Source organism: Dermacentor silvarum, chromosome 9 (genome assembly GCF_013339745.2).
Source record: "Dermacentor silvarum isolate Dsil-2018 chromosome 9, BIME_Dsil_1.4, whole genome shotgun sequence".
Classification (NCBI taxonomy): Eukaryota; Metazoa; Arthropoda; class Arachnida; order Ixodida; family Ixodidae; genus Dermacentor; species Dermacentor silvarum.
The window spans coordinates 137,468,387-137,588,902 of NC_051162.1; the positions used below are offsets into that span (position 1 = coordinate 137,468,387).

At 45.4% G+C, this 120,516-nt stretch overlaps 3 protein-coding genes and 1 pseudogene across 8 annotated transcripts; 1 reads left to right on the plus strand and 3 right to left on the minus strand.

Moving 5' to 3' along the window:
• Positions 1 to 16,724: 16,724 nt before the first annotated feature.
• On the plus strand, positions 16,725 to 38,560 carry LOC119464437 (zinc finger protein Xfin). Of its 6 annotated transcripts, none has more exons than XM_049656074.1 (11): positions 16,784 to 16,838; positions 18,630 to 18,732; positions 19,408 to 19,443; positions 19,598 to 20,177; positions 21,644 to 21,679; positions 21,796 to 21,831; positions 21,930 to 21,965; positions 23,212 to 23,353; positions 25,525 to 25,639; positions 37,511 to 37,636; positions 37,807 to 38,560. In XM_049656074.1, coding segments are annotated over exons 3-11 (1,227 nt in total). In that variant the 5' UTR covers positions 16,784 to 16,838; positions 18,630 to 18,732; positions 19,408 to 19,441; the 3' UTR covers positions 37,961 to 38,560. The 6 variants fall into 6 exon arrangements, with proteins under 6 accessions (XP_037581338.1, XP_049512031.1, XP_049512035.1 ...); XM_049656078.1 differs by having other exon boundaries at positions 16,792 to 16,838; positions 19,598 to 20,081; XM_049656075.1 differs by lacking the exon at positions 16,784 to 16,838 and having other exon boundaries at positions 19,416 to 19,443.
• A 16,070-nt stretch (positions 38,561 to 54,630) lies between these two features.
• Positions 54,631 to 71,341, minus strand: LOC119463924 (glutamate receptor ionotropic, NMDA 2A-like). Its single transcript, XM_037724747.2, has 5 exons — positions 71,043 to 71,341; positions 69,150 to 69,294; positions 66,922 to 67,136; positions 56,349 to 56,632; positions 54,631 to 55,154 (listed from the first exon to the last, which is right to left on the minus strand). Exons 1-5 carry the CDS (start codon positions 71,187 to 71,189, stop codon positions 54,854 to 54,856), a joined length of 1,092 nt encoding a protein of 363 aa, XP_037580675.2. The 5' UTR covers positions 71,190 to 71,341; the 3' UTR covers positions 54,631 to 54,853.
• A 16,059-nt stretch (positions 71,342 to 87,400) lies between these two features.
• LOC119464438 (venom metalloproteinase antarease-like TtrivMP_A) lies at positions 87,401 to 111,527 on the minus strand. Its single transcript, XM_037725413.2, has 14 exons — positions 110,964 to 111,527; positions 104,284 to 104,471; positions 101,262 to 101,360; positions 98,421 to 98,532; positions 97,020 to 97,085; positions 96,319 to 96,434; positions 95,536 to 95,607; positions 95,310 to 95,440; positions 93,792 to 93,844; positions 92,775 to 92,883; positions 91,828 to 91,995; positions 90,499 to 90,637; positions 88,132 to 88,251; positions 87,401 to 87,564 (listed from the first exon to the last, which is right to left on the minus strand). Exons 1-14 carry the CDS (start codon positions 111,031 to 111,033, stop codon positions 87,538 to 87,540), a joined length of 1,470 nt encoding a protein of 489 aa, XP_037581341.1. The 5' UTR covers positions 111,034 to 111,527; the 3' UTR covers positions 87,401 to 87,537.
• Positions 111,528 to 116,269: 4,742 nt separating this feature from the next.
• LOC119465412 (U2 spliceosomal RNA) lies at positions 116,270 to 116,360 on the minus strand (annotated as a pseudogene).
• Positions 116,361 to 120,516: the final 4,156 nt, after the last annotated feature.

Below are 120,516 nucleotides of genomic sequence, written 5' to 3' on the forward strand. Positions count from 1 at the left end.
TGGAGTAATAAAAGGTTGATTGAGCAAATCTTAATGCTGTTTATGAACAATGACATCTGCCCACATGAGCCTGCAATTATGCTCTGGTCAACACGCAATATCTTGTGCCAAGATTCCGTGAACTACAAGCTGATAGAGCACTCCACCTCATTGTCACTCTTGCAGTAGACTGCGAATGCCATGAAGCACAGGTGTGTGATGTGGTGCTATCATTGCCAGATAGGGTTCAGTGGAATAAAAGGCTGTGTTATGGTGTTCAATAATGCCTTTGATCAGACTACTGCAATACAGAGAGATAAAATACTGAAGATTGAATTATAGAAATACTACCTATGATTATGGCTTGGAGAGGGGAAGAATTTCATGGGAAAACAGGAACAAGTACTCAAAGCAACAGAAATACTGCCATGTTAAAACTTAGAGCACTATCGGGGCACGACAAGTATGAGGCGTGTGGAAAAAAAAAGTTATGGTTCCTTGACTTAAGCAAGTTCAGTATTATGTTGACAATCTGAAGTGCAAACTGCACTAGAGATTAATCAAAGTGCTGTTGAAAGGCTAGCTCTAAAACTTGTTTGAGTTTGTTGGTTCATTTTTCAGGTATAGACAAGGCAGCGCGGAAAAACAGAAAGAAGGAACACGTAAACAGGACCTGTGCCTGTCCTGTTTGTGTCGTTTCTTTGTGTTTTTTTTTTTTTTGTTTTTTTTTTCGCCCTGCCCTGTCGTACTTAAAAGGAAGCTGAAGAGGTTCTATAATTGGAAGACATGCGGGGATATGGAAGGCTGACACAGTATAATTCAACTCCTGCAGTTATTCTCTCGATTATGTGCTTAGCAGCGCCGCAATCGCAGTTTAATTTTTCTGTGAAGCTCCACCCTCTTCGCGCGCCGAGCATAGCGGCGAAAGACCTGGTGCGAGGATGACGTAAATATAGGGGTCACGTGAGCGCTCTATTTGAATCGCACTCCTCGCCGATACCTATGATGACGTCACGATCGCCTTCGCCATCGGAGCCCGTTAAACGACCCGTGGCGTCTCCCGCGGACACTGCAGCTTGTTTTTGCTAAATTAAAGCAACTAGCGGGGACTTATGGCCCGTTAAACTATGATTTTCGTATTCAGGGGCTGAAAAACTACAATAATTCGTTGAAAGCTCGCTTTTCTTGAAAAGTGCTTCAGCTGCCCTTTAAGGGCTTGCTCTAGGTAAGCACAGAAAAACCATAAATGATGTCTATATGGAAACCTGACATGGGATGGGCATCCTTCAAAGTACAGAAGCCTAGAGAAAAACCTACTTTAAATAAACTACTCGAGAATACACGGGAAAATACAGGTGGCCGGCTAAGGTTTATCGACTCAGTTGAAAAAAATGATCCACGAAACTGACCAGTAAAATATTTTGTTAACAGCGTGGATAGCAACAAGGAAAACAGTAATGTTAGGCATAAACAGCATACTTTCAACTCCCACTGCCTCATGTTGATGATGGTTTAATGGCATCCCCTTTGAAACAGGGTGGTGACAAATAGTCACCTAGCCTGCTTGATTTAATCAGGTATACTATACATGTTCTTTATCTAGCATTTTTGTATACCTCTCATTAATCCTTCTTTTTGTCCAAAATCTACCTTATACCGCTACCTATGATTTTAAGACATCAGGTCGTATAAAACTCTTCCCCTGCTTTTTTTCCACCATCACTCTAATGATCTCTTGCTTATCTCTACGGCTGATCGGTTGATGTTTCCTTCCACTTTAAACCCGAGCGCTTCTGGAAGTTGTACGTTACCTACGGTTCTCGCTGGGTGAATCCCTTCGCATTCCATTAGGATGTGCTAAGTGGTCTTCAGATCTTTACTGCAGCATACATCTCGTCTAGTTCCGAATGTTGCCACAACATGGCAACGTAGTGCCATCTCACGGCGATGCCCGGAAATTTACATGATGATTGTATGACGTGCGTACATGGGATAATCGACAGATTTTTGCTGGAGCTCACCAGAGAACACTTTCGTGTTAAAAAAAATGTTTTAGACATACTTCTGCCACTACGGTGGAGTGCTGGACACTCTGCCACATCGCGGTAGAGTGTCTGTGCCACCCAGTACCCAACAAGCAAGCAGATGCCATGAAAGCCAGGACGAATCAGAAGAGCACTGGGAAGAATCGTGGGAGGCTTTGCTTGTAGCCTCAGACCTAGAAGATCAACGTGAGCTGGTGAACCAGGCACGGGAAGCAGTGATCGCCAACGGCTCTCTGGACTAAGGGGTCGAGCCGCCCACCGTTGGCGATGAACTATTTCAAGCTGATTCTCAAAATTTACTCTTTCTTTCTCGACATGGTTGTCAAAGCGGGATTGCTGTTGGTGCAGATACAAAGGAAAGGTCGAGTGAGAAGATGTGCGCTTTGGCCACCTCTGGTATTATATTACAGTTAAACTAAGGTAATCCTAAATTTTTATTTTATTGCGACAGCATTTCTTATGGTACTTCACACACTCTCCGTGGGCTATTTATGTATGTATGTTTGCACCTAACTGTTTTCCCGCCTCCCTTGGTCATTAGGTAGACAGTGGTCGAATGTAGTGCATCCACCTGCTATTCTGAGGTAACAAGTTTCGAAACCAACCATCGCACCAACTTGTGTAACTGAGTACGTGGCAGTGACATACATGCTGCTCCTCAACGAACCTCTTTCATGCCGACATGGGTCTCTGAAAACCGGGGATAGGGCAAGGTACCGCTGTACCTCCGACGCCAACTTGGAGCACTGGGTATGTGCCACTCGTTTTGTGCTGGTCTTCAGCGTACCTCTTTGATGCTGACTTGGGTCACTTTATGTATATCGGTGCACCACTCTTCAGTGAATGTCTTTATCGCCAGCTTGGGTAACTAGGTATCTGGGAATGTGCGGCTGTACAGTGACGAAAAAGATCACTTAAATTTATCTGATGCTGAGCAGAATTGAACCCACGTTACATTAGGTCTCCTCGAGGAAAGCAACCCGACACTTTAGCAGGCTGAGCCACAAATTCACTGGGTCTTTCACGCCAACACTTTAGTGAGTTGCGCCTTGAATTCACTGAGTGTTGTTATGTTCGGCGAACAGCGGGGGTAGTGAACTTGAAGTGTCTCACGATTGCCTGTGATGAATCGCTTCGGGAGGCTGAAAAACGTCCCACGAGAAAGATCAGTGGCGACACCATGTCTAGACACCTTTCAAAGAATACGTGGTTACCAGATGCCACCCAGACGGCGACCACGTCGCTAGGAGCAGGAAACTTTTGGAAAAGGGCCGCTTCTGCGACGCTTTCTCACGGCTGCTTGACAGACCCGCTAACCGCCAAGGCCGTTCCCCAGACAAACCTGTTGATGGCTGGCCCTTCCAGGAACCCAGACTCGTGAAGCCACCTGTCTACGAGTGTCCCCTCCTTTCAGTGGGGGAGTGAGCAGTGGGTGCCCGAGGACACTTTTCCGAAGGTGTTCAGGGAACAAAGGCGCCGAGGGGTTATGCGCACCCTCACCCTCAAGGCGGACCCTTCGGTGACCCGCAACGCTCCGATTGGAGGAAGGTGGGACTGCAGCTTGGCCAGAGGGCTCTTAAGCGGACTTTTGTGGCCCATCGAGTGATCTCCCATCTGCCCCGAGATGTACAGTTAAACCTGGATATAACGAAATTGACAAATTCCCGAAAAACTTCGTTATAAAGAGGATTTCGTTATATGCGGGTTCGGCACGAAATTTCGAAAAAATAAACGTTTACCGTATTTACTCGATTCTAACGCGCCCTCAATTGTAACGCGCACCCGTTTTCCGTTTTCGTCGAAGCACTCATCCTCGGAATGTCACACCAGATACCGGATGCGTGTCGTTTCGCACAAGCGCGAGGCATCGGAAACGAAGAGCGAGCGTCACGATGGCGTCGTAGCGTCGTATAGTGTTACAGTAGAACCTCGCTGTTACGTTCCCGGGGTCTGCGTTTTTACGGCTGTTACGTCGTTTTCGACCGGTCCCGACACAGCTCCCTTAGAACTCAATGCATTGGTAACCCCGCTGTTGCGTCGCAACTGTGGGACCGTTCCCGCATCATACGTTGCGAACTGCCGGCCCGAGCGGCCATTTTGACTTTTCATGTCGCTTGGCTTGGTGGCTTGACGATGGCATCGGCCGCCCAAAGTGCCGGGGGCGACAACTATGACGTATTGTCGGTTTCCGCCAGCAAAAGTATGGCCCTTGAGATCCGTATTTGCTATATAAAGATGGTGTCCATGACGCGTTGTGGCCCTAAAATTGGTTTTGGCTCATAGATATTCCGTATATAAGGGTACGGCCACGCTAGCGGGAAAAAAAAAAAAAAAATGTCGCAGTTTCGCCCAAAAGGCGAAGCATCAATTGCGATAGCAAATTGGTAGAGAGCTATTCGGAGTAGGGATAGTAGAGTAGTTTTATCGGCCGCATAAACTTGGACACATTCGCTTTCTAACTGAATTGACAAGCGCGGTGTCATCGCGCACAAGTAAACATGAATAGATCACACTGAATGACCGCAGACAACGACTGTCAAAACGCTGGCGCGGCCGCTGCAGCGGGCGAAGAATCGTGCGGTCTATCGCTTCAACGGAAACTGAGCGGCGAATGGACAGCGCATAAAGGTCAGAGCCGTGTGGAGACACGGCCGGGCTCGACTGGCGCGCGCGTGAAGAAGCGAGTGCGCGCGCCAGTCGAGCCCGGCCGTGGTGGAGATAAAGAGACGGTGCGGGCGACGGCCACCACAGCCAGTGCAAGCGTATTTGCTGGCAGAGTAGAAGCTGCTCCCCCCGTCCCTCCCGCGCTGCCTCCCCGCTTTTTATTGCGATAGTAATTATATGGACACTCAAAAGCAGATTTCTGCCGTCGCCGTCGCCGTGAGGTTCCGTATGACGTCATTTGGAGAAGAAATCGTCGCCGCGCGCCGAACGCTGTATGTGCGAGTGAAAGGGCGCGAGGGGCGCGTCTTTCACGGGGAGTGAACGCACGGCGGAGAACAAACGCGCGTTCTGCGCCGTGCTCGCTTAAGGGCTGCAGAAGTAGGCGTCTCTGTTCTCCTTCACAATCACCATGTATGTAGAGCAAACGCGCCTTCTTCCGACGAGCGAGAGGCCGTGGGGGAGGGGGAGGGAAGGGAGGCGACGTTTAGCTGCGGCACGCAGTGCCTATTTATATCAGAGGCTCCGGCAACAGTCACCAACGCCGCACGCATTTTGAGCGAACGCGGGCAAAACGCGGATGGCGTCGACAACAGTTCTGCGTGTTGCCGATGCTGCTGCATGTCCAAGTTTATACAGCTGATAAAGCTAATATCATTACTCCGTATAGCTCTCTACAAGTTTGCTATCGCAATTGATGCTTCACCTTTCAGGTGAAACTGCGACAACTTTTTTTTTTTCTTTCGCGTGGGAGATTGCGTTGCCAGTTCTCCTTGCGCTGGGTTGCAAGATAAGCATTTGGTGCCGTAGCACAGCGTCGCCCCGCCTCCCTCCCCCCCATACCCCCACGGCCTTTTGGGCGACAATCGCGTTTGCTTTCCGCCGTGCGTTGGCTCTCCGTGATAGCGCGCGTCCCCCGCGCGCTTTTGACGATTTTATCGCCCTTGGAATCTATACGGAACCTGACGGCGACGGCGACGACGACGGCGACGCCGACAGCAGAAATCCCGTTGAAGTGTCCATATAATTGCTATCGCAATAAAAGCGCGCATCATGCAGCGAGCGGCAAGTTGCCGCGCGTCAGCGCCTTGGCGCGAGCCCACCGTGGCACGCGCGTCTCGCCGCGCGGCAGCGCGATAAGGGGCGCGATCTTGTACGCGTTCCAAAATGGAACGGAGGCGTTCCGTTCCATCGAGCCGCACACGATTGGTCCATTTGAACGTCGCGGTTGAAATTGGCCAATCGTGTGCGGCTCGATGGAACGGAACGCCACCGTTCCATTTTGGAACGCGTACAAGATCGCGCCCCAGATCTCCCGCGCTCTCCCGAGCAACACCGCGAGCGCTTGTTGTTTCATGCATGGAGGTTCCTCCATGGTTTCATGCGAGAGACGACGGTCGTCGATTGAAAACCCGGCGCGAACCGGCGGCGTTCCGGTTGTGATAGCTCCGTGACGTCACCCTCCTCGCTCTTGATTGGTTCTTCATATCGCGGCACGCGGCATTTGCCGCAGAACCATTTCGCGCGGCACTCCGCAAGACACCCGATTCCTGCCGCTTTTGCCGCGCGTTTTTGCTGCGTGTTTTTGCGGCTAGCGTGTCCGTACCCTAAAGTCCAAGGTTGATAACGCAGTCGCCGCGCGCCGTATGCTGTATGTGCGAGTGAAAACGTGCGAGGGGAGCCGACGACCGCGTCTAAATCTCGCGCGCGCAAGAAAAGCAAGGAGGAAGCGCGCCTTCTTCCGTTGCGCTCGAGGCACTGGCGAGGGAGCGAGGGGGGAGGGATAGCGGGGCGGCGCGCGGTCGCGCAGGCCGTATCTTGAAAGCGATCTGCGTTGGGGCAGAGTCTAGCAGTGTAGGTGCGTCGGCGGCTCGTAGCTTTCTGCGTGCTGTGTGTTCTCGGCGCTCAGTTTGCGTTGAAGCGATAGACAACAGCACGAAGGTCACTTCGCTCGCTTCTCCAGCGGCGCTTCCACACGCCGCCAGCGTTTGAGAGCGCGTGTACGCGCTCATCGAGTCTGATGTGCCATAGCGTGTACCAGCGCGTCGGCAACATCAGCTGGAAAAGGAGAGAGTGCCTGCTTGGCGGGCTAGGCCAGCTGCAGCAAGCGGCAGGATCAGATTTGAATGAAGGGAGGGGGAAAGGTCACGCACGCGGCGGCAAGATCGCCGGGTCGAGGGATGCAGGGCCGCCTCGCACACGCACGCACGCACACGTGCGCTCGCTTCGCATTCCATCGCGGCGGAGAAGGTGCTTCCGGTTGCTGCTGGCGCAAAAATGACAAAATTTGGGGCGAAATCTCTAGGTGGTCGGAGGGGGAAATTCGTTATATCGAGGGGATCTCCCGCTGCCACTTCGTTACGTAGAGGTCTCAAATACATGTGCTTCCATGGAGTAACGGCGGGGAATCGAAAAACTTCATTATATCCAGGAATTCGTTATATGGAGGTCCGTTATAAGCAGGTTTAACTGTAGTAGTGTGCTCTCCCTTCAGCTCCTTCATGTAGCTCCTGCTATAGCAGGAGCTACAGTATACGAGAACAATGTATGGTGCTCCGTACTCTGGCCAGTACGTGTATCCCCATGTCCTCTAAATAAGTTTGCCTTTCCGATGTAAATAAACCCCCTGTTCCGTTTACCCTACCTCTTGACCTCATACTCTTCATGAAAGAAGCAACCCTCCTTGTCAACTCTGCTTGGACGACGGCGTGGGCCTGCTTAGCCTCCGTGTGACGCCCCTGTAGCATAGGCCAGCTACCCATTTCGAGACGCACCGGTGGCGGCGCGAGACTAAATACCGACCGCAACATCGCCCAAGGTTAGCGGTATATAAAACATCATGCTGGCAACTCTGGGCCGCTCCCTAAAATTAGCTCTTTCATGTACCCAGAATGGAGGCCGAAATTCCCTAGTCAAGTCGACCACTTGAACAGGCGAAGTGAAACTCGCTGTGCATATTTTTTCGCTGCTGCCCATATGATTAATGATGGAGCCGCCTATGCTCATTGTTCTGTTTATAATAATTTCTGTGTTTGTTTATTTGTTTTAGCCAGGATTGCGTTATCTCGCGAGCGCTCACATGAATTCACGGGGAGATTGTTAGGACTGTCAACAACTTCATCTTCGGCGATGCCTTATGTCTTGTGTAGCATATGCGATCATTTGGATGAATCGTCTTGGTGGCGACGACTGTTGACCCTTTTTGTGTATGTAAGTGGTCGATTGTGCGCGATAAGGAATCGGTTATTCGCATTCAGGGGCGGATCCAGGTTTTTTCTGAGGGGGGGGTCAGCTTCTGTCAATGATAATGATGATGATAGTAGCCTTTATCATTTACCTAAATTCACCGTTTCTGCGCACGATAAACGCGCGTTTTATACGGCTAGAGCAACACCTGTAGCCCGCCATGGTGGCTCAGTCAGCTCAGGCGTTGCGCTGCTGAGCACGAGATCGCGGGATCGAATCCCGGCCGCTGCGGCCGCATTTCGATGGAGGCGAAATGCAATAACGCCCGTGTGCTTACGTTGTAGTGCACGTTATAGAACCCCAGGTGGTCAAAATTCATCCGGAGTCTTTCATTACGGCGTGCCTCATATACAGAACTGGTTTTGGCACGTAAAACCCCAGAAAGAGGAAGAAGCCCTATAGCGAAGCCAGGTATCGGTTTCTCCGAGCTTATAGGAAAAGGACGTTACCCAATACAGCCATGTGCTTGGCGGCTGTGCCTGATAATACAGGTTGCTCAAAACTAAGCTTTATGGTTTTCTTAAAATTAGGCACTGGGAGGCACGCGAAGACCACCTGTGCAAATAAGTTTTGTGGCCAGGGGGGCACAAAGTGAGGTGATAATTACGCTGTGAGCAGCCCAATTAACTAAAATTGAACAATTATTTTTTGTCGACTGCAGTAAGTGGGTATGTTTGTATTGAAAACTTAGAGGCAGTCGTGTTTCTACACAGCATCAGTCGGAAGAATTAATCTAGCGTGTTCGTGCTCCGAGATATCCGACTCCAAATTTCAATTGTCGTACTGCGCAGATTTATCGACTCGATGCGAGAGCGGTTTATGCTTTGCTTTGCTGTGGAAGGGAGGCATTTTGAACATATTAGGGCATTGACATCTTGATGGGTGAAGTGTTGTCATCAGATTTGTGCATGACAACACCAAAGTTAAAGCGGCAGTATGAAATATTCGTTAGCATAGCTAAAAAGGTTTCTCCTGTTGATGGTGCAGTTGTTGCTTTTGATTTCAATAAAACTTACAATACTTGGAAATCAGCAGTCACTTTATTTGCGTAGCCCAAACAAGGACCATGCCCGATCGTCTAGTCACCATTACGCACGCGCGCTGCCCTCCGGCTTCTCCGCTCGCGCCATTAGAGAGTTTTAGATTAGGGGGACGCAAGTGTTGGGGCCCGCTAGCGCTTGGGGCCGCGGTACTGCGCACGCGCAGACCGGTCTGCGCGTGCGCAGTACCGCGGCCCCAAGCGCTAGCGGGCCCCAACGCTTGCGTCCCCCTAATCTAAAACTCTCTATTATCTCGGCATGGCTAGAGTGACCTAGGCATGGCAGCTGCCGCCATCTTTACAGGCTGCGCGGTCGCGTGTAACGACAGCGGTTACGGGTTCTTCGATTTTTTTTTTATTTCGCCAGCCGTGAGGGGAAGGGGGGCAGTTATTATTTTTGCCAATGCCTCCGCCGCGTTGTCAGACTAAACGCCGCACCCAACAGCCGCGTCACATCATGGAGGAGCTTTGCGCCGATCCTCACTCTCTTGCATGCGTAATCATGCGAACGACCATTAAAATTTGGAGTTGGATATTTCGGAGCATAGACATGCTAGAAGAATTCTTCCAAGTGAAACTGTGTAGAAACACGACTGCCTCTAACTTGTGAATACTAACATATACACTTACTGCAGCCAATAAAAAGTTAATTATTCAATTTTAGTTAATTCGGCTGCTGACAGCGATAATTATCTCACTTTGTGTCCCCCTGGCCACACAACTTATTTGCGCTGGTAGTCTTCACGTGCCTCCCAGTGCCTAATTTTAAAAAAACCATAAATCTTAATTTTGAACACCCGGTATATCTAGCCTGTTTTGTTTCTTAAAATAAAATTTGGGATGATATGTCGCAGGTTCGTTATAAATGCGTAAGCACGGGTCCGTCGTTGGAGTTCTGTTGGGACACCTTGATTTCCTTAAGAAGATTCTTTGTGTTCGGCTGAGACACCTTCGTTTGCTTTGTAGGACTAACTTCCCAATTCTCAAACAGCCCTCGACTCGAAGCTCTTCCTCCACTTCACCTTGTTGAGCACAGCGCCGCCTCTCGAGTGATAAAGACGTGACAATTCTGAAGAATTCCCATGAATGATCATGAAGCTCAGTGACCACTTCTTTGGAGGGATTGCGGTGCTATCTTTCCTCTTGAGTCGAGGTGTTGTGTTGACTAGAGGAACGTTCTTGAATACGGGCGTAACGCTCCGCTCCAACGCGGCAACCACTACGCTGGTTGTTTGCGATATGCGAATCACCGCGCATGAAGACTCACGACGCCACCTACAAGAAGAACGATGTGGCGTAGTAGCCGTGAGCGCGAGCCAGCGTCTTCATGTTTTGTTTCCCACGTGACGTCATCCTTTTACACAAGGCGCGCATCCGCTCCCGTTTCTCTAACCACGCGACGCCATCCAAGGCCCGCACGCTGGCGTTGGCCGCTGACGTCACGCTCCCCCACTTCGCAGCCGCTGCTCGAGGCTTCGCCCCGCTCCGCGAGAACGCCCACTCAGATAAAAGGATCCGGCGGCTTTGAGCTTCCTATGCTAAATGTACGACAATAAAACTGCGAAGTTACAATGAAAAACTTGTAGCGTACGAACGGTACTGTGCTCGTACTGGATATTGTCAACGTGTAACTGTGATCACAATGAGGGCTACAGTTAAAAAAAAAGTCGCCTATGCGTAGTTATTAGTTTAGCTGTTAGTTCTTATTATTTATATATGAACACTTCAGCGAGAGATCTCTTTCATTAAGCAGGTTGGTCGCAGAACCGATGACAGCAAATGAGGCAACCGATGACACCCCAATGCGGAACTAAGTTGATCAGGCGCGAAGGCGTGCTTGGCAAAAGGGACGTCCCCTCGTTCATACGACGCCACCGACGGGACGAGTAAGGCACGGCCGGCGCCAGGAGGTCCAAGGTGTTCATGAGAAAAATTAACTACGGCAACTTCGCGCCACCACACCCCTACGGAGTACAACTAAGCTTGTGAGCGAGCTAGCTTTACTTCTACATGGCTGATACCACTGGTACTCACGAAAAATAATTTTGAAGAATGCTGGTGGCCATATTTTTTTGTGACAGTGCCATCCCCCTATCAGCGAGGGGGCGATACAGAAATCTGAGGGGGGGGTCAGGACATCCGGACATCCCCCCTGGATCCGCGCCTGTTCGCATTAACCTGTGTGTGTGTTTATTTGACAAGAAATTTAGGTCGCTCCGCGGTAAAGCTTCAGGCTCCGTGTGTGTTCTCAAATTGCGCAATCTGTTCGTTCACATCTGTGTGCCCACTAACCTCATGATTCCAAAAAGTCACGTTAGAAACATGATCTTTCCGTGTTTTTTCTTTTTTTTTTTTTTTGAACCAGTGAGCTGTTGCCGGTTAGAGCTACGGGAAGTCCGCGTGGCAGGTCGAAAAAGTAAATCGACTATTACAATGCACCTGTAGATCGTCAGCGCGTTTGTCAACGCAGGAGATAGGCTGACTTTATTTGAACTTGTGAATCGATAAGTCGCGCAGTGTGTGCTGCTATGAGATGCAGAATATGCAAAGGCACAAACGGAACCGAGATCGAGTTTTCTCAGACATGCAAAATTTTTACAATAATCGTTCAGGTCATCCTGCTAGCTGAATCCATGCAGTGCTGATGGCATGCTGATTGCAAAATAAGCTGCACCACCATAAGTTTAGCAACTGCCTTGCGGAATAGATAGCATTACGTTTGCTAAATGTGTTGAGAATCGACAAGATCGAACGACCTACAGAACGCTGATTTGCGCACGGCAAGATATGTCAAGGACGGGTGTGCTGGGCCAGGGAAGCTAAGAAACCGCCACAAGAAACAGCTGGGAGGGCAGGTAGGGGAATGGTCTCGAAGTTCACGCACAGAAACAAATATAGGAATGCGGACCGCATAAAAGGCGTTAAGAACGAATCGAGAGAGCGTCTCGTCACGGCCCGATCGCTCAACACCAGACGGCTGGCCTCAGCTATATAGGCGACTGGTCATAGCACTTACCCCGTCGTAACACGTGCTAACTTAGATTTCTCATGAATAAATGAAACATAGTTTCATTTCTCTTCAGAATAAGCTGCAAGTGTAAACCTTGCGCCCACGTTCATCTCCTGCGTGCACACACGTTGAAATCTGGCGCACGCACGTACGAGGAGGGGGAGGCGATAAGAAGGCGAGCGCAGCACGCAGTCGCGTGACTTCACTAGGGACATCTCCGCCTCGCAAATCTAGGGAACCGCACAAGACAAGATCTGGCAACACTGGTGTGTTCTGGTGGGGATTTAGTCGCTCCCCCGGTGGCGTAGGCTAGAGAGCGACCCACAGTTTGACGTCGGACTCCGAGGCCACGACTACCAGCTCCTACAGTATGTGCCACTTTTCAATGAACCTCTCGCCAACTTATGTCATTGAGTATGTGCCACTGAGTGTACAGCAAGCGAGAGAACAATTCTTGCTGTTCACATGCAACGGCGGGCCAGACTTCTCGTCTCGTAGGCCACGGCCACGCGCGGACTTCTCGGCAGGGCCACTGTTTCTTTATAGATGGCGCATCGTGTACGGAAGAGGCTAACCACCTCTCAACAGAATATCAAGGGCAGCAGTACATGGATCAGGCCTGACCCCGAAGTTGTAAGAGAACTGATCCTGGTGGGTGATGGCAATGTTGGCAGGATCGCTGATGCGGTGAGGAAAGTCGCTAACTCTACCAAAGCAGTAGGCTTTTTGTATAGTAAAAAGGCCGATACAGAAAAGGCGATGAGATATATGACCTCGTATGAGAAGGAAGGCAGATCTGTACAACGCCAATATATTGTACATGCTGGGCTGACAAATGCAATCCGGCGTGATCCTGACGCTGTCACCCGAGCCCTGAGCGTCACGTGGGCGGAACGTACGGCGAGGTTGGCCGTATGCTCGATCCCAGAGGTCACTACAAAGGGTGATGAGGTCCGTGCGGGGCCATTATCACTGCTAATGCGCAGCTAAAGAGATGGTGCCGGAAGAACAAACACAGGTTCATTAATTTGACCAAAGGATGGAGCCCGGAGAAGCTGGATAGTGATGGGTTGCAGTATAGCCCTGAAGGTATCCGTTTCGCTATGGAGAAGATGAGCCCAATTATACAGGGTTTTTTAGGCGACCGACGCAAGAAAAGGCAGATGGGGAGTTCTCAGACGCCGGCGAATCCAGCCCGACCTCAAACATGGTGCCCACAAGAACAGCAGCATCACGGCAGGGTTGGTGCGGCGCATACCGACAGAGACAGCAGGGAACAGATGCCTGTGCAGCCCCCACAGCGGCTCTTTCAGGCGTCCATGCCTATTCATACCGTCCCACACTGGGGAACGACATCGATTTTCCCTTGGGGTCCGCAGCTAGCACTCCCCAACATGTATGGGCCAGCAGGGGAAGGGATACGTCAACCCATGCTAGTGGCGTACCGAATCTCACAGTAGTTCAGAAGCACCGCCGCAGAAACCGCTGTAAACGCAAGGCCTCCACCATCAACGTGGGATTTCTTAATCTCCACGGGGCAAGGAAGGCAGCAAAGTGGGGGGAACTGTATACAGCACTGAAAAGTGAAAGCATTACTCTGTACGCTGTAGCGGAGACCCATCTTCGCAACTTGGAGGAACCTCCTATTGATTTGGAATGGCACTGGGCGGGTTGCAACCGTACTGATGAATGCCGCAAGGGAGGTGGTGTAGGTTTGCTGTGGCGGAACACTACCACATGGGTGCCAATGACGGGCTCTTGCGACGAACACATGTGGGTCTCCGGAAGCATCCTTGACATCCCAGTCCTTGTTGGAGTAGTGTACCTCGCGGTTGCGAGTGGGCAACATGACGGCAACGACAGGGTCATACACTGCATCATCCAGGATGTGAAGAGGTGGGCTACAGAGCGCGAAGTGCTGTTGATGGGGGACTTCAATGGACATATTCATCCCTCAGATGGGTACCAGGACCATAATGGGAAAATATTGCTCCGGTGTGCGGAGGAGCTCTCCCTGGGGATCGTCAACCTCCGTGCTGACTGCAAGGGTGCGTTCACCTGGTGCGCCCGTGGCAGCCGCTCCACCATAGACTACGCGCTGGTGTCGGCAAAACTGGCCGCACGTATCACCCAGGTGCATATCGATGAAGCAGGACAATTCAGCCTAGGGAGCGATCACAATCGCCTTCGACTGTCGTTCTCGGCATCTGCCCACCAGGCAAGTTGTGTGCGACCTCAGCGGAGGCCTGGCCTTTACTTGCCAAATCGATCTGTAGAACAGGTTGCCGAGGACTTTGAGCAGTGCTCCAAAAGGCGAGAGGCCCAGTCGTATGACGAATTTGTCCACGCCCTCCGCTCGGTGATGCACGAGCACATGGTGCGGGATAGGCGGGACGCACACAAACCATGCAACCCATGGTGGGACAAAGAGGTTGAAATGGCATGGAGAGCACGTCGACAAGCCAACCGGGAGCATCGTAGGACCGTGAAGGGCCTTGACGCCGAGGCCTGTGCGGCTGCCTGGGCACTATATCTGGAAGTAAAGCACAAGGTGCAGATACTTGTGCAGAACAAGATTGCAGACCACAACCTTCGCCTTGTCCAATCTATACGAATGGAAGGGAAGTCCGCGGCAGGGAAGTTCTGGACCTATGTACGCGGTCCCTGGACAGAGCTCCCCCCCCCCCCCCCCCCCCCGCCACCTCCACTTATAGACGCAACGACGAGACAGCCAGTCACCGAGCTCCAAGAATACCTCACACGCCACTTTTCCAGGGTGTTCGGTCCCCCGAACATGGATGATGATTGCCGCCAGTGCGATGAGATCCGCGATCTATGGAAACTGGTTCATGTACCCGGCCTCACCTTTGCAAATGCAGTTACCTGCCTCTCACCAGCAACACGAGAGTGGCTGGAGCGTCAGCAGCGGGAGGCTGGGCGCACTGCTCTTGGATGCCATGGCCACGTAGCCAATGAGGCCGTGCAGGGAGATGTGGGATGGTCGAGCTTCTAGGCCCGGGAAGCTGCGAGCAAGATCGCCTACCGTGGCCGTCTCCTCTTCCTATCGTGAGGCTTATAGCGCATGAAAAGACAAGGACGAAAGAAGAGGTGACACACACCTCTTCCTACCACGCACGCAATGGGCTCGCCGAGTTTTCGAGTATCTCTCGGCGACATGCATGCGAACTGACTGGACACGCCGAGTGTACCATATCGAGAAGAAGTACGGCTTCTTTGGTGAAAAAATCGAGGCCGACACTGCAACCAAGTGGTCGATCGAGGTCCGCCGACGCGTGAAGGAAGCGGAAACCACCATCTGGAGCAAGGAAATGGAGTCGAAATCCACCCTTGAACTCTACCGGGGAAACAAACGAGGGATCAGTGCGGAGTGCTTCTATGACAACAGCATTGGAAGCAGCCTCCTGTTCGAGGCGAGGGCAGGGGCACTGCGCACTCTCGTATACCGCAGCCGCTTCCAAGACACCGGTATGTGCACCAAGTGCAGGCTCTGCGGGGTGGAGGCCGAGACGCAAGAGCATCTCATCCTTCGATGCGCTGGCCTGCAGACTGCTCCGGCAGAGGACACAGATCTCCCTCGGGCACTCGGTTTTCACTTGCTCGAGGCAGAAGATGGAAACCACATCGCGAATGGACGCAACGTCGGCCGGACCTGCGCTGTAGTGGCCACCAAAAAGCGACTGACGACTGAGTGGTGGACCAGTGTGCGCCGGATGTGACTCTAGTTTGCATAGTGACCTCCGAAGTGCACATTTCCTTCCTTTCTGTCTTTTATTTCTCCTTTTCTCCCTTTTTTTATTTATTTATCTATTTATTTGTTTAAACCCTCCAGGCCAGGACATTGCGTGTGTCCACCCGTTACAAAGGGGCTGGCCGCTACATCATCATCATCATCATCATCATCATCATCATCATCATCATCATCATCATCGATAGAGAAGCCCGGTTGCCGCTTGGCGCGTTTCTCGACGTTTGCACGCTCCGGCGCGCCATGCGTTTCGGAGGCCACGAGCAGGCTTCGCGGCGGCGGCGCTAGATGGCACTGAATGTTCTTAGGGAAGGCAAAGTAACTTCGTGACGCAACCCACCACCCCGTTTCAAAGGGACGCTCATAGCATCCATCCATCTCTAGTCCCGCTGCAGCACACGCCTCTTCTCGTACGTTTCGACGGTGGCAATACGCACGTTGTGTCGCTATATTGATATTATGTAGACAGTCATCGTGAGATGGGTTCCGCCTCAATTTTTAAAAACGAATAATGCGAAGTTGCTTTCGGTCTGCGTTTCTCGAATACATGCCCCTCGGAATAAATAGAAAACAATCCCAAAGGCCATGCTTTTCCACATTGCAGACAACAGAAGTGACGTATACACTCCATGTTTTAATCAACATCTCATAACTGTGAGGTGCTCCGATGAAGGCAAATTAAAAGTTTTATCTGAACAACGCCAAGTGTAACACCCACTGAATGCTCTGGACTGCTCTGGACCATAAAATGCAATATTTCTGCGGAATTTAGGCAACAGAACAACGGTAAGCACAAAATATTTTCTTCGTCTAAGATTTGAAACGAAATATGCACATTATTATTAAGCAGCAGCAGTAGCTAAGAACCAGTGCGTTGCCAAACCGAAATGCGAAGCTGTCTTTGGCCGGAAACGCTCCATGGTCGTCATGGTTACTATGTATAGCGCAGTCGCTGAAAGCCAAGTCGAGCCATGTTAGTAGCCTTATGGTTGTTTACTGCAGTTTACACGGTCGTGTTTACGCGGTGGGGTCAATTTATTTGATACGTTGAGCTTATGAACGGTCAAGAAAAGCGTATAGGATGTAAGCGATGTAAGCAGTCTGGCTTTCCCTTTCGTGTAAATTTTGTAGGTTTGATCATTTCTAAACATCGCAGGTTGGATCTGGTGGACGCTCACTGTAGCGCGGCTAGATGCTGCTTAGCGAGCACACGCTTAGCTGCACGCGTGTATCACTGCTGTTCTCATTGCCGAATGCAATGATGAGGGAGAACATGTTTAATGGGATATTAGTCCCTAATACAGAGGCTGAGGAATGTAAATGCTTACCGTGTTCCCAGTGTGCAACGTCCTCCACGGCGGAGTTGAATGACGGGCCTACCTACAGACTCCGCAAGTTCAAAATCTTCGGCTTTCTAAAATTTTTGATTGGCATATCCCATTGTCATCCCCCATTGTGACCCTCTTTCTTCCCCTCTTCCCCTTCCCTTACGTAGAGTAGCAGGCCAGATGTTCCATTTTCCGGCCGACCTCTCTACATTTCCAAATCATTAAACTACTTCTTCGTGATTGGCATAGCATGCTTGTCAAGCCATGCCAATGTCAAGTTTTTATTTTTGTCTCTAGTCTTCTGAAATTGGAGGAATATTCTTGGTGAGGCACATTTAGATGCCTGAAAGCTTACTTTAACATTGCAGTAGGTATTCAATGAAACTAGCATTACAACTACACGGTGTTTCGCTTGTCATTTGTGTATCTTTAAACGCATCTGCAAAAGCGTGCAGATGCGTCCTTATAATTCGGAAAAGAACAATGATAAATTTGTGGCGTACAAGTTTGTGGTAAACTAAAGAAAGAAAAAATACAGCATTTAAAGGTTGCTAAAATGTAAAACTGTAGATAAAATACGCCTTTTTCTGTGTAGTCGACGTAAAATGCGGATACAAGAGGGAAATGTTTTTTTCCCCGTTTAGGTAAAGCGCATAATTATTTATTTCGTCTGTAGTCTTGTCCGTTACAGGATCACAGCCCTTACTGGTATCGAAAGCATTGAAGATTTTATGTTGTGGGATTAGAGTGCACTAGTACAGTCGTCATCAATATCAAAGGGAACAGCAAATTTTTTTTAAACGTCGATAACTCGTAGTCCATGAGTTCATATCCAGGAACTTCATACATAACAGTAAGTTTTCCCATTGAACTGTTGCTATCATTGGAACACTTTTATGGAGGGCATGTGTGTTTAGCCCCTAGTTCTCTTTCACATTGACGACGACTGTACATTTGTGTTTGAAATTGCCATGTGGAGGTCAGTATTGTGAGCTAATTGTTAAGCCGCGATATACAACTGGCTTTATGCATGCAGTTTTCTAAGGATAAGGAGTGCAAATGTAGGTATACACCATAGCCTTGTGATCTTGGTGCACTTGGAAAGGTGGGTCATAGGGAGTTTTTGTCAAATCTTTGGCCCAGCAGTCGGTTTTTGTGTGACGATAGGTTGTCCTAACCGAGAGAAAGAAACATGGGCAAGCTGGGGCTAACTGAAATGTGTTTTGTTTTTGCATTGGTCACTTCGTTTTGATGTTGGCATGATTTCTGCTCGGTGTGATTTGCACATTTTTTTTGGGGGGGGGGGTGGAAGGAGGAGGGGGGCACCTGATATGTAGCAGAGCAAGAGTACGCAGTGGAGTTAATAATACCAAAATGTACTCTATGTTATACTTGCTTGTTTGCACTTCATTTGTCCAGAGCAATACAATGTGCTTGACGTGTTGTACCATGCTCATGAATACCAGCAAAGTGTGCTCATGGTGTTTGCCTCTAACTTGAGAGTTGTAAGTTTGCATCAACATTTTGAGTTGTTGTCTTGCCCTCTCTTGTGCAGGGTTGTCAGCCAACATGATGGTGCTGGATGATATGGAGTGCTGAATTTGCATTAAGGGGACTGTGCTCCAGACAGGATCATGTATCCCACTAGAGGCTTGGAGGTCTGTCACTGCTCTCAGTTTTGTGCTTATTTTCCTTGACCTTTTTGTTGTGGATGTGTGATATTCCTTGCTATAGCATATGTCATGAGAGCGCATTGGCGATGTGAAAAGTACTGTGTCACTCGGTATAGCCAAACCAGGGATCATTTGTTCACCAGCAACACATTATAGTCACTGAACCATAAATAAACCTTGCCAGATGTGACAAAAGCTTTTTTTTTTATTGTTACAATGTTGCCCCACTTGACAGATTGTTTTGAAGGACTGAAATACAAATTTTCATGAACGTTTCACCAGTTGATTCACTAACAATCAAATATAAACTATGATATTAAATGTGAACGACACATTTATGTATGTATGATATACTTTGGTAAAGGGAAATAAAGCACTTAGTGCTCAATGCATGAAGTAGTTCAGGGAAAGTGGGGCAAAATGAGACATGGAGCAAAATTCAACATAATTCACCTAATGCCATCTGTCATAAAAACCAGTCACCAAAATAGCTTCAAGGTGTAGGTGAAGTGTGTTTCTAGCTTCCTGCTTCAAGTGAAGTAAAAATAATCTTTAGGATTAGTGGAAATAATCTACAGGAAAAAAACAAGGTGGTTGCATGTGAGCTGGTGGAGTGACTCAAAACGCAGCAAATTCTGCACTTTGTTTTTCTTTTTGGAGGCCTGCAGCAGCACCCGGAAATCCTGAAGAATCAATGTAAGTATAGTATTGATGTCTTTGTTCATTAGGCAGGATTTGTGAAGTTTCCAGGCCTTCGCTGTCCTTCTTGTGACAAAAGAAAATTACATTTCAATCATTGTGTGAATATAGTGCTTGTTCCTAAAGTATAATTTTTTGTCTCTTTGTCTAGGATGGTCAGAACATACAAAAGAAAAACAAACAGAGGTGGCTGGCAAGAGGAAGACATGAGAAAAGCACTGGAAAGCGTAGCGCAAAATCTTCATTCAGTCCGCTTTGCATCTCGGCTTTTTCGTGTGCCTAAGGACGCGCTGTGTAGACGGGCCAAGAAGTTAGAGAACTGCTGTATCGAATCCCTTTACAAGGCTCAGCTTGGATCTAAGCGACGAGTTCTTACTGAAGAACAAGAAAGAATGCTGGTCGACCACATTGTATGCATGGAAAAGTCTCTCTCGGGGCTCACTTACAAAGATGTCCAAAAGGTTGTTTTTGCATTTTGCGAGGCAAACAAAATAGCACATCCATTCAACAGGATAAATAGAATGGCAGGGAGAGACTGGCTATACTCATTCATGAAACGTCACAAGAAGGATATTACTCTCCAGAAGGCCGAAGGACATTCCCTTTCCAGGGCTCAGTCGCTGCGCAGGTCACAGGTGAATCAGTTCTTCAATCGCCTGGAGGCTACAATTCATGATCAGCGCCTCACACCAGGTTGCATATTTAGCACGGACGGAACTAGTGTCCCAAATCTGCATAAACCCACGGTGCCCATTTCACTTGCTTTAACTGTAAATACCAGCTTCGGACTGTTTTTTATGGAGGTTTCTCATTTTGCCCCACATGCTTTAATTTTTTCCCATGGTTGGGGTAAAATGAGACATAATAGGCTTCACATATCCCTATTTTTCGTGTGTTTGGCAGCACCCAGCATTGTTATTATTTGTGATTGCAAGACGCGATGACAAAGAACACTAGTGTACTCTTAGTTTGTCGAGTATATGGAAAAATGAGAAATAGCATCGATATGCAAGTTTCTGTCTTGCTTTGCCCCACCTTTCTATAAAGGTTAGAAGAGAAAGAAATTTAAGGGACGAGTTCTTGGCAATATTTGCAATGAATACTTGCAATGTCGCCGTTGACTACAAAGAAGTGCCATGCCATTAATCTCTGTGAACATAAAAAGCACTGATGTGAAGTTAAATTAGTTAGATGCATTGAACTATTAGGACAGGTATTTGCAGTTGGTGCAACCTATTAAGATAAGTGCTCATGGTGGAGGGAGCCTTTCAGTAATGTTAAAATGAGGGCATTTCCTATCACTTGGTTCAGACGTTGAGTGTAACCTTTCTCTAAACAGGGAAAACATAGGGAAGGCGGCAGATGGAAATTGAAGACGAGCAAAATGACAAGGTGAGAGCAAGAGCCAACGTTCCAACAAGTGGACTTGAAAAAGACAAGTCCACTTGTCAAAACGTTGACTCCTGCTTTCACCTTGTCATTTTGCTCATCGTCTTTCTCTAAACAGACACCTTGAGAAAATCCAAGTCGTGAGAACACCAAACTGTAAGCTGTGTGGCCTTTGCAGCAATGAGCTGCAATTCCACGAAATGTTTTGTATCTTGTAACACTGTGGGAACAATTTTAATACCAGCTACTGCAGTGCTCTAGTGTACTGCACAGTGCCCTTAATGAAATGCATACCATGGCAAGTTCAGGATTATTGGCATGCCATTTGCTATTTGCTAGCAACATTATGTGGTTTACAAGTGAAGAACATGTTTTGCAGCTAGTTGAAAACCATTTTCCTATGTGGTTCACAAGTCTCTTTTTCCTGTGTTGCAGCCCTGACTTTCAAGGCTTAAAAGGTTTTGGGTGTAGCCTCAGAGAAAAACTTCATGAACAAAAGTTGGCGAACAGCAGATTCAGATGTGTTCCCTGAACACATTTTAAATGACACAAATACAGAAATTTACCCCAAAACATAGTATGTGCCAAAATCAATGTTTGTGCTCTAAATTACGGTGTTTTAAATAGGGCTTCTATAAACAGTTACTCAAACACAACAAATCTTGTTTTGCCTAATGTGTTTCTTCACATCTCTTCGGATTTTGTTTATGTCCAAAACAGGCATAGCCATGGTCAAGACATAAATTTGTTTATGGTAGCAGGTTGAATAAGCACCTTTCACTTTCTGTGGTAATTATCTCCCTCACAGGTTGACTTTTGTGGGCAGACAGAAGAAGTTGGAAAGGTGATCTTTTTGTTGTTGTTTTTTGAGACGTTTTAGCTACCATTTTTCATCCCAGCTTTACTTCCTGTAACTGACGCCACCTTGTCTTCACACACACAAAAAAAATTTGCTTCTAGGTTGACGGTTGTGTGCAGACTGATGTTGCCTTAAAGGTAAGATAAATTGTGAAGCATTCCCAATTAATGTTGCATTCTTGTTCATATTGAAGTGTCGGTATGTAAGTAATGAAGTTTGCCTTGTCGATTTGCAGAGGACTTGTGAAGTACAGACTGAATACTCCTTGAAGGTAAAACTCCGGCTTTGTTTTAATATTGCTTGGAGTTTTGGAACCTGAAATTTTTGTTTGTACCCAGGCACATTTAAATAGTACTCATTTAGGCCTGTTGAGAGCTAAACTTTTTACATTATTTCTTTAATGAGACACCAAAGAGGAATATTAAGCTAAGTTGCAGTAGTCAAATTTGTACAGTACCAAAACAGGCACTCTTGCTTCAGAGGACGCTTGCTAAATCGGAAGAGATGACAAACGAAACACGTTCCATTGGTCCTATCCCTACTCATTGTGATGTCACATATGTTGAGAGTGCCTACTCGAGTCTGGCTAATTGTTTATTTGTAAAGAAGTACTGTGCTACATTCTAAAGAAACCGAAGACACAAACTAGCAAGTTTCGAGAACTGTTCTTGCATTAGAATGCCCCAAATGCGAGAAAATACATTGAAATCAATAATGTAACACTTGCCATTCTGCCTCTTGAGATTCTTGCGTGAAACTGAAAATGCAAGAAGCTTGGCCTTTATTTATCCTGCTCGTCATCTTAATGAAAATGGGTGTTTTGGAATAACACATTACCAGTCTAAATTAATTGTTCCTATTTAGTGCCCGTACCTAATAGCTAAGGTCGTAGGATAACGTTGATTCCGTACTGTTTTTAAGTGATAACATAAGCAACTTCTCTGTTGCAACAAGTCTCCACTGTCCTTCTATGCTTTGTACGTGGTTGTGTAGTGGGCTTCCTGTTTGACGTTGCCACTACATTTCACATGCTTGCCCTTTCCCCTCCTGGGATTTGCATGTATGTGGTCTATTGATGAACCATGGCAGCATCTTGGCACCCTCTCTCAAGTCCCTGCAACCTCTAAGAGGAACTTTTTTGCTTGCTTGCTTTGTTTGTTTGTTTTTTAGTGCAGAAGTGAGTGCAGAAGTGAGTGCAGGCATAACGTGCTTGTAAGTAACCAAAACTTTTCGCTGATGTTAGCGGCATTTTTGTTGTGACTGTGCAGCATCAAAATTATACTTGTGGCACTCTAACCTTTATTGCTCCACGGAATTAATTGTTGCATGGCGAATTGCACTTGTTTGTCAGAACCAGCTGTCAATTATGAGTCGTCTGGTTTCATCAATTCAAAAGAGTTGAATGAAACCATATTGACTCTGTTGTGTCAGCTTGTTATGCACTTGATGGATATTCCTCACTTGCATTGCACCTGAGGCTTTATTTGCTGATGCTGCTTTTCTTTGCGTGTGAATAGACATCAGATGCATTTGTGAATGCCCAAGGAGAGAAGTCGCTAGTGGAGTCCAGCTTGCCACAAGGGGCGTTGACTCCTCTTGTTGAAGATGACAGCATGCTGGTCTGCGAGCCTGCTGGTGATGCATGGGAGGATGAAAGCGGTGAGTGTGCTTTTTTTTTTTGATGGCAAGGGAGTAAATATGGGCCTCATAAAAGAAAAAAAAAAACCAGGTAGACTGGTTTGTACACCCCGTTTGTTTGTACATCTGGTATTGCCTCAAAGCAGTAATCCGGGAATGGCAGTGTTCTTTTTTTTTTGTTTGCTTCAAATAGCATAAGGGAGTATGTAACACAGCATGGCCAATGTTATTTGCTTCACAGCCACTTCATATGTAATGGGTGCATTTTATTTGTGACCGAACTTGGAACAGCAGGTGACTTCAAACCGACGTTGTATGAATTCAAGTCAGTGGCATCTAGCAGATGAAACTCTTAACATATCTGCAGAATTGAGCGAGCTGGAAATTTTGAACGCTTGTTTCCTCAAGAGATTGTCAACATCATTGTGGAAGGGATGAATTTCTTCCATCAGCAGGTGCTTGCTGCCTGCGCGCTTTCTGTGTCCGCCCGCATTCATGATAGGAAAGAAGTCGCACCAAGTGATGTTTACGTTTTCCTGGATGTTACTATGAAAGGGGCTTTATGTGACATCGTCATCAGCCTATATTTATGTCCACTGCAGGATGAAGGCCTCTCCCTGTCACAACTGGTCTTTAGACCCACTCATCAGCATGCCAGCTTTTTCGAAGCTAATGAGCAGCAAGCACTACGCCTTAATTCTGCGGTTTCTTTTTGTTGTGAACAGTTAGTTATGAGCTGGCAGAATGTGGCAGATTGCACAAGTTATGGTTGAGCTCGGTTCTTCGAAAGAAGTTTCGAGAGCAAGGGTGGGCAAATATTCAAGTTTCAAATTCGAATAGGATATTATACACTATTCATACAGTTGAACCTGCTTATAATGAACCTCCATATAATGATTCCTGGATATAACGAAGTTTTTCTATTCCCCGCCGTTACTCCATAGAAGCACATGTATTCGAGATCTCTACGTAACGAAGTGGCAGCGGGAGACCCCCCTCGAAATAATGAATTTTCCCCATCGCCAACATAGAGATTTCACCCCAAATTTTGTCATTTTTGCACGAGCAAGAACCGGAAGCACCTTCTCCGCTGCGACGGAATGCAAAGCAGCGGTGTCACGCTTGGCACGCTCGATTTCACGGCGACTGCGAGGCGAGAGCGAGCGCAAATGTGCGTGCCTGCAAGCTTGCGCGAGGCGAGCCTGCATCCCTCGACCCGGCGATCTTGCCGCCGTGGGCGTGACCTTTCCCCTCCCTTCATTAAAATCTGATCCCGCCGCTTGCTGCAGCTGGCCTAGCCCGCCAAGCCGGCACTCTCCGGAGCAGCATTGTGTTCATTGATGTCGTACGAACGGTCAGTGCTGCCGTCCATCATGAACAAACAACAAAGCAAGATCACGCAGTTTTTTACCGCGAAATAAATGTTTTGGGTGAGCTCTGCTGTCTGTTACCCTTTTGCTTACTTACGTAAGCGTTTCTTTTTCGAATTTTCGTGCCGAACCTTCATATAACAAAATCCTCTTTATAATGAAGTTTTCGGGCATTTGTCGGGAATTTGTGAAAATTAATGCGCAAGCAAGACGTAATAATGAATGCGAACATCACTGAATGTGAACAATCTAGGTCATTTTCTGTGTGGAGAGCTTTCTTAACTATTCAGCATTTCCTTTCATTTGGTTGTGGGAATGTTGCTATTCCATTTTCTGCATAGCAACCGGTAGGGCTGTTGTAGCCGCCAGTTCCAGTTTACAGTTCACAAAAATAATATTGTGCTTATGCAGGGCCTGTTGAATCAGTAAGCTTGTTGTACTAGGTCTACAAATTTTGTTTGGATAACTTTTGCTTAGCCAGCTTTGTGTTATATGTGAGGCCTGACAAAGCTTTGTGTGATGCTTCCTAGATACAGTTGGCTAGGATGGAAGATTGATCTAGTAGGTGCAGCATCAGGACTGTTGAAGGCAGCGTGAGAAGTAGGAACAGAAGGCAATCCATGTGGATGCTTTTGCATTGTACATGGTCATATGCTTTTTTTTGTTACTGTTTGTTTTTTATTGCCGACCGTGCCCATATGCAAAGTATAGTAACAAACAGTGTACCAGGAAAATGAAAGGCTTCAACTTTGTTTCTGCATAAAATTGTTTTTCACAGCTTTTCTCAAACAATGTCTTATTCTTCTCACTCTGTGTTTCAAGAGGATGAAATGACCGCCACTGTTCTGCATACGGTCTATCCCTGCAAGGAATGTGGTGACCTGTTCTTGAAGGAAGATGTGTTGAATGAACACCTGTGGCAGGATCACAAGCAGAGGTCAGGAATGTTATAATGCCCATACTCCATTATTTTGAAGTTAACAGTGTCCTGCTTCAATCTGTCTTGTGACATTGCGCTTCAGCTACTTATCAGCAAGACCATATCACTGAGAGGAAGACTTGTTTATACTATGTTAGCCTCTCGGCATAGCAGAGCAGAGTTTTAATTGCTCCAAAAGTGTTTTGCAGTGTTACTGCTGTAATACTACATTTTTGTTTCTACAATAAGGCTTGTGCCTGCTCCACAGCTGCAAGCCTTGATTGCAGGCTCAAATGAGTAAGGCGTACAACTTCTCCTGTCTCATGCATGCAAAGGAGGAGCAGTAGTAGGTGCCTGGCACGGACTGTCACTCAGTTTCAGCTGAACATCATCACGGGATTCTTAACAACTTGCAATTAAGGGTGTGCGAATACCGAACAAATCGAAACAATAAAGAAAGAGCAGAATATTAAATCGAATATTAGATATTTTTCACAAAGTTTAATGCTTACAAATTTAGAGCAAGGAAATGTGGTGCTGCACATGCTCAGGAGTCTTCTACCATTGCATAACAAGAATGTAGCGAGCTATGAGTAACTCAGGTACATAGAAATCAAGATATACTCCTGTGAAACGGAACACCAAATTAGTATACCAGCACTAATTAAAGCTTAGTGATGGTGATGAGGACTGGAAAATATTTTTTTTGAATCCAATGAATTTCTATTGAATAGAATCAAGTGGACTTTTCATCTGAAACTAATGAATTAGTGACGTTCTCTTGTACTGAATGCCATTGAGGTTCTTTAATAGTAGACTTGCGTTTTGTGGCAATCTTTTATTTATTGCATAAAAAGTTTTGCTTTCCAGTTTTTCTCCAAAATACAGAAGGGCTATCCTGAATTTATGGCTGGTGGGTTATCTTAAGGCCAATCTGTATGACAAGTGAAACGACGGTGCACCACCTGACTCGATCACTGATTCGTATGTAGGCGGCACCGACGGTAAAGAGTAGGTGCCGTCCCCGTCGCTTCATCAGAGAGTTTTAGCATGTCCACTATTCCGTTGAATGCAGGCGCACTGGGCTTTTGCCGAGTAGATGTAGGCGTAAACATGAGTGGCCTGCAGGGGTCCAGCCACCTCACGGCACAGAGCTAATATAGCAGTAACCAAGTGTATTCTACTTTGCTGCTGGTGTAAATTTCCGGCAGCAGCGTAATCATGAACACATCTCTTGAAAACTTTAAAATGCTTTGCACTTGGTTGCAGCAATATTAGCTCTGTGTTTGGCTGGTTCAACGCTACACCTCTAGGTGGCTGTACTGTGCAGGCTGCTCACCAGCCTGCACAAATCAGTGCTGCACATATTACGATTTTGTGGAGCTGCTGAGAGATATATAGGGACAACCGATTACAAATTGTATGGAAGGCCGAAAATGTAGTGGTGGAAATTCACCAAAGACTGAAGCAAGGATGTCCCTCTGTCTCCATTGTTGTTCACGCTTGATGTTAAGGGCATAAAAAGACGACAGTAAAACAGTGAATTAGGGTTTGATTTATCCTACATGCGTAAAGGACATATGGTGCAACAGAAGGTCCCTGGACTGATGTATGCGGACGACATAGTGCTACTAGCGAACAATGCAACAGATTTACAGACACTTGCGAATATCTGTGGAAATGCAGTGACAAATGTAGGCCTTAAGTTTAGCACAGAGAAATCGGGAAGTATGACCATTAATGAAGAGACGAGTAATTATGTGGTGTCAATTCAACAGCAAGTCATACCCATAGTCAAGCAATATAAATACCTAGGCACCTAGATTAACGAAGGAAAGACTTACCCAAGCACCCACCGAGATAATCTGAAAAATAAAGGGGAAGTGAAATGGGGGGGGGGCAGCAATAATGACACATGAGCACTTTGGGGCCACAATAAATATGAGGTGGTGTGTGGAATCTTGAGAGGAATACTAGTGCCTGACGCTAATATTCGCAAATGCCATTTTATGCTTAAAGTCTGGTTGGAAGTTGACCAAAGATCGGTTGGCTTTGGGAGCCTACGGTAAAACCACAAATAAGGCAGTGCAGGGTGACATGGGTTGAGTCTATAGTGAACAATGGATAGGTGACGAGACAGTGCGCGCTATATTTGTGCATTTACTCTTTTTTATTTTTATTTTGTTAGATTTATTTATATATTCAGACCAGCGTAACAGTTCACCCGCCCGTTACAAAGGGAAAGGTCACAGATCATCATGATCATCAATTTTCATGGGTTGGGGAGACATGGGTTGAATCTCTTTTGAAGTCATAGAAGCATAGAGCAAAATTAGTTTTGAAGAAAGACTCAGGAACATATATCTAAATAAATGGGTGGCTAAAGTGCTCAAGTATCTGTACCTGAAAATCATGGACACAGAATGGAGGAAGAGATCAAGAGAGTTGGCAACCAAGTACGGGATAATCGAAACTTTAAATAGACAACCAGGAGTTATCAGAAAGAAAGTGAGAGAAATAGAGACAGTGAATTTGATGCAAAGAATGGAAGCAAAGAAGACCATGGAGATTTGCAGCATACTACAAAATTAGAAGGGAAAATCGGTACGATAACACAAAGGGCAGTGCCTTGCTATTTGAGGCTCAAGCTGGTTGCCCAAGGACCAAAACATACCGGAGCAAATATTCGCAATAAGATGTGTATGCTGCAGCAAAAATCTTTAGACCACTCGGCACATCCTAATGGAATGCGAAGGTATCCACCCAGTGAGACGTGTAGGTAACGTACATGTTCCAGAAGCGCTTGGGTTTAAAGGGGACGGAAGCATCAACCGGTCAGCCATCGAGATAAGCAAGAGACGTTAAGAGTATTGGTCGATAAAAAGCAAGCTTCGATTGATACGACCGGATCCGTTACAGGCATAGGTAGCGGTACAAGGTAGAGAAGTTTTGAGGGAGAGAAAAAAAATATCAAGGAGGCGTATACAAAAATGCTAGAATGAAAGCACGAATAGCATACCTAATTAACTCAAGCAGGCTAGGTAACTATTTGTCACTGCCTCGTTTCAAAGGGGATGCAAATCATCATCATCCAACAAGCGCATCCAACAAAACATGCATATACAAAAATGCTAGAATGAAAGCACGGATAGCATACCTAATTAACTCACGCAGGCTAGGTAACTATTTGTCACTGCCTCGTTTCAAAGGGGATGCAAATCATCATCATCCAACAAGCGCATCCAACAAAACAGCCAGCTCGCCAGCGTTTCGCGGAACACTGGACATGCTAAAACTTTCTTTTGTCAGGTTCAGTGTGACTTGCCATCTGTCAAGGCAAGTTCACGTGATGCTTGCTCCCCCTTACCTCGCCCTCTTCGTTCATCCGCCGTTTGCGCAAATGCATGCAACTGGCCATGACACTTCCACGCCCGCCATGTAAATCCAAAGCTGGTCTTGGGACGGGTTGCTCAAAGCTACAAAAAGAGACCGGTATGCATCTGTGAACAGTGTCTGGAACACGAGGCCACTGTATGATGTGCCACAATGATAGTTGCCGTGAACAACCTTGTTGCCATTCTGTGCACTCACTTTTGTTTGCGAGGCAATTTGCCAGCTTTCCAAGTAGATCAGTCTTGATTAACTGCAACTTTAGTCGCTGATGCTTGAAGCAGCGCCGACTAGGCCTAATGGCATAGGCAGTGTTGCCATGATAAGGATTCGACACTTGCCGATGTGGTTACAGGCCACTCGAGATCACGCATGCGGGTTAGATTGACTGCTGTTAAGCGGTGTGAGTCGTAGCCACGTATCCAATGCGATCTACGTGCCTTTCAGCGGCTAATCAACCTGATCTTCATACATGCTTTTGCACTTTGCGAAATACATACTGCTTTTGTTGCCATTCCCTCTGTATGCGTCTCATTATCATTTCGATTGGTCATGTTGACCTGGATGAACTTTGTACTGGCAGAGGCGGACCCCGCCAATGGAGCGCCAATCTGAGAATTGCGGCGTCCAGGCGCTGTGTGTGTGATCCCTGCATTGAGCCGCTACGTCGGGGAGCACTCGCAGTGACAAAGTCTGCTACTGCGTACAAACTGACAATAAATAGCGTGAAAAAAACAAGGGATGTGAAAGAAACAAAATACAACCGCAGACTAGCAACTGTAGTTTATTGTCAGAAATACAGATATATACCATGGCAGAAACATGTGTAAAAGCTTAAAGATTAGCAGCTAAAAAATCAATTTCTAGTTTATGCGGCATCACAGACGGCCTCACAATGCACATGTCACCGGACCTGTGAATAAAGAATGCTTCAGCACTGTGCCGCGCAGTCCTAGCTTTGTGCCTTGACAACACCTTAGCTTCATTCAGCGATGATTTTCACTTGCATTCCTTGCAATGTAGACACAAATTAGACGACAGTTGCCTTCTGAACGATGCTGTGTGGTCCTTTAAACACCGTCCGGTTTGGCCAATGTACCACTTCTCACAGGACAGAGGAATGATACACTACACCCTTTCCATGCTCAACCAACCTGTCACGTGTGTTTAACATTACAAACACTCGATTTTTGTGTATTGCAATCGACCTTTCAGACAGGTTGGTTGAGTGTGGACATTACGCACAACTCAGCCTCTGTAGGATTTACAGGCATCGACTGATAAATAGGACAGTTTGAAACACCAGATTTTGGCAGAAGATGAGTGACTTATTCTACAGCGAACTGGGAAAGGCGTGGTATTCACTGCAGTATTCGCGGATGATCATTTTCAAAGATACTTCACTTTTGCGAGACTTTGCATGACTAGAGCCAGGCACATTGACATCTACAAGCGAAGACATTGCTTGCACAGTGCCAAGATCGCTGTCGCCTGTCGACACGTCTAGAGCTACGAAAGGGAAGGTACAGTAGAACCTCGTTCATACGTTTTTAAAAAATACGCGAAAAATAAACGTGCGATCCGGGAAAACGTACGATCCGAACGCAGTAAAAATTGAAGCTGACAAGCCCATATTGAGGTGCAAGGGCAGAAAACATTTATTTCTTGCAAAACATTGTTATTTTCTGCTGGTGCGTCTCACCCTTCGACAGGAACAACTCCTTTTGCACACATTGCAGACCATTGTCCGCATTTTCGTTATTTTTCGTGCGAAAGAAGCTTTGCAAGGCTTCCAGGCCAGCAAGGGCTTCGGCGAAGGTAGCCGGTGGGCGCAAGCCTTCGTTGTCGTCGCCGTCTTCAGGCGCCTCGTTCGCCACCACCTCCGCTGTGTCGTCCCCCACCACCTCCGCTACGATCTCGGCGACACTTTGCGGCTCGCAAGTCGGGACATCGTTGTCAATCGCGACGAACTCGGCGAAGGGCACATCGGCACCAGTAGACAAGAATTCTTCATCCATGTCGTAGTCGCACGCCACGGGGTCGTCCTCGCTGCACTCCGTATCCTCGGCTGCAAGCTGACGCCGAAAACCGCACTTCTTGAAGCAGTTATTTACTGTTTCACGCTTCACACTCTCCCAAGAAGTCTTGAAGTAGTGCATTGCGTCGAGAATTGATAGTTTCCCGGGGTCTTGGCCACGTGACACACGAGCAAGAAAACGTCGCACAATGCACTTGCGGTACAAATGTTTGGTGTTTTTGATGATACCAGCGTCAAGAGGCTGCAGGTGGCTGGTCGTGTTTGCTGGTAGAAACACCACACGAAGGTTGTGAAGGAATGATGTGTCCTTCGGATGGGCAGCGCAGTTGTCCAAGAACAGCAGGCCACTGTGCCCCTTGCATCCGAGTCGTCCGTCAAGGTAACGCAGGAAGGACTCAAAAAGTTCGCAAGTCATCCACGCCTTCGTGTTGTTCTTGTAGATACAAGGCAAACGAGCGATGTTCCGCAGGCATGTTGGGTTTTTCGCCTTCCCAATCATCCACGGCTTGATCATGTCACTGCCGTCTTCATTGCAACAAAGCAACACAGTTATTCGGTCTTTGCTGACTTTTCCACCGTGGCAGGACTCGCCCTTCATGCTTAACGACTTGCTAGGCTGAACTCGATAAAAAAGACCTAGTTCATCCGCGTTGTAAACGTCGCGTGGATGAAAAGAATTAATTATTGTGGGGAGCAGCAATAACCACTTAGCGACGTCGGCCAGATTCACGCTTGCTGCCTGCCCATTCACCTGCCGGTAGGCGATGCCATGCCTAGCTCGAAAGCGACTTATCCACCCGTTGGAGGCGGTGAAGTCGTCAATTCCAAGAAGATCGGCAACTTCGAGTGCTTTCTCCTTAAGCACGCTGCCGTCGAAGTTAACTCCGGAGGCCCGCGCTTGCTTAAACCACTTCAACAGCGCCTCCTCCAGCTCCCCATGACGGGCTCCACGAGCTTGCTTTGTTGCGCCGCTGAATACCATGGCGTTCGTCTCGATCTCTTTCCGCTTCGACACAACGGTATTCACAGTAGACGCTGGCAGTCCAAGTTCGTTCGCTGTGTCGATTCGCTTCCTGTTCGGGTTCCTGTCGACAGCCGCTAGGATATTCAGCTTGTCCTTAATTGACAAAGGCTTGCGCTTCCTCGTCGCCATGCTCGGCTGCATGCTACCGCTACCGATCGCAACTGTCACGAATTGCGCACTGCGCAGTACTGAGCTGCGTGTAGCCTTGCACTAAACCTTGCATCAGCCGCCACCAGCAGAAGCGGCGCGACTGTACAGCTAATTTTAGTGCGGTTAATGCGGCGGAGCCAAAAAAAAATAATAATAATAACTGCGCGTGCGCGTTAGAATCGAGTACGACACTAAATCTGCGGTACCATTCGGAGAACCCAAGCTTGCGTGCGGTACTGGCGCAAACAGAAGGAGAGTATTTTCGCCAGCAAAGCAACACGGAAGGCTTTGTCTATTCTGCGATGTTCCAGCCGCCACCAGCAGAAGCGGCGCGACTGTACAGCTAATTTTAGTGCGGCTAATTCGTTGGAGCCAAAAAGAAATAATAATAAATAACTGCGCATGCGCGTTAGAATCGAGTGCGACACTAAATCTACGGTACTGTTCGGAGAACCCAAAACTTGCGTGTGGTACTGGCGCAATAAGAAGGAGAGGATTTTCGCCAGCATAACAACACGGAAGGGTTTCAGTGGACGGAAACAGAGTGTCTATTCTACGACGTTCCGCTTCGGCGATACGATCGCGTTGGTGGCCTATCTTGAAAGCGATCTGCGACGGGGAGTCCGCCGCGCGCTGTTTTCGCCGCTTAGTAGTTCGCGTTGAAGCGAGGGGCGAGGTAACGCAAAGGTGAATTCGCTTGCCGCTGTTGCCGCGCTTCATCACTTCGGGCGAACGCGCAATGCAGAGAAGTCGTGGAGGGGAGAAATTGAGCTCTGCAGAGAAGCTGCGGGGGCGAACGAGCAATGCAGAGAAGTCGCGGAGGGGGGAAATTGAGCACTGTAGAGAAGCCGCGCGGGGGCCGTCTGCCACTTAGCGCTTCACAAGCACATGAGAGCGGTCTTTTTGCACACCTCAATGATAATTTTTCGCTGCAGAACGTATCATACGACCGCAGTTTGCCGCAATGCTGAACGTTGCTGCCGAATAATCGTATTTTCCGGGAACGTATTAACCGGAACTTATTAACACATGCCTCTATGGGGTGATGTTTATTTTTCGCGATTATGAACGTAGGAGCCGGGAAAACGTAGTAAGCGGGAACGTATCAACGAGGTTCTACTGTATCTTCAAAAGTGATTGTCTGATAATACAACCCCAGTTTGCCAACGCGTTTCTGTCTGCACATAGATTTGCCGGCAAACTCGTTCAGTCCGTATTTCGACCATTGTCATGCTGTCGCTCCAAACAGACGAAAGTACAGTCAATGTGTGCTTCGAATCTTGATCTCCTGACACAACAGAAGTCGACCAAGCTGTGACTGTTGAATGATAGGTTTCTTCGGAAAAGTCGTTTTTCTGGGGCTTCCCTCACTTAATCGCTGCCCTCGTTGGCGCAGACATAGAGGGTGGAGTTGGTACCACTTGAAACTGCTTAAGAAGTCGCACGGGACCGTGTCACTTTTTAAGCATGCAAATGAACATACGCTGGATGCACGACAGACAGTAAATGCAGCTGATACAGCCTTCACAACTTAATGGCTCCGCTTGTCCTGCAGTTTGGGTGCGGTTGGCATCTACTGAATCGACTAGGCTTGGCTATTTTCATTCTGAATGGCTGACGACCATGCTGGAAAGGTATCATTTCTGCTCGACTCTATGGCCAAATTAGCACACGGTCGTGCAGCAGAGTGTGAATACATAACACATTGTAAGGTGTATGAAATTTCTGCTAGGACACACCAACAGCGTTGATAGTGGGTGTGCACAGCTAGGAGGGTGGTTAGCATGGTTGACTTCTTTCTTTTAGGTTTTTCATAGTATAGAAGGTACATGTGATATTTTTTTTTGTAGTTATACGCCAGAGTCGCAATGTATAATGTGCGAATGATATATCATTCTAATACATAGGAGCCCTTTGCTTAGACCGGCTTCAGTGACGTTATAGCCGGGAAAACTTATAAACGTGGGATGTATCAGCAGGGTTCTTACATATTAATTGACGGGAAACTTATGGTAGTGTTATCATAAAATTTCTATCCCATCATCCCATGCCTTGTGCTGTCATGCTTTCCCCATGGTCAGAGTGAGAGCTTGTGCTGCTTTCTGTTAGGCAGTGCTTGCTTCTGTGCACTTGTGCGCTCAGGATGTCTCAGACTTGAAGGTTGGGCAATGCATTCCTTGTCTTTCACGTGTCATCCTGTGCTTAAACTGTTTTTTGCCATGAGAAACTTCATGCCTCATATGTACTGTACACATTTGTGGAATGAGCTTTTGTCACTCCCACACCATCTCAAACATATGAGGGCACTGTCGATGGTAACATTCTGTTTACGTGTTTCGTGAAAATGCTGGCAGTTATTTTATTGCATTATTTAAATGCAATGGGAAGTCAAAGCCTACATACAGACTTCATCTTTGAACAGCATGCGTGCATTGAACTCATCTACAACTGCTGCAGTCCTTGCTATGTGCCAGTGATGACGAATGAAAAAATTGGAGGACGCTTAAGCTTCGCCTTTAAGAGTAGAACGCGATAGCATTATCGGGACCCGTTCGCATCCGGCAAGTAGGCTTCATTCACAGCAACACAGAACGTGGGAAAGCCAGCTTACAAAGACCAAGCTTACACCGATCCCCTTAAAGTCGGCTTCACTTTTAAATAAAAATGCATTGCTGGGAAGACGTTTTTCCAGGGGCAATATAAGTCGTCTTATATTAAAATGTGAAGGCCCTAGGACATTTTTAAATTATTTGATTAATTGTTTGCTATTGCCCAGATAGATGCACGCATGTCCGGAACTCATGTGGCAGGCCAATTCCCAATTTTACATGACGAGGATGCCAGCGCCATCTGGATAAGATTTTCGCAAGTAGGCTCCCCAAGTGAGCCGGTGTTGTTATGGTAGAAATGCTGGCAAAAGAGGTTTGTGTTCGAGTTTCCTCTTAACAGAATGATGTATTCTCGTGCATTCAAATAACTGTCCGACACCACCATTTCTGTAGGTTGTGCTTAAGTTGTACTTTACCATTTTTCTGATGGATTTCACTGTGAGAAATTCAAATTTTGTTCACTACGTCCTTGCACCACAATGAAGGGCCTGCGCCGTCGGGGTGGTTCGAAATGATTTTCTCGCACTATCACCTAGCGCCACGCGGAGGGCCTGCGCGGTCAGGGTGGTTGCGGATGATTTCCTCCGCCACGAATGCCGACACCGGATTTTCTGCAACACGGGGCCCTTAACGCTATCACGTTAAAAGCAAATGAAGCTTAAATAAATGCTTCCAAAGATCATCACATATGGTGGCAAGTACCGTATTTACAGGATTGTAGGTCGACCCATTTTTTCAAATTTGACAATCCAATGTTGGGGGGTCGACTTAGAATCGAAACCGAACCGTGTACCGCTAGTAACGGCAAGAGAAACGAGAAATCAGGGGCGCTACGGCGTGGTTTCAACTTTGCACCTACGTTTCCATGGTTACGGTAGAAGCGTAGTGTATTAATTTACCGTATTACACACATTTTGATTGCGCGCACCACGAGCGCACGGCTCTTGTGGGAGCATCAATCATTGATGGAAGAGCCGCCGTTTGGGGGGTATTGGTAGTTGGTGGAAGAGCCGTCATTAGTGGGTATTGGTAGTTGGCGGAAGAGCTTTTCTTTGAGGTAAGATTTTTCTCGACTGGCCGCATGCATCTGTCACTTCTGCTGTTGTGCTCAATCGTCGCGTCTGTCATGAGTGCCAAGAACTTTCGGCGCTTGTTCACAGCAGCGTTCAAACGGACTGCTATCCTCCATGCCGAGGAAACTAACAACTGCGCAGCAGGACGCAAGTTTGGAGTCGGTGAACGTGTGGTGTGGCAGTGGCGGCTTCAGGGCGAGGAAATTTTCTAATGCGACTCCAAGCGCTGTGGTTTTCGCGGGCTGAAGTCAGGACACTTTCCGGAGCTGGGGGGGAGACGAAGCTTGCGGCATACGTGACTGATCTACGCGATCGATCACTGTTGGTGACATGTGAAATGATCATGCAACAAGCCCGTGTCTTCGCTGCGGAAGCAGGGATTCCATGGAGTCACTTCAAAGCTAGCAGGGCCTGGGCATCTAAATTTATGAAGAGGGCTGGCTTCTCCCTGCGTCGACGCACCAGCGTGTGCCAAAAGTTGCCGGCCGCATATAAAGGGAAGGTCCTCGCCTTCCATAGGCACTTTCTGAAACTCCCGACGGTATTTGCTCGGCCAGATTGGCAATGCCGACCAAACTCCCGTATAGTTCGACATGACCAGCAATACGACAGTGAGCGTGAAGGGAGCACGCGATGTGAATCTGCTCACAACGGGCAATGAAAAGCTGCGTATTACTGTCATGCTGTCATGCTTGGGGGATGGCACCAAGCTTTGCCCGTACGTCGTGTTCAAAAGGAAGACGATACCTAAAGAAATGCTTTCTAAAGGCGTTGTGGTACGGGCGAATGCGAAGGGCTTCATGACAGATGAGATAATAGTGAAGTGGTACCATCTGGTGTGGCTCCTGAGGCCGGGGACATCCCTCAAGAGATAGATCCCCAACCTGCTAGTGTTGGACTCATTCTGGGGCCACCTCACCGCCAAGGTGAAAGCGGTGCTTCAGGAGGAGAGCACCGACGTGCTCGTAATCCCCGGTGGCTTGACGGGGCAGCTTGAGCCTCTTGATGTAGGGGTCAACAAGCCTTTTAGGGACCTCCTGTGCCGTGAATACGAGTGGATATCCACAGAAAACCGTGAACTTACCCCAAGTGGGCGTGTGAGGAAGGCCTCCCTGGCTACTGTGTGCAGGTGGGTCCTCTCTGCGTGGGCGGTTGTACCGCGCGATGTAGTGGTGCGGTCGTTCGCGAAGTGTGGACTCACACTTGATGACGATGTGCTGTGGGACCGCAGCAGCTATGACAGCAGCAGTACCAGTGAGGTTGACTCCAGAGACGATGAGTAGTTTTAAGCAACCCCATCAATAAATTTCTCTTGTGTGAAATGTACTCGCATGGTTTTTCTTGCCCCCCCCCCCCCTTTTTTTTGAGACATGCAATTTTTTTTTGGGGGGGGGGGGCGATCTACATTCAAGTCGACTTACAATTGTGTAAATACGCTTGTTTTTCAAAGTTGATACACATTTATTTCGTAGGTGCCACACTCAAGAAATTCACATGCGAATTTAAGAAAACAGTGGTTATCTTTATGTGAGAATATATGATATTTGTATCCAACACTGTTTATATGTCAACTCGCATCCTTTCCATCTACTCTGCACTTTGCAGGAGCCATCTCAGCTCGTATAAATGTCCACGCAGAGACGAGCTGCCATTTGAGTGCCAGTTCTGTCAAAAGGGCTTCAGCCAGCGGGAGTATCTCGACCGGCACCGGAAAGAACACTTCGATGAAAGGTTGTATGAGTGTAGATGCACATTTTTTAGTTAGTCCTGGGGGTTCACACTCAAGAAACTCAGATGCAAATTTAAGAAAAATAAGGGCTGTTTTTATGTGAGAACACTATGATATGTGTATCAAACTTTGTACGTCAACTCACATCCTGTCCTATTCTGCACATTTCCAGGAGCCGTCTCATCTTGCAAGAAAGGACCCTCAGAGGCGAGGAGCCGTTTCAGTGCCAATTTTGTAAAAAGGGCTTCAGCCAGCGGGAAGATCGCGACCGGCACCTGAGAGACCACTTGGATGGAAGAGAGCAGTCGGATGAAACAGTGCACTGAGTGTGCAGAGTGTGGACAGCGTTTCACCCAGCAATCTCAGTTGGCTTGGCACCAGAGGTTGCATGTGGCCGATGACACATCCGCCAATGTGTGCCCCAACTGCGGCAAGGCCTTCACGCAAAAGCACATGCTCATTGAGCATATGCTGTCCCAGCACACGGAGGGAAGGCCTCTTGCTTGCGTAGTGTGCGGAAAGACGTTCCCACGAATCAGGAGTGTAAGGAGGCATGAAGAAGTGGTGCACAAACGCAATTACCAGCACCGCTGTCCAGTATGTGATAAAGGGTTTTCTAAAAAACCGGAACTAACGCGCCACTTAGAGTCACGTCACGGCGGAACACAAAGTCAGGATGCAGTGAGCATATCGCAGTGCTTAACCTTAGAAGCAGAGGAGCATTATTAAAGTGAAAAAAATTAACACTGTAATGGATTAGTGGCTTTGGTGTTGTTTTGCTGAGCGCGTGGTGGTGCGTTGAGCACATGTTCATTTATTTTATATTCAGCTGCAGAGGCTGTGTTCTGATGAATGCAAAACCCCTGTACTTGAATTTAGGCATGCGGTAAAGGAGTCCCAGATGATTAAAATCAATCTGAAGCTTACTACTGTGTCATCACTCATAAACCCTATGTAGCATTGGATGTTAAACTTTGTAAATTAAATTGTCAATATTGAAATTAAATGGACTTTGTGATTTCTTTGGCACTCACAGCAGACAATGTTCTCAAGAATGTCTTGCTATACACATAATGTCAACCAACTACCCTCTGCTATGAGCCCCATCATCTGCTGTAATAATGAATATTGTGGTCCCCCCTGTACATGTAAGACATTACCATTCTCAGACTCTATGTGGCCACTAATACCTTTTGCAGTTTACCAAGCATAAGCATTGCACAATAGCTTAGTGGCTAGTGCGTCCAGCTTCCAAGCACACTGTTGCAGAAACTTTGAAGTAGCAAATGCATGAGCACAAGGACCGCTCGTGTGGCTACTTTCAGTGCATTTTGTTGTAGCTTGCATGGGAAGGCATGAGGCAAGCTGTGTCCCACATATTTATTTTAAGTCAGAACAAACTGGAGGTGACCGCCAGCCCAGATGTTATTTTGCGTGCCACCTGGCTCTAGCGCGGGGAGCATGAAGAGTTGCAACTTCGTTGTCGTCAAAGTGGCAGTGATGGCTCACCATATATGTGACTTCCAATGTGCTACATTTCAGGTGTTACACTTATGTGAAAAATATGCAACACGTGATCAGTGGTGTACCAACTATTTCTCGAGTTGGGGGGCAAGCTACAGACGCTGTGACTCTCTCTCTTATATATATGTATATATATATGTATACATATATATATACCATACATATTTGTATGGCCATCCATTTGATGTCGTCACCGACCACCATGCACTATGTTGGCTGTCATCATTGAAGGATCCTTCAGGTCGTCTTGCCCGCTGGGCACTTCGCCTGCAGGACTACGATATCCACGTGCTGTACCGCAACGGACGCCAACATTCTGATGCCGACGCGCTATCACGCTCTCCCTTGCCTGACGACAATACCTGCTGCTCACTATCCCAGCTAGCTGTTTCTACAATCGACCTTGAGACTATCGCTTCCGAGCAGCGCAAGGACCCGTGGATTGCCTTGATTATAGACTTGCTTGTTGATCCATCACCACAGTCGACCACTCGTACGTTGCGTCGTCAGGCTCGCGATTTCGCGGTTCGCGACAACCTGCTTCACCGACGCAGTTATGCCGCAGACAGCCGCCAGTGGTTGTTAGTAGTTCCTCGCAGTCTGCGCTCCGAAATCTGCGCATCCTTTCACACCGATCCACAGTGTGCACACTCGGGAGTTTCAAAACCTACCAGCGCCTTTGACAGTGCTACTACAGGCGTGGAATGTACAAGTACGTTCAACAGTTCATTCGCTCCTGCCCCGACTGCCAGCACCAGAAATCTTCACCCCAGCTCTCGCCGGCTGGTCTGCAGCCTCTACCCTGCACCTCCACCAATTGTAAAGGGTTTATTAGAGATCGGAGCAGCACAGTGTCGACAGCCAAACGAGACACGGCTTTCAAGCACGAGAGCCATTTCGAGCAAAAGCGCTGGACCCACTAGCATCTCTCTTCGCTACAATTAATATATATATTTCAAATTACTATTACAATAAGTGAAAACTCCTGGATATGCATCTGTCAGGCATTTTTATATTTAACAGCCATGGACCTATTTCTGAATCAAGCATTGTGAACCATGGGGGCCTGAAAAATTATTTGAATTAGCATTTATTTCTTGACACTCCAAAATCTATATCTGATGCAGGGACAAATGGCATTGAGTGCCCAGAGGTCCCTGATCCAGCCCAGGAGTGCACAGTGCACACATAAAAAAATGCACATTTGTTCGCAGACAACTTTACTGATTAAACAAAGAATTTTACTTGGTTCTACAGCACAAATGTATCTCTAGTTAAGGTAATAGTATTGTCGAGGTTATACAGAACGAAGTACAATCAATACAAAGTACTTTCAATGCTAAAAAAAAGAAGACAGCAGATGTGTGCGACCTTGGAGCATTACAACACCCATTGGAGCTGAAGGTTTTTTTTTTTCTCGAATGGTTGCACTAAATGTTTCAGTTTCTTGTAATTACATTGCATACTTTTAAAAGTTGGCCGTATATGACTGTTCCGTTTGAAACCTTTGCCCCATGTAATATTTTGGAGCACTTGCTGGAAATCTTTAAAAAGCCAGTGATTCATCAACACATATCTAACTTCACCAGAAAACTTTATGATGTCCTCTCGCCCACCCAATTATCGCTAGATTGATATTGGCTGAGTTCAGAGTTCTCCCAGGGCAGCGAGATAAATTCTGGTTTGTTCGCTAAACACATTCATACAGCTCCGGATCACTTGCTTGCGTAATTTACTGCAATATGATAATTAGTATTCTGTCTTTGAAGCTTACTTACACTGTACCTATACTGCGCCCTTTATTTTTGCCAAATATAAACTGTTTCGTTTAGTTCACCGAGGACATCGCTGAAACTATTTAGGAAACACTTTATGCTGCATGAAAATAGGGGGAGAAAACGACGGCTCAGTATTTGCAGCGCTTATATCTACACCAGGAATGTAAAAATTTTGTCGCACATCACACTTACCATGACCCCTGTCCCCCTGTCCCCTTTCCACGAAATATAAATCTGTTGTAACCAACAGCTATGTCGGCACAATGGGAAGCATGGCTGAAAGAGGCCATATCACCCGCTCTAACACTATAATAAGATTTTTTTACAGAGACTGTTTGAACCAACTGCTTGAACTTCGCACAGAGAGCTTTCATAGCGTACCACCAATTTTGGCTAAATTTGGTCATGGTGGTGTTTATAGTTCTGTCAGGCTAGTGGGATCAATTCTGCTCTCCCCTCATTAGAAAGGCTCATAACATTCTAGAGTGCTTGCATATGTAATTGTGAAAGCCCCAATTACCATCTATTTTGAACTTTACCTACACATTAAATGTTACGTGGTCCTCTGAGTCACAAAACATAAAGAAGCTGCTTCCTTTAGTTCAGTGAGGACACCAGGCAAACCCAATATATCACTCATGAAAAAGGAAAAAAAAAAAAAAAACAGGGTTCAATAATTATTCGTAACGCTTCTAAATAAGTCAGAAACATTAAAGCTTCATGGCACATTGTACTTGAGATGATGCCTATTCTGTCAAAGTATAAAATATCAGGAACGGAGAGTGCTCTTGAAACATTGGTAAACCCAGCTAATAACAACAATGTAATACTTTCTAATACTTGCTTACAGTTTTTCTTTAAAGCTGCATTTGATCAACACGCCATTACTATCGCACATACACTTGGCGTATTGTTTTCCCTGTATTCACAAAATTTCACTTAAGTTGTAACTAAGACAGTGTAGCCATCTATTCTGTTGGAAAATGCGATTTTAACCCATGTATTTTTGGCTTGCCCATATCATGACCTAACTTTCCCCAGATATAAACCATATACCTTGTTTAGCTCACCGAGGACACCGGAGAAACAACCTGTACGCATCCTGTATGATGCACGAGAACACATCGGAAAATGAGGGTTTAATAATTATCAGTAACACTTGCATTTAAAGCAAGAAAGTGAAAGTTTCACAGCGCACTGTGCCTAAACTTACCTATTTTCATGGAATTTCAAGTCTTAGGAATCTGGGAAAGCGCTAGTATGACACCCTGGAACACTTTAATGTGTAACTATCTACAAAGGCTGCAATGAACTTGCACAGAATAAACATATATTGCGCGTCACTCAGAACATTGCTTTATACTTTGAATAAATATAAAAAATATAAACACCGTACCCCACATAGTTTACCAAGTATACTGACTGACTGTCAATGACTGGCTCTTTATTATTTTTGTTCTCGTTTCTTATCCATTCTTCATCTTTCGCTGTCCCCAAGTGTAGGATAGCCAACCGGGCCTGTCCTTGCTTAACCTCCCTACCTTTCCCTTCTCATTTCTCTCTCTCTCTCTGAGGGGGGAAACAACTAATTGCCGTGTATAAAGCATACAAATTGGGAGAAAGTGAGTACTCAGTAACTATTTTTCAAGCACATAAGCAACCTGCACAGTTCAAATTTTCGGTAGACATCACCAAAAGGTGGCCTTCTTTTTTTTCAAAATATGAAGTATCTACTGTTCTTGCCCCTGCCAGGAAACAAGTAATAGTGTAGATCTGATTTAGAAACGACCTGAAAATGAAATTGATAAAATGAGAAGTGACACAGGGGGGCCTTTAGAAAAAATTCAGCTCAGTGTTCTATTGGTATTGAAATGCCCCTGTGCGTTCGACCAAGGTCATTTTCACGAAGATATATACGAGAAGTCGTGATTACACAATGAAATTTTGCATGTTTAGACCTGTAAGTGGTTCGATTACATTTTTGATGGTAATATATATGTAGACTGAAACGCTACGTAGACTATCTTTGGACGGAGTTTCAATAGCTTTTCATAATCCAATGATTCACATGCAGTAAGGCACACCAATCGTTGGGCACGGTTTATTATAATACTTTATCCGGACCTCTCCCCTCGTCCATTGGTTAAATATAGCAAGCCGATTGTTCTTTTTTTGTATATGGTTAGGGTGGTCCCAAAAACGGGGCATGATGCAAGTAGTGTAAGCAGAAATTTGTTACGGCGGGAATTATCTAGCGCCAGGATTTCTGCGTAATGCGAGTGTGTATGGTGAATGCCGCGCGTAGCCCGGTAGTGCTCGTCACGTGGAGGCACAAAAGACAATCCTCGCTGCCCAAGCATGGGATACGTAGTAAAGAAAAGCATTACTTAGGTGGTCCCTCTATGAGGAGAGAAAATCTTGCTTCAGATGTAGTTTTGTTGCACTTTCCAGCGTGTAGCTGAAAGTGCCACTTTCAAAAGCGAGGGGGCAAATGGCGTACTTTGCCCCCCCCCCCCTCCTCACTTTTGACAGTGGGGGGCAAGTGCCCCCCCCCCTGGTAGATACGCCTATGCACGTGATGTCTTGCAACATCTTAGGGTTTACGTTTATATGATAAAACCGTTGAATATCATGTGCTCTTCTATTACCAGGTATGTGTGTGTTTCAGATATTCATGAGCCAACTATGTTTATGTATGCATGCCTGGTATCCTGGGCTATTGTCTCCTGGATTCTGACAGTTTTGTGCGATTGTATAGCTGGTATCCCGAAGCTGGTTCTTAGTCTGGCATTGTATATCTCACTATACAGATGAATCCGGATATATCGAACTCACATATAACGAATTGTGTATATGGAACAGCTGTAAAATCCCCTTGAAAATTTCTGTATAAAATTTTTATTTTTAATCTCGAATTACCTATATACTGCACTTTCTTGTGATCCCCTTCAGGTTCAATATATCCAGGTTCGACTCTAATTAAGTCTGCAAAATCGGCACTTCGTTATGCAGAAACTTTGTTATATTGAAATTAGAACTTTTATGCAAATAAGTACCGTTTCCTGCAGATGTTTCTTACCCCGAAGAGCTATAAAAATGTCCAATTTATCGGGCAATCGTAAACTAATTTCAGCGACAAAGTTGCCTATATAGCCATTGACAGTGATGTCAAAGTATTGCACAACTACACGAAGTAAGGTTCCTAGTTTTTCGGTAGTATAAATTGTTGTCAGGCCCGTAGCCATGAGTTGTTTTCGGGAGGGGCCCACTTGCTGAAAGTCTTGACTGTTGGAGGAAAGCACCTATCTTTCAGTAATTACTTTCGGTAAAGATCAAAATTATGGGAAATCAGGCCCTGGCTACGGGCCTGATTGTTGTAAACATTAGTACTTCAATTAGCAAGTGCGCACACGCAAACATGCACAGATTTCACTCGATGACCATGAACACTCGTTGTAACGAGGCTGGTGTGACAAATAGCCCAAATACTAGAGGAAAGCGAACGCTTCTACTGCCTCTGTGTTGAATGAGTCTCCGAAACGTGCGATTATGGGACCTCCAGGCATTAGCGACGCGCCTGGACAGCCCACATGCGTAGTCCGTGTATGTGGCGCAGCCGTGGCTGCGTGTGCTTAAACACGTTACCGCACGCGATATTGAAAACGCGTGTAACCAACTTTGTTATATTGGAGTTCAAAATAGATTGTGTTCAGTCTATAACAAGTTCAAGAAATATTTCGTTATGTAGCAAATTTCCATTCTATTTAAGTTATTTATAGCGAGGTTTAACTATTATATATAGCGCAAGGACCCCGCAAGGCGGCCAGTCGCCATCGTGGCCATTGAAGATAATGAATGTGCATAGTTGACCTAAAGCTGTAACAAAAATTATCGAACCTAAGAAGCCTTAATGTCCCCATCTCCTGTGGTGGTCGAGGTGGACACAGGCAGCCAGGGTTAGCAGACCCTTGAACTGGAACCTGCAAAAGGAGCTTTAGATGATGATTTAATGCTATTTCTTTGAAACAGGGTGGTGACAAATGATCACCTAGCCTCCTTGATTTAATCAGGTATGCTATACATGTTTTTATTGTGATAGCAATTACATGGACACTCCAAGCGCATTTCTGCTGTCGTCGTCGCTGTGAGTTTCCATATAAAGTCCAACGGCGATAAACTCGCCGCCGCATGCCGTATGCTGCATGTGCGAGTGAAAAGCGCGCGTACCTCGCGCGCTTTCTCGGAGAGCGAACGCACGGCGGAGAGCAAACACGACGTCTCCGGTCGTGCGAAAGGCCGTGGGGCGATAGGAGGGAGGGAGGAGAGGCGCTGTTTAGCTGCAGCACTAAATGCGTATCTTGCGACCGGGCGCAAGGGGAACTGGCGAATCAATATCCCACGCGAAAGGCAGCTCCACGCGAATCAATATCCCCCGCGAAAGGCAGCGCGGGAGGGAGGGTGCGCGGCTTCTACTCTGCCAGGAACTGCGTACTTTGCGCGGCTGAGGGCTGTCGCGCGCACCGTATCTTGAAAGCGATTTCCACACGGCTCTGTCCTTTGTATGCGATGTGCTTTCGCCGCTCAGTTTCCGTTGAAGCGACAGACCACAAGAACCTTCGGTCACTGCTCCTGCCGCGCTTGCGCACGCCAGCGTTTTGACAGTGCTTGTCTGCAGTCATCGAGTGTGATCTATCCATGTTTGCTATAGCGCGCTGACACCATGCTTGTTAATTCAGTTAGTAAGCGAATGTGTCAAAGTTTATGCAGCCCATAAAACTACTATCCCTACTCCGTATACTCTACTAGTAAATTTGCTATCGCAATTGATGGTTCGCCTTTCGGGCGAAACTGCGACTTTTACATGCGAAATATTTCTTGGCAAACATTTGCTACTTTGACAGTATCTATCTATCTATCTATCTATCTATCTATCTATCTATCTATCTATCTATCTATCTATCTATCTATCTATCTATCTATCTATCTCTATCTATCTATCTATCTATCTATCTATCTATCTATCTATCTATCTATCTATCTATCTATCTATCTAGCCGCCTACGTCTTTGTGCTCTCACGGTGGTTTCATTAACTTCGTATGCATGTACCAAAATTGGTATACTCTGACGAGTATATGACGAACATAAATGATGTCGTGACATGAAGACATGCGTGTCATGTAGGTCATGAAACAGCCGCCTACGTCTTGGTGATCTCATGGTCGTTTCGTTAACTTGGTAGGTACCAAAATTTGCATAGTATGACGAACATAAATGATAGCTCATGACATGAATTTCATGACATGCATGTCATCTAGGTCATGACAATGATCCAGCGAAAAAGATTAACACTCAAAAACCACTGGAATGGGTTCGGACGTGGGCACTACGTGAAGGAAACACTAAATGATGATGGTAGAAATCATAGTCATGAGCATGACTCAGCAAAAATGACAATGACACAGCGAAAAAAACATTAGCACTCAAAAGCCACTGAAATGAGTTCTGACGTAGGTACTAAGTGAAGGAATCGCTAAAGGTTGATGGTAGAAGTCATAGTCATGACAATGACTCAGCGAAGAAAGATGAACACTCAAAAGCCACTGAAATGGGTTCTGACGTGCGCACTAAGTAAAGACTAAAGGATGGTGATAGAAGTCATAGTCATGAGCATGACTAAGACTTTCGCCTTAAGGTCTCTTAGGTGTAGCTAGAAGGACTCCTGAGGACTTATGACATGAATGTCATGACATGCGTGTCATGTACGCCATGAAAGAGCCGCCAACTACGTCTTTGTGCGCTCATGGTCGTTTCATGGTCGTTTCAACATCGAGTCCCACAGGGCGTGGGATCTGCCGGCTTTTTTTATCTCCCTCTCGTTCTCTGTGTGTTTTTAAATGCGGAGCATTTCTTGGCGAACATTTGACACTATCTATCTATCTATCTATCTATCTATCTATCTATCTATCTATCTATCTATCTATCCGCCTACGTCTTGGTGCTCTCATGGTCCTATCGTTAACTTGATATTTACCAAAATTGGCATACTATGACAAGAGTGTATGACGAACATAAATGATAGGTCGTGACATGAATATCATGACATGTGTGTCATATAGGTCATGAAACAGCTGCCTATGTCTTGGTAGTCTCATGGTCGTTTCGTTTACTTGGTAAGTACCAAAATTGATATAGTATGACAATAGTGTATGACGACCATAAATGATAGGTCATGACATGATTGTCACGACATGCATGCCATGCAGGCCATATAACAGCCGCCTAAATTGACAATGACCCAGTGAAAAAACATTAACACTCAAAAACCACTGAAATGGGTTCCTACGTGGGGAGTAAGTGAAGGCAAAAGTAAAGATGATGCTACAAGTCATAGTCATGAGCATTACCCACCAAAAATGACGACTCAGCGAAAAAAAATTAACACTCAGAAACCACTGAAATGGGTTCTGACGTAGGTACTACGTGAAGGAAACAGTAAAGGATGGTGGTAGACGTCATGTCATGAGCACGACTCAGCAAAAAAAAAAGAAAAAAAAAAGATTACCACTAAAAAAAATGTCGCAGTTTCGCCCGAAATGCGAAGCATCAATTGCGATAGCAAACTAGTAGAGAGCTATTCGGAGTAGGGATAGTAGTTTTATCGGCTGCATAAACTTTTGTCATCGCGCTTTGTCAGTGGTTAGGGCGACGGTCCGCGCGCGTTATCAACGGGATCAGCCGGCCGTGAGCGGCGGATGATAAGACTAGTATGAGATAAGTCATAAGGCATCGCTACAAAATCGCGGCCCAGTTCCCCTTGCGCCCGGTTGCAAGATACGCATTTGGTGCCGCAGCACAGCGTATGCGCACCACGAATGTGCTGGTTGTGTGCCACTTTTCAATGAACGCCTTTCAGGCCAACGCTTTAGCTAGCTGCTCCATGAGTGCTCAGGGTACGTATGCGCCGCTCTTGAACGAACCTCTCGCCATCTTGGGTCCCTGATCGTGTGCCACTGAGTGTGGCAAGCGAGGGAACAGTTATCGGCATTCGCAGGCACCGGCGTACCACGCTTCTCGTCTAGGAGGCCACGCGCGTACTTCTCGGCGGCGCCACTAGATAGCGCAGCGCGTCCAAAAAAGATTAGGGAGCCTACATGCAAGCTCTGCTTTAGGGTGGTGACAACTCCAAAATTGTGAGTGCTATTTACCGCCAAATTTGCTGAGTAGCCATTTTGATTCCCAATTTCGCTAGAAGTCGCGGCGCATTCCGGCCTTCTTTTTGTCACGCTCTGATATTTTGGCACGCGATCTATTAAATTTCTTTAATTTAGCTTTGCGCCAATGCGCACACGAAACTTGCATACATCTTTAATATACTAGTTGCCTTTTCCTTTTATTTTAACACATCAAGCTTATTTTTTTCCATAGCATACAAAGCAACAAGTTATGAGGCACCGTGGCGTGCTCGTGGTAATATTTTCTCACGCCAAGAATGTGAACTGCATTAAACATTGTCGTTGCCTTCCACTTGTACACACTATATAAAGGGCGTTTTCGAAGTGTGCTGTAATAAAAACTGTGCTTACAAGCCTGTTTAACTAAAATGTAGACATGCCATGCACTGCTCTCAGACACGCTATGGGTCTTGGCTGCTGAGGCCAAAGCTTATTTTAAAAATTGAATTAGTTTCACGGCAGCAATGGTTGCGGGAAACGTGGTCTGTTGGCTGGTCTTTTCGCCATTTTGATTCTCACATGCTATATCTGGCGGAAAATTTTACCCGCCAATTTAGCTGGCGGTGGCAAGTACCCGTCTCAGTGGAACACAGAGTTGGAACCGGTGCTGGCGCAACAGAGTGCGCTGCGGAACCGCGGTGCTGGCGCAACAGAGTGCGCTGCGCCGCGGACGGCTTCGGTTGTCTCCATGGTTGTTTGCCTTGACACCTTTTCCGTCGAGGTAATCCAGGGATCTGATGGGCTCACGTCCCTGACGACCGACTTGGCTGTTTGTGTGAAGCGCGAAATAGCACGGTGTGTGCCGCTCCACAGTGGCCCCCTTGTACGGGAAGGACCGTTGGCCCAAACCAAAGCCCCCCACCCAGTCAGCCCGGGTAGCGGGGGGGGGGGGGGGGGGGGTTTGTCGGGGTCAATGTACCGAATGATGCTGGGTTGATGAGTACATGTACGCTCTGGGGCGCGGTACCTACGGGTGCCAAGTCCCCTTCACATCTGACAACGGCACCCTTACAAAGGTTGTCGCCACCCTAAAACAGCGCTTGCATGTAGGCTTTCTAAGAAAGATGCGTGAGAGTGGAGCCCCGCTGACGCAAAAAGCGCTTCTCGGCGTTCGCACGCACCGACGTGCCACGCATTTCGATGGCCACGCGAAATGGCGCCGATTGTTGAATAGCGAAAGAAGAGCCCCGCTTTAGTACACGCCTCATACATAACTAGTTTCGACGGTGAGAATACGTTGTGTCGCTATATTGATGCAATGCTAATACATTACCGTCAACATCGTGAGATGGGTTCTGCGCTGCAATTTTTTTTTTGTTTCCACTTACCCCTTCCTCTGTGCGAGGTAGCAAACTGTATATAGAGCTACCGGTTAACCTCCCCACCTCTCGCCTTTCATTTCTATCTCTCTCTCTCGCGTGCTGATTTTGCACATTTTGCACGCAAGCCGCTCTAGGCTGCTTCCACACGCTTTTCTGAGGTTGGTGCTTTTCTGCTTTTACTTGCTAACGCAACCGTCACTATATACCGTCAGCCATGGTGTTTAGCAAACAGCCAAAAAAGTACCTTCAAGTCTTATAACAGCGGAGCTGTTTAAACCGGCCGTAACGTGTGCCGCCTATCAATGCGTTGCCTAGCAACCACCTCGCGGAGCGCCAGCTCGGGAGAGAGAGAGAGAGAGAGCGCGCGTCGCGTGCTATGCTCGGAAGAGAGAAAGCGAAATCAGCGAGAGAGAGAGAGAGAAACATTGTAGCAGCACCAGCGAGGCAACGAGCACCAACGATTAACGCGCAGAGGTGCTGCCGACGCTATCCACGCTTCTCCGTTTCCCCGCATTAGCGCCGAACGTTCGCGGTGTCCGTGAGTGCAGCAGGCGCCTCTGGCGGCGGCTTGGCCGAGCTCACACCAGCTGCGCACTACTGCGCATGCGCCGTGACGTCATCTCGACGTGTCGTCTGCTGCGCGCCGCCCGTACACTGTGCATAGCTTTCGCCCCACTTCCCCTACGTGTGCTCGGACTGCAAGTGCTCCGCGAGGCGTTCCCCGATGCCACGGACCACGAGGAAATGCTGATACACCTCGTATAACTTAGCATAACTTCGTATAGCCAGGGCCAGCTAGGAACCGACCAGCTCCGCTGTGTCCGCCTTACGACACTATAGTGCAAGCTACCCCGAATTTTTTAGAGCAGTATAGGAGCAGTATATGAATTTAGGTGCATTGTTGCATCGCCGCTAAGTAGAACATTACGCATTTTACTCTTTGCAACAACATCAGCATTTCGCGTGGGAAAACTGTAAAACTACCTGGTTATACGCACATTTCGTCCAAACTTGCCAGTATACAGTCTTTAATGCCAAGAGAAGCAACATTGAATCTAGCAGTTTTTGGCAGATGACGTCATCCGTACGGAATATTTGTTAGTGGATTATTTGCGGGAGCACAACATATGCCGAGCATCTCCGACCACGCGGGCCCTTGCTCTGTAATACGTTCCTGATGGTGATACGTCTGTGTTTGAATTGCACTGATTGTTGGCATATGCCATGCTCAAGAGTGCATGATGAGTCTGCTAAAATTAGAGTTTATGTGGTTTCTACAGACGGCAGTAACGATAGCCAAAAACAATGTCACAGTTTCGCCCTAAGGGCGAAGCAATGAATGCGATAGCAACACAGCAATGTCATACGAAGTAAGGTGAGCGGCTTTGGTAGCAATATGAATTGTAGTAAACATGAGCTGATTAAGTAAGCAGGTGTGCTGCGGCGTAAGTAGACCGACATGAAGAGAGACTCGATGACCACGAGAAGGCGCGTGTGAAACGGTGGTGTTGATGAGAAGCGCTTCCCGTGGGCAGCGCGTGCGAAAGGACACACCTGTAGCGCTGCACTGCCGACCCGGGCAGCATTGCATGTGTAGCGTGCGTTGGAAAATGTGGCCCGACTATTACAAACTGAATGAACAAACGTGGTGTGAGCACGCACAAACAAACACGAATAGATCACACTGAATGACTGCAGAAAACGACTGTCAAAACGCTGGCAGCAAGCATACGCCGCAGCGGGCGAAGGTACGTGCGGTCTATTGCTTCGACGGAAACTGAGCGGCGAATGCACGGCGCATAAAGGTCAGAGCCGTGTGGAGATAAGAGACGGTGCGGACGAGCGACGAGCGCGTTTGTTGGCAGAGTAGAAGTGCCCCCCCCCCCCCCCCCGCTCCCTCCGGCGCTGGCTTCCTGCTTCCTTGCTAGCGCGTGGGAGATGAGTGCGTTCGCTCTCCGTGATAGCGCGCGTCCCCGCACGCTTCCGCTCGGGCATACGGCACGCGGCGAAGATTTTATCTATAGGGAACCTCACGGCGACGGCGACGCCGACGGCAGAAATCCGGTTGAAGTGTCCATATTATTGCTATCGCAATAAAACAGCTGTATACAACATTCAGCTTACCGAAGACTCGGGCTTGTTCGAGAGCAGACTGCTTTCACCCGCTGAAGGGTGAAACAACTTGGTGCAACAGCGGCAAGTTAATTTCAGATACTTGTACATTACGGAATGTGCTGCTGTACGATTGCATAGCTTTTTGTTTTGGAAATGTGATGATGGGTAAGAAAAATGGCATAGCGGCAGTGCCAACAGAAGGGCATGAAAAATTATATGTCCATGCCATTTGATTAACATTTCAGTGGAAAATGCAGGATCAGGTTTGCCATATAAGGCGGACGAAGTCGTGGGCGTCTTTTTTTTTTATTTGAGAAAGAGTGCCAAAAGACAAAGTGCCCTTGGGCAGCTTATATGTAGAGTTACGAAAGAAATTAGCGTAGCTTGCACTGAAGGCGCAATTGATGCTAAAGAGACAGCGGAGCTGATGGGCACCTAGCTGGTCCTCGCCTTTGGGCTAGGCTAAGCACTACCAAGTCATCCCCAGCATTTTCCGGAATTTATTGATTATTGATCGATTAGCCATCGATGGGCTATCGATTGACCATCGACAGGTATTGGCTACGTGTTTGGGCTAGGCTAAGTACTACAAAGTCATTCCCAGCATTTTCCGGAATTTATTAATTATTGATCGATTATATCGATTAGCTGTTGATTGGCTATCGATTGGCTATTGATGACTGACTAAGCTTAAGTAGTCCCAACCATGCTTAACTAGACCACAAGCTAGACTTACCCAAGCTCAGCTTCGCTAGTTCACAGGGGTATGTGCCATTGCGCTTGAGCCCTTTCTGCACTACCGCCAGGATCGGCTCACATTTTTTGTGGACGACTAACGGATTAACGGCCGACTTAAAGAGCTCGGCTGTTAAAAATTCTGAAACAGTGCAAAAATAATGGCATTCGTTTGGAAAATACCTGGAAGGTTATACTTATCAGTGGGCACCTCAGAGCTTTTTTTCCTTCGGGATGTGAAGAAAGACGTCACATGTACCCATTTTCATGCTACAACATTAGGCAGTTTTATCAGAGCGCCGCTTACGCTCCGCTCCGCTCAGATTTCATGCTCTGAGATACGGCAGGTAACTTCTTAGATTTCGCATTTGATAAGCGCGTCTTGCCGAGACGCGAGCGACGCGCTATCAACTCGGCTGCAAAACGACCACGAGGCCAAGTGGACACGCTGTCACGCTCCGCTCAGTCGGCTTTGTAGCGGAGCGAGGGATGCGGTCTTCGTTCCGCTGCCGGTATGAGCGTTGTGCGCAAGCACAATAGCGTTCCCGCTAAGCGGTTGTGTGGCCTTTGCTAGCATATGCCGGTCTGAGCGGAGCGGACAGCAAGCGCTCAGCTAAACACTTTATTCTCAAGGCTCCAGCGGCGTCAGCACACTTCTAATAATGTACTAATTTGAAAAGCGGTGATAGAGCGCTCCCTTGGCGGCACTTGACGATTCCCAGTGCTGGTGTAAAAAAAGCAGGGAAGAGATTGATACGACCGGATCCGTTACAGTCACAGGTAGAGAAATTTTGAGGAAAGAAAATTATTTTAGAGATTTATACAAAAATGCTTGAATGAAAAGCATGTACAGCATACCCAAGTAACTCAAGCAGGCTAGGTGACTATTTGTTACCGCCCCGTTTCAAAGGGGATGCCAATAAATCATCATCATAATGCTTTGAGTGTAAACAGACAACCAGGAGTCATATCAAGAAGAAAGTGAGAAAAACGGACAGTAAATTGGTTGTAAAGGATGGAAAAGTTGGAAATTAAAAAAAGACCATGGATATTTACAAGGATGAGAGTAAATCAGAAAGGAAAATGTGTTTAATTGATAACAAAGAGAGCCGTGCTTTGCTATTTGAGACGCGAGCTAGTTGCCCAAGGACGAAAACATAACGGAGCAAAAATATTCGCAATAGGATGAGGCATGTGTCAGCTGCAGCAAAAAGCCGGAGTAAGTTCGGTACGTCCTAATGGAATGCGAAGGCACCCAGCGATTGAGGCCCGTAGGTAATGTCGCCTTCCAGGATTGCTGGGATTCATAACGGATGGAAGCATTAACCATGTGGCCGTCGAGAGTAGAAGAGACGTTTAGAGTGTTGGTGGAAAGAAAAGCAGGGAAAGGGTTGATAAGACTGGATCCGTTATACAGGCATAGGTAATTGTACAAAATAGACATAGAAGCTTTAAGGAAGAGATAAATGTTTAAGGGTATGTAAAAATGCTACAGACTGACATATAGGTGACTACCTGTCAGCGCCCTGTTTCGAATTGGATGCTAATGAATCGTCCTCATCGTGCAAATATAACAAAAATTCCCGATGTGGTTTTTAAGGAGACGTGTGGGTCGAACGCTAGACTGATCGGCTTTATTGCGATATCAATTATAGGGACGCTCGAGTCGCATTTGAGCTGTTGGCGTTGTCGTGCTGTCCTGCTATCGACTACGAATGTGCGGCTCGCGCATGGAGGATTAGAAGGCCTCCAAAGACGCGATATGGGTTTGGCTTCAAAACCCACGACGCCAAGTGGGCGCACTGTATCGCTCCGCTGAAACAGCTCTGTGGGAGCCATGGCAGCGTTCACGCTTTAACTGCTGGTATCACCGTTGTGCGCACACACATTGACGTTCCTGAGCAGCCGTGTGGACACACCGAGGCGAACGTCAAGCTAAATTTATGGAATGATTTCTTTGGACGCTGACCGATGGTTTTTGTTCGGTCTAAGAATTCATTTAAAGTTTCGTTGGTGGCTTTCTTTAGTGAAAATAGACCAGAAAACTTATTGAGCTAATGGTGCCTCAACCACGGCATTGGTGGCGTTAACTTCACGTGAATTATTTTGCAGTTTTGGAATGTTCCTGAAAGTGTTTGGTTTGATATCAGCATACATTCAAACGCGATGGAGGCGAAATGCAAAAACGCCCGTGTGCTTGCGTTGTAGTGCGTTGTAGTGCGCTTGCGTTGCATGTTAAAGAACCCCAGGTGGTCAAAATTAATCCGGAGCCGTGCCTCATACGGCGTGCCTCATAATCAAAACTTGTTTTGGCACGTGAAACTCCAGAATGAAGAATAATGTAATTTCTTGCGCCGAGCAGACACTGAATGCCGAAATATTTCACATCACGATGAGCTGGCGCGGGAAATGCAAGTTGATGTCGCACCGTCTCGTTTATTTGCATTGGTTCTGGTGACATTGACCTATTCGTCATTTAATATGTCTGACAATACAGCTTAATATGTTTCCTCAATGTTCCTTTAACACTGAGGCATTTCTGAGAGTCATGTGCCGTTTTGTTCGACACCTGGTCATTCTCGTCAACCTGGTCACCCTCGTAAACCAGGTTTGGTACCTGGTCACCCACTCGGCGACCAGCGCCAGCAGGCTGGCGCCGAGTCCCACCCCAAGCAAAAGGAATCCGCCCTGAAGGTCGACCATGACGAGAGGCTTGATGCCGTCATCCTTTTCGTTCTGGCACATGGTGTAGTTGCGGAGGCGCCATTCCATCTCCTTGTGGTAGGCGTGACACTCGTTCACGTGCGTGATGCTGCAGGAATGAAAAAAAAAAAAAACGGCTTTTTGATCTCTGAACCAAACGATATGACCGCAGAAGCTGAGGATGGTCGCTGCCAGGAATAATGAAAGTAATAACTGAGAGGTCTGCGAGTAGCACTTGTTTGGTGTTAGTCCTAGTCTGCATGACTTACGCGAAGCAGGAAAAAATCAGTTTTAGCGAAGGCCGAGGGGCGGCAGCACAAGTAATAATTTGAGATTTTATTGGCGCAGCAGCCGTCACGACTGTATTGCGCCAGGGCAGTTTTTCTTATTGTAGAGAACAATAACCACTAAAAGAATTTTTTTCTAGAAGTGCAGAATGTTGCAGGTCTTCTAGAGCGACGCTAGGCAGCGCTTTAGTTCGTAAATGCGCGTTTTGTCAAACATTCAGTTGCCGCCGTACATGCATAGCCGTGACCACTTGGGATTTGTTTTTGCCGCCGTACAAGTACGGCAGTGAGCCTCAAAGGTTTAATAGGAAAAAAAAAATAAAGTGAGGTTTTTAGCATTTCGCGTTTAAAGGCACAGTGTCATATCAGTTACTTTGATTTCTCACTGCAGTTTCGGATATACCGGAAGTGCATGTATACCCTGTAGCCTGACTTGTTTTTCAAAACATTCCGATTCTCCTCATTGTAGTAAGGGCTCCCTAAGTCACCAGCATGGCAGTACTATCTTCTAAAAACACGATGCAAAGCTGCCACGATAATCATTTAATACTTTGCAAAGAAAATTGTTTAGATTACGTCTCATGGTGTCCTAAAGTACGATTTTTGTTGGTGCACGACATACTCTGCACAAAGCGGCAAGTAATAAAAGAGTAACAAAGTGTAAACATCGAAAGTGTCGAAGCTGGAAGAATATTTATGAAAAATTCATGCCTTCAGTTTTGCAAGCTCTGCATTACTAAACCAAAAAGAAATTACATTGAACTTCATCATTGTTGTTCGCGTATTTGCGAACGCGTATATACTTAAATCACGCATAACTTGCAAAACATGAAATCTAGGAATTCGCAGTGGCACTTAACCACAAATTATGCAATACCAGCACGGCGCCGTGTTGTGTCGCTTTTGTCTCGTGTCTCGTTCCCTAGTGCTGGTATCTCATAATGAAAAACAAAGCGTAACACAATGTTTTAACCACTGAACTTTCAGTCGTGGCTAAAGGCGGATAGTACCCTTACAATCTGTCAAGTTTCCTCTTGAATTCCTTAGGTAATGTCTTCCGGAGGAGCATCACAATGTTCATGGTTCCGCCTATTCCCTTGGTCACGTGGTGCCGACACGTCCCAGTTTTCACGAAATGGTCGGCGATGTGAGACTTGAGCATGACGTCCGTGCCAATCATCACCCGTTTCTTCTTTAGAACATCGTCCATTACTGACTCAAGCACCGGACCGGCCTGGTAGATACCTACAACTTGCTGGTGTCGGCTGCTCAGTTTGCTGAAGGTTTCTCCCACGGGATCCTGTGACCAAGTGAAAACAACACGTCTTAAAGCTTTATGTCGCATGGCACGCACACACCACACATGCACGCGCACGCACGCACGCACTCCGGCAGAACATATATCACGACGAACGTCTGCGTTAATGTCATTAGCATTGAAACAATGTAGCGTGGCTACGTATTGCCATCACTGAAGCCCGCGTCCTGTATGAGGCGTGTACTGCAGCCAGGATCCTCTTTTTCGCTTCCTCTTAGGGCGCCTCGATGCCAGCGCCGCCTTACAGGGTGGGGACAGCCTTTGAACCACCCCGCGCCGCCGATCTGGCTTTTCGGCGCCATGTTGGTTCTTTCGCGCCGACTGTCGATCGAGCTGAACGGACGCACGCTCCGTTTGCTTTCTTTGTGGCGCTGTTGTGCGAGAGCTCGTGTTTTATGCAGTCTCTTGTGATGTTCGTGCTTGTTAACGAAACATGATGGGCTGCTTTGTCGCTCTGTGCACTGGATCGACCGCAAAAGAGCCGCGGGTATTTTGTTACCCCCGCGACGTTGAACGAAGGAAGGGCAGCGCAAGTAAAACGTGACAGCTGGGTACCGACGGACACAACGACGATATGCGAATGAGGATCATGATTTTGTTAAGGATAATGTCCCTTTGTAATCCTTTTCATTTTCACAGAGAAGTTGTTTGTATATGTTGGCGTGCCTTTTCTAGTGATTATAAGGCTGCAGTATGGTGTGATCGCCGTGTTTGACTTGTTGCAACGGCGTAGGTTTATTCTAGACGTTTGTGAATTGACCTTTTTTTTGTAGCTAGAAGTATTGGGGTACTTGTAAACTCGTTTCCTGGATACGCGATCGATGACAGTACCTACCTGGTCGATTTTTTCTCAGCAAAAATTAAATAAGCACAAATCATCACTCAGTCGGAAGAGAGTGATAAAAGAAGCGACTTCATTCTCGACTTAGAGGAAGTTTGTTCTCTTGGGGAAGAAGTGCTCGCCCACTTGGTAGGCTTTTTGTTAAAGCCGATTATCTGCACTCTGGAACACTGCTCTGTGTGCATGTGCATGCTAGCGGCTGAAGAACCTGGACAGGAACACCACCTTGCTCAATTAAATGAGTATGTCCAAGGCGGCAAATTTCAATTTATGTGAGCAGACAAATGCTGGACATTGTTTTTTTAATGTGAGGGTGTTCTCAAGCCTTTTGCTGAAGCTCAAGATCTGAGCTGTCTGAGAAACACCATTGACAGCACTGAAGGAAATTATTGGAAATAATGTAACCCTGCCAGAAAACCCATGTTATCAGCACAAAGATGATTGGAAAACTTCTTGAGCGATTTGTGTCCACACATCTCCGCATCCATCTGCGATGGCTTAACACTCCTGAAAAGGCAGCTGAGTGTTATGCTAGCAAGACTGTAGCAGGTACGAGCGTGCAGTAGGGCAACCACATTTTAACCAGATAACCTCGCTGAGAGCTTATAAAGTGGATTAATTAGTAGTTACTTTTGTAAATAAATTGTGTTTGAGTGTTGAAAACTGTTCTCAATGCATTTTTCTTCTTCAGCAGGCACCTGCAGGCCTACTCACGCGACGTCTCCTAATTGTTCTCCCAGTTTCATAAATATGACGGGAAAACCCTAAGAAGCAAGATTACTATTAAAAGAGCTTCAAACTTAACATTTCATCAAGTGTACAATTCCAGTAATATCTGTGGGTCGTTTACCAGTGAAATGAGTAAATAAAAAAAGGGGCAACCTCGCAAACAAATCGTGATACCTTCAGGTTGCGATACACGCGAAAAGTGTTGGACAACCTCTTTTGAAACCAGCACTCTATGCAAGCAAACTGTTCATCAGATGGTAAAGCAGAAAATCTGCATTCAAATCGCGTCGGTATCGCCCTTAGCACGCACGCCGCCCTTTCTTTCTGCCCAATGGTTAATCTGCAGCCGCCACACGCCCAGCGCCTCCGTATTGGAAAGAACCAAGACGGCGCCGAAAAGCGTGGGTGTCCGCACCCTGAAAGCGGCGCTGGGCATCGAGGCACCCTACTTCCTCTGGAAACAGTGCGCCATGTCTGGCGCCGCCGCCGCGAAGTCTTCGCGTGGCTTAATAGCCTTAAGATATATGAGGCGGTTTCGATATCGCGCAGCACCTGAGAAATTTTGAAGCATTTTTTTTTTGTGATTGAATATCAGCACATACCCTGTGACCCAAGCTGGCGCCAAAGAGGTTCATTCAAGAGTGTAACGTACCCAGTTTGAAAACGCTTTATTGAAAAGCAGCACATACCAGTGACTCATTTTGGTTTGACGGTTGGTTTCTACGCCGATTCCTTCTTCACAGCAGCCCTATTGATGCTTTAGGTCCCGAATTTTACGTAATGCGCACAACTTTGGGGCCATTTTAGAACTCTACGAATGTTACGTCATGTTTTACGTCTTTCGCGCCAACGTTTTAGCGCCAGCTGCGCCATTATTGGACTGGCTATATGCCACTACTCTTCAATGAGCCTCTCGTCAACTTTGGTCACTCAGTCTGTGTCACTGGGTGTGCGGCAAGCGAGGGAACAATTTTCAGCGTTCGTAGGCACCCGCACGCGACGCTTCTCTTCTCAGAGGCCTCGCTCAGACTTTTTGTCAGCGTCACTAGATGGCGCTAGATGGTGTCCAGAAAGAAGCACGAAAGAAGCGTTTCTAAGCGTTCGCACGCACCGGCGAGCCGTGCATTTCGGAGGCCACACGCAGGCTTCGCTGCGGCAGCGCAAGATGGCGCCGAGTGTTCTGAAGGAAGCGCGAAACAGGAGTCTCGCTGTAGTACACGCCTCATGCATAACTTGTTTCGGCGGTGGCAATATAGATTGCGTCGCCATATTGATTCTATGCGAAATGCATTACCGTCCACAGTCATCGTGAGATGGGTACTGCCGAATTTTCATCGTGAACCGTATATCGCACCATTCTGAACGCTGCTGCCTCCTTTTATTGTGTAATGCTCGCCGTGGCGTGAACGACGGTTTTCACTGACTGACTAGCCCAAGAATTCTTACGCATTAAAAAAGAAATAGATGACTCAAGCGGTGTTATGACTTATCACTCAATATTTGGATCACTCCGGACAGTGGATATAACGCAATGCATGCTAGAAATGTTGCATGCTTAGCAGAGCACACATTTCGTTAATGGCGGAAATGTATGCGTCCAGCAAAGTCCTACATTGTGTCGTTATATTGAATAAATGCGAAACGCATTACTGCCGATAGTCATCGTGAGATAAGTTGTGCGCCTAATTAAAAATACTATTCGTATTCGTAAAATACTAACCCTTATTTGAAATGTTGCTTTCTGACCACCGTTGCATGGGAACTTGGGCCACTGGGCGTGTGCCTATTGTCTAATGCCTCAGAATGGTTATGTACCACAATATATGTATATGCAGGACAAGAGCATACAGTCGCACGGGTTATGCGCCTCTGAATATGTGCCACAATAGACAACTTGGGTCACTGATTATGTGCTATTGGTTTTCTCCCCATTCTCGGCCAATGCCCTTGAATGGGTATGTACCCGAACATACAGTAGGACAAAAGTATTCAGCAATGGGTTTGTGCCAAAGAATATGTGCCCCAAGAGACCACTTAAGTTACTTAGTATGTGTCAATGGGTACGTGCCCATACTTCGCCAATGTCCCATGATGGGTATGTGCTCGAATAGACAGAAATAATTCAGTGCAGTGAGTATGTGCCACTGAATATGTGCCCCCAAATAACAACTTGGACCACTGAGTATGAGTCCGTCATTGGCCCGTGCCACAGAATGTGTGCCCAGACAGACAGCTTGGGCTATTGGGTATATGTCACCGACTATGTGCCGATTCTTGCCTAATGTCACAGCAAGAGTATGTATCTGAATAGACAAGCAGGACAATAGGCAAGAAGTGAAATCGGCAACAGCAGCAGACAAGTGTGGTAATAGAACTGATGATGATGTGTTGTGTTTTATGGCGCAAGGGCCAGGCATGGCCAAAGAGCGCCATGACAAGTGTTAACATTATCGATAAGCTGTTAATAATGTGGGCAATGAATTTCTGATGGCAGATGTGACATGGCTGTAAAAGGGCCTAAAAAACAGTCGCTGTAAATGGCGTAAAACATATACGTTCTAAAATAATGACACTGACTAGTTAGTGATGTGGGCTATGGCAATTGAGTTTCCTTAAAAAACATGATGTAGCAGATATAAGACAATAACAAATGTGATACTAGCGCTTGAAGAGAGCCCTTGAATACAAGGGCTATTAATCACATACTAAAAATTACCTGGCCAAATAATTTTCAGGGACTCTGTTTCACTTAAAAATTCTAAGACTGATTTCAGATTAAAAATCGGTTCATTGCTAAGAAAATATGCCGGGTGAAGAGGTATGTTTTCGCGATATGCCGAGGGGAAGTACCTTTTCCTCTCTGCTTCTATTGCAGGGCATTGAATAAGAACATGGACAACTGTGAGAATATTGCCGCACTTACTACAAGTCGGAGGATCACTCCCAGTCAAGAGGTAAGAGTGGGTACTGTAAGTATGTCCTATTCTTAATCGACAGACAAGTACTTCCTTATATCGTGCCGTTTTCTCAGTTATCCAGTTCCCTAGTTTTGGTTTTATCACGTGTAGCTTATTTAATACTTGGGTATCCCACTCTCCTTGCCAGTGCTTCCTTAGCTTACGGCGTAGAAAAGACTTCAGGTCTGTGGCAGGGATGGGGATATTTGCGTCCGTGTCGCTAGAGGTTACTGACGTAGCGTTTTCATCAGCAGCTTCATTGCCTTTTATACCTTTGTGGCCAGGTACCCAGCATAAAACAATCACTTGGTTGCACTTATATGCAGAGCACAACAAGCTGTACAGTTCATTAAAAACAGAGTTCTTATGTTTTCGTAGACTAATTAGGGCTCTGACTACACTTAATGAATCAGTGAACACAATGGCCCTAGAGAGATTTGTGAGCCTTATGTGTTTAACAGCCGATAGTATAGCGTATGCTTCTGCTGTAAAAATAGATGTGTGGGGATTTAGTGCCCCAGATGTAGAAAATGAGTCTCCGAGAGCTGCGTAAGAAACACCAACAGAGGACTTCGAAGCATCTGTATAGTATTCTGCGCAGGAGTACTTCTCCTGGAGCTCAAGAAAATGGGAATGTATATGTGCCTCCGGTGCTTGTTTGGATATTTCTATAAAAGAGATGTCACACTGAATAGTCTGCCATCCCCAAGGTGGGGGCAGGCGAGTAGGAGCCATGAGGACATTTTCTAGTAGTGAGACGCCTGTGTCCTTTGCCATTGCCTCTAAACGAAGGTTGAATGGAGCCCTAACAGCAGGGCGGTTATGGGACAGCCTGGCAGTAGAGATGTCGCGAATGGTAAAATGACATGGATGCTGAATATCCGATTTAACCTTCAGGGCGTAGAAAAAACTTAAATATGTTCTTTGTAGATGTAGAGACCATTCGTTAGAGTCCACATACAAGCTTTCTACAGGACTAGTCCTGAAAGCACCTGTAGCAAGGCGTATACCCAAATGGTGAACAGTATCTAGCATCCTCAAAGCACTAGGTGCAGCAGAGTTATACACTATAGCTCCGTAATCGAGGCGTGACCGTATAAGACTTTTGTAGAGGCTCAAAAGGCATCTCCTGTCACTTCCCCAAGATGTCCGAGACATAAGCTTCAGTAAATTCATTGTCTTCAGACACCTCATTCTCAGATACCTGAGGTGAGGAACAAAAGTTAATTTGGAGTCTAAGAAAATTCCTAAAAATTTATGTTCGTGGCTGACAGATAGCCGTTGTCCATTAAGATCAATAGCGGGGTCAGGCAGTATACCTCTCTTGTTGGAGAAGAGAACGCATGTGCTTTTTTGAGGGTTGAGTTTAAATCCATTCTCTTCCGCCCATTTAGACAATTTGTTTAAGCCAAGCTGTACTTGTCGCTCGCAGATACTAAGATTACATGATTTGAAACCCATTTGGATATCATCCACATATACAGAATAAAATATTGTACGTGGTATGACAGTTTGGAGCGAGTTCATTTTGACAATAAATAAAGTACAGCTTAGCACACCACCTTGTGGTACACCAGCCTCCTGCGTGAATTGTCGAGACAGGACGTTACCAACTCTAACACGGAACGTGCGATCTGAGAGGTAGCTCTGTATCACATTTAATAAGTTGCCTCGGACACCCATTCCAGCCAGGTCGCGGAGAATTTCAAAACGCCAAGTTGTGTCGTATGCCTTCTCCATATCTAAGAATACTGACAGGAAAAACTGTTTATGAACAAAGGCATCACGGATATTGGTCTCGATGCGGACAAGGTGATCTGTTGTGGATCTACCTTCTCTAAAGCCGCACTGAAAGGGATCGAGTATTTTGTTGTTTTCGAGATAATAGATGAGGCGTCGGTTAACCATTTTCTCAAAGAGTTTGCATATACAACTTGTCAGAGCTATAGGTCTATAACTACTGGGTGAGGAAGGGTCCTTGCCCTCTTTAAGAATAGGAATTACGATGGCTTCTTTCCAGGCGGACGGAATATAGCCAGCAGAGAACATGGAGTTAAATAGTGAGAGTAGTGCTCTGTGGGTTTCAGGATGTAAATGTTTGACCATTTCATATATTACTCTGTCACTTCCTGGAGCGGATTTCTTACAACAATTCAGTGAAGCCTGGAACTCCGCCATGCTAAATGGACGATTGTATGCATCATTTGCTGTGGCTTTTTGACCCAGAGGCTGACGCTCTGCTTGTCGCTGGTATCTTAGAAATGTATCTGTGTAATGTGATGTACTGGAAATGTGCTCAAAATGTGCTCCTAGACAATCAGCCTGGTCCTCAAGAGTGTCTCCTTGTGTGTTAACTAAAGGTAGAGGATGAGTTTCGCGGCCTTTTATTTTCTTAACTCTGTTCCAGACTTTTCTTTCATCTGTATAGGAATTAATGCTGGAGAGGTACTTTTGCCAGCTTTCCCTTTTGGCACGGCGGCGCGTTCTTCTACCTTCAGACTTTATTTTCTTAAAGCTGATCAGGTTTTCTGTAGTCGGAGAGTTACGGAGGTGATACCAAGCCTTATTTTGTTTCTTTCGCGCTACTCTACATTCATCGTTCCACCAGGGAACACGTCGTTTAGAAGATGATCCCTTTGTTTGCGAGATACATATCGACGCTGCATCGAAAATAAGTGCTGTTAAATGTGCAACTGCATCATCAATACTAAGCATACGGATGTCATTCCAGGTCAAATATGTCAACTCTCTGTATTGCTGCCAGTTCGCTGAGTCGACTTTCCACTGGGGCAGATGGGGTGAGAATTCGTCCCGTTTTGTTAATTTTAAAATAATTGGAAAATGGTCGCTCCCGTATAGATCATTAACCACCTTCCATTCCAAGTATGGCACGACTGTACTCGATGCAATACTTAAGTCTATGTATGAAAATGTTTTGTTTGCGACGCTGTAGAAGGTTGGTTCTTTCTTATTTAATAAACATGCACCTGTAGATAACAGGAAGTTTTCTATCAGGCGCCCTCTGGCATCACATCGAGAGTCACCCCACAGGGTATTATGTGCATTGAGGTCTCCAACGAGAATATAGGGCTCCGGAAGTTGAGCAATAAAGCTTTCGAATTCTGTTCTGGAGAGTTGGTAGCTGGGGGGGATGTATAAGGAAGTAATTGTTAACAGCTTATCAAAAAGCACTGCTCTGACTGCAACTGCCTCAAGGGGCGTTTGCAGCTGCAAATGTTGGCAGGCGACACCCTTATCAACTATTATAGCAACACCGCCCGATGAGACCAAAGCGTCGTTGCGGTCTTTACGGTAAATGGCATATTGCCGCAGAAAGTTTGTGTGTGTAGGATTTAGGTGTGTCTCTTGCACACAGAGCACTCGTGGATTAAACTTGTGTAGGAGTTCCTTTATGTCGTCTAGATTGTGGAGTAGACCTCTCACATTCCAATGCATGATCTGTGTAGCCATATTGGAAGTGTTTTGTGGTGTGTGTCAAGAGAAATAGGGTAGCTCACGAGACCTTTCCAGGCCCCGTGATGCGGGATTTTTCTTTTCTTCCGGCGCGCTCCACGGAGCTACGCCGTTCCTTCGGCGCCTGGGACGCCGGAGTACTGATGCTTGCATCCATCGCCTCGTCAGAGGCGCTGGATGCTGCCCGCTCCACGGGCACACTCAGGGGTTTTGGGGGCCGGTCTGCACGAGCAGTGACCCTGGGGCCGGCAGGTCCGGAGGACTGCTGGCCCTGCGTTGTAGGGGGCGGAACAGCACTGGCTGCTCCTGCCAGGGGGGCTGAAGGCGTAACCGCCGTCACACTCTGTGTGACTCGGGCGGCCGCCGCAGGATGTGACGCTGCCCCCCGGCGCGCCACATCGGTGTAGGAAGGACTGAACTGATTATGGGCAGCAAAACGCTTGCGCGCCTCTGGAAATGAAATGTTTAGTTTGACTTTGAGTTGTATTATTTCTTTTTCTTTCTTCCATGACGGGCACGATCGCGAATAGGCGGGGTGGTCTCCGTCACAGTTGGCACAATGGGTTGTGGAAGTGCAGATGTCTGAGGCATGTTCTTTAGAAGCACATTTTGCACAGGTAGCGCGCCCTCGGCAGCTCTGAGACCCATGCCCAAAACGCTGACACTTGAAGCATCGGCGCGGATTGGGAATGTACGGTCGTACACGGAGCTTACAATATCCGGTTTCGATTGAATCTGGTAGGTCGCTTGTTCCAAAAGTGATGATTACATGTTTTGTGGGGATTTCCTTGTCGTCACGCCTTAACTTAATTCGTTGCACCTTTACAACATTTTGGTCTTGCCATCCATCCAACAGCTCGCTTTCACTGAGTTCTAGAAGGTCGTCATCAGAGATCACACCGCGAACAGTGTTCATTGACCTGTGAGGGCCCACTGAGACGGGAATGTCACCAAATGCAACAAGTTTCGACAATTTGTTGTACTGGAGCTTATCACGCACTTCCAAAAGAAGGTCGCCGCTTCCCATTTTAGTGACTTTATAACCTGGGCCGATTGCTTCTGTCAGACATTTTGCTACAACAAATGGGGATATTGTACGGACAGTCTTGGTTTCGTGTTGGCTATGTACTACGTGGTATTTGGGAAAAATTTCTTTAGGTTTCATAAAAAAGTTGAATGTTTCATCGGTGCGCCCCCTTTTCAGGGAGCGATCAGGAAGTAGGGGAAAAGCATTTGCCATGTAAAAATGGAAAATTCGGCGGCGATGGTAGCCACCCACCACCGAGCCCAACAAGGGGACGCTACAAAGTTAGAATACTTGCAGACGCCAGCCATGCATCGCCGCTATAACCTAATATAAAATACCCAAGGTTGAATAAGTACACCAGGTTAACCCTTGCCGCCCAGAAATTCGGAAGTGAGTAGAAGTGACTAGAAGACAGGAAAGATTGAAAAGTGAGAGAGAAAGACAAAAGACTGAAGAGGGGGACAGGAAAAGGCGACTGCCGATTTCCTCCAGGTGGGTCAGTCTGGAGGTGCCGTCTATGTGAAGCAGAGGCCGAAGAGGTGTGTTGCCTCTGCCGGGGGGCCTTAAAGGTCCAAACACCCGGCATCGGCTCAACCCCCAGGATCCCCCTTTCCCCAGACACGGCTGAGCCGCGCACGGTTAAGCGCGGGAGGGTCCAACCCTCTTGTGCTCGGGTACGTGGTGGCGCAACTCACCAAACGCCTGCTTACGCAGACGCCCCTGCGGGGGGTAATAGAACTGAAGTGAACAAACTGGGAATTAAGTACTGCTTGGTATTAAAGCACTGCATCAAGCGAGGTTGGTTCTTCTTGCATTTTGTCCTGCTTGTTTGGCTTGGACGTGCACAGCGATGAGCGTTGGGCCACAGAGTAGTGAGGAAGTCGGCAACAGAAAATTCATGAGGTCGGCTACAGGGAAGTGCGTAAAAGTGCATTCCATTTGCGTCATTTTGTACAGACATTTCCGTCATTAGCATTTCATTTTGCATAATATTTACATTTAACACTTGCGCTAAGATCAAAAGAATGCTTCCCGTAACACCAATTCCCATGTAAGCGTGGGATCCATGCAGTTAGTTGGTCACGAACCCGAAGCAATTGAAACGTTAGAATGACCACTGCAGATTATAATTAAAGGTACCTTTAGCAATACTGTGTATGAATACAATGCCTGACGGCTAGTGAAATTAACGGCAACAGCCATCGTGAGATGGGTCCTGCCGCAACTACTTCTCCTTGCTTACCTTCAGGAGCCTCGAAAAGTAAGTCAGCTTCTCTGTGGCGATCTTGACCTTGGGAAAGCGCACCAAGTCTTCAAAGCTGTCCACGTAGTCCGTTGTCTTCCTCACAAGCATCGTAGAAGTGAGCGTGCAGTTGAGGAGGCCCATGATGACTACTAGAGAAATGAGCCATATTCCGACCAGGAGCCGAAACCAAGATGCCTTGTTGCTAGGATAACCTGCAAAACGTCGTTTAGCCAGTCGCGTTACACACTTCTAAAGTATTCCTTGTACAATTCTTCCATATATATTGTGAGACGACGCCCGGGACGAAGGCAGAGCTCTTCTATTGTCACAGAGCGCGAGACAGCCCACGAACACCAACCCGACAAAATGATGATGATTATGAGGATGGTTATATACACATGAAGACGATGATGAACTGCACAGTTAGCGCTCACACTAACTCCCCCCCCCCCCCCCCCTCACGAAAACGGCCGGTAAGACAGCGAGTCAGAAACGGTCGGAACGCCGAAGATACGGCTTCAGGCGAGAGACGTGAACAAAAATATGATATATATATATATATATATATATATATATATATATATCATATTAGAAGAAGCCAACAAACAATGACACCAAGGACAACATAGGATAGGGGAAATTACTTGTACTTACTAATTGAATTAAAGAAATGATAAATTAATAGAAATGAAAATGGATGCAAAAACCACTGGCCGCAGGTGCGGAACGATCCCACGTCTTCGCATTACGCGTGCGATGATGCTCTTACCATTGAGCTACCGCGGCGCCGTTTTCCCATCCACTTTCTGGAGTTTTATGTTTTACAACTAGAACTAACCCTGGGAGTATTAGCTAGCGCCACCACTCACAAACCTAGGCGGCGGATGTGGAACGCCCTTTCTGCCGCAAGCGTCACGAGTACGTGATCTTTTTGAGTGAAAGCAACTGCTCAATAAACCCACATGCTACCTGAAGGCATCAATGTTGCCGGACTCGAGCCCTCGTTATGTAATGAACGAGAAAAAAAAAAAAGAACCGAGGGGCTCGATTTTTATTAATCATATCATAAGAAGCCAACAAACAATGACACCGAGGACAACATAGGGGAAATTACTTGCATTTATAATTCAATTAAAGAAGTGATAAATTAATGGAAATGAAAATGTATGAAAAAACAACTGGCCGCAGGTGGGGAACAATCCCACGTCTTCGCATTACGCGTGCGATGCTCGTACCATTGAGCTAACGCGGCGCCGTTTTCCCATCCACTTTCTGGGGTATTTATGGTTTACAACTAGAACTAACCCGGGAGTGTTAGCCAGTGCCACCACTCACATGTGGGTTTATTCGCCAGTTGCCTTCACTCAAAATGATCACGTACTCGTGACGCTTGCGCCAGAAAGGATGTTCCACATCCGCCGCCTAGGTTTGTGAGTGGTGGCGCTGGCTAACACTCCCAGGTTAACTCTAGAGACTAGTTGTAAAACATAAATACCCCAGAAAGTGGATGGGAAAACAGCGCCGCGGTAGCTCAATGGTAAGAGCATCGCACGCGTAATGCGAAGAGGTGGGATCGAAGACGTGGATCGAAGACGTATGCGAAGACGTGGGATATTGCGCGCACTCACGTGCGCGCAATATATCCTATTTACCGAGCGTGAAAGCAGCCCGCGAATACACGTAAAGTGCCTCGGCCAGTCGCGTGGCAATTTTGCGTGTATTCGCGGGCTTCTTTCGCACTCGGAAAAAACATATTTATGTAGCACGTATTGAGCAACAGAAAGATGTATCGAGAGTTTTTCATGTTCTACAATTTTCTCATTGACACTTTGATAATTAAGACAGTACTTGTCGAGTTAGATCCTCCTTTCTGGGGCTTTACGTGCCAAAACCAGTTCTGAGTCGAGTTAGATAATTAATTAAAATTACCTAATTAAATCTCAGTAACGAAAAAATTACTGACGGCTACTCCACTGTACTGGAAACAATACGCACTAGGTTTTCTTTTCGTTTCCTTACCAATACGCACCCTTACCAATACGTTCCCTTACCAATACGCACTAGGTTTTCGTTATCACTGCCGTGATAACGGCAATAAAGGTGCATTATGTCCATTCGCGGTGTAGACATGCTTTTGACCTTCGATCAGGAGGTAAAAATTAACGGCTGTGCACTGCGCAAATGTAGAATAACATAATAACAAGGATTAAGCTAAGCAGGCTTACTGTTGGGAAAAAGCAGCTTAAAGTAGATCCAGAAGTACTCGGGAAATGACCTGCTCTTGTATCGAAACAAGGTGCCCGAAATGATGTCCATCTTGGCTGTGAAGAAAGCTAGAAGGAGCCAGGAGAAGAAAATACTCAGCCAGACCTGCGTTAGGCAAAATGGCGGAGAAATGCACTGTGATGCTGTGGATGTAAAACCCATTGGAACGATACGCTCATAGGTGCTTCACTACTCTCCCAAACTTCCCCACGCGCAGCACCATCTGAAAACGAGACATGCCTCGGTTCGTTCCCGATGCGGGATTAGCCGCATGTATTGAAAGCCATAAGCCTACTAGTAATAACGGGTGTTTAGAAGGCAACGACTTCGTACACTCGCTCTACTTCACTGTACGTCATAATATATAATTGCTTTTGGTACATCGCTGCACATCCGAACATAACGCGACTGAGAGAGCGCGGCATGAATGTGGTGTGTGGGCAAGGTGGTGGAGAAGGAAGGAATCTAGCGAATCAAGCTATTCGCTTAAAAATTGCACCAATAATTTCAAAATATGTTAGCCTGTTAGCAAAAAAAAAAAAAAAAAATGAGCACGAATAGAGTACGGAGACAAGGCTGAACTAACCATTTTACATACCTTGTCTCCGTACGTTTGTTCCCGTACTTTTTTTCTATTCGTGAATATGTACCAGCTCGCACAACAACCTACTTTGCTTAGACTGTTAACAGCACTGCAGTGGTGAATACAATGCACTTCTTTGGAAAATGATCTATTTGCTTGAGGCCTAAGTGTACAAATTGTTCAATAGCTTTTGAATATCCTGTGTGATGACTGAACTGTTACCATGCGATGAGAGCCGTATAAGCTCGTGTATTACAATGTGCGCTACTTGCTTGTCTTGCGGCTATGTAGTCAACACAAGTTCTACTTTCTTCGCATTTAACCGGTGGTCTTTGCGGCATCGCTGCTTTGCAACAAATAAGCAAGATCGCTATGGCTGCGAGAAACGGGGCAAAAAAAGATTGCTCATTCAGAATGAGCACTTTGGTGAAAGCTATGCCCTGTATGGCCAAAATGCACTGGTTTTCACTGAGATGCGAAAAAGTTAAAGGAAAATATGAAACACGTTCTCAGTCTTCCGCGTCATGAAGTTGACAGAGGAAGCATGACAATTTCCGCATTGCGATAATGGCATGTCGGAGTGCTCTCGCGATTTCTCCACGATGAACAGCATTCGCGAAAACATTCTTCAACAGCGAAAGTCTATCTTTCACTGCTTTTGTCCTATGTCATCGGTCATGAGCGTTGGTTGTTGTACACGACAATGCATGCTTGATACCGTTATAATTTTGCCTTATTAGTTCACCAAATGAGTTCACCAATCTCGCCAAATGAGGCGAGATCAGAAAGAAGGACATACAACGTGCGCTGTACATACTTATGTTGTCCTGTATGACACCGTTTGAATTTCAGGATAAATGCGTTAACTGTTCTTCATCGCATCTATGATAGACACATATGGGAATAGTTCACATTTTTGTATGTCTGGATTTTCACGGAGTGGGAAACAGGGCATCGCTATAGTATATATGAAAAAAAAAATTCTGCGCAAAGGAACATTTACTTAGCGTTGTTTACAGTTTGTATTAAAAGTAATGAAGCCTCGGCAAGCTAGATGGAGCCACCTCTGAGCAGTGCGCCTCCCATTGCTTCAGAAAGAGGTTCAGTTTTGGGTCTTAAATATTCTAGCCATACAGGAGCGCCTCAAGAGCCCCGCCGTAAGCCACGGTGGAGGTTCTTGTTGTGTGTGTTGTGGCGGCTGTACGTTTGACCAAATCTGCACACGGTTCGACAACTACTTGATAAATTCACCACCACGTCGTGATCTTACGTTCAGATCGAAAGACAAGACGAAGTTGAAAGGGTCGACGAACTTCACCGGCTTCCAAGTCATAAGGCTGACGTAATTCACGTCGTAAGGAGATGAGAAATCGGCAGCCTCCGCTCTTCCTGTTGTGGGTGCCATCGGTCCGAGCATGATGTCGATGCCCTAGTAGAAGATGAATAGGTGACATATACATGGTAAATCGAAAACGGCATCCCACGAAAGTTACTTATTGGTGACATCGCGATCTAATATGGAGTTCTGGAAACCACCTGTGCCACTTGTGGCTCGGCATAGTGAAACGTTACCAATCCCTACAACTTTCGTGCTCGACTGCCTTGCTTGTCAGGTGGCTGCGACGGGAAGCTTGCGCATGCATTCTGTCGAAACGAATGCTTTGTTCACACGTCGCGCCGTACAACCACCCCCTGTCACAAAACAGTTTGAGCAGCTTGGCCCCGATGAACATACGCGTACAGCCTTCAAAAGCGCTGCTCCGCTCTTTAAAGGCAATGGGACTGTTTCAGAGAATAACCACTTTGCACACTTTTTCACGTTTGTCTAAATCGAACCTTTATTTCTTCCATGTTCAAGTTTCACGGCTTTGATTGGTTCTAGCCTCACTTCAAATCCTGACCTTTGGCTTGTCTTTATCGTACAGGCGAGTGCATTTCCTTGCTCACGCAACACCTGATCGCCGATATACAAGACTCACGATGCGGCTTGGCATGGAAATTAGCGTTCTTTGTAAAGAATACATACAGTGGGCAGATATGAAGACATGCGTTTACAAGGGCGGAAATATTGCAGGACAGCATCCAAAGTTTTACCAAATAAGCCATTGTAATGTATAGACAGTTTTCGCAAGCTTTGTACCCCCGGTATTGTTATGACCAATGTGAAGGTTTTTCTTTTTTCGATGCGCGACCCAACCACGTTGGTCATAAAATTTTTCCTGCTGTTAGATAACCAATCCACCTTACAAGCAAACACTCTAAAATCATTCAGCGATCAAGTTTTGTCACCAAATAATTCTGGGATTGTTCCTAAGGTTATCAGTTTGTCACCAAATAATTCTGGGATTGTCCCTAAGGTTATCAGTATGCAGTATATGACTACTCGTACTTACCCCTTTTTGCACCATTCCGAGGAATCCTGAGAAAGTTCCGTTAGACTTGATGCCCCATATTCGTTCTTCTGGGAATAGCATTTGGGATCTGCACAAGGCAAAAACCCCACAAAACGCACAAATATATGCTATTCGTTCATATTTGCTTTATAATGCACAAGCTTTCGCTTTTGAATAGGTAGTATCGCTATAAAGCACAGTAAAAGTCGAGTCGTACCTCAACTTGAATTTTCGCACCAAGGCCTCCACGATTGCACCAAGAGGTCCAATGATTTTTGTTCCATTAGGGAACTCTTCGTAGTGGACATATGGAACTATCTGTTACGTCGAAAGAGAACAAAAAAAAAAAAAAAAGCCCGAAAGCTGTTGAAGTGCTGGCGTGTATCCTAGTGCCCACGCGACAATCTTTTCGACAGAAATGGTTTTATAAAACTTCTGTAAGTGTCCTTACGTAGACAGGGCAACGTCATCACCGAAAATACAAACACATTGAGATAAACATAGAATTTGCTTTGTTCAGGCTGTTGCAGAAGCTTACTCTGGTCCTAAGAGAAGGTAAAGGCTGGACCAACTCTCGCTTTCGACGTCATCTGCAGTTAGCGCAATTATAGCTATCTTTTTGTTTTACAAATTTTATATTTCAAATGCTTCTACAACCAATGTTCTTACTAGACCCCATGAGATTTAATTATGGTTTGGACAAGATAAATATATTTCTATCTAAAGAGTAAAATCCCGCGCCATTCAACTGCTGTGAAGGTGGAACACCAGCGAAGCAGTTTAGCACAAAACATTGAGGTGACACATAATTTAGATCAAAGGTATGAGCAAATTTTGTTTCTCTTGAGGGGTGACGGCGGTCATCGAGAAGAAAGAGACACGCACACAAACTTTTCTTTTGATCGGCTGTCATGATCGGCGGCATACATTCGCGTGGAAGACTACCGCCACCTCGGGGAGCAGAAGGAAACTAGACACGTGTGACGGGACCACCACGCCAGGAGAGCGGAAGGAAACTTGGCGCGGAAGCGCTTGGAACGACGACAAAGGGAGGGCGGTGCGAGCATACACATGGCCGACGCGGGTCGCACAACGGCTAATCTTTGAGAAACCCTTATTATTTACCTGAGAGTCTACTGACTTTGAAAATGGTGCCTATTGATAACTAATCTACCGAAAATGCATATCCAATTAGTGATGAGGCGTATAAGATTTGCATAGAATGAAGTGATTTTGCATCAAATTCGGGAGCTGAGTTCTTGCACACGCAAATCTGTTGACGGACACGAACAATGCATATAACCTCGCCATAGACAGTTTCGCTGTAATAAAAACAAGTTCTTCAGCGGTATCACTCCATCTGAGTCTCTCTAGTATGAAGCGAGAACTGAAATATCGTAAAAGCAGATGCCAAAAAACCTGGACAAAGAAATTATTGCACTTTGGTGGCGTTGCTCGAGCTAAGTTACATGCGCTTCTTTGATATTACTTGCGTCGTTGAGTTTTTTTTTCGACCGGGAAGTTGAAGCAGATAGCTCACGTTTCATTGTTTCTGTTGCTAGTAAGCGTGTTTCAGCTTTAGTTTGCGGGTTTGCTTCTGGCCGCAGCGGCCGCATTTTGATAATGATGGATTGCAAAAACACCAATATACTTAGACTTAGGTGCACGTTTAAGAGACTACAGGTGTTCAAGTTATTCCGGAGTTCCCTACTATACGGCGTGCCTCAGAATCAGATTGTGGTTTTGGGCCGTAAAACCTCAGATTTCAGTTTAGTGTTTTGGTATGCGAAAAGATACCTTTCTACTGCGGGCAAGTAGTGTGACATAGAATACTTAAACATGCGCTTACTTTACCCACGTTGAATCGCAAGCAGCCTTCATCAAAGACACAGGGTTCGCTGCTGTTAGGGACAAACATTTCATCTAGCTTGTGCCGCCGTGAGTTGAAATCAACGAGTGAGCGACGGCAGGGAAAACTAGGAATATATAATGCGCTTCGTCTAGGTACAGGAACAAAACCACTACTAATGGCTGTTCGCTTTGAATCCAAGATCATATCATCTGGATACATAAAATGTGAGAACAACGGGGATACAAGGCCACTCGCCCTGATTCTATCGGAAGTGTATTGTAGGTCCGGAAATCGAACAATATTCCTGATAAATGTTCAAAATACTAGACTCTAGAGGAAAGATATCGTAGAAAATTCGGCTTACTCAGTTCATTATACTACAGTCGTCACGCGAAAAGGAATTGTGGCTGTTTGGGCGTGTTGGTTCGACACCATGACAAATAGTAGTGCAAAGGACTACAGAAGGACAGAAAAAAACAAAAACAGAGACGACAGGCGAGTGCTATAAATGGAACATTGCAGCTTTTATTTATTTTGTCCGAACTGCACGGACTGAGTTGTTTGGCAAAGTAAACATAAAGGAAAAGCAAATAGCACTTAGCCGGCGGAACAAATGTCAGTATGTCAATGTCAAGCATAGATACCATGCGTCATACATGAATTAGACGACTTACGTAACATCACATTCTAACATTCGCATTTTTGCTGACGATTGTGTCATTTATCGCCCAATCCTTACCGGTATCGGCAGCCGCACGTTGCAAAATCTTGACAAAGTTACCGCTTGGTGCAACATGTGGCTAATGTCACTGAACACTACTAAGACTTTACTAGTACCTTTTCATCGACGGAAGCTTCACCATACCCCGAAGTGCGTTCTCTGCAACTCGGAAATATCATCTGTGGAGTCATGCAAGTGCCTTGGCCTTACGCTTTTAAATAACCTTTCTTGGTCTTCTCATATTACGAACATCACTAGCGAAGCCAATTGCACGCTTGGTGACTTCCGCCGCACCTTCCGCTTCGTACTCCAATCCTTAAATATGCTAACTTATCTAACTTTTCTCAACCTAAGCTAGAATACGCATGCTCTGTTTGGGACCCACACCCACCAAACCGCCCTTTCTAACACTCTAGAAGCAGTTCAAAAAGTGGCAGCTCGTTTTATTTATTCTGATTATTCATGCCACACCAGTGCCTCTCATCCAAAATTAAAAGCGGGAATTTCCAATCTAGATATATGGCGTCATAAGGCTGTGTCTTTGTCACAAATTTTATCATTATGCTCCTAGTACTTCGGCCATCATTCCAGCGCACCGTCAATCTTGCCAATCACGTGACGAAAAATCTGTGTACCCTCCGCCTGCCCGGACCGCTGCGCACCTTCATGTCTTTTTTGTGAAGACTGCCCGGGACTGGAATGACCTTTCCGCCGACGCCGTGCACCACTCAAATCCACATCATTGAAGGCTGTCATTGAGTCCACATTTCACTGAAATGATCATCCATCCCTCATGTAATACCCCACACCAGGGCGTTTTAGAAATAAATAAATAAATAAATAAATAAATAAATAAATAAATAAATAAATAAATAAATAAATAAATAAATAAATAAATAAATAAATAAATAAAAAGCTTAGAGCACGAAAAAATGATGACCAATAGTGAACATACGGTGACATTAAATATAAACAAACGCCTAAGTTTACTGAACTAACGTAACAGCATGCTCAATATTCAGAATTTGTCACTGAGAAATTTAGCCCCTGATGATATAATGTTCTGGTGCCAATGTTTTTGGAATTTAAGTGCTTCTTGGTGTTATGGGACTAAAAGGACACTAGACGTTGTCATATCATGTGCTACGAAAAGTTCTTTTCTATCTTTCGATGCCGCAAGATTGCCATTTTTGTTATTTTTGTTGTCCAGTTTTGCGTTTGACCTTACGTTGTCAGTAGGCAAGTTATTTACATGCCAGGTTAAGCTCCACAAACGTGCCGGCATTACGCTAGTTATAAAACTTGTTGAAGTCTTGTGGCCCTCTTCGAATACGCCTTTTGTAGGGTTGATTCAGGTGAAAGTTGTTGCTTGAAACTCGCCACTGAATATGGCAGGTTTTCGTTGCCGTTTTATTCTTTCATTACGCATATTTCTAGTTTATTGCCCTCATTTCGTAGTTTGCCGGTGCTTGATAAGCACTACCATCGCGGTGGTGCCCAATGACGAATAGTGCTTATCACGCTAACGGAACGCGTGATGCAGGCAACGGTGAGATGTTCGTGCGGTGTAGCCTCCGTTGTTATGCGTCATTTATAACCAGTCACCACATCGTCAAACATGAGTACTCGCATGACTTGGTTTAATTTTGCCCAGTTATAAGGAAGTGTACTCAAGCACTAACATTCCCAGCATTAAGTATGAGGGATAAAAGAAGGTGTGAAGGTGCATTTTACAACTTCAGGACGCGTCGTGTTTTTCTGTTCTTGTTCTCCATTGGCTAGCCCTATATTTTAGCTGTAGAATGATGTCACTGTTAGAAACTTCCTTTGTACATTGTTTTTCCTCAGTTAAGAAATCAACATCACATGTGCGCCCAGCTGTCTGTTGTTCACAATTATTGGCTGTATTCCCCTACATGTAAATATTTCTGAAGGCCGAAGAGATTGACTGATCAGATTGGCACGCTTATATTTGTTTCGATTGCTTAAAAGCTAATCGCACATTTTTTGTTCAATGACTTCAAAGCCGCAAAATGAAGACAGGGCTATAGATGTAGAAAGTGCAGAAATCCTAACTTTTAATCAATATATCCTGGCCATACCTACACAAAATTTGAAATTTCTCAATGAGCCAATGAGGGCAACGCGCCGGGACTCGTTTGTTTCTGGCGTTTTCGGATTATAAGATGCTAATGACTGATTATTCAAACTTTAGTCGGCAAGTACAAGACAGCGCAAAGTAGTTGAAAGAAAATGCTGAAGGTGCATCAGGCGAACTTTTTATATACGTGTATCCGGCTCTCTTACAAGAGAAGGTTTGTGATGTTCATCTTTGCCCGCATGACAAAACACCAACTGCTCGGCCCTATGACATGGCTGCGGGTACCCATTGGTCGTTATCTCCGCAAACTTTTAATGAGAAGTGGGCAGCGAAAGTTCACGCAACTTTTGTCTTCGTGTTTTATTTAGGAGTCAGGTTGGCCAACAACGCAGGCGCTGAGCTTTTCGTCGTCACGATAAAGCCATTTCAGGCCTTCCCGCAATCCCGACGCTTGCTTTATGTTAGTTTCACAGATATCCGAGATTCACCTTATGATTAAATCCCAGACCGTTTGATCTGAAGCAGCGGAGAGACATGGTGACACATAGCTAAAAACGATTTCTCTTATGCTGTTTGCTGCTTACAGGTGTTGTGCCTGCTGCACGTACCAGCTTTGACAGAACAGGGCCGTACCCAGAAATTTGTTTTTGATTTAGGATGGTCTTGAAGCCTACGGCCACCATCTTGTATTGTCCTGGCAATCTTTAACAGACTGGCAACAACGCTGATGAGCAACATCAATGGGCTGGTTATTTAGGCAGTAACGAAAGGGAAAATATTGACAGAAACTTTTCGAAACTGATACTGAATTTGATTTTGGAGTTATTGCAACCCTGCCAATATCCCCAAACGCCAAACATATCAGCCCGGAAAGCTTTACGTGGTGTTCCAGCCTTCCAATCCTGCCTTACACTCGTTTTTGTTCTGACAGAGACAGTATCTTTCGAAGCCCTCTTTTGTAAGACAGTGGTAGTATGGACATATCAACATCTCCAATTATCAGCAGCCTTGCCCCGTTCGAGTACTAGGAATCAATAACCGATATGTTGATTGTGGAATGCAGCTTACAAGTAATGACTATCTTCAGTGTTTTTTCTTTGTCCTGTGTCTGCCCTCGAAGATTCGTAGCATCAAGCAGTACTCTTGATTTGTGCAACTCCAAGCTATTACTCAGATTCATTTCAGAGATCATGTTTTATGATTTGTCTCAGTGACATGCTTGAAGCCTCTTACCAGGACTGTCTCTAAGAACACGTGATGAGCACTATCTACCCTTTGTTGGACAAAAAAGAAACATCTAGCTCATCGCGATTCTGAACTTGAATATAGACATTGTGGAGGTGCACTGATGGCCAGCACTGGCTAGGGGGCTTTCGAACTTGGAAGTTTCAAAGCCTTTACGGCATCTCTACTCTCAACTCAAACCACAACTACAACTGCACCAATAGTAAATCCATGTACTTGGCCTTATCAATGTCGTGGGGGGTTGCATTTTTTAGGAGGTAATACGCACCACACGTAGGAGTCATGAGGGAGGCGCAGGTAGGCGCAAGTTGGAATCGGCTAGCGCAAGACAGGGGTAATTGGAGATTGCAGGGAGAGGTCTTCGTCCTGCAGTGGACGTAAACATAGGCTGATGATGACTTACCACAGACCATGAAAAACAGAAAAAAGTTTTGTGGCATTCCCACCACAGAGCATGGGATTCAGTGGCGTGGTGTGAAGGTGGCACGAGGAGGTATAAACATAGCTTTACATACCTTAGGAGGATACGTTATTATTGCAAAAATTTGTTTTTTTCCCACGAGTTCTATGCTCCGATAATTTGCCTTTTTAGAATTCAGTGCTCCGAATGCGAAACCTATTTACAGCTTTTGCATCTTTCTCTGTAAAGGTTCTCCAGCAAGTCATGGTTATTTTCGTAGTTCGCTGTGGGCCTGGAGAGAATTTTGAGATATAGCTTTCATAAAAGTAAGTCTGCACCTGGCAAATAACGGCGCCCATTACTTGATTAAAAATGTGGAGCAATGGATAAACACCCGGACTAGAAATATTGATTTTGGTATGCTCTCATGTATAGGCAAAACATGTTCATTTATTACTCTTAGCTGCAGCGTTGGTAGACCTAGTGTCTGAAGTAAATGAATGAAAAATATCCGACTAGTCAATGAAATGAAGAACTGAGCTGACTAAGCATTTCTCCTGATAAGCATATCGAGAAAAATAAAATTAGTGGGAGATCGTGAAGCGTTAATAATCGCAGTTTTTTTCGCAAGCGGCGCTTTTGCGACAGTTGGTACTTACGAGTCACCAAATCTTCTAAATTACTCCCTCCTCCTCCATTGTTTGTCTATTATAAGATGTTTCTAAAAACACGAACCTCAAATGAATGTGCGTAACTTTTCGAGGCTATGTATTTAGTGAAAGTCCGATCAATAAATGACCAGGCTTCTCGCTGCTCTCTCTGCCTAAGCTCACACTCACTCCGGGACATAGTAGAATAAAGAGCTATGCTTTTAGGAATAATGTAGGCTTGTGTTGTACAAATGCCTTTTTCAAGCAGCTGAAATATTTCTTCACATGCTGAAGTCAGATGCACTCAATAGAGTCCTCGCACGCCGTATACTGAAACGCCGTTCATCGCATTATATTTGTTGTGGCAGGAACTAATGAGTTAAATAAAAGCACACCTTTTCAAAATCAAATTGTTCCTCAGCATGACAACAGGAAATGTAGTCAGTGAGGGCAAATATACAAAAAATAAAGAACCTGCTATGTTAACACCGTTTAAAACGCACTAGTGCGAAAGCGAGTCATTCCTGTTGCGAGAGTTGAAACTCGGGCCTGCTGTTGAAAGGTCAACACATATATTTTGAAGCACACAAGCACAGATAGAATGGATCAGGTTTTCAACACCTCGCCCACATGTTAACAATGCAGCAGCGCCTAGATTTCCTTAGACTATGATGGAGCGCCTGTCGCTACAGATGTTCTCAGAATAATTATTGCCTTCAGAACTTTCGCAAGTTCAAAACGACAAAAACAAGGTGCGAACAAATATGAAAGCAAGAACAGCCTTTCTTTCTGTCATATTCTCTGTATTGCTAGCGTTAGACCTGCTGGCGCGCTTTAAGATGAGACGGTTGAACAGATGCTATCGCCGGCTAGCTTTCCTTATTAAGGTATCTCGTATGCCTTATATGCCTTGTGTCTATAATCATATATGACCCTACATAATTATGTATAAAATCCCATTTGTGTCTAATTTAAACCCATATGATCAATAAGATTATGGTGCGGGGCTCACGATTCTTTTCCAATAGGATTTGCAGGCTAGACCCGCTCGTACCTAGCACCATCCTTATCGTCCTGAAATTACCACAGTTTTATTATCATCTTATAGACGTGTAATTTGCGGGGTACATTGACCAAACAGACAAAAATAAACATAAGGATTTTGTCAGTTTTGACGCAGATTGCTGTTCATTACGAAACGAAGCGGTCTGCGGCCATTTTCGCGGAATGTAAATCTACGCACAGCTTCTTTTAGATTTTCTTGCAGTGTAGAACATTACAAACGCTGCGGAAACCCTACTGTGTCGAAATGTCGTCATTTTTTGCGTGTTTTTTATTTTCTCGCACTTAGTAATTTGTGGATTGCTGGCGCGTCTAATTATGCCTGCAGATGAGTTCGGCTTAGAAAAATTTCAAACCTGAAAATTTCGCAATGCACAGTTTTCATTAGTCATTATCGTTGCTGCAGTATTCTGTTTCTTTTGCAGAAGGTGACCGTCAGTTGGTTGTTTTCAATCAAAAGTGACAAACTTGATTTCGTCGATTATTCTTTTGCCTATTCTTATTGGCTGCTGTGTTTTGCCCTTGATCTTCGAGCACGACACCGTCCCGGAGTTGCGCATTGCGACGTTACCATTGGACGTCTGCTTGCCATGATGTGTTGGTGTGGCCTTTCAACTTATTCTTGCTTCTCATCCTCTTAAACTGGAGGCGTCATCGCCGTCGTGTCGTGGAATGTTACTCGCTATATAGGTATTTTAGCCAGAACATACTTTTAGTTCTGTGTCAAGTCTGTTGATATCCGTTATTTTCCTAGAAGCAAGTTCTCGTGGTGCTCACTAAAACTTCATGGAACGTTCTAGCGCTGAAGGACCGCTGGCCCCTCAGTATTATAAATATTTTGGCAAATACAGTAAAGCGTAACTTCTTGTTGGGCAAGTTGGTATCGATTGATTACAGTTATTTTAAGGCGCCAAAGAACACACAGTGCACAAGAGAAGAGAACGGGCGGAGCGCCACTCACAACTGCTTTATTTTTACAGGAAACGCGCACACATATACCCTCAGTCAGCGCCTGCGCAACAAGCACATTCGAGCATCAAGTGCGGTGGGCTTAGTAGACCAACCAAAGGGGCAGCTTTCTATCGGGTACGACACGTGCACGTGTAAAATCGATGTAAACGCATAAACGGCTACGCCCAATGTAATGTGCACATCTGCTGCTCGCACTTGTCTCTGTGCCGCTGGACAATTAATGGCGGTCATTGTGCCAGTCCCTGGTAATAATGGTTCTGCATATCACAATTTCGCAATACACAAGGGACGGAAAGGGACGGTGCGTTCATCCTTGCCACCTTTTCCCCTCCTGCCCGGTGCCTTGAAAAAACGGTAAAATTGCGTTTGTAGCTGTCGACCCTTGATTTTTTGTCAACTGTTGCGGCAATTACCGGCATAACATTATTATGTGCCTACTTTCCGCAATGGCAAAAAAACAGCAATCCTTGTGAGAGAGAAAAGAAATTAAAAGAGAGGCGAGAGGTAATTAGCTGCGCGTGAAAGGCGAGAGCCGACGCAAGGACGACCACCGCTGTAACTTTTCTCCGCCAGGGCAGCGTGCGTTGTTGCTGTCGCGCACCTGTACTTTAGGCTGGCTTATCTATCGGTGGTCAAAGTGTGACCACCATCAACAACCAAACGCTAACCTTCAATGCAGGCGACAGACGCAAGGAAAGATTTTCGAGTAAGAACGCACTGCCGTCACAGAGATGCCTGTCGATGAAAAGTGGTCACCACGCTGTCGAAAAAGACGATGCATAAATAATGATAAAAACATGTATAGCATACCTGATTAAATCAAGAAGACTAGGTGACTATTTTTCACCGCCACGTTTCAAAGTGGGTGCCATTAAATCATCATCATCATCATGATCATCATCATGCAGGCGGTAGTGAATTACTCGCGCGACCTAACCTACATAGGTATGCGCCGTTTGGAACCATGCAGTCACCGCATCGTCAAAAAGTAGCATACGCTTGGCTTGGCCTAAATGGCCCTTTTATAACAAAGTTTGCTGATGCATCAACATTTTCTAGCATAATGTGAGGTGAAAGACGTTCTTGATGCTGCTTTTAAGACTTCCATTCAGAGCGTACCGTGTAAAAATGTGTTCTTATGATTTGTAAAGTAACACCATGATTTTGCCGCAGAATTATCAGGTTGTTAGAAACTTCCCGTATGTTGTTGTTCCTGAGCTACTCTTAGAATCTAACATCACCTTTTAATTCAGCTATCTGCTCCTCACAATGATGCAGTACACACTTTGTTCTCTGTGCCCAAATAATTTTCAAGGTCGTGCGATATCTTATTACGGACGAATGAGCGGCCCCAAAGTTGTTCCTTATGCTTAAAATCTATGATGATGATTCTAGAATTGTATATGCCAAAACAACGAGATTATTATAAGGCATACCTAGTGGGGACTCCGGATTGATTTTGACCACCTGGGGTTCCACCCAAGGCACTGTACACGGACGTTTTTGCATGTCAGCCCGATCGAAATGCGGCCGCTACGACCCTCGGGCTCAGCAGCGCAACGCCATAACTACTACGCCACCTCGGCGGGTTGCCTAAAATCTAGCCAAACACTCTTTTTTTAAGACAATTTCTTCAAAGCCGCAGAATGAAGGCAGAAGTATTGATTTTGAAATTGCAGTAATATTAACGTTAATCAATACGTCCCATTGGTGCTCACTGAAGAGCTCCGATATGCTAATGAACTAATAAGTGTTTCCCGCCTAGTTGTTAGGGATTATCAAATGGCATTGGCGTATTATTCACTGTTTTTTTCGGTGCATACAAAACTGCGCAGAGAATTGAGAAAACTTGTTCAAAGATCATCATCGCAACTTTCTGCATGCGTATCCTCTGCTGACTTACACGAGGAATTGTATGATGGCAATCTTAGCATTCTCCACAGAAAACATCAATAGGCTGGCCCCGTGACACGGCGGTTGGTACTATGCCTAAGCGCTATCTCTGTGAACTTTTAATGAGGTGGGTGAAGTAAGGGGTAGGGCAGCTTTTGTCTACGTAGTACACTTGAGGTTTCAGATAGTCAAGTTTGCCGAACTGCGAACACGCTAAGCTTTTAAATCATGATAGAACCATTTTTTGCCCTCCCAATCCTTGTTTCATTCGTTACAAAGTTATCTGTGATTAACTTTGCGATTAAAAGTTCGCAAGCAATTTATCTTAAGTAGGGCAACTGCGAGTAATTGTGGCTACGACAGTACACTGGTTGACCTAAAAGCGATGCACGGAGAAAAAATTCTCCAGTGATTTTCTTTACTGCTGCAAACTGTGTGCAGGTGTCGCTTGCGCCACGTGAATTCTATGACGGGCTTTGAAAGCGCAGAACCGGAGCCAGAAATATTTTACCGTTTCCTGAAACCCAGCCAACGCCGTAGGGGATGCTTTATGAAAATTTTCCAGGATTAATACAAAAAGAGCTGACAAGAGATATGGGAGTTTGAATTTTAAAGATAATTAGGCTAACAAATACTCAGAAAACTTTCGAAATTACGATTTTTTTGACAGTTTTTACATCGCGGGAAATATCCCGAGTGGCAGTATAATTGTATAGCTCGAAAAACTATAGTATTTTAAGACGCTCTGTGTAAGTCACTGGTATGATTGACATATCGACATCTCCAATTTATGACAATCTTGCCTCGTTCTAGCACTATAGGAGTCCATATCTGACATTTAGATTGCAGAATGTAGTTGGCCAGTAATGACTGTCTTCGCCGTTCTGCTACTCCGGCCTGCGTCTCTTCTCAGAGTCAGCGGATCAAGTAGCCTCCTTGATTGGCGCAGTTACGAGGCCACAATCACACATATTTAAGAAATCAACATTTATATTTCATTTACAAATATGCTCGAAGCGTTTTAGCATGCTTGTTGAAACACACGATGAACACTACAGTCTGTTTCAGATAAAACAAAAAGAAGCACGTAGCCTGTGGCAGCTTTGGCAGATGCAGTAATCAGAGTTTGTTGTGGTGAGACAATCGCTAGCACTGCCTGGAGTGCTCTGGCACTGTGGAAACTTCCGACGCTTTACAGATTTCATTGCTGTCAAATGAAATCAGCATCTGTAACTGCAGTATAGACAAGGCCTTATGCCCGGCCTTACCGGGGTCGTGGTACGTATACTACAGGAAATTCTCACGATCGACCGCAGTAGTATTCAGAGCACTGAACCTCGAATTCATTGGTACGGTGTGACGGTTGCACGAATAGGTATACAGTTACTTTCCACACCTGGGGAGGATACGTTACCATCGACAAAATTTTTTTGTCGGAGGCCGCGCTATAATATTGCCGCATAAAATATATTGGTTACAATACATTTGTTTTCACGAATATTCTGTGCTTCAAAACCTACTTAGAGAGGAAGAGAGAGAGAGAGATCACTTTATTCTGCAATAAAAACAATGCATCGACGCCCTTCAGCAGAACTGCTTTGCCTTATTCTGTGTCCCTGTGCTTCGAGTTGTCCAATAACTTGGCCGGGTTCCTGATTATGCTACTCTCCTGGTCAGCTCAAAGTGTAAATCGACTGCCCCGGAAAGACGTTAGCGCCGGCATGAGGACGTATTTTTCTTTATGCTGATGACAAGTATTCTCTGCTTTTATGTCAGCTTCTTAATTAGTCTTGTACAACAAGCCATGGTTATTTCCATGACTCATTTCGGTACTTTCATGAAAATAATTATGCTACAGTAGAGAATTCCGCAGGAAACATGGACAAGCATGATAACTATCGCTCAACCACAACGACTAGTTACAATAATTTTGGCATTCTCTCCTGTGAGGGAAGACAGGTTTATTCAGTTAATAAAGCGAAGCTTTCTTTGCCTTTTCCTTCGACTTTCCCGCTGCTGGTGGTGCTGGTGCTGGTGCTGCTGCTGGCTACTGTCTTGCCGGTTAGCTCTTGGCGATTACGTGGATCATAATGAAACTAATGTTGTCATCACCCTGCTGCTGGCGTAACATTGTCATTCGTGCTGGCTCCTGGCTGCAGTCTTGGACAATTGGCCGGTACAGGACAAAGCGCAAACACACACCTGATATAATGTGACTGGAGTCGGCCCACCATGGCAGGGAATGCACGTACGCGCAGATGTGAGCTCCAACACCAACACGCCGTTGTTGTCATAACTTCGTCGTCATTCCATAGACAATTTTGACTGACAATTTCCTCGGGTTATCGTGTCCTTCTTTGTCGCTAGCCTCAGTAATTGTCGTGTTGGCGCCGTCCAAAAATCTGTTTTCTAAGTCGGTCGTAGGATGCTGCTCGGAGTTACGCAGAATTTGTGCATGGAAAGGCTGTTAGAATATTACAATATCTAAGGAAGCTTGCAGCTTGTACACTATTTACCTATGAGGTGTTTCGTAATATGTATCTGCTATAATATTTTGCATGCAATGTGAGCAGTGACTGAGTTTACGTCAGACAGAGGGAAGGTTAAGTTGGATATGGGGGCGTCTTCTTTTTGCGCCGTCTGTGCAAAGACGCCACAACTCGGACTTGAGTTCTGTGTTGTTTTGTTTAAAACTTAGCAAATTGCTGACACGCCTCCTACCTTTTATTTTCTCATTTCTTCCACGATTATGAAACAGTACGTGAGCGACAACAACATGCACAAAAAGGGACGCAGACAAAACAAAGAACACTTTTGGTCAGTGGATGTCGGTCTCTTGTTCCTTATGGCGGGCGCTTCTGTACTTCAATAAAGGGATAAAATGAGTGGCGGAAAACGATGGCACGAGGGTATGCGCTTTTATGAAAATGTTTACGCCGCCGCTCTAGCCATTTCGTTGTAAATTTTAAAGTACCAGTTATTTACTTTAGCTGTAATATTACAGTAAGCTATACCTTTTCTCACATTGATAGCTTGCGCAACTGTCGTTTTAAAGTAAGTTCGGTTGAAGGACCAATCTGCTAGTACAGGAGCTCAAAGATCAACATATAATGCTAGACTTTTTCACATAAGGACATTAGTAAAAATTTCTATAATCGTATTTTTTGTTTGTAGTGCAGTAAATCCATCAATGCGCTTTTCTGCTTTTTGATCATATATCGAAACTTGCTCACTGCTGTAAACTTTTTTGACAACTAACGGGGCTCTGTTTTATTAGCTAATTTAGTAGCTTTTTGCCATTGTTGATAACATAGGCAGTTGGAGCAGCATCTGGCTGACTAACCGTGGCTGTCTTGTCATCTCTTCAGTCATGTGATGGCATTAGGAATCTTAATGTATTTTACACGTCTATAATAACCAAGAATGCAAGAAAGAAAGTTATGCAAGAAGATGAGCATTAGCCTGCAAGACCGGTATGCTACATGCCCCACGGCACCCATGGTAGGGTAATTTACGTTCTTAAGAGGCATGCATGTACCACAGCTGCGCCTTTGGTCTGCTTGAATTAACATTGAATACATTTTCATTAAAAGTATTGTTGCGTCGAAGTGCGAAAAAGAGACGTGGATATTTTAAACATATTCGCGCCAAACACGAGCTCCTTTTTCCTTCTATATGCTCGCCCGCCCCGCTATACACTTTACACTGTCTTCCCTTTTTACCACCGTGACAACCCTACGGTCGCCGATAATCTGTGCTTCGCCGAAAAGGCTCGGCGACTTGCGCGTCTGCTGACTTTGGTGTCGCAAGAAAACTTCAAAGCACGCTACGACGCACGACACCGACCTGTTACTTATCACACTGGTTATCTAGCTTGGCTGTGGACTCCCACAAGGAAGCGTGGTTTGTGCCAAAAGCCGCTGGCAAACTACGATGGACCATATTTTGTCCTTGACAAGATCAGCGAAGTGAATTATGCTCTCGCTTCACGAACACTGGTAGACGCTCTGCTAGGACACAAGTGACGCATGTCACCCGGTTGACATAATCATACTCGCCACGACAAGCCAGTTGACTCGCCCGGTCGGCTTTGTCTGCGAGGAGAGGTATGTTGCGTCCAAATGCGAAAAAAGTGTCGTGGATATCCGGAAGGGAAGAAAAGAAGGACGATGACATTGCAGCGGCCACTCTTGCTTTTAATGGCCGACTTCAAGGCCTAAAATAAACCTTTCCCCCGTGCTCGTAAAAATATGTTTCACTTCAGTTGGAGATTTCATATATGCTGGTACGGTTCTACTGCGAGGCTTTCCCGGCATATACCGAGCAACATAATAAGTACTGCGTAAGACAACGAGGATTTATTGAGTACAGTTGCACGAGGTGCAAATTAAATAACGCAGCGGCCGCGCGACGTTCTATACACTGTACAGAGAGGATTTCGTCGAACGTCTCCTCTTGATTATGCCTTGAGTGACTTCATTGACATACACCGTTGATGCATTTCTGAAAAAATACAAAATAGAATGCAACTCAGAAAAGCAAACGCATTCGTGCCTTACCCAGCGCACTCGAATGAATGCTCTCTTTAGCTTTGCATTTTCAGAAACGAATTATGACCCCGAGGAAGACAATTCTTTATAAATATTTCTCGGCCAAGCACTCCACAGCGCCCGGCCTCAAGCAGTAATTTATTGAATTGAATTAGGACGGATAAATGTGTGGCATAATGGAGGTTTGTTAGATTAGGAGCTGTGTTAGGACAAGGACTTACGCCAGCTGTACAATCGTATATGCTATAGAACTCTTTTGAACCCAATTTGTTGTCAAAATGAAAGCTATGCTTTTGACTGCGACATCTCTTGTTAGTCCTAGGCTTCAGGACACTAAAACAACACAGTTAGAGTTATTATTATTAAGGATAACTACAAACAACCTAGAGTGATTAGGACACCTACCTTTGATGATGGATGTGATTGCTATCATAGATTGCTATCATATCATATCTTAAGGATGTTCTGGCTACGCTCATTAAATATTCGAGGGAAAGAGGCCACTCGCGTCAGAACTTACCTTGCCTTCTGCGCATGTAGTACCGTCCAGTGCGTTCGCTTGCCTGAACACGTAGAGACCCGTATATGGATTTACAGGGTAGCTGCAACGTATCTTGCATTGCAGCAAGTCCGCCGGGTTCTGGTACGAAGCAGAAGAAAGAAATGGCGACAACAGAATTTGTGCATAAATACTTGTGCATCTGACGATAGTCGAAGGGAGGACAATGTTTAAGACTATATATATCAGTTTGTTATGAATGGATAGAGCAGCGCCGCAAGAAAGTTTTATGCAAAAACAAGACATACCTAAAACAAAGTACTTTATTATTCTGTCATCGTAATCAGTTGGTCAAAGCGTCCATGAATGTGTCAAAACGTAGATAAACATGATGAGAATAGTACACAATAGATTCAATGAGTGCGAATATGATCTTAATGAGGTCGTGAGATCAACCATTTGAGCTTGTATTAGGCATTGGATGTTAAACCGTACGCGTCCCACTGCAACTGGTGAAATTTGAGCACATTGTCAGGTAGAAAATATGTATTTGAAACTTCCATTTCACAGTTGGGCCGTATAGCAGTCTGACAAAAATGACTGATGACAAAATGAAACACACTACCAGAAACGGCTCTCAGAAAGTAACGGAAGCTAATCTAGAAGTCTATGCTTTTATCTGTTGCAAATGCCGGAAGCGATTGCGGAATCCGGAAATACGTCATGGTCTCAATGTGTCGTCGGTGGTCAGCTCGAGATAGTTTCGGCAAGTGTTGTATGGTCTGTGCTAGAGCACTGTACGGGCCAATTTTTTCAGCCCGGGCCCGTTTTTACGTTGGGCTCCCCGCCCGAGCCCGACCAAAAGCTTTATGGCAAAACCCGGGCTCTGCCCGGGCCCGGAAAATAATCTACGTTACCCGCCTGGCCCGGCCCGCCGCCCCTTTACCTTAGGCCTGAGCCCGGCCCGAGACCGAAAAAGACATGTTTTTCAGGGTCGAGACGCGCGAGGATAACTCGTTGCACGTTACATCACACCACCAGAAAACCCGAGCCCGGCCCGAGCCCGTGTCAGAAAACCCGAGCCCAGCCCGGGCCCGGGTCAAAAAGCACATGCCGTGCCCCAGCCCGGCCCGAACCCGCGAAAAAACTGCCCTACCCGGCCCGGCCCACGGGCCCGGCCCACGGGCCCGGCCGGGCAGGGTCGGGCCGGGGCTTTCGGGTAAGCCCGAGCTCGTGCAGTGTTCTAGTCTGTGCTGCCTTTATTCCGTGAGTGACAGAATTGTGGGTACAACTCAATGGCGACGCTCTTTGTCCGCCGTTGGTTTCTAGAGCTTGAGCAGTAATTGGAAGTATTTACGGTAGCGTGTTTAAAAGACTGTGCGTCTTATTGTGTCCAGTCTTTTAATCGCGCTACCGTAACCTCTTCAAGGTGCGTTACCAACAAGCCCACATTGCAACCATCGTGAACTTGAGCAGTAAGCCTTTCGATGTGGTTTCCAACTGCCTTGTTGGCTTTGAGGCAGCAATTTGAAATAGCAATTTCGAGTTAAAATTTGCGTTGAGAGCACTGTTTTGCATATATATATATATATATATATATATATATATATATATAACTGCATTGACCCCTCTACTATCAGTTACAATGATAAAATTAGAAGAGTTGGAAGACCGCTTTCATGGCCTTGACGAGAAATCTTTCTCTGTATTGTTTGCAATGCGTGGTCATGCAATTTTATCGCCGCGGCTTCGTATAAAACGTAATAAGCATTATATTGACAACAGCCGTCTTGAAAGTTGTATTGAAAGCTATTGTGCGATCCATCAAACAATGTGCCGAAGGGCTTACTACTGTATGCTTATAGCAGCGAGAACACTGCCAGACAGTGTACTTCGATAACATCTTGTGAGGTATAGCAAGTGTGTGGGCGTAGAATCCAGATGATCATATTTTCTGTTCTTTGTTCTTTTGCACTGCTTCGAGTAATAAGGTCTGACGAGAAAATTATGAAAACTTGCGAAAAATATTAACTTCTTGTTTAGAGAAACCTACTCCGAGGTTTAACAGGATTATTAAACCACAACGGCTGACACACACACGCACAAAGAAAAATAAAGACCAGTAAATAACGGAGATAACAGTGTCTCTTGTTTTACTCGTATTTGTCAGCCATTTTTCTTCGACATTACTTCACAATTAACAACGACGACTAACCCTAATCTATCCCTCACTGAAACTTGCATCAGTTGAACCTGTTGTAATCGAGTTTGTGTTGGAACGCGCAGAAGATCATCGGTGCGCGCCTATGACGGCGTCGCCGAATGTTTCTGATGTCACTGTGTATGCATTGCTTATAGTAATAGCAGAGTACAAAAGTATGCACTCACTCCGTCCGTCCACACGTAGGGTATCTCAGGGAATCGTATCCGGCAGTAGTCGATGGGTTGCAATTGCTCTCCTGGGAGACGCTTGTCTAATCTTAGGGGATAGTTGAACTCTTCCAGAAGGCAGTTGTGACTTCCACGCCTGAAAAATAAAATAAATGCAGACATGACATTGTCGATTTTTTTAAATCAGTCGTTTTATGTACCGGATAACTTATTTTAATCATAAGTATCTAAATTTGGAATTATGCGCAGTTAATTCTTGTTTTATTTGCGCTTTTTATATATTTCTTATGTGTGCATAACCTATTGACATCCCATGTGGGACATGTATCTGCACGGTGCCAACTATGCTCTGGCTGCGCGGACCTTGTCATAGTTAAACGTTTTTTGCCTTAGCAATTTTTTTCGCTGAAGTAGAATAGAGTATGCCTCGACACATTCTGTTACTCCTCGTGTTAGACCGCAGTATGGATCACAGCCGCCACAGTATGTTATCGCAATGTTTGTCAATAAGTTACCGTTTATTTTTCACCTAGCCCATGATGTTCAAGCGCATGAAAAAAAGTTAAAATTCGCTTACTGTTATGTATGGGTTATTTGTTATTTATTATTGGCACATTTCTTACAGCAGCCTTTGCCTCTGTATTTGCACGCTTTTTTTTCAGTAAAAACGTGTTGTTTGCTTGTATAGCTACGCGACTGCACTGCACTTCCGTGTTCATGCATGCCATTTTGACTATTTCTTTCTCTCTATCACATGACCATTGACAGATGACCGAGAGCATGTCAGGCAGATATGCTGCCGTTAGTCCCAGGATCCTAGAAATTGATTGTCCGAAATTGAAATTGAAGTTGATTGGAAATAATGAACTTTAAATACTTAATGAGACGTAAAATGCAGTTTTGGTAGCAGACATGAAAAAGGACTCTGAATTTTGGGGAGCTGTTCTAGGTAGCGTGACTATATGTCCTTTTCGTTATGGGTAGTCTTTTTTCCACCAGAGGTGACATTTTTGTGGCTATCGTGAAACCAACGAGAGCGAGGTCTGGAATGCACGGGGAGATTTACAGAAGAGCGATCAGAATGACAGGGTTAAAACATAAGAGATTGCTTCCAAGTATTTGTGAAAATCACTCGAAAAGGCTGCCACAACATTTCGAGCTTGGCGGAGCTCGGTGTGTCTGCAATTATTTTTTCCCCAAGAATCTTGCTAAAGCAAAGGGCAAAGATGATGCTCGCATAGCTGCCGGATATTTCGAGTACTGACTACAAGTACTTTTGGGTATAGTTTAACATATCAACGAATAAAATGAAACATATAGGCTCACCTGAGCAAATGCATAATCTGGTTGACGCAGCACTGCGAGAACATGTACTTGTTTAGGCCTCCATCTTTGTAGCTCATGATGAAGCCGTCATCCCAAGGGCAATCGGTGGCGCCAGGCGAGTCGGCCAGGTAATCCGGTGGAGGGTCACCGTCATGAACGCATCCCATTCTAAGTGAAGACAAAGGGAAAGGTGCCTCGTTGGTTAGGAGCCCATTTTCAAGTGTTGGGACCATGGCATGCCGCTAATAGAGGGACAGGATTATTAGAGAATAAGTGTAACCCACAGTGTTCCAGCTAGCCTAATTTCTTCAAAGAGCAATAAACCACAGCTTGAAGTTTGTTTTTCAAAACTTTCTTGCTTAAGGCTTCGGCATATTGGAGCATTAGTATCTCGCGGATGTCGTATAACATGCAGCAACACTGGATACCTTTGAACATCGCCCTAATTTAATTTGTAAGACGCCAATAAACTTTCACAAGGATTGATACTGTACGCTTCGTAGAAAGACTAGCGAATTGGGCTGCTGAGCACGAGGTCACGGGATCGAATCCCGGCCACGGCGGCCGCATTTCGATGGGGGCGAAATGCGAAAACACCCGTGTACTTAGATTTAGGTGCACGTTAAAGAACCCCAGGTGGTCCAAATTTCCGGAGTCCCCCACTACGGCGTGCCTCATAATCAGAACTGGTTTTGGCACGTAAAACCCCATAATTCATAATTCAATGTAGGGGAAAAGAAGGTCCTCTAGGATGCGTTTTTTTATGTAGGGACAATGTTCAGTTGTTATAATTAAACACAGTGGCCTAGCTTGGATCTACAGCTTCAATGTGCATTTCTTGCATTATGCGCTGACACAATACAAGCGAGCAAATGAGGTTGGTGAAATAAAGACAGGACTTGTGTTCCTAATAATGGCATAAGAAGGCAAGAAAGGCTGACGCTTACAAGTGAGCCATTTCGTGCGTTGCCACCTGAACACCGTCGTATGTTCCCGGAATGTCTTCGCCCAAACCAGTCCTCTGCACGGTGCAAGCACCTCCGATGTAAGCCACGCCTGTAGGAAAAAAATGTAATACTCAAAGTTTTGCTAGAACATGTGCTCCACTTTTACGCAAGTTTCGGCGTCATTCTGTGTTGAATCTCGAAAAGCGCCACTGTACACCCCGTATCGCAGAAACACGCACACATGGTCGTGTTTGCATTTCACAGTGAATGGTATGTAGAATTATCTAATCTGAGATTCCACACTTACGCAGAGTTAGCCCAAGTTGGCTCCTACCACAGCATTTAAAACAAAGTAGCGTTTAGGTTTGTTGTAATGTCGCACTTGTTCCACTTTTGAAGTGGACGCTTAAAGCGTTCGACCAGTTTTTGCTTAACGCAACGCTCTCGTATTATTTTTAAGCACAGATTTTTGAAATACGGCATTTAAAAAAGAACAAATGTAGGCATAGGATAATATTTATCTGCCCTTTCATTGCCGTTTTGGGTTTTCTCGAGGGGCAACAAACTGAAATGCAGTGAGATATGTATGCTTATAACTGCTTGACGCGTTTGGGAGCGTACACATGAAAGGTAGCAGTTCTATTGTCTTGGTAGCTTTAACGGGTGGACATGCGTATATTCGGCAGACGTTTTGGTGAAGTTTTGCGTCGTGTCACTAGAGATAACATTACGGGGATATAAGTGTGGATCAAAGGTTAGTAGGACTGTGAATGATGATATCTCAATCAATTTTGATGTTATGGATGGAGTCGCTGGTTGAATGCCCTGGAGTTGATTATCTCATTGAACCAGATAAGTCTTGCTGTATTAGGCTTCACAGAGATGCCAACGGGGAAGCGGGCCTTTATCATAATATATTGTGGCTACTGTATACAGCACTAAAATTCGCAAGTGACAATTTCACCAAGAAAAGTCGATCTTGCAGCACTCGAATAAAATAACCAAGTAATGCCTCACCGGCAACAGCAATGTGGAGCGAGTTGGATGGTGTCACTTGCGCTATGTCTCGCCTGTAAATTAAGATAGGCAAATTAGCAATTTTTTCGAACTGTCACCGACACTAATGTTATGCACAGACACTGAATGAATGTCGAACTGCCGACTCATAGAAATTTATTAATGCTGCCAAATGATTTGCGAAAGCTTCTAGCAGTAGTCGTGAATATACAAACCACCAATTTAGTGGTGACGCTAATAAAAGCTCTTGCTTACTAAAAAAAGAACGACTAGCCTTTGACCGGAACATTGCGCAGTGTTATCAAAATTATGAAGCAAGTGGGGTCAGTTCGGCATCATAATTTGAATAGGTGACATTAACATTGTAACTGTAACCAAGAGTTGGATATTGCAGGGAATGTCTGACACACCTAATGAATGAGCGGTAGGCCTTTAGGAGGAACGAATAGGATATTTAGCAGAAGAAAAGCCTTCGCTTGTGCTCGCGAATCAGAATAATAGTGAAGGTTCGTTATATGGAGCTGAATGTTATGATGAAAATGTTTGCTTGTTTTTCTTTTGCGTTACAAATAAAATTCAAATAAATTATATAATCAGTGCAAAGGGCGCAGGACTGGAATGATTTGCGAGCTTTGTCCTTGCACCTCTGTGAACGTCTAGTAAAAAGGATGGTGAAAATTTATTTTCATTATTTTTATTTATTTAAGGTATACTGTGGTATAAAATACTGTGCAGGTGGGGTTACATAGATACAAATAACCTGGTTTAGTTGTTATTCAGTACCAAAGAAATCATGTACCAATTGAACAACAAGTTACACAGAACGCTACAACTGAATCAACCGTGACATAACCAGAAAAATGCGTTAAACAATCAAAATACAATGTAGCTGATAATACAGCGAAAAGTTACCAAGTATGCAATTCAAGCAATTATGAGTGAAGCAACCGCGCGTTCGAATGCACTCGCAGGATCAGCTGTGAAGACGTCAGCCGGTAACGAATTGCACTCAGTTATGTGCATGAAAAATACGAGAACATAAACTGTTTCATGTGCGCAGATAAGGCAGCAAATTGTGAGCATGGCGATGTCTAGATAAGCGCGGTGAAAAGGGTTTGATCAATGCGTGGCAGATCGAGTTGCACTGACTGAGTGCATAGAGAGTAAATTAATATAGGTTTTGCTACCTTCCTTCGTGTTTCCAGTTTAGGGATATATTTATCAAGCATAAGTGAAAAAGTTAAATCCGTAGACCTACATTTATTGAAAATAAAGTGTATCGAGCATTTCTAAACGATTTAAAGGCTGTACTTGTCTTGTTGTGTGAACGGATTCCATGTTACACACACGTATTCAAGTGTTGGCAAGGGAACAGTCTGATACGCTAGTAGTACAGCAATAGAGCTTGCTACAAGCTTTCACGTAGTTCAGGAGGAATGTTTATAGGACTTATACGGAGGACTTATGATTATTTTGCGTTGTGTATAGAAATAAGTACTGCAAAGGGCGCCCTCTTACCCTGTGAGGAGGTAAGCCATGTCATAGTTCCCAGGAATATAGCCCGAAGCCAATTTTAATGTAAGCGCGGCAATGGTTTGGTCTGCATTGACGTAGTTCCCGGCGTACTTGATGTAGGTTTCTTGATCCGGCTGTCAAGACAAAAGGTCGAAATGAAACGCGTAATCCGCAAAGTGCTTCGAGCACTTTAAAATATAGTCGATAACATTTGGGCGGTACAACTCACCGTGCTGATAATGATCGCCGTTAGCTTCATTTTGATGTCTATTCCTGTGGCTGTGGCGTACCTGAGATTTACCTGTAACATTTAAGCCCAGAGCGAGATGTGAACGCTTGCATTGCCGTCTATAGAAGCCACGATCAGTGTATCACATTTACGAATAGGGTTGTATTTATTAGGTGTACTTCAGTGAACAGCGTAAAAATTAAGCACTGCGATTAGTTTTTACGAGAAGGACATTGCAGAGGAAGCAATACAGCCATTTGAATAAAGACACCATAAATAAAGTGCCTATGATAAGTTTTTGTTGTGGGAATACTGGTTACAGGAATTTACTGTTTTTTACACGAGGCAAACCGCGTGACACTTGGTGGCATGCTTGCTGGCGCTTGATCCACTCCGAGCCTACTTCACACCTTACAATATAAAATAGGTAAATCAAAGCTGCAGTGCCAATTTGCAAGATCACAGCTAAGTTTCATTAAGTCAATACAATATCGCTGTAATGTTTCAACCGGGCAGTAACTCGAATCCGAGGCGAAACGTTAAACGTTCTTTTGGAAACGATGTTAAAGGTGAAATTTGGAGACACAGCATCGGTACTTTGTTTATCGAAGCCTCGTCGTTGGATGAATAATACCTTTATTTGATTTGTCAGTGCTTTAGAATAACGTTATGTGGGATGAACGTTTAGTAAAATATAAGTGGGGCGTCGAAGAGCAGACCAATGACTTGTAGTAAGTCGTGCTAAGTGATTTATCAGTTGGAAGATGCAGGTCATTTACTTACGGCGTTAATGAAGATGCCGACATAACGGATGAGATCACCGCGTGTTTTGAAGTTGCGGTTATGTACCGAGTCTGATATGATGGCTACTTCGGGACGAACATACAGAGTTCCGTTTGCTGCAAAAAAAGAAAAGGTAAGTTGGAGTTAATATTGAAAAAACAAATATTGTAAGGCAACTTGGTACAACTTTAACGTGTTCGTTCAGTCATTCTAAGAAAACGAAGCGCACATGCAGGCCCACTTTGGGGATTTAGTGGCTTGCAAATGCCAATGTGCTACTGCAACAACAAGAACAACAATGACAACAAAGACAAGAGGAAAAAAAAAACATGTTGCTGGCCTGTTATATTTGGCACGTACTCACAGGGACACTGACCAGTGTTCACCGTAGACACAAAACAATACGAAGTCATCTTTTGACTAACTTGAAAGAAAAATACTAATACCAATATGAAAAAAAAAATAAACGTAACATAACATAACCAAAAGGGACCATTTTAAACCTCTGAAGTACTTGTGGTTCTTTTGTTTGTTAGCAAAAGTTACACTTCAAACGTATCATGCCGTCTCGTTTCTCCTAGTGGCGACGCAAAGCGATACGCGCACAGAACAATTTCTGCAGAACCATCTGTAGAGAACAGCCGAATTGTCATGATGACCATGGATAAATTAAGCGGGCGGCGTATCTCGAGTGTACTCACCTATGTTGGCTTTGGTCACTTCATTGGTCTGGATGTCATCAGCTAGCGTGGCATTGTTGGTAAGAACTGAAAGAAGAAGCATTTTCGTAAGCGTGGCCGTTCACACGGTGACATGCATCATCATCATCATCATCATCAGCCTATATTTATGTCCACTGCAGGACGAAGGCCTCTCCCTGCGATCTCCAATTACCCCTGTCTTGCGCTAGCTGATTCCCAACTTGCGCCTGCGATTTTCCTAACTTCATCATCCAATCTAATTACATGGTAGTGATGAAATTGCTTTTCCTGCCAACCGCTGCACGAATTTTGATGTAGTATATTGCACTTCAAAGAATAACTCAAAATCTGGTAATTGCAATAGGTAAATTTTCAATGGATGCCATCAATTGTATTAGAAAAAATTGTGAAAATTGCAAGAATTTGAGGAGCTCATGCACTATAGATTAGAAACCTGTCACACAGCAATGAAAAATATATTGCTATTCCGTAAAGTGCATCTAATACAACCTGACTGGACCAGGTTGATATCCTACACGCCACTTTGATGCATACTGGGACGAAATTCACAAAACAGTTCTTTCGTAAGTGAAGTTTACATGTCATTGGCCGGCCGCCTTTGCTAATGATATGTCCAGCTTCATGATTGGCTGGGATTTGCTCCTACGAACAATTCTAATGTAAGAACTTTTCGTGAATGAGGGCCCTGCTAACTTGTGAATAGAAGTGTTCCGAAACCCTCGTAAACGTCGGGACAATGTCACGTATGCTGCCAATTTGTATGTTACATTTGCCCACTTGAGATGCTCTAACATATGCAGTTTACAGAATTTCTATGCCTGATCTGGGTGCAGAGTTACAGATCTGTAAACTTCGCGCTTGCATTTATCGGAAGAGACTGACCTTTTACGACTTAGTAAAACATTCTAAGTTGTCAGTCAAAACTCGGCTTCTTACAGTTAGGAATATTGAACGTTTTCTCTCATATGAACCAAATTTCATTTAAATCGGTGCAGCGCTTGCATAATGATATAATGCCGTCATTTTACATGTATCTGAATAGTAAAATAGGAGTTGCTCCGAGCTAAAGCTTCAGGACTCTTAAAGGCATTAAAAAAATGGTAATGCCTGTCAGTCCCGGAATTTCCGCCGCACAACCATTTCATCTCTTCTAGACACCAATTAACGTTTACTGCCTTTAAATTAGGAGACTACGACGTATAAAAATAAAGAAATGTTCAAGAAATCTTGTTGCTGGGCTAAGTGGTTTGCTATGCGTAGGGAATATTTAACAAAGGCAGTTCAAACGGGTCCGTGAGGTTTAGTCAAGTTACATGTAACGTTAGTTTTACGTGAATCAAGGTTTCTTAAACAGTGAGTAACAAAGCAGAATGAGCTTACTGGAGTCCAATACGTGAGCGGACTTGTCTTTGACACGGAATACCTTATGTGCATTCACATTTTTTTTATCGTTCATCGGAACGATGCGCAGATCGTTGTCGAGAATTCCTTCCTGCAAAGAAATGAATACGTAAGGTTCTGTGACGACACTGATACAAGCTTGTTATTACTGCTTTTAATATGACATAGGTTAGGCGATTTAGCTAAAAACCTACATAAGAAAACTGGAGGTTTTCCGTGAGCTGTCTACATACGCGCACATTTCTTTGACAAATAAGTAAAAGAAGATCTACAGTGCATGATCAAAAATGACAGCTCTCTTAGAAAGCTTTCCTAAGGATAAATAATCTTGTCACATAGTGCAGCATTGTTTTAGCTGCTTATAAACTGCTGGTTCCTTCCAGAAATGTTTCAGGCAGACTGCACACTTCATGGATATGTACTGAGGACTGCAAGTAAGCGAAACATTCGAATCGCCGTCAGCTCTATCCATATGTGTGGAAAACTCATTTGAACAAGGGAAATTCACAAAAAGTATGCAAAGATTCACTGATACTTTGTGAACAGCTAATTAAATTTGCTTATTAGCAGCACAACTTTAAGAATAGGAAATTGTTGCCGATCATCTTGGTTTTTAAAGACCACATTATTACTTACGGCAAGAGGCATAGTTAAATAATTTACTAAGAACTGATAGAGATATCCTAGTCGTACTCCTGTCGTATAAGGCATGGATTTCAATAAAACCTAGTCCACGAACTCTGAATACATCAATATCACTGAAAAGTCATGCTTGTCAGATGAACTTGTGTTACAGATTTCCTTTTATACACTCATACAACTAAAAGTTTAAAACATTACAAGCTTCTGTCGGCATTATTACATAATATAAAAATGCCGTGGGTTGTCGCTTTCAAATTGTTTTATCATCATCATCAGCCTATATTTATGTCCACTGCAGGACGAAGGCCTCTCCCTGCGATCTCCTATTACCCCTGTCTTGCGCTAGCGTATTCCAACTTGCGCCTGCGAATTTCCTAACCTCATCATCCCACCTGACTTTCTGCCGTCCTCGACTGCACTTCCCTTCTCTTGGTATCCATTCTGTAACCTTAATGGTCCACCGGCTATCCATCCTACGCATTACATGGCCTGCCCAGCTCCATTTCTTCCGCTTAATGTCAACTAGAATATCGTCTACCCCCGTTTGTTCTCTGATCCACACCGCTCTCTTCCTGTCTCTTAACGTTACTCCTAAGATTTTTCGTTCCATTGCTCTTTGTGCGGTCCTTAACTTGTTGTCGAGCTTCTTTGTTAACCTCCAAGTTTCTGCCCCGTATGTTAGCACCGGTAGAATGCAATGATTGTACACTTTTCTTTTCAACGACAGTGGTAAGCTCCCAGTCAGGATTTGGCAATGCCTGCCGTATGCACTCCAACCTAATTTTATTCTTCTGTAAATTTCTTTCTCATGATCAGGGTCCCCTGGGAGTAATTGACCTAGATAAACATATTCCTTTACAGATTCTAGAGGCTGACTGGCGATCCTGAATTCTTGTTCCCTTGCCAGGCTATTGAACATTATCTTTGTCTTCTGCATATTCATCTTCAACCCAATTCTTGCACTTTCTCGATGAAGGTCCTCAATCATTTGTTGTAATTCCTCTCCATTGTTGCTCAATAGGACAATGTCATCTGCAAACCGAAGGTTGCTGAGATATTCGCCATCGATCCACACTCCTAATCCTTCCCAGTCTAAGAGCTTGAATACTTCTTCTAAGCATGCAGTGAATAGCATTGGAGAGATTGTGTCTCCTTGCCTGACCCCTTTCTTGATAGGTATCTTTCTACTTTTCTTGTGGAGAACCAAGGTTTTATATGTTTTATATGTAATAATAAAACGCTTACTTGTAAGCTTCACCGGCCGCGCGACACAAGTGTTGCTTACAGATGTACCACGCGTCAGAAATATTATGCTGAGCGAGCAACACGAGAAGACTACCGAGTCGCAAGAACGTTTCGCCAATTTCTAGCGGAAGCCGGAACACAGCGCTCGAGGCCCTTTAATAAAATGAGTGGCGTAGGCAACCTAGCAACGAGATTCGTGCGCCGATTTCTGCCCTAATATCATACGTTCAAAGGACTATCAAGGTACCCCTTACCGCGATGGAGTTTCTTCTAAATTGTAGCGGAGCCGTTATTCAATCTTCTCTGGAGCGGACACCGAGGGTTCGGTTGCGAACACTCAAGCAACTCGGGACGTTATCGACTGTGCCTCACTGCGGGAAAAAAAAAAAAACGGCCTACAAAGCCCCTGGGCGCTTTCGGATGGAGCATATACTGAAAAGCCTTCGCCGCAGGACGCCGTCGCGCGAATGGGAGACAGAGGTTGGACAATCTCTCCTCCACATCTCCCTTGAGCTCGATGAACGTGCGCCGCGTGGCGTACGATATGGAAACCTTAATTAGAACGCTATGCCGAATATTGAGCCGCATAACAGCGCCAAGGGAGTTCTAACTTATTTACTTTAAGCTTCTTCACTTTGCCTGCTTCTTTATACAGCTCGTTGGATGTTTCCGATGGTAGCCAACGTTGCCTGTTTGTACTTGTCCCGGCTAAGCGAGGCCACAGGAAACCTGAAGCCCTCCCGGGGGACCATAAAACGCAGAGAGCCTCTGGTGTGATTTGATCACTCTCACTTTTATACTCTTTTTTATTGATTTTCTTTTTCTGTCGCTGCTCTATCTGAGGAGGGGCTGACTTGGGCGGCGTCTGCGCTGTGTTTCAAGCGTGTGTTTTTTGTACGTCTTCATTTTTTGTCACTGCAGTCGCTCACGTACCACGGTCGTGCGATTGGTATCGCGGTTCCTCCGGATCATGACGCTCGCCCCGCCGTGTTCGTCCGAGAAGATGTTCTTGCCGATCTTCGTGGTCCGCAGCTACAAAATGAAAAAAAAAATTAAAGAAATATCAACGAAATCGTAAAGATTTTATGCGTTACGGAGTCACTGGTCTGGAAAAGGGCTAGTGTGCGCGTGCTACATGCAGTGACAGCAACAAACGCCCGCAATTGTAATGCTAAGTGTTGTGAAAGAACCTGTTCTGGCACTACTACAGTGGAAGTGGTATAACGAGGTGCGGTCGGTATGGCGCAATAAATTCCTATAAACGCTTATCACCTCGTGTTTACTGTTTTCTTTCACTTTGCAACACGATCTGAATGCTTGCCTTATTTATTTATTCCATACTGCTAGCCTGGGTACCAGGCCTTAAGCAGGAGTGGGCATACATAATTTTCGATGACAAAAACTTGCAACATATAACATCACATAGACATGGCGAAAAAAATTGAAAAGTAACTGCACACAGAGAAAAACATTGCATTTTCTACAATGAAATGCATCATTCTACAATTTTACTACAGGAACAAAATTCAGGATCGCTTCCTCAGTGCATTTATAAATAAATCAACTGTTTCACATCCTACAACATCACCTGGTAAACAAGTCCATTCACGGGTTGTTCTTGGAAAAAAAGAATTTTTAAACGTATCAGTGCGATTTATGAAATCTATGACCTTCTTAGAGTGACAAAAGCGCACTGCACTTTCAGATGCTGGTTTTATATGTCTCGTCAAGTCCAATCTTTCTATGAAAAACCAAATGAAAGAATTTCAACCTTTCCTTATTTCTTCTTCTTTGTAGTTGTTCAAGTTCCGCCCGTTGCAAGAGGAGTGACTGCAAGCTATAACTATTAAAGACAAATCGGATAGATTTTCTTTGAACTTTTTCTAGTTTTTTTATGTTGAACGCAGTAAAGGGATCCCATACTACAGCTGCGTATTCTAACGATGATCTAATAAATGTCTTGTATGCTAGAAGTTTTATGTCCGACGTGGCATTTCCAAGCCTCCTACTAAGATAGCAGGGCTTTTTCATGGCCCTTCTTTCAATGTACTCGACATGGTCATTCCATTTTAGGTCAGATGTGAGTTTTATTCCCAAGTATTTATGTGTAGAGACCTCCGATAGACCATGACCATCAATGTGGTAAGTAAACAAAAGCGTTTTTTTTTGCGTCACTCTCATTGCAACTGTTTTTGTAATTAATTGTCATTTGCCAATTTATACACCATGTGTTCAGTGTGGCTAACGCTGTGTTTGAAGATTTATGATCACTCGGACTGCGAATTTCTTGATATAGTTGCAGTCGTCCGCAAAAAGTTTTACTTTTACAGATACGTTTTGTACGATGTCATTGATGAATGACAGGAAAAACAGTGGCCCTAAAATAGAACCCCGTGGAACACCTAATTTCACGCGTGCTGAGTTTGAGTTTACACCATCGACTGTTACACATTGACTTCTCATGGAAAGATATGCTGCTATCCACGCAAGTAAAGAATTGTTTTTCAGAATTGACTTAAGTTTAAGCAGTAATTTCTGGTGACTCACACTGATCGAAGGCTTTCTCAAAATCTAATAATATAATATCAATCTGACTATGCATATCAATCACTGCCGCAAGGTCATGGATTGTCCCAACGAGCTAGGTTACCGTTGAGAATCCTTTCCGAAAACCATGTTGATGGGGGGTAATGCATGCAGCTTGCAGTTTCCACTTTCCCTTTTTTTATTTCATCTTGTCCTCAAATCTATCTTGAAGATTCAGTCGAGTTGTAATCGATTTCTGAGAGTCAAATTTATTTGTTAGAAATGTTGCCCTGACAAATGGACAAAAAATAAGAAAAGGTATTGAATTTACGCTAAAACACTACAGTGACAGTGATTCAATGCTTTGTTAGCTAATTGGATGCGGTCTGCGTGAAGCGAAAATCGATACATAAATCTCGAAAGGTACCTGTAAACGAGTTCTAGGTGTGTAGAAACTGTAAAACATGACTAGTCTTTTTTTGAAGATTAGTTTCCAGCGCGCAATCCCAAACACCCCAAGTAAGACCAAATTGAGATTTTAATACGAGGACACATGCGAAGTATGATTTTGCCGCCTTGGGGGACGAAAGGTCTTGGGGTGAAATGCTTATTTCATTTTGGTCAGCACATTCATACCACTAAGCATGATAAACTTAGGCTTACTTGTAATCGCAATAAAGCTATTTCAGCCAGTAATTCTGTAAATGAAAGTATATGCTTCATGGAAATAACTAAGAACTATTGGGAAAGCTAGCCAACACGTATACGTATAGCTAATAGTTGCGGATGCCTTTGATGACCGCCTCTTTCAGGAGAAACAAAACTCGCGAATAACACTCACAAAGCTCAATATACAATGACTTTTTAAGTTTAGTGGTAGTCGGCTTGGTTTTGATAGAAGTCGTTATGAACAAACTTGTTGGTGAATGCAGATTAACGAATTCATAGCATATCCCAAGGACGGTAATGCAATTTGCTCTAATTTGCGAATGCTCCTAATTGCTAATGTATTCACTTGTATGAAGTGTGCTTAACTTGTGAGCGGGCGTGCTGCTCTTAAAGGTGAAAATCAGATTTTAAGGCGGCATTGCGTAACACTAACCTCAGTGTTCTCACTTTATTGTAGGCCGGTTGAGAACTTGGAATCAAGGTTTGCACCACACTGACAGAACAACAACTATGTCTGTAACGTCCAGTATTTTCCAACCATGCCATTGAAACTTCGCATCTGTACTGAAATGTTACTTCTTTTTCTATGCCTACCATACATATATTTTTCCCATGGTAAATTCCTGTTTTGATAGTTACTTCAAAAGCGTTGCTTTGGTACACGCTGCAGAGAGATGCCCTTGAAATCGGTTTAATTTTTTTTTCTCTGCGTCAGGAACAGCTGATTGCACTTTTTGTATAACGACGGAAGTTCACTCACAATTGAGTCCACTGGCTTGCCATCCTTGAATGTTCTGATCAATAGCCTTGGAGGTAACACGGAGTCGGGATGGAGCATCAGTTCGTAGCCGTCCGTAATTTGGAGAAGCACTGCATTTTCTTCGACTTCCTGCAGCACAGGGTACACTATGGTCTCGGTGTCAAATATCGGGATGTAGTAGACTGGGTCTGCGCCGGAAAGGAGCAAAAGGCCACATCTTTTTTCGAGTGATGGTACTTTAGTTCACAGGACATATAAATAAAAATACCATGGATAATGATTATTACGTGTTTATTTTGGTATATTCAGAAGTAAAATAGATTAGCTCGTTTATAACGAAGTCAAGAGAATGGCTTGGTTCACTACAGGTTGTCAAAAACGACGCAATCCGTGATTACCCAAGGTAGAAATGTATAGAAAAATTGGTGACACGAGTGCTATTGTCAGACTCACTGACTCATGCACTCACTGACTCTACGCATGAGTCAGGGAGTCTGACTCATGCAGAAATAACAACGGCGACGAAGAGGACAACATTATCACCATCGTCTACAACAACAAAAGCCGGAAATTCGAGTAACACGACGCTGATGGTGTCTACTACAACGCTCGTTTCTTCATGTTTATGCTGTTTAGATATTTGATTGAAACACCAATTCTAGGGATCGGTTGGAAATATGCCGGCACTAAATTCAAACTTGTGGCTGTAGTTTCATTAGAAAACCGAATAGTACGGGTATTAAGTTGGAAATGTATCAATACTTGGATATATCAGCATTAAATCACGGGGGACAAGTTTTACAGAAATATCAAAAGTAAAAATGAGTCATCTTTAAGCAGTGCAACAAATTGTAAATGTTGTTGCAAGTTTGTAATGATGTAGTGCATATGGAAGCAACGGTTGTTTGACTTCAGTGTAAATGCAGTGTCGTGAAGTAACATTTAAAATGGTCGCGAAATAAAGCTGCTTATCTTTTGCTTCGCACCTCGATATGCTGCATGTCACCGAATGACATTGGCTAAATAATCATTCACTCAGCGTACTCTCTTGGCAGGATGCCAGCAACCTGCTTCAGTTTGTTTTCAAAATTTTTCTTTCTGCTTCGGTCTACCTCATAAAATTTACGACATTGTTCTTCTGCCAACGCATGCGCATTTTCACCGCTGTTACCAGCGCATAGTTGCAGTTATGCAGAACCAGCAGCGTCACCTGTTAATTGGAACCTGCGTCTAGAATAGTGCGATTACTCGTTGGCGGTGTGATGTGATGACATCAGTTGCTGACAGTGAGGAAGTGAAACATACTCGTAAATGTGAGCGCATCCGAATATGGCTTAAGGTTAGGCAGGCAAGGTAATAATATAATGTGACAGTGTCAAAAAAAAAAGGAAATGAAGAACGTCAGACGTAGGCAAAAAAAAAAAAAAAATCGAAAGCAAAGTAGCGCAATCCGTTTGTGTATGAAATTGTGGGGTAAGCCGAGTATGCTCTGCCTTAAAAATTTATCTGTCCACACGGCTTGAGGAGCAACAAACGGACTTAAGTTGTTATGACGGAACTGCGATGGCCGTAAGTCGCATACCTTAGGCTTCTAGAGACACTATAGGCTGCTAATCAAGGTAACATTTTGGGAAAAAATTACGTCTAGATCAAAGTTGAAATATGATTATTAAGTATTGCGAATTTGAAATACGAAACTCATATTTGAAGTTTCCGGCACTATGCATGTTACAGTTTCGCATTTTTATGATGGGCACATACGTATAAACTATTATCTTCTAAGCAGTGCAGAAAACACGCTTTATCAAAGAGCATTCTGCCGCTGCTAATACACAAGCCTTAGTTATTAAAAGGCTAACAAATTGCTGCATACTAGAAAAAAAATACATAAACGATGCACGAGACTATAAGAATTACGAACGCAATCGTTGCCACCAAGTCTTTCATTATCGCCAGTTTTTGCGCTTGCACATCCAACGGCAGTAGGAAATGGACATCATCCAAATGCGTGCGCAATATGCTAAACCTGCGCTGCGCGTCAGTGTATAAAAATACCGCCACTCTTTATACAAACTGGCCTGTTTTGAGCACTACAATTGCATTGTTGATGCGGTTTTCTGTTGGGCCGGGCACATGCTCACGGCCAAGAAAGAGTTATGCGCGGGTTGCTTAAATGCAGTACGCTTTTCTCCTTGACACCGCTTTAAACCATTTTCGAAATACTTCCGCTGTTGGCATGGTTTAACCACGCAGTATTTCATGGTCAAGTGCAAATTCAGTTTCTAGTTCCAACTGGTCACTTTCCCTTGCGGCCATGATTAGCTGTCTCCTAATTTGGTCTGTATATGCATGGCTATATCAATTTCTTGCTACTGCGTTGCAGCTTTGGCTTGAAGTTTTGTATGCAGCAGAGATGTTGAAAAGCTCGTTGACATTCTATTTATTGCGCTGTTACTCACGTGAGATCACCAACCACTATGAAGTGCCTCGAAATGACAGCGCCACCTTGCGGCCTACCATTTTCTTATGATCATATGTAAATCATTAGGCCAACAGCCTGCCTCCAGTAAGAGTTAGTTGTTGAGCGTTAGGGCAACGAGACGTGTTACTGCCTGTGGCAAGCAATCTTATTGCTTAAGTATGGCCGCGAAAGACTTACAACGCTACCAGTTCAGTGCGTCGGCTTTCGCTATCGAGAGAATGCAACATACCTGCAATCCCACTTTTGTTCTTAATGACGACCGCCGTTCAAGCGGGCCATACTGCGAGCCTTCCGTATGGAAACGTATCAAGACCAGCCATACAGAGGTGCGCACGGGCGCTGTAGATTTATTGCGCACAGCGCAAGCTACTAACCAGATTATGCATGGGTGCTGAGCCTTGCATTGATTAGGAAAGTTAATCGTCCTCATATTCAAATTCTGTTCTACAGAGCGCAGTTATTGTTGTTTTTGAGGTCATCTTTTCTCGCCCTTTTATGCTAAACAGCATGAGTGCACTGCAGAATGATGCTCTACACATAATGTACTCGTAACTAACACTTCTTTTTTGTCTAACATAACGCCATCTAGCTAATATACAGTTGCTAAACTTTCACTAATTTCAGGCGTCGTACGGGATTTTCAAACATAGGTTATCAAGGACACACAGTGAACTGGCTACAACGCTGCAATTAGCTCATTCTTTTACAATTATGTAACTTTATCACTATATACTAATGAACACTGTTAAGCTAGGTCGCACACAAGAAATTGCAAATAGTTGTCTTACTGTGAGCGGAAATTCAGTACCACACAAAACACAAATGGGGTGGTGAAACCTGCATTGAAATTCTTGCACAAACTTTGCGTGAGGTCATAGATTTGGCAACGTTCTTTCGACGCCAGTTAAGGGCCTATGAGGAAGCAATGATTGCATAATGTTAAGAACTACACAATCCTTAAACTAATCAAAATAACAAAAAATTAAGACCTTTCGCTGCTAGTATAATTTTTTTCTGATCTGAGGCAGCACCATTTTTCTTCCAGACAAGTAAAAAGTGTTCCACCAGAATGTTTTACCAGTTCAAATAGCTTAAGTGTTGCTTTATAGCGACCCTTTACAGTCTTAGTCGCGGTGCGTTTACTGTGAAGCGGATTTGAAAGAACCCCAGGCAAGATCCCTAGTCGATCGCTTGATGATAAAACAACGCCTGCTCCAATCTTCTCATCACTCCTTTTGGTGGCACCCTATTTTGTATTCTCGTGCATTCTTTTGAGACCTTCTTGTGCACTTTCATGTTGGACTGTACATCCGGTTCCAGAGTATTGGGTATGTGCATAGATTTTGCCGTAACACTTTACATTTTCCAAGAGAAGAGGTCTTTATGTTGTAGCTTCACCATCGCCGGTCTTAAAATCTTACGCATTGTTCTCAGACGAACCGCCAATATTGCTCGAGCAGTCACCGATAACTTATCTCGTTTCTTTGCCAGTGGGTCGTCGCGAGGGCGCGGCGCAGGTTGTAGGCATATCAGGAACGGTTGACGGGTGAAGTTGATCGGATCTCTGCTTTAAATTAGGGCGGTGAGAGTGGCGCTATTTGTTGCGGCAAAGGAAACCTAAGACTAACGAAAAGCCAAGAAAAGCGCGACGTGGGCAAAGCTTACCGAAGGTCGCCACACAGAGCGTGCGTCCTGACTAGCACGTGAGGTTATTAAGGTCACAACGCCCCTAATGTGACAGATAACTGAGAAATTCACAAAAGAAAAAGAAAATAAAGTACTCATCACTGGTTTTTCTAGCATCAGTCTGCCGTATTCGCAGAGCTTCTCGTTCTTAAGTGATCTTTGTCATTGGCTGGCCGCCTTCGCTATAATATCCCCAGCGAAATCATTGGCTGCAATTTGCTCCTATACAAACGATCCTTTCGTAAGAGCTTTTTTTTTTTTTGTCAATACGGGCCCCGTTTCCTGACGAGACAGGAACGTGCTGCAGTGCATTATACGCTGCTGTATTTCCTTTTGTATTGACTTATTCGAGTGGGGCATATTTCACTGTGACAATAATGAAATCTTTTTTAAAGATTCAATGTAATACTCCTCTTTTATCTGTTAGCTTTGAAACTTGCGGGGTGTTATACGTGCTGAAATTTTTTACGGAAGAAGGATGGCGCTCTTGGGTTTTTGATGCCTTTTGTAAGCAGAAAGATAGCTATACTGATCCCTCCGCGTCCTTCATTGCTGATTTGTTTTACTGCTTTTAATTGAGGGAAAATACGAGGAATGCGGCAGATTAAAATTCAAGTCGATGAGCAACACGAGAATAAGGTGAAAAGCAGGAGCCAACGTTTCGACATGTGGACTTGTCTTTTTCAAGGACTTGAAAAAGACAAGCCTACTTGTCAAAACGTTGGCTCCTGCTTTTCACCTTATTCTCGTGTTTCTCGTTGCTTTTATTTGAATACCTTTTATCAGTATAGTTCTCACGATAAGCTGCCTTCTCCAGCTCGGTAAGTCGCTCTGATGCAGGTAACGCAGAACATTTGGTAAAAGCTGAGTAATGATTGTGTATTTTCACTTGCGATAACATGGTGAGATAGACCAATTTTTAAATCTTTTTAACGCGAAGCCTTTTCAACGCGAAACCACCGCTTGTTTGAACTGAGCGAGCGAAATACTGCATTAACCACTTCTCGCTAAAGCTGCCATGATGTCGATGCATCAATTAAACTATACGAATCTGCGGCCGAATTCACCGAAGCGTTTCGTTCGCAAGTTTTCTTTGCCATTAGCTGGCCGCGTTCCCTAACAGGATGTTCAGAATCAGGATTGGCGGACATTTTCACTGAGAAAAAATTCTGGAGTAAGAGGTATTTGTGATAATGGGGCCTGCTCCATGTGATACTTTTGCGTTTAACTTTGCGAAATACGCTAAAATTTTTCATCTTGAATGTCTTCCTCCGCAGTCTGCCGAAGTAGATTGCACAAACCTCACAGTCGGCCACGTAAAGTCAAACGAGTTGTGAAGGAAAGTGAATTGAAACTTATTGTTTCCGCATGAGGTTGAGGCGGTGAGTTAGAGAAACGGCTTCAACGACTCTGCATCATGGCCCGATTTCTGGGTTTCTTTATATTAAAAGCACTTCTTAATTGCTACGCTTCTTGGTGCTACACTGGCCAAATGCAGACAATAACAGAACGCAGAATGTTTAACCCTCGATAGTTCATGTTTTTTTTTCTCCTTGCTTTTGTGTCTCACTAACTCTTCTGTCTTACTGCTGATCGTTCAAATTACTAATATAACTGCACAGTATTTTTTAACAGGTTTGATGTCACCGTACGCCTCACGGGGTCTGTCACAGGTTCGCGCACCGCGAACACTGTAGAACCGTTGTCGCTTGTCGCGGACGAATAGGAATGATGTCCCTCGCTGTTTTTAATTTTAGAACGACGGGATTGACACAAGGCTTCCATGTGGCAGCTATTGTAGTGGCTTAGCTTGTGCTTAGCTAGCTAAGCATAATGGCTGAGGAACTTTAGACACAGATGGTATATGCAAAGCACAGACGCAAAGGAAAACGTGCAGAGAGGAACTGGCTGGCAAGTTTCACGACTGCATGGTTCAGAAAAATGTTGTTGCATGCCTGCATGCCCTTGTGTTTCTGCCTTTATTTCAGGCGACAGCGCAATGGCTGCTGCTATTTCAATTCCTTAACTGCGCTTTTCGGGGCTTATCAGCAGTAAAGCTAATTGTTGGGCTTGTTAGTGCTGATACTTCAAAACATTGCAAGCAGAATACAAGGGCATCAAAAGAAACACATGCGTACTCTTGTGCCCTCTGGCCTTGTCCTAAACGATGCAGCGTTCTGGCTTGTTTGGTCTTTCTTTTTCCGTACAACACACGTCGAGCTTAACGATGCCGAAATAATGTTAGCAATATTAGAACCGAAAATGTGTTCCCAAAAGTTTAAGTTTCCTTCTGTGTGACTTACCTTTCGCGGAAAGAACTATCATACTGCAACTGATGTTCAAAAAGCAGTGCCAGCTGTCTGGAATAGTTATGCCAAGCAACAACACAAAACAAAACGTTCCTCGCCTCCTGCTCCTAACATGGCCAATATCGTTTTGCATATGCATGCACGACCGCTACAAATCGCAGCAACTGATAGAGACACTGACAAAGGAGAAATCGTGCCCTCACCTGTTGGTGCGGACGCCACCAGTGCCAGGCAGCAGGCGGCGATAGCGGCCTGCGCCGCTCGAAGACCCATAATCCCAGTGAGTGCGCTTGGCTGACTTCCGAGCGACTGAGATCCTCGCCGGTTCCCTCGGCAGAAGCGGAATCTCGTAGACTTGAGGGCCGCCGCTTAGCGCCGCGCAGTCGTTCTCGCCGAAGTCGTTGTCGTCGCCGGGCGCGATGGAGATGGCGGCGGTAAGGGACAAGGCCAGTCGAGGTCGTCCCCTTTCAAAACCACTCTTGGAGCAGCGGCGCGACAAAAATCACCCGACTTTTCGAGTTCCAAGCTAAATGAAAAGCGCGGAAGGTAAAGACACACAAGTGGAGCGCGATACTGGAGCGATCTCGCGAAACCAGGAGCTCTGCGGGCTCGACGATTTCGTGCGGAGGAGGCGGCGGTGCGGCTCTGCGATGGCTGCTACCGCTCGCATCGAGACACCTCTGAGTATTGAAGTAGCTGTAAGCTTGTTGAACGTGCGGCTTTGGAAGACGCGATGATCGGGCGCGCGCGTTCTCTAATCTTAAGCGGACAGTGGTCGGGCAGGGAGCTTATATGCACCTTCGATTTCGCGACGAGTTGTTGCGAAAACGATAAATAAAAAAGTAAAATAAAATAAGGAAGTCTACGTCCACGACACGCGCTTTCTTCTTGTTTTATTTTGTGTTGGTGCTCGGTTGATATAAAACCCCTTTCCTTCTGCTAACACCCATGCGCTCGCCACTGACTCTCTAAAGTACACGTTCGCTGGGGGCATTCGAGGGGGTCGGTTGCAAGTGGAGGCTTTGGTCACGTCGAGTCACGAGATTTAGGAGGCTTGCAAGAAAGAGTTGCGTCACAGGCAGATGCCCCTTCCAAGTGCCAGAGGTGATTCCCCGAGGGTTGGCAGCCAAAGCACACCTTCTCTAACCTTTTGACTTCTTGATAGTATTAAATTTGCCAACGCAGAATTCTTTATTGAGGGTGCAGTACTTCGAGTCTTCCAGTTTCCTCCGCTCCTACAGATACTAGAGGCAGGAGTTGAAGTACTGACATTTGCCGGTGTTTAGGTTGCATTCCTTTTGTGACAGCAGCTACCTTCAGTGTCTTGTGCAACTTAAGTCGTGGGTGTCTTTCCGCGAGAACGATTGCACGACGTGTGATTTTCGTGAGCGATGATCTTTTCTATGTAAATTTGCAACACTGCATGCACTGTATCTTGTCGAGAAAGATTGAGTGCCTCGCTTGCTTCAAGTGTGGTTGTGTTCTGCAAAGTGCGCAATCTCAGCGACGCACAAGAAGATTGACTCTTTCCAGTTAAGGAAACTGCAACGTCGGTTTGTTGTTTCGCATTCTCCTGTGCTTACAGGTGCTTGCTTTCAGGATTTTGTACAAAACTCCGGAAAACGCGCTGCGACTTATCGTGAAAACCAGACTCCTCAGCATTTCACGGGGCGATCGCGGCGGGAATCTGTGAGCGTGGATGGTCAGGAAACGCTGACAGAAGATTGTGAATTATTTAAAAACAAATCGCGTGCTATGCCGATTGGCGTGTGTTGCCTCTCAGCGTACCTAGAACGTGGCAGTTGGCTCTACAACGTGATCACGTAGCAAAAGGCATTTTTATGATGCGGAATTTTAAGTAGACGACCAGTTCTGTTGGAATTTTTAAGTAGACGACCATATAGTGATAGCATTGCAGGAAGACGTAAACTTAGTCGATTCTTGCAAATCAGTTCTGCGGAATACCGAAACGTGGAGGAAGCGTCATGAAAGGGAAAATTCTCATTCACCCGGATGTAGCACGAATCTACAAAGGAAACACCATGCGGGTTTCTCAGAAAGAAAACATCGCAGTTGAGGTCTGCATCCGTATCCCTGGTCCGGAATTCGAACTCGGGACCAATGCCTTTCCGGGGCGGTCGCTCTACCATCTGAGCTAACCAGGACGCGAGGAGAGCGCAGCGCGAGGGCGAATTAATCGATAGCTTGAAGCACAGGTACACTGAATATGGCAAATCAGTTCTGCGGAATATCGCAAGGTGGAGCAAGCGTCATCATAGGGAAAGGGTTTTCTTTGTAGGTTCGTGCTGCGTTCGGCTGGATGGTAACGTTTCCTTTGATTAGTTGCTTCTTGATGATGATATCATGCTATATCTTCTTGTGCCACGTTTTTACGTCTGTCCCGCAGGAAAGGTTTCAGTCGTAGTGTGCATGCCAATGCTCACCTCCTGCCCTGCAAGAAATCTAGCACCTGACGCCTAAAGCGAGTAGGCTTCAAGTGATAGATCAGGCTTAACAAGCCGAGTAGGCTTAACAAGCCTAGCTCGAGCTCCGGGGTTCGATTCCAGCCCGCGATGGCCGCATTTCGGCGGGAGCGAAATGAAAGTGTTCCCGTACTTCTATTTAGGTTGACGTTAAAAAACCTCCGAGGGTCAGACCTAATTCGGTGTCCCCCCCCCCCCCCCCCCCCCCCCGCCCCCGATGGCGTGCCTCAAAATGAGATCGTCGTGATTTTGGTACCGAAAGCCCAGGAATTAAATTTTTGTACTCGGAATCTACCAGTCATCGTGCGTCCTTGTTGTCTCAGTGGTTTTGCGATTTTACACTACGCAAATGTCATGTCACCTGTACTAAACTTAATATATGCTTTGAGAAGTCTATATGATATGCGAGGGTTACTTTTTTTTTCGAGGTCCGATCGGTCGCGAAATAAAAACCACTGTGAAAATCCGATGACGCTGTGCGCAGATGTGTTGTGCAGTGTCTCTAGTCTGCCCGTCGATCGCGTGAGGTCGCAGTTGTCAATTATGAGTGCGCAGTGAGCACGTAAACATGCTTGAAACTTTTGTGAGTGACAGCAAAGTGCGGCAGTGGTGCAAGAACTTTGAAGTAGGACGCACAGATGTTCATGATGCAGGCGGGCAGGACACGAAGTGAGTGTCGACCGATGATCTTGTTCAGCGAGCGGATCAGGTGGTTCGAGAAAATCGTCGGTTCAGAGTTTCTGTGTTGAGCGATTCGTTTCCCGAAATTTCACGGTCAGCTCTCTATACCATCGTGAGTGAGAAACTCCAGTAGCGCAAAGTTGTTGCGAGGTGGGTTCCCAAGATGCTAACCGACCATCACAAAACACAGCGAATGGGCGAAGCCTTAACGTATCTCCAGCGCTACCATGATGAAAGAGAAGATCTTTTGAAGAAAATCGTCACAGGGGGCGAGGCATGGGGTCCGTTTCGAAACTGAACAAACAAAAGAGCAATGCCAAAATGCATTCTGATTCCCCGAAAGCAAAGAAGTTCAAGCGAACCTTCTTCAACAGAAAGTGTATGGCTACTGTGTTCTGGGACAGCACTGGTGTTCTCTTGGTGTAATTCATGGAACGTCGTACGGTAGGACCATCACCGCAGCATCGTACAGCATGACATTCTTGAACGTCTACGAAAGGCAGTTCAAAACAAGCGTAGAGGAATGTTGTCATCAGGTATTGTCGTTATTCATGACAATGGCTGAAGAGTGCAGTTGCAACAAAGAAGCTCCTGCAGCGTTTTCGATGGGAAGTGTTTGATCACCCATCGTACAGACCGGACTTGGCTCCCTCTGATTGCCATCTCTTTGCTCATATGAAACGCTGGCTAGGAGGACAGGAGTTTGACTCAGACAATGAGCTGCAGACCAGAGCACAGAATTGGCGGAAAGCACAGCCGGCTGCCGTCTATGACGAGGGTAAAGGAAAGGTGGTACCATGCTACGACAGATGTCTCAATCGGAGTGGTGACTGTAGAGATTGAGCTGGAAAGTGTATGTAAATGTTCCAAATAAAACAGTTTTGATTTTCGCTGTGGTCTTCATATCACGACCGATCGGATCTTGAAGAAAAAAGCTCCGTATATATATACCAGGATAATAAAGCTAACCTTTTTTTTCCTACCATCCCGCGATTTCACCTGGGTCGGTTTGTCGGCCTTTTTGTCGGTCGATCGTTGGTTGGGTTCTCGCCAAGTAGTTTCCTCATAACTTTATAAAAAAAAGACGTGCTCCTGCAGGATTTGAACCTTGACCCCGCAGCCTAGTGCTACAATCGCACGTTTAACTTCTCTCGTGTGAACACCAACAAGCTTTTTCAGATGATCGCCACACCTTGATGATGATTACGATTTCCCTACTATCACACATACCCACTACGGGGGATCGGCAAAGAAGCGTGTCCACGCGTTTAATTATGATGATGATGGTTTTCTTTAAGGTGGCTCACACCAACGATGGGGGTTGCGTCAAGAAGTGGGCGGTACGTTTAAAATAAATAAGGAGAAATGAAGAAATACAAGCTGATATAAAATTAGTCACATTGCGTGGCAGGGGTGCGCGAGCCAGTTTCCTTTACGACAAAAACGAAGGAATGAAATGGGCAAATTTATGGCCTTTTGTTAACCGCTTCACGAAAGCGTCGCTCCACATGGATGCCAACATGTGCGTTGGATTTTCGAAATTTTTTGTACAATACAGAATTAGAATTACCTGCGAAGAATAGCGCAAGTTCATCCTTGTACTGCACTGTTCGAAGAGGAGGACATTATCTGCATAATAAATCCAAATACATAATTGCACAATTCACGAATGTGATCTAATTACGTTCTAAATATTCTACGGCACATATTGTAATTAGCGAATTGTTGCCGGCAAGTAAATATTATATATATATATATATATATATATATATATATATATATATCCTCCTAAGACCCCTTGTATAATACATTGCACATTGCATTCTACATTTTTTGTGAATTCACTCGCAAGTGATTACGCCAAATATTCATTCTGGGTATAAAGTACGGTGCATGTGTAACTGCGAAGAAGTGGTTTACTTCTTCTCATCCGTTTTGGAAGAATTTGACCCTAAATTGATCGAGACCTCTGTGTCGTCCCAGGCGGCCGAAAGCAAACTTGAGGCGTGTTTCGAAAACACTGAGAGTGCGTGAAAGTTACGGACGCGCCAGCAACATGGCAGTGTACTACACGTAGTTCCATCTTCATCTCTGCGTTTACGCAATGAAATAACAGTTTTTACCATAGCAAACATGAGGAGATGAGATGTTCACGTACATGGAGACGCAGTTTTCGGCATCTAACCGTGGTATCTAATTAAAAAAATTGTTTTGCAAGTTCAGTGCTAATCGTATGTTCTACAGTTTTATAAATGTACTAACAGGATGTCCCCCTGACATTTTAGGGGCGAAGAACCTTAGCGTCGAGGCTTGTCCGTCTGTCCATGTTGTCCGTGCTCTTGCGTGGGCCGATCCCGGAGACAGTGAAATACTGGGCCGACCCGTGGTGGAGGTGAAGCAGGCTTCAAGCACTCCGCCAACTTCCAAAAATAAGATCTCGACCTATCAATCTCACAACGGCGAACACGCTGCAATAAAACTATCCCACGGAACCGTCGTCATGACAGTGTACTTGGCCCCGAATCTCTCCTGAGGTAACGCAGAAATGTACATCGATCTAGCCATGCGCGAATACGAAACAAAGTACAAGAACAACCCCTTCGTACTTGTCGGAGATTTCAACGTAGACATCACGGACAGCGACTGGCTTGTGCAGTATATGACGTATCGATACGCTCTAAGATGCATTTCGTATGACTGGAAACAACCAACAACCACCAGCGGAACGTGCATAGACCTTGTCTTTGCCAACTTCAGGCTAGATCCGATCGAAGGACATTGGTTCTACATTTCACGGACCACAAAGCAGTGATAATGAAGGGAAAACGGAATCCAGAACTCAACACGACATACGAGATATGACAAATAAAACATTGTCACTCATTTACATGCGCGAGTGGGCAATGTCACGGGTGATTTACGGTAAGAAGGATCCCCAGTGCTTCCTTCGCCCACTCGTCATGATTCACTTCGTGGAGATGCGTGGATTATTTTCCCTTCGGGACCTCTTTCTGTATTACATTGACTTTGTAATATATATATATATATATATATATATATATTGTAGCGAAGAAGAGAGACGCTAGTGGATTCAGCGCTACTGGCTCTAAACGCTAGTGGGTCGAGCGCTCTCGCTCAGCAACGGCTCTCGTGCTTGCAAGCTGTGACTGCCCTGCCCGTCGACGTTGCGTTGCTCCGAGCTCTGCCAAATAAACACTACCCCGCACCTCCAACCATGGTAAAGGTGTTAATTTGGAAGAGCTCGGAGCAACGCAACGTCGACGGGCAGGGCGGTCACAGCTTGCAAGCACGAGACCCACTAGCGTTTAGAGCCAGTAGCGCTGAATCCACTAGCGTCTCTCTTCTTCGCTACAATATATATATATATATATATATATATATATATATATGACATGTCAATTCAGTGCATTTGCGTGTGTTGTGCGGTTCCCGTTCGCTGGCACTTTATTTTGCGCGCCGCGGAGGACTCGGTGAGGAGAGACGAAGACAACGACGAAGACGTGCTGGCCGATCGGAGCTGTTCTGCTAAATCATGTCCGCAGAGGAAACATGACATGGCGGCGACGGTGCTTTGGCGGTCGTACTGTTGGGAGCGTTGCTGTAGCGCTCGTTCCATTGTCGTTGCTTCACTTATGAACTCAGAGACGGTAGCTGGAGGGTTGCGCATGAGTCCAGCGAAGAGTTGTTCTTTCACCCCTCGTATTAAGAGACGAACTTTCTTTGTCTCGGCCATACCTGGATCAGCTCGTCGGAACAAGCGCGACATGTCCTCGACAAACATGGCTCACGCTTTCATTTGGCTTCTGAAACCGACTCTGCAGAGCCTGTTCGGCCTCTTCTTTCCTTTCGGGGCGGCTGTATGTCTTGCGAAGCTGTCGTCAGAATTCTTGCCATTTAGTAATGGAGCCCTCATGATTCTCAAACCACGTGCGAGCGTAGTCTTCGAGGGCAAAGTACACGTAGCGCAGTTTCTTAGAGTCATCCCATTCATTGACTGCAGCGACTCGGTCGAAGTGCTCAAGCCAATCTCTCACGTCCTCGAACACGTCGCCATGAAATGACTTCGGAACGCGCGCTGCGTAGACGACACTCGGACTAGCAGTGGATTGGACTGCGTTGCTCTCTTGAGTCTGACTTGCACTTGCCCCTGTGGTGGACATTCTTACTTGGCTCATTGGGCCGTATTCAGGAGGTAGTCCTTGCAAGCGGCGGCTCTGGCGAAGTGCCCGGTTTTCCTCCGGAATCGTGGAAATGGTGGTAGGGAATCGAAGCGTCGGGAGGTCAAATTAGTGCATGGGACGGTACCCAGCACTTCCACCAATTTGTCACTGTAATAACAGGACAAGAAACAGCCGGCAACACAGCAGAACAGCTCCCATCGGGCAACACGCCTTCGTCGTTGTCTTCGTCGCTCCTCACCGAGTCCTCCGCGGCGCGCAAAATAGAGCGCCAGCAAACGGGAACCGCACAACACGCGCAAATGCACGGAATTGACGTGTCAATATATATATATATATATATATATATATATATATATATAATATAACGTGTGGGAACTTTAATTCAAGGTTAAGCTACACAATAAGTCATTGTGTCATATATATATATATATATATTCCATCATTGCAGTGCCGTTGAAGGCTCTATTGTTCTGTCAAATTTGAAACAACGACCAAGTACGTTGTTTCAAGTTTGCGTGGATTTCAAAATGCGTGGATGTGGCACTTTCATCCACGCAGCGGATGAAAGCACAGCACATTCTGAAAAACCAAACGCTTTTTATCAAATCCCGAGTGAACGGGACGCGCAGCTTCGACGGATTATTTTTATTGTGAAACGCATGGGCTGTCCTTGAGGGAACACTCCAGCTTAAATATCCCCATTCACTTTTTTGCCAAGCGCATTGAAGTTAGTTATCGACAATGTTGTTTTCTTTTTCGGATTTAGTATCTTGTTGGCAGCTTACGTTCATATTCAGGGGCTTTTGAAAAACGTTTAAGACTGCTCAACAGACAGGCCCGGTGGTTGATATGAAGCAGCGCAAAACGTGCAGAGATTCGTACTAATAGCCCAGCTTAAGCTACCCGGAGGATACACGCGGCTCTCTCTAAACATTTAGACTTCACACGTGCCCGCGATAAACAATCAGCATCAGCGACACAGTTGACGATGCACACCATGGAAGACGAGCAAGTCCCTGAAAACACCAACGCAAAACAGTGGACAAAGGGTGGCGTAGATTATTTATGCGAAAGCCTTTTAGCCCGACAACAGCCAGACAAAAAAAAAAAAAAAATACTACCAGCCTCGATAAGCGCTATACAGCACGACGGTTTGTGGTAATGGTGGTCTAAGTAAACGGTATATACCGTTCATCTATGCCTCGGCAGGATCGAAAGCTCTGGTACTCCATCTGTCGTCAGGATCAACTTCTCTTTCTTATCAATCTGCGCTCCCCAAACCCATCGGCCTATCCGCTTCCCGCCTCCTTCTTTCGGCCAAGTGAAACCGTGTGCACTGCTATAGGTTGCGTCCTGCTTTGTATTCAAGCCAGCGAAGCCCGATTCTCCGGTGCCGCCGTAAGCGCGCCTGGAGCAGCGGAATTCCTTGGACAGAGAACGCGCGCGCGGCGAAATCTAACGAACGTGCCTTGCCGACGGCAGGATGGCGGGCCGCAGTGGTGAGGCGGGGGAAGCGCCTTCGTCTGGCATCGAGCGGAGAGAGCGAGATACGGGAGCAGCGAAAACAAAATGGTTCTTGTGGAAACCACTTCCTTGATTGCGCGTGCTTCTACTCCTTGTATACGTGTACGGCGCGCGTGCATCGAGACGGCGAGTGATGGAAACGAGAGCGAGGGTGACCGAGGGAGGGGTGGGGAAATCGGTGACGTGTCGCGCGTGACTTCCTCGAACTTCACGCAATTCGGGGAGGGGCAGCAGGTAGGAAGCATAAACGACGCGAGAACGTTGTGTAATTGACGCCGCAATAACAAGGTAGAGAGAGAGAGAGAGAGAGAGAGAGAGAATAAGTGAAAGAGTGAGTCAAAGGACGATAACCATGCGACGCATCGTGCACGCAGTAGGTTTTTTTTTTTTGTTTCTTCTTGGTAAAGGTGTGTGGGTGTAGGGGGGGGGGGGGGGCGCATGCACCGAGGAGGTCTCGTGACGCAGTCGTCAAAGTCACATCGCGTTCTGTTCTCGCCGTGTTTACGATCGTGTTTATATGCAAATGCGATTTAGTTTCAGAGTAGTGACCGACGCCGGTGTTTCAAACAAGGAAAAAAAAAAGTGGGGTCAGCTGTTATTAATTGCTTAAAGAAGCAATATATGAGCTCAATTAGAGTCTTGTTGCGTGTAAAGGCCCTTCCGCGTTTAATCTTAAGCCAAGTGCTCGAGTTCTGCAAGGTTCTGCTATAATTATTGACTTCTTTTATGCAAGATTTATCGTTCATTCTGTATGCATAACCTTCATGGCTATGTTGGCAGCAGAAGTCTGTTTTGTGAACAAGCGCCACCCGCCGTGGTTGCTTAGGGGCTGTGGTGTTGGGCTGCTAAGCACGAGGTCGCGGGAT

Coding starts and splice junctions, on each gene's coding strand:
- LOC119464438 (XM_037725413.2), bottom strand. CDS start 111,033: ATGGGTCTTCGAGCGGCGCAGGCCGCTATCGCCGCCTGCTGCCTGGCA. Junction 90,638..91,827: donor CAGATTATGCATTTGCTCAG/GTGAGCCTATAT, acceptor TTTATTTTTCAG/GCGTGGAAGTCACAACTGCC. Junction 88,252..90,498: donor CCTACGTGTGGACGGACGGA/GTGAGTGCATAC, acceptor GCTTCGTACCAG/AACCCGGCGGACTTGCTGCA.
- LOC119464437 (XM_049656074.1), top strand. Junction 21,832..21,929: donor AGACTGATGTTGCCTTAAAG/GTAAGATAAATT, acceptor GTCGATTTGCAG/AGGACTTGTGAAGTACAGAC. Junction 25,640..37,510: donor TGGCAGGATCACAAGCAGAG/GTCAGGAATGTT, acceptor TGCACTTTGCAG/GAGCCATCTCAGCTCGTATA.
- LOC119463924 (XM_037724747.2), bottom strand. CDS start 71,189: ATGCTCGGACCGATGGCACCCACAACAGGAAGAGCGGAGGCTGCCGAT. Junction 56,633..66,921: donor ACTTTTCGAGGCTCCTGAAG/GTAAGCAAGGAG, acceptor ACTTGGTCACAG/GATCCCGTGGGAGAAACCTT. Junction 55,155..56,348: donor AAGAGGAAACTTGACAGATT/GTAAGGGTACTA, acceptor TCATTCCTGCAG/CATCACGCACGTGAACGAGT.